This window comes from Dermacentor andersoni, chromosome 1 (assembly GCF_023375885.2).
Source record: "Dermacentor andersoni chromosome 1, qqDerAnde1_hic_scaffold, whole genome shotgun sequence".
Classification (NCBI taxonomy): domain Eukaryota; kingdom Metazoa; phylum Arthropoda; class Arachnida; order Ixodida; family Ixodidae; genus Dermacentor; species Dermacentor andersoni.
The window spans coordinates 48,505,477-48,649,655 of record NC_092814.1 but is presented as its reverse complement, the minus strand read 5'-3'; the positions used below and the strand labels follow the sequence as shown (position 1 = coordinate 48,649,655).

The window sequence follows — 144,179 nt, the reverse complement described above, 5'->3', positions numbered from 1 at the left end:
CTTGGATTTCTTTTCACCGCAACCTTGTGAACGAAAGCGTTGAGCGCTAAGGGGAATCGGGAGTGGGTATGGCAGAGGTCGGCAAACTCACTCAAACTTCTGACTGATCCGCGAGTGTGAGTCTGGTTGAGCAGAATTTTGCTGAGTCTCAGTACGGGTGAGCCTTAATAAAAAAATAAATGTGAGTGAGTTCCGATTACCTTTTACTATATGGCCAATCTTGAAAAAAAAAATCACTAAAATCGTTGCTACGGTGAAAATGTTAAAGGTTTATCCAAGCGGAGCGCGCCGTACTCCGAACGACTGTATCAAGAGAAAAGAAAAACTCATCACGGAACTACGCGACACACACACACACACACACACACACACACACACACACACACACACACACACACACACACACACACACACACACACACACACACACGCACACGCACACGCACACGCACACGCACACACACACACACACACACACACACACGCACGCACGCACGCACGCACACGGCCACTGCTTCCAACCCCCTCCATGCCCCGTGCTTCTCGTTTTGCTCCTAAAAGTGTGTGACCACTCTTCGCATCTTCGCCGCACGACGGAAGGGGTTTGGCTTCTTTGGTGGGCCAGCTATGAAACTAGCTCACAAAATGATAGGCATATCATATAGCTCGCAAATTTCGAAGTACAGTGCGTTTCTAGCACATGGTGATCTTTTGCAGAGACATTCCACTTCTATATACTCACGTCAATATAGCGTGATTATGTCTGCAGAAAGAAAATTAACCGCATCTGAGGATAAATAGGCACTAGCATGCACTGTGCCCTTCGTATACCTTGAGCCGTCATTGTCCAAATCATCGAAGGATCAAATAGCAGCGCAAAGGCATTCTTTAATCGCGTAATCCAAGCCGCAGCAACAGTACCAGAGCGCACGAAAGCGTCCCAGATGCATGAATATGATGATGACTTATGATGATGATGACTTATTGGCTTCCCGCTTGAAACGGGGTGGTGACAAATAGTCACCTAGCCTGCTTGAGTTACTCAGGTATGCTGTACATGCTTTTCATTCGAGTATTTTTGTATACATCATTTTAATCTTTTTTTCTCTTCCTCAAAACTTCCCTATCCATCTACCTTGTACCGCTACCTATGCCTGTATCCGGTCGTACCAATCTTTTTCCTACTTTTTTTCCACCAACACTCCAAACGTCTCCTGCTTATCTCGACTTCTGACCGGTTGATGCTTCGGTCCACTTTAAATCCAAGCGCTTCTGGAAGGTGTACGTTACCTACGGGTCTCACTGGGTGAATCCTTTCGCAGTCCATTAGGATGTGCTGAGTGGTCTCTGAATTTTTTCTGCAGCATACACATGCCTCATCTAGTTTCCAGTGTTTGCTCCGGTATATTTTTGTTCTTAAGCAACCGGCTTGAGCCTCAAATAGCAAGGCACTGCCCTTTGTGTTATCGTACAGATTTTCCCTTTTAATTTCTTTCGTCTCATTCTTGCAAATCCCCATGGTCCTTTTTGTTTCCATTCTTTGCATCCATTTAATTGTCTCTGTTTCTCTCGCTTTCTTTCTGATGGCTCCTGGTTGTTTATATACAGTTTCAATTACCCTGTACTTGGTTGCCAACTTTCTTGATCTCTTCTTCCATTCTGTCTCCCCACTTTTCAAGTACAGATATTTGCGCACTATAGCTGCCCATTTATTTTTATTCATGTTCCTCAGTCTTTCTTCAAAACTAATTTTCCTCTGTGCTTCTCAGACTTCAAAAGAGGCTCCACCCGTGTTACCCTGCACTGCTTCATTTGTGGTTTTACCGTGGGCGCCTAAAGCCAGCCGGTCTACCGATCTTCGGTTACCTTCCAACCCCGACAGCAACCGGACGTGCGTCTGGTTAACCTCGCCGCCTTTCCTGTCTTCTCCCCCCCCCTCTCTCTCTCTCTCTCCAACCACGACAAGATATACGATTTTAAGCAAAGAATGCATTTGCGAACGTTAGCAATGGCACCATTACTCCTTTCCAGATTCCACGCACCAACTCGTACTTATTGTGGCCCTACAGTGCTCTGTGTTTCATTATTGCTGCTTTCTGCTTCCCCATTATTTTCACATTCCCTTGTTGGGTGCCTGAGTAAGTATTTCCTTCGTTTATGTATACGCCAATGTATTTATATTGCTTGACTATGGGCATGACCTGCTGTTGAATTGACACCACGTAATTACTCGTCTCTTCATTAAAGATCATAATTCCCGATTTCTCTGTGTTAAACTTGAGGCCTAGATTTGTCGCTGCGTTGCCACATATATTCGCAAGTGTCTGTAAATCTCTTGCATTGTCCGCTAGTAGCACTATGTCTTCCGCATATATTAGCCCAAGGAGCTTCTGTTGCACATTGGTCCATTACGCATGTAGGAAAAATCAAACCCTAATTCACTGTTTTCCAGTCGTCTTTCTATACCCGTAACACAAAGCGTGAACAACAGTTAGGACCGAGTACATCCTTGCTTCAGTCCTTGGTGAATTTCCACCACTTCATGCCAATTTCGGCCTTCCCATACAACTTGAATCCGGTTGTTTCTATATATCTCCCTCAGCAGCTCCACAAAATCGTCATCTATGCCTTTGTGCTTAAGAATATCCCATAACAATTCCCTGTCTATGTTGGTTGTCGTAAGCTTCTTTAATATCTAGAAATTCTATCAATAAAGGTCTCTTCTGCGCTGCTGAAATCTCTACGCACTGAGTTAGTACAAACATATTATCCTGTAAGCGTCTGCCTGGCCTCAACCCATTGTGCAGTTCATGCAGTACATAATTTTTCTCCATCCACTTCGACAGTTCCAATTTTATTACTTGCGTTGCCATTCTATACACCGACATTACCGTAACTGACCTGTACAAGTTCGTCTTATGTGGTGGTGGTGGTGAGTTGTAGCAACAGGCGGGCTTAGCCTGGTGATCAAAGCCGGCAACTGCTCCGCCCGGGCGTCTCTTACAGAATCACTGCGGTGTTTCACCACATGTCCCTCAGACCAGTCTCTCTTAAGAATACGATAAGGAGACGTGAAGTTTCTTTGCGGGCTCTCACTGGTCCTTCGGGGAACACAAGGTGTTGCAGGGCGCGTATGTGGAAGGTCCTTTTGTTGCAGATCTTCCAGGTGAGCGTCCCTTTCATCTTGGAATTTTGGGCCCGACTACAGTGTTCAGTGTCACCTGCCTCGTCGCATGTTGTACAGTTTGGAGAATTGCTACGACCCGTCTTAACCACGCTGGTGTACTAGCAGATACTGTCCTTATTCGATATAGAAGTGAGGCCTCCTCTCGACGAAATCTCTTGGTTACGCAGGGCATATGTGGTGGAACCCAAAGTGACCCAAATTGATTTCTAATGTCGGATTTCTTAACTTGATTACTCATTGGGCCCTTCACTTTGGGAGGACGACGGAGCGTTGCGTATGCAAAAGCATCAGCTTTTCGTTGCCAGCAATGTGAAGCCTTTGTTGCCGAGCTCTTTCACGAGGGCTAGTGATTTGCGCTGGATCGTGATGGACGGTAGACCACGGTAGAGTTGTTGCAACGCGACCTTCGAGTCCGTAAGGAGAACCTCACTCTGTGGAGGCAATGTCTTTAGTTTCAGAGCAGCAGCTATTGCCATGCCTTCCACAACTGTCGACGAGGCTATACAGTCCAGACAGCAAGATCACGCATATCTCAGAGAGGGAATATACGCAGAATTCAGCTGCGGAGCGGTCTTCGTCTATTTTGACATAGCCGCCTATGTATACTTGGAGGTGATTCGGGTAAGTCGTATCGAAATTTTTCAGGTCTGATGACTTGGCTTCTGCAGCTGGAATGTATCTCTTTGACTGCAGTTGTGGTACACTTAAATTGCATGTGATACCCTCGAATGTCCAGGGTGGGTCTACCTTTTCCCCTCTGTCTCGTGTAGCGTAATCGTAAAACTCGAAGCGTGTTCAGTGCTGCATAAAATTGTGAGCGCGGCCTGTTACCTACACGTCTTAAGAGTGATTTGCCGGGCGAAGCCTCACTCGAAACGTAGTAACAGGGTAATGAGAGCCTGGGAAGCTTGAAGTCGCAGAGAGCATGACTCAGCTTCGTAGAGCACTTTTTTGTTCGATGCCGGCTGAGGGACTCCCAAGCACAGCCGAAGACCTGTTCTGTCTATGGTTACTAAGCGCTTGTATAGGCTATCTGAGGGTGACATCAGAGGTAGCTGGTATAGGATCCGACTTGTAACCAACGCTGTATGTAGCCGTAGCATCGACGTCGGGTGGTTGCCCCAGCGTATGCCAGCGACTCGCTTGAGCACATGAAGCCTCTGTGCCGATGTCGCCACAATGTGGTCTACAGCGTGGCGCCAGTGTAGCTTGTGGTCCAAATAAATGCCAAGAAATCGGAAATTGGAGACTTGTTGAATCTAGTGCCCGCTCAAATTCAGCTTCAAGCGTGTAGATTTTCTTTTAATTCCAGGAAATAGTACGAATGATGATTTGTCTGCTGATAGTGATAAGCCAAGCGTTGTCAAGTGGCCCTGAATGGCATTTAGTGCTCCATGGGCTATTCGTGCGAGGCGATGATGCTGGTCGCCGGAGACCCATATGCAGTCATCCTCATGAATGTTCGATGGTTTAGTATTCTTGGGAGAGTCGCCATGGAGATGTTAAATAATAAGGAAGACAAAACACTCCCCTGTGGTACGCCACAATATATACGAATTTCATCACTCAAAGTGTCGCCTTGACGAACTCTGATGAGGCGATCATTGAGAAACGCATGTATGAAGTACAAGAGATGATCCTTGACGCCTATATGTTGTAGCTGGCTGATGATGGCTCTGTGAGACACGCAGTCGCAAGCCTTGTAGAGATCCATAAAAAGTTCAGAGCCCTCCCTTTATGTGAAGATCAAATACCAGCGAAGCTATATTGCTCAATAGCTATATTAAGTTCTATATGGTGGTTATGCTATATTGGTTGAATAAAGGCACAAACACATAACTCCGTTGTTTTTTTCGTCTTGCTTTAACATTTTTTTATTTTTTCAAGCGAAACTTGTATAGCCTCACTCGTGTCGGCGTCGGTGTTGCCGTACGAAAAAACTTGGTCCGCGCGAAAATAAAAATTGCTTGTCAGGTTGCAAGACCACCGCGCTAAACGATTCAGCTACTGTCAGTTTTTTTTTTAGACTTTCCATTGCAACAGCCAGATACAAAAGGGTGACAAAATGCGTTAAATTTTTTTTCATTTGTGACACTTCATTAAGTAGATCGATCCAGTGAGGAGGTTCAGCTTGTGATCGATGCACATCACGAACGTAACACATACTTTCCACAAAATTCTCCCTTGCTGATCGAGTGTTAACGTCAGCGTTTCTGACGGCAATACGTGTTGCCCACAAACCATGGAGGCCCAGGAACATGATCATATTGCTACGAGGCGCTGCAGGAGCGAACGATGATGAGAGGACTGACGAAGACGGCGATCGCCGATAGTCGTGCGCACGAGCTCCATCTTGTATGTCTGTCTTCTGCCCGCTGTATATATCTTGTAAATATATTGCCAAGCCTCTTTTCTCCCCGTAACATTTTGGTGGAGGTGCGGGTTTTTCAAGTTTCAAGAAGTATCTACGCAGCGGACGCTCCTTGGCGGCATCTACAATGCCAGCGTACGGCGGGGACGAGAATGCTTCGAGCAGGTCACCAACCATGCCTCAACCATCCGCCGTCAACCGCCCCGTCGTCTTCACACAACCGCGTGACCCAGGTACCTTTTCTGGCTCTGACAACACCGACGTCGAAGATTGGCTTCAACTGTATGAACGGGTGACCACTAATAACAACTGGGACCCGACTCTGATGCTAGCGAACACCATATTTTACCTGGCGGGCACTGCAAGTGTGGTTTCTGAACGTCGAAGATTGGCTTCAACTGTATGAACGGGTGACCACTAATAACAACTGGGACCCGACTCTGATGCTAGCGAACACCATATTTTACCTGGCGGGCACTGCAAGTGTGGTTTCTGAACCACTACTTACACCTTCTCTCTCCCTTCTTTCTCTTCCCCTTCTCCCTTCCCCCAGTGTAGGGTAGCCAACCAGACTATTGACTGGTTAACATCCCTGCCTTCCTGTATTCTTCTCTCTTGCCTGAACCACTAGCAGGAACTTACGAGCTGGGAGGTATGTAAACAAAAGCTCATCGATCTGTTCCGCAAGCCCATCGGACGCCGTCGTGTTGAACAGAAAGAACGTGCATGCCGAACTCAGACTTGCACCGAGTCCTATGTCACGTACATCTAGGACGTGCTCGCCCTTTGTCGCAAAGTCGATGACACGATGCCGGAATCGGTAAAGGTTGCGCATATCCTCAAAGGCATCGCGGATGACGCGCTTACACTTCTGGTTTTTAAAAACTCATGCACAGTGCAAGACGTCATCAATGAATGCCGACGCTATGAAGAAGCAAAAAGTCGCCGCGTTACTCAGAACTTCACACGTCTTCCGAACACGGCAGCGTCGTGTACCTGCGAGGACCTACGTCTCCCCCTCCCCCGCCCTTTCCGCCCATTCCTACTGCATCCGACAATACTGTGCGCATCATCCGCTGCGAGATTGAAGCTGCCTCCCCAGGTCCCCTTTAGGTGCGTAACCCCGACGAGACCCATGCAACTATTTCCCTTATCCAAACCGTTGTGCGTCAAGAAGGAACAAACACAGGATTACCGACGCTTTGCCCCCTCAACGGACCTGACTACCGCCCGCCCGCCGCACCTGAGTTATGCGACGCCCAACCGTTCGTCCTCGTTATCAGAATTCCGCAGAATGGCGCACTTCCGATGGCAGGCCCATCTGCTTCTGTTGTGGACGCGTTGGACACATTTCCCGCCATTGTCGCAGTGCTTGGAACTCGCAGCTCTTGTCTAGCTATCGAAACATACGACGTCCAGGTGGTAGTTCCCGAGTGCCGGTACACAATGACGACGACGTACAGCGCTCCACCATCATTGCCAGCACGATCAAACCGCTCCCCTTCACCATCCCGACACCTGCCCCGCTCACCTCTGCGTCGTCGCTCTCCTTCTCCCTCATACTCCCGCCGCTCATCGGAAAACTGATGGGCACAGCTCCGAGAGGTGAGTATGCCACGACGACCCGACCCGAAATTCCTCTGCTCACACTACCTGGACCTCGCAACCTCATCAACGTAGACGGTATACCTGTCAGCACACTCACTGACACAGGCGCCCAAATATCAGTCATGAACTCAAACCTCCGTATTCGTCTAAAGAAAGTCCTTACCCCTGCTCCAATCGCTGTAGTCCGCGTAGCCGATGGTGCGACTCCGGTTGTTGCTGAGTTGTGTACCGCCTGTGTCACTGTTGCCGGACGCCACACTTCAGTTTTGTTTTACGTCTTGGATCAGTGCCCAAATGAAATCATCTTAGGACCTGACTTTCTCTCAGCACATTCAGCTCTTATTAACTGCTCTTCAGGGGTTATCCAGCTTTAATTTCCACGTTTTCATGGTCCATGGATAGATATCTTACCCCAATAGGGGTTATGGGTATTTCCTTTTTCAGGGTTCTTTGCATCACATCCCCCCCCCCCAAAAAAAAAAATCGCGTCCCAACACTCTATGAATGCATTGTTTCTGGCTTTTTGCACAGTAGACAGTTTGTTGTCCATGGCACAAATATGCCCTTTTCAGCGAGCCACGTTCTAACTGAAATAGTGTTAGTGTGAAATTTAAAAAAGAATGACTTTGTTCCTGGTTTCACAGGCATCTACTTACCTCTTTTTAAATCATACTTTCCTGGGCCTCCATAGTTTATAGACCTATACATGGGAACTGGCAACCTGAGATCAGTCAAATATTTATAAAGAATTTTCTTTGTTACAACACTTGGATACTGCGTGAGAATCGAGCAGTTAAGAATTGAAATGAGGCGACCACTTCATTTGTATATCCCTAGATGCTTCCGTTGAAATCACACACACTAGATATAATAAAATCTGGGTGCACACTTCCTAGTCGTACTTGCATCATCGAACGTAAGAAAGGTTTCTCCTGACCCCTCAAGAACATGAAACGGGAAACAAGTTGACGAACAAACAAGTGTGTGAGTCCAAGACCCATGTCTGTACATTATACGCGCGCTTTAAAGCGGGGTTTTATATGCACGAAGACGCAGCGCGAGGCGTGAGCCAATCACAGGTGTCCCCTACCCCAATTTTTCCTCCCCAACAAGAACCTCTCTCTCTCCGGAGGAGGGAAAGGGTGCGATCGCGTGTTCGCTCACCTCGGCGCCCTCCGTTTCCCGCCAGTTCAGGCCCGGTAGTTATATGGGGAGGCCGCGCTTGGTGAAAAAAAAATAATAAGTTCTACGCCTTTATCGTCATTAGCCGTCCGCTATTGTTGAAAATGTATCGGGCTACACCCACTTCACCTGTCTGTCACGCGACGTCACAAAACCGCGAAAACTCACCACGTCAAAGCGATGTGTACGCATTACTGATGCACTAATATGCCGAACAAAACTGAATTTTTTCGGAATAAACGGAGACTGGCCCCTTTCCGAAAATGATAAAACATGGCTGCCCTCCGATCGCTCTGGCATTGGCCACTCGTAGCTACGTGCCAGAATGGAATTATTTGCATATAATAGAAATATTTGAGCGGTAGTATAACGTAATCGATCCCCTTCGGTGCGTACACGACACCGTTTTGCCAAGTCTTCTTCTCTATACCCGCGTTCCACGTCGCTGCGATTTTCGACCAGCCACCGCAAGCTTATAGGCAATGGGAAGCGGACCAATCGCAGACGCCGGCTCCATCTTCCTCTCCCCTTCTGCTCGCTCTTCGCCTCTTGTCAGCCAATTCTATAAGAAAAATGTGTAAAGGTAGGCGATGCTATTCACTTTAAAAGCAGCCAAATGTGACCTCCTATAAAAGAGCAGAGCGTTTGATTGTACTGTTAAAAGATCGCTGCGGATCACCACCCGTTGCTTGCGTCGGCGGTTACATAAATTCGACGTCATGAGACTGGAACAAAAGAATGAAATAGTTTTTAAGTTACAGCATACCTGCCAACTCTCCCGAATTTTGTAGACTTTAAGGAATGTGAGATCGTACGTCTTACGGTTTTACGGATTACGAATGATGCTCATGTTTTACAAAAATACCGTTTGCGAAAAGATTTCACTCGTCGGTCTCCGATCTTCCCGTGCGTGTTTGCGAACCGGAGTGAAGGGCAGGAGGGTAACACGCCTTCCTGAAATGAAACATTCGGAATAACCCTTTGTTTGACGGTTGGACATATGTATCGTGGACATAGGGCCCACGATACAAACCACCTTCAAGTCGGTATCAGCTTGCAAAGGGGGAACTCAGGTGAAAGGTTGTCAAGCGGGTAGGCTTTTAATTATAGTAAGGATATCTGTATCGAAATTCCTTACCATGAGGTGAAAGCCGACTAATAAGCATTTAAATTTTCTGTATTATTAAGACCTCCTGTTAATATAAGGTTGCTGTCTCTTACAGCCTCTTAAATTAAAGAGTTATGAAAACTAAATTGTTGTGTTAAATGTGTAAACGCACACGCAACAGAAGTCCTAGTTCATTTCCCATTCACTCAATGAGGATATAGCACGTCTATACTGCCAAGTTGTAGTGATGTGAAGAACAGGCAGTTCCAAAAGAGTTCGTCACGAATATGACTCATTATAAGGTGAGCTTGCGCTGGAAAACAAAGATGGCTGCGCGCAAAGTAGTGCTTCCTCTGGATCTGATCTACGGATCAAGACATCGGTTCATCAGATTGGAATGCTCGTACATGGCAGCGCAGTCTCGGGTCTTCAAATGTGATGAAGAATGTACGCCAGTATTCGCTTCACGCGCGCAATGTGATAAGATAACGCTCTTTCGCTATTGAACCCCTGACAACACACTGCATGTTAGAAACACATGCAGGCGCGTCTTGAGCTGACCGATAACTTTGGAATACTGGTTAGACGCTAAAAAAAGCTCACCCCCCCCCCCCCCCCAAAAAAAAAAAGAACAGTGTACAGTTGCTTTGAATATTAGCTGAAACATAGTGCTCGTGGTAAAAAGGGCCCCCACGACTGCACAGCGGCGCCGACATACCAAAAATTCAAGAGCTAAACAGTTTCCAATTACTGGCATTTATCAAACCAGCATTTCGTGGTTCAATGCAGCCCTGGAGTCCAGGGGCCAGTTCCACCACGAGTACTGTGTCGGAGCTCATATTTCACGTGACTGTACGTATGTCAGCATTTTTTGTCAAAAAATCACAGTATTTTTTTCTTGAGATATTAACATTAGATAGCCAAAATATATGCAGCAGAACCCTCCATTTTCATATTTCAGTACTTTTCGTGCTAACGTACATGTCCGCGCTGATCCATATACAAAGTACTGGAAATGCATCCAATGCTTTTCCCTAGGTAGCTGTTTTTATTCCTGATGATGCCAGAAAACCGAGCCTCATGCCACAAACACTCAGAAATCTGATTGGGAGAGCGCGCATCGTTCTCGCACACATTGTGTGAAGTACCGTAGCGCTGAGCTGCTTCTCGTATAATGTAGAATAGTCCATTGTAAAGGCAGAAGCGCACGGTCGGGCACATGCGCTTAAGCTCATGAACTTGATTTGCGCCAAGAAAACCTGTCCAAGCTTTCACACTTGCTTTATAAGAAGCCTACAGCGCCATCAGTATGCCGGCTGCTTTTAAGTGAACCAAACTATTAAACCAATACAAATATTCGTGACATCATTTTATCATTCGAGTGTTCAGATTGGTAGCCTCTGGATGCGGAGTAAGTTGAGAAGTTGTGTGCGTAATTAACAACGCTACGTTAATTAAATTTTCAGTAATTGATTTTAGGCGGCTAAAGAAAATGAGCAGTTTGGAGCCCGTCCTCGAGATTATCTAGCCAAGCCAAGAAATTCTGACTAAACATGGTTCTGTAAGAGCTTTAGGAACAACAATTTTCCAATTAAACGCTCTTGGAAAGCGTTACTGACGCACAAAAAGAACATCGGTAAAGTCACAGAAACAACAGCGCTTCAGGACGGGAGACAAAAGAGGAACTACACGCACACTGCGCGAACAACTTGAAATGCTGTTCTTTCTGTGATAATGAACCAATTAGCCCGTCAGTCAATCCTTGCAAACCTATAAAGTCAACCTGACCTCACGCAGCCTTTTGTGAGCTGTCATCCTGTCATCAATAGTATGGCCCCGTGAGCATGTTCCTTGTGGCCAGTCTGCTTTCGATTTTTATTTACGCGGTTTTTTCGAAAGCAAGCAATTTAAAGTTTTAGTGTCAATATAGCAGTAAATGCGTGCCGCCGAAAGCTTGCTTGGACGCAAAAGCGATGCATGACGCAATGATGCTGCAGAATTAGCGCGTCACTGGCATCAAGACAATGCGCTGCCGCCAAGGGAAGCAAGATAACGAAAGTGAATAGCTTGGTAGCTGCTCACGGAGCCGTGTCAATGGTGACGTGCCATCGTGACTACATCTGGGGCGACGATATTGACGGCTGAGGCAGGTTTTCTCCTTTTTTTCCCCTTTTTCTTACAGCGAAGCCGTTAAGGGCTACTTTGCCCACTATCGTGTATGCGTGTAGAACAAAATCCCGAAGATAGTGCAATGCCGGGCCGACCCGCGGCGGAGGTGAAGCAGGCGTTAAGCGCTCCCCGTACGTGGGCTGATACCGAAGATAGCAAAATGCCCGGCCGACCGGCGGCGGAGGTGCAGTTCGCTGTTAAGGGGCCCAATACACAGCTCCGCTGGTCATACTTCTTCACAGAGTGGGAGGGAACTGAGTTTTCTTTTTTTTTTTGCATTTATTTCGCTTTTAGAAAGAGATAATGCTATAGCACACACACACAGAAAGAGAGAGAGAGATACGACACATGCTCGCCCGCATTCACAGTTACACACGCCCACACATGCACATACGCACAAAAATGTACGCACGCACGCTCACGGAACTGCACGCACACACAGACACGTGTATGCTCGCACGCATTTCAAATATGGAGACACAAACACGCGTGCACACGCAAATACAAGTACACACGCTCGCACGCTGAAGGCGTTCACACCAATATACACTCCTCCTTCCCTGTTATCTCACAAAAACATGCGCACGCAAACAGACTGAATGACACTCGCTCTGCAATTACCGTCCAAAACTCCAGCTGTAATAAATCACTTTACGGTTTAAATTTCGCGCTTCTTCAAGTCAGTGTGCCCTCTGCTGAGAGGGTGCAAAAGCATTTGCTCCTGTGGTGTGACATAACCACCCATCCCCGACCAAAACCCTGGTTAAACGCACCATCAATGTTCGAACTAAGTGCCATATGCATATGTTGTTACAGGACTACCCTCTTGGCGCAGACAGTGGAAACTAGTTAATACTTGGCTAATATATAGAAATGAAATCGATTCAATTACGCATGTGCATATTGCCGTGAAGTTTCACAGGATGGTGAAGCTGTAATGTCCAAAATTCCCTAATATGTCCATGCTACAAGGCACGATAGTATATTTCTTTGACTTAACACAAAGACTTGCGCATACGTGTTGTTATGTTGTCCAAGCAATAAAATCTGATAATAAAAGCGATGACTTAACAAATAAGCAACCCATTGCTACCTTTTAGGAAGCAAACATATAAAATATAATATTTAAAGAGCCCACCTGTAAGAACCAAAACTGAAACCAAACCTTGAATGTTGTGGTTCGGCCATCTGGTGGGACACTGTCGAACTCAATCCTACGTGGCGTTAAAAAAAAAATATCACCCAGCACGGCATCGAACGGCTGCCAGCAAGACGCGGAACGATCGGTGCGAGCGATTACACGACTTGGCCACGGCTTCCAACATTTCCGCAGGTGATACGCTCGGGTTTTTATAGATACCACACGAACTTGCACGACTATCTTTCGAAAATCGCGTTTGGAAACAGTGTTACGCCATGTGTAGAGAGACGAGATAGGCAACAATCGAAAGCTGAGTCTCCCGACTACATACGCTGCAGCGGCTATTACGATAGACGCCGTAGTTTTATCACAGCTAGCGTTTTTGTCTCGAAAATCGAGTACAAATTTTCGTCGTTTCCATAGGCTTCCATTGCTGAATTTTTGACCGCAGGAAGTGCAATTCAATGTCGCACGTCACATGACCGAACCGGACACCGCTCTCCTAGCGTAATCTTCTGCAATCACCGCGATTCCGGCAGCACGCTGACAAAATGTGTGCATAATGGCAGGCCCACCAGCATTAGAGGATGCGCATGCGCAATGCCATGTCTCGACATCAGGCACTCGCTTCGTCAGAGGGCGCAATAATGCAGTGTGGCACGCGCGCGCAGATCCCGTATTATTTTGTCCCAACCCGTACGTAAACGCCACCGTGCAAAACAGACCTGAACTTTGTCGGAAGTCCTTTCAGTCATAGCTAGTTCTTATGCAAATATCGTTTAGTTTATTATTCATTGGATAAATTGCCTTTTTGTAAAAGGAAGTCAAACGTGGAGAAGACTCCAGGACGAGTACCCTTCCCTCTTCTTTAAAAATTGAGATGACCTCTAATTACGTCTCTAGAAATCGTTTCCGCTAAAAAGCTTCTCATCAGGTCTGCGCATTGCAAATAAACAAGCCCGGCGCGTAAATCACTCGATGATGATCGTGAGGCGTGTACTGCAGCCGGGCTGCTCTCTTGCGCTTCCCTAGGGACCCGCTGCGCCACCTATGGGCGCCGTCGCTAGGACCGGGAGTGGCCTTCGAGATGCGTGGCACCCCGGTGCGTGCGAACGCTAGAATCGTTCCCTCGCTCCCCACGCACATTCATGGGGCAGCGCTGAAGCGTCGGACTGCTGTGTTTAAGGAACTCGTGCGACGAACTTTCGATTCCGCCCAGCACCGGATAAATCATAAAGGATTTCTTTTTGATAAAAGAGGCGGCGTGAAAGAATACGGCCGTAACTGGGCGAAGTTCCCCAAGAATGCTAATCGCATTAAATGGTCGGACCGTCCAGCTTGCTTCACAGGCTCGACGCTTCGGCGTTTGGCGTCGAAGCGGTCCGTGGCGTTGGCAGAGGAATGTGAAATGGCCTACGCACGGCTGCAAAAGTGAAGCCAGCCTTTTCACTGAGAAAGGAGCATAAATTTGTGAATACTCTCAGCTATGCGACGAACTACGGTTGCATCGCAGCGGGAATGGCATGCTCGTAATTGTAGCAGTGAATCAGTCATTAGGAAATAAAGTTGGCGTTGTGTATTGTCTCTTTTCATATTCATACATGTACATTTTTAAAATGCATAAGTTACAAGCGCTTTATTACTATACCTAGCGGAACAGCATAAAATATACACTACTTCCCTCGAGAAATTTTCTTGAAAAAGAAATTCGTTGGTTGACTTACTGGACTCCTTTTCAACGCTAAACTACTGCAAAAAAGAAAGCAGTGTGTGCTCACCCAACTAACGGCGATCTTAAATTACGTTTTCTGCTTAAATGATTTATCTCTCTCTCTCTCTCTCTCTCTCTCTCTCTCTCTCTCTCTTGTGCGGAACTGTTAATTTGTCCGGGGCACTCAGCGCCATAAAAATATAAACAAACATGCGAGCCATACGGTACGGCAACGATTGGACTCTCATCAACAGCTCACCATTCGAAGAGGCCTTTGTGAACAGAGTCTACCAGTCATATTAGCTTTGCTAAATTTAGGCGTAGGATGCAGTGTTGCCAGGGCCGCCACTTACCCCAAAATATGAGCTAGCGACAGCGACTATAGCACGAGTTCAATGATAACAGCGGCGCGTCGCCCTCGGCTGATGCGGTCTACGGCTACGGTTTACACTTGTGGTCTTTCGCCACGACCCTGTGCAGCAACATAAAACTTATTAGGCCACACATCTAGCATCTATTGAACTGTCTGATGGCGTCAAGCGCACTCTGCCTGGCGCCTGGAGCCTGCTTAAACATCTGGGGAAGTTATTAAGTTTTGGAAAGCCCCCGGTTTGTCGGGGTGATGTTTTTCTGTGCTTCAACCAGAGAAGCTGTACGTATTTGTTGGCGTTCGCAGCTACTCAAACGTGCTTTGACCAGCTCCCCTTCAAGTGAACAGTGAACCGTTATAGCTGGCGTTTTCGCGTCTGAAAACTCGTAATACACATCGCGCAGCGAAGGCAGCGAACGTAGCGTAGGCTAAAGCAGTAGCAACAACGGCATTCAAGTCAGACGATAAAAGGCACTGGCCGCGAAAACGTGAGCATAAGTTTTCAACAGCAGATGTGAGCCGAAGTTTTCAACCGGTCCGACGACAGCTCAGAAAACACAATTGATTGCACGCACTGACGAATTAGGTGTGTGTTGTATGCCATGGCATAATGCGCCGTAGACCCGGATCTTACGTTACTGAACAGTCGTACTGAAGCCAGCTACTACCTCTGTCTCGGACTGTGACATGCTTTTTCTATCTTTCGAGGAATTAAGTGAATATGTGGCCGAAATCTTTCTTACGTTCTTTCTTTTTTTTTCATTTTGCTGACAACGCCTTCGAAGCAGTGTAGGTATTCAGTGCGCGAAAAGATACGCACGTTATTTAGCTTAGCATACTACTACACTTTTGCGCGAGTGACGCGGACAGCTTATGTGCCAACAAAAAGTGTTTTAAGTGGAAAAGAGGATAGAAGGAAGCACGTGTAAATGCAAATGCATGTTTGCGATTACAAATCTTAACGCGTCTCGGATCATATGGGGGAGAAAGGTCTAGTTTGCGTCCTTTCTATGCACAGGCTCTTCTTCAAGCCGTATGAGATATTTTCACGTTCGCGTATTCTAGTCGCATGACAGTGAAAGGATGAGAGAAGAAGGTGAGACAAATGGCAGCCACTTAGTCAGGTAAGTTCTTGCATACGGAATATACTAGCATAGCCCAACCAACCGGTACAGGTGCGGGACCCCGTGAAATTGATTGCCATGTTGGAGTGGCCCGGTGGCAGGCGCCGCCACTTCTCATCCTAATTAAATCCGCGCGTGAATAGCGCTAATACCCCGTGAACAGAGTGCGCTGATTAACACTGCGAGCTCGAGCCGAATTTAAAGTCGACGGTGATTTGCGATTCAAATCGAGCTGCCCTCCGCCTTTCGCGCTCTTTTTCCTCTCTTGGCGGGTCGCCTTGAAATTGAATAGCGTCGCTCAAGCGCACATGACAGGCACTGCATGTAGCTGCTGCCTGTAGGTGCACACGGTGCCTGCTTGGCATGTGCATTTATCATGCCATGCGCATGCTCGCATAGCAAACAAGAGTTTCATTCGAGCTTCGTCAGAGTGACAAGGAAAGTACGTGCTTCTTACAAGCGAGGTATATTTTGGCGCCCCCGCACACAGTAGCCAAGAATTTTGTGCTACAGGTCCACAGCACGACAGCAAGAACCACCTATAGTACCCCAATTCCCAGCTCCAGCATTTCTGATATGCGTTTGACGACGCTTTCGTTGTTGTTTGTTCTTTAGCGTGTAGTTGTTGGGTGAATTACAAGCGTGAAACGACAACGAATTCAAACACCGTTGTCTTCCGTAACACAATGCACTTAATGGAAAGCAGATCCTATACGCTTGCTGCTCAGGCTCGGGCAAAGTGCTGCGCTGCCAAAGTAAACGAACACGTCGGCACGCACAGTGAGATATTTAACGGGGGAGTTTCGAGGCTTACAAGCTCTTGCGCTTATGACGAACACTGCGGTGTCCATGCATCGACCGACACCTCACCGGCGCCTGCTCGCCTTCATAGTGCACACTATATGCAGTAATTGGGGATTTCGTATCGAGTGAATGTGAGTTGCGAGAAAGATCCCACACAACTCGCCAGGCTTATTTAAGCCTGTGACGAAGCCATGTTCGTTCCTTTGTTGTTCAAAATCAAGGGCGCAGAGTTTTGTTGAATGGCTTATATGCTGATCCTTGGTGGGATCTTGAAGCACTAAAGAAACACGTTTTAGAAGCCAAATATAAGCGCTCAAAGGTGTAATTAGGCACAAAATTGACAAAAACAGTGCATTATAAATCATGAAACTAACTTCAAGGGATAAATACACGATCCCGCCACTCTCTTCCTCATTACACTGAGCGATAAAAATAAATATGTGCTCATTTGTCCCACAAGAAGTCGCTAAAAAACCATATAAAGCGACCGTTCGGTTAGCCTTGCTATCGCATTACTAGACGCTAAACTGTCCACCAGTGCGACCGATTAACTTATGCACTCCAACAGAGCCCCCCCCCCCCCCTTCTCACACCCACACACACACACACATTTTTTTATTCATGGACCCGGTGAGTGGCACTGAAGCAAAAAATTCATTTTCAACCGCCGCTTTTGTCTGATATGAACGTCGTATCCTGTTCAAAACTCCGAATTTGGAAACAATTTTCATACAACTAGCGCTCCTTCTCGAATAGACTGTCTACACATATATAGACCAAATAAATAAACTGGAGTCCCACAAAAGCGAACAACGTACACTCCTAGAGACAATGGTTATTAATAAATTCCGAGTATGTACTCGCAACAGCAGGAGGAATAAAGTTAGTTGCACTTTCGCTCGAAAGGCGAAGCATCGATCGCGATAGCAAATCAGTAGATAGCTCATGGTTATATTGCGCTCAGTTTTACATAGACGATATAAGTGAATGACGGGACGTGGACCGACGTAGCGCACTCCCGTCCTTCGCTTATATCGTCTGTGTAAAACTGAGCGCAATATAACCATGAACGTTCACCAACTAGCCCCCTTCATTGCTTTAGTAGATAGCTATACGAAGCAAGGATAGTAGTTTTATCGGCCGTACAAACTTGTAAACATTCGCTTACTACCTAAATTAACAAGCACGATGTCACGCACGCACAGGCAAACATGAACATATCTCGCTCAATGAGCGCGGAAATTCGCTGTGAAAAAGCTGGAGTGAGGAATCGCCGCAGCAGCAAAGAGCGAATTGACCTTCGTGCATATCTCGCTACAACGCGAGCGAAACGTCGAAAGGACAGCGCATACGAAGCTACCGGCACTACGCGCACTCTGCAAACATCGCAGACCGCTTTGAAGATGAGGCCCACGCGGGCGCGCACTTTGGCCATGTCGCAGATCGCTTTCAACACACGAAGCCCGCACGGCCGCGCCGTAAGCAGCAGCCGCCAACCCCTCCCCGCCGCCTACCTCGCTCGCGCACGCGAAATGAGCCGCGTTCGCCGCCTCACCCTCGCACGCTTTCACTGGCACATACAGCACTCGCCCCGCGGCGACGATTTTATCGCCCTTGGACTTTATATGGAACCTCACGGCGACGCCGACGGCAGAAATGCGCCCCGCGTATCCATATAATTGCTATGGCAATAAAAAAGAAAGAAGGCAGGGATGTTAACCAGAAGAGCGTCTCCCCTAAGCAGGGGGAAGGGAGAATAGAAGAGTAAAGACGCGGTGAAGTCGCACACGCGACCGGAGGCCCCATTAAGTCAAAGGCGTTCACAGATTCCAGTAGCCCTCAAGAAACACATTGTGCCTTCACAGCCTTGGGGGTCGACGAGCGATTGGGACGGCGTTCGAGCAGCGCCTGCACGGACAACGGCCAATCGTCCAGTCGTCACAATGCATTGAAGAGTACTTGTCTGTGATTGAAATCGAGGACAGTGGCACAAAAAAAATGCTCGATATTATCTTCACTGCCGCCGCCTCACGTAGCGCTGTCGGTCATTCCAATTAGTGTAGTGTAAGCCTTTGTGAAGGCAACTCAACCACAGCCGGCACAGAAGTGATGCCTCATGTCGATGAAGTCCGAGTGGAGGTAGGAGCTGCAGCAAAGGCTTCAGTTCATGTACTCTGGTGCGCATTATATTTTGGAGAAGGAGGAGGAGGAGGAGGAGGAAATAAAGAGAGAAGGCAGGGCTGTCAGCGAGAAATGCGGCTGGTTGGCTATACCCTACTCTGGGGGATGGGAAAGAGGGATATTTGGGATGTTCCACTCTGCTAACGAGAGTGACCATGCCAGGTGGTGAAGTTGAATTGTAGCGTCTGTCCTGAAAAGTGAAACAACTCTCCAAAAAGAGGCATCCGCTAGCCAAAATGCATCTAAACGCGTGTAAACGCGATTTTGGTTCTCATTCTGAGTGACATAAATGACGACGACATTTTTCCTCCTTCATATCAAGTATTTCGAAAGGACAGCTCTTCTAGGAGAGCAGGCGTGGCTGTGCTTATTAAAAATCAAACAGATGCTTTCATTCTGTACGATGTTGCTGACCTTGAATGCTTGTGCCTAAAACTGACATGCTGGGGTTATAGCTTTATTCTTTATGTAATCTACAGGCATCCTGAATCTCCACCGAAATACTTAAGCAAACTCCAGATACACATGTCACAATTCCAACAGGGCCGAATTCTACTAATTTGGGATTTTAATCTATCTGGCGTCAACTGGGAGCTAATGCAAACATGTTCGCATCATAACCAAAGCATCGATATCATGCTTGATATAATATAAGCGCATGATTTGATACAAGTGGTGGATAAGCCAACACGTGTACATGGTTCGAACAGTTCTGTTTCAGATTTGGTATTCATAAATCGTGATATCACTGCATAGTATGTGCATGTTTAGCAGGGACTTGCTGATCATTATCTAGTGGGTGAGTCCTTTCCCCTTTTATCGCTTAAGAAATGTCACAATTCCTCGATTAAATCTGTTAAAGATTGCTCACGTTCCAATGATGCCTGCATAGTAGAATATAAGGAAAGCTGTCTGACCGAATTCGATGACACAGACTCTCGCGTCCTATTGGACCGTTTTAAGCGCATGTGCCATTACTGCATTGATAACTTTTGTGCCGAACAAGTGAAAGAAAGTTAATAGACACCATGGATGACACGTGATATTATACATCAGAAGTGCAAAATAAAACGAATAAAAAAGCAGTGAGTGCAACCGGGGCTAATCAAGATATTACAGGAGAGCCTTGCACATTCAGTGCGTGATTCCAAAAACCACTATTTCAGCACGTCGCTACCAAACTTTATAAAGAACGCGCCAGAAAAGTTCTGGAATTACATAAGCGGAAAAAAGCCCATTGTGTCTCGGATATCAGTCAACGGTTCCATAATCACTGACCAGAGAGTCCTTGAGCATCATTTTAATACCTATTTTCAGAGCGTCTTCTCAAATTCCAATCCATGCACCCCTACAGCCGCACAGTTTCATGGTGCAGAAGTAAATTTTGTTTCTTATGCCGGGGTATTTTCAATGTTACTGAACTGGAAAAAAAAACATGTGGGCCAGACAACATTACGAACATTTTTCAACGTCGTTAAGAACGCGTATATAGTCGCATTATTCTGGCTATCCTTATCATCACTCCTCGTACCGCTCTTTTCCCCCCTTTTCTCTGCAGAGAAGGGTAGCAGGCTAGAGAACCTGTCTGCGTTTACTCAATAAATTCTCCTCTCTCGCTAAACATTCGCATCACATAGACTGCAGCATTGGTGTTCGATCTGCTTAGGCCATTATTTTTTAACTACCAGCTACGGGCGGCCTGAAGAACAGCACGTGTAATCTTTTCGTGCAGTTTAGCAGCAGCATCGAGCTTCCTCACAAAATAAATTTATGCTGTTTTCGCGTAATCATTCGTCGCTTATGCAAATGAAATTGAACCACTTCGAAACGGTGCAAGTATTCACACACCCATAACAAAATCTGAAAACGCCCAAACTTCACCCGAATCCTCCAGATATGCCTTCGTTGCTAGGGCAGAGAGCAATGCTACAGGGTGCGCGTCCCGTCCCGGTTTACGACGTTTATGTGGCACCTGGTATACACTCTTAAACAAATGTACACCCATTGGGGTGTATATTTGCCACGCAACGATAATCGTCATCTGTCTTGCTTGCGTTTCCTTTCTTGAAAACGCTGCGCTCGTTACTTTCCTGTCAAGAATGCTCTGTCATGCTGATAACGCGCATGCGGTTCGTGACTTGGAAGTACCGGGCTCGGAGCGTTAAAGAAAGGAAATGCGTACAAAACAGATGACGATTATCGTTGTGTGGCAAGATACTACCCAATGGTTGTAATTTTGCTTAATTGTGTAGGTGAATGCACCCCGAACAGATATGTGTGTTGAACTGCCAGCTGACGTTCTCCCACCTACTTCATTCGCCTGGGTCCTTCAATCAATAATGCAGGCCATTGAAGGATTTTTTTTTTAATGCTCAGCACAGGCGGCAACTACGCGATAAACAGAGCGCTGGGCAGCTATACCGACTCCTTTGGGTCTACACTTGCACCATGGTCTACTTTAGGCCTCGAAAAGAGAACGTTCACTGCCGTTAAAACTTTTTGCCAGATCGGAGGTGTGTTAAAAGCTGGCGTGATTACAAACTTATGCTCGCGCTTTGATTTGTTTGCTTCTTTGTTTGTTTAGTCCATATATTGCAGATATGTGCTAGCCTTTGCACGGGATAAATTGACCTTTCTTCGTCTCCGGTATTTTTCTTAAGAGAAGCTGAATAGTAGGAAGCCGGTTACGTAAATATCCGGATGTACAGCTACGCCTACATACCTACGTGCCCGGCAATACGCAACATACAGTTGGGCAGAAATTATCGCGTGGAACGTGACTCTTTACGGGGAGACTGCTGGCTAGAAGAAAAGCCTTTCACGCTGCCAGTGCTCTAAGGTACGCAATGTCCGAGACCCTCGACCATTATGCAACTGGCAGAAAAGAAACGGCCAAGTGCAAAACCCATTAGAAAAGAGAAACATGTCGTACGCACTTCATTCGTTGTTAGGAGCTGAAAACCTGATTCGCTCATTGAGCTTACAAGCCTTCGTTTCCGCAGTTCTTGTCTGCTGATTACGCACTGAGTATTTGCACGCACTTCCTGTAAAAAGCAGCGTGTTCAGGGTTCCTTTTTTTTTCTTCTTCTTCTTCTCTCTCTCGCTCTCGAATTTTTTTCTCTTTTTCTTTTTTTTATTTTTTTTAACGGACGACCTTCCTCGTGCAGGACAGCTAGACGGACGTTCCTCTGTTTAACTTATCTAACTTTCCTCAATTCTCCTGTCTTGTTTTTTTTTCTTCTGAACCCAGAAATTCTGCATTGATTGTGTCCTTCAAAAGCGTTCTAAAAGGCTGCACGTCTATAATGCCAAAGTCTTGCGCGAAAGATACAACAAAACGCTGCGCTTAAAGTGACGTTCAATGTAAAGTGAAATCTTCCGAAGTATGAAACGAATACCGCGTGTTTCTGCGACGACTCTCTCAGATTGCTAAAAACATGTGATTCGAGATAAAATTATAACTTTTACTGACCGAGCTTCATGGCAGCAGTGGACATCAGAAATTGCGCAATAATTGGCAATACGACATTTTTTTTTAAGTTTGCCCAATGGCACGAACGATTAAATCTAAAAATACAGTCTGGTTTAGGAGATGTACATGAGTAGTGATGGATGTTTTCTATCATATTACCAAGAATCATTGTCTGGTGGTCCCGTGGGATGAAGGCCCACTGCTTGCAGGTAGCATCATCGGATCTGGTTTCTATCATATTACCAAGAATCATTGTCTGATGGTCCCGTGGGATGAAGGCCCACTGCTTGCAGGTAGCATCATCGGATCTGGTTTCTATCATATTACCAAGAATCATTGTCTGGTGGTCCCGTGGGATGAAGGCCCACTGCTTGCAGGTAGCATCATCGGATCTGGTTTCTATCATATTACCAAGAATCATTGTCTGGTGGTCCCGTGGGATGAAGGCCCACTGCTTGCAGGTAGCATCATCGGATCTGGTTTCTGTCATATTACCAAGAATCATTGTCTGGTGGTCCCGTGGGATGAAGGCCCACTGCTTGCAGGTAGCATCATCGGATCTGGTTTCTATCATATTACCAAGAATCATTGTCTGATGGTCCCGTGGGATGAAGGCCCACTGCTTGCAGGTAGCATCATCGGATCTGGTTTCTATCATATTACCAAGAATCATTGTCTGGTGGTCCCGTGGGATGAAGGCCCACTGCTTGCAGGTAGCATTATCGGATCTGGTTTCTATTATATTACCAAGAATCATTGTCTGGTGGTCCCGTGGGATGAAGGCCCACTGCTTGCAGGTAGCATCATCGGATCTGGTTTCTATCATATTACCAAGAATCATTGTCTGGTGGTCCCGTGGGATGAAGGCCCACTGCTTGCAGGTAGCATCATCGGATCTGGTTAAGGCTAGGGCATGTCCAAGAGAGGTGTTTGATTGTAGCCGCGAAAGCTCTAGCTGAGCAATATGGGTAGGTATCCTCGAATGGTTCATGGAGATGTTTTGGTCAGGGATACGTGACCGACGGAGTAATTGCCGCCCCCACACGGAGTCTCCGCAAAACCACCTCCTTCTGGTGGGTAAGGCTGCGTGGGAGGTTTGCATCACACGGTGGGATGATTAAATCTCGTGTGGTGCGGCGAAGAATCTCTCTGCGGTGGAGGGAATCATTCTGAGGGTCACTTGGGAAAGGTGTGTAGAATGTAGATGACAACTCACTATGGTTATACAGCGGTGTCGACTTGTATGTGAGCGGAAATAGTGTCACGTAGAATCCCCTGTATCCGAAGCTGACCGGGTGCCTGTGCAGTTATGAGGTGTATTTCGTCACTGTATACTATTAGAATCTCCTTAATGGCTGAGGTGAAGTCTGTGCATATTATCATAAGCGATGTCGGCAACGCGGAAGCTGCTTTCACCAAGTGTGTTGCGAGACTATGGTCAAAAGTTCCGCACTGACCGATGTAACCGGAGTGGTCAGACGGTACACATAATTGGTACTTATGGTTGAATGTGCAGGCACCACGACTGGCGTAACCAGTTGCTTGTCCGTGCAGCTCGTACTGGCGTAGGCCACCAGTCAGCCTGTCAGGAAGGTGGTATCTGCTTCTTCAATGTGGCGCCTGAAGCTATGACCGATGGATGAAGCACCAGATTTCGGACAGACAGAAAGACAAAGAACTTTATTAATGGTTCTGAGGAACCGGCGTTAGGGTACCTCCCTTTTCAGGGAGTTCCCGTAGCCGTCGCGGGCCGCACCCACGTCGGGGTCGGAAGATCGTGGTCCTCCGCCCTGTCGCAGGCCCTCTGGACAGCCCGTAGTTGCTCTGAGAGGTCGCCACTCTTAAGGGCTGCCTCCCAGTCGGTTAGAGTGCTTAGTGATGAGCTGCGTAACGCAGGGCATTGCCAGAGCATATGGAATAAGGAGCAGTACGCCTCCCCATAGTCTGGACAGTGGGGTTCTACATTAGGCGCGAAGTGACTGAATCGGCCCCTGGAGGGAAATGACCCCGTTTGAAGCATGCGAAACGCCGACGATTGTGGTCTATTAAGTTTAGGGTGTGGTAGTGGAAAGGGCCGCCGAGCAAGTTGATAATGTGCCAAGATTTCATGGAAGGTGAGAAGCGAATCCCTGTACAGTCCTAAGTCGCCGCCCGTGAGTCCACCTGAACCGCCGCGGTGTGTGAGACCTCGCGCACAGTCATGGGCCAACTCATTGGCGTTAACAACCTCAGAGTGCACATTGATTCCCATATGGGCCGGGAACCATTTGATGCTATGAAAACCAGCAGCCCCCTCGCTGCCGAGGATGGCCGCCGCCTCCTTTGAGATCGAGCCGGAGGCGAAAGCTCGGGCTGCAGATCTGGAGTCTGTAAAGATATTGGGACGTAGAGGGTCCTTCAGTGCTATAGCTATAGCAACCTGCTCGGCTACTGTTGCAGAAACCTTCCGCACGTATGCTGAGTTAACAAGAGTTCCATTGGAGTCAACCGAAACTACGGCATAGTGATCAGAGCGCTCGTACTGGGCGGCGTCAACGAAACATGCCAGATTCGGAGTGGCCGCAGCCGCTTCTAACAGGGAACGAGCCCTGGCTACCCGGCGCCCTACATTGTACTAAGGGTGGACGTTACGTGGCATGGAATCTACCCTGAACGTGTCTCGCACCATGGGTGATAGGGTCACGTTGCGCTCCGTGATTTCCTGGTGACCGCATCCAACGGATTCGAGGATGCGTCTCCCCGCTCGCGATGATGAAAGTCGTATTATTTGGGCCACTCGTTGGGCCTCGATCACCTCTGATAGGGTGTTGTGCATGCCTAGTTGCATGAGACGCGCGGTGCTGGTAGTGAGTGGTAAACCCAGCACGCGCTTGATGCTTTTGCGCATGAGAGCGTCGATTTTGGCCTCATCCCGTTTAGACCAGCGCAACGCGGAGGCTACATAGTTAACGTGGCTCATCAGAAACGCGTGGTAGAGTCTGAGTAGATTGCTCTCGCTTAAACCCCCTCTGCGGTTCGAGACCCTGAGGATAAGCCGAAGCATATTCTCCGTCTTGGAAGTAATGCGGGCTATAGTCTGTGAGTTGCCCCCGCGAGATTCCAGCAGGAGTCCGAGGACCCTGATGGTATCCACTCTGTGGATTTGTTGTCCGCCCTCGTATAGAGGGCTATGGGAACTTGATCTAAGGGCGTGGAGCACCTAACCCCCCGTCGGGTGGGCCTATACAATAGAAGTTCGGACTTGGTTGGTGACAGACTCAGGCCCGTGTCTAGTAGGAAGTGTTCTGTGATGTCGAGCGCCTCTTGGAGCGCACTCTCAACTGCAGCGTCAGAGCCTCCCATGCACCACACGGTAATATCATCCGCGTAGAGGGCGTGACCCGTTCCTCTTACTGTGGCCAGTCTGTCTGAGAGGCCCTTCATGGCGATGTTAAACAGTAGGGGAGAGATGACCGCCCCTTGCGGGGTGCCTCTCGCTCCCAATGTAAATTCCTTCGATTTGATTTGCCCTATTTTGACAGTGGCCTTGCGATCCCTGAGGAAGGAGCTAACGTACGCATGGAATCGTGGCCCCAGGCCTAGATCCGAGATGGCGTCTAGCACGAACCGGTGCGAGATGTTGTCAAAAGCCTTGGACAGGTCTAGAGCAAGGATGCCCCGAGTGTCTCTAGTGTCAACATCAATGATTTGCCTCTTTATAAGTAACATGACGTCCTGTGTGGAGAGTGCCGGCTGAAAGCCGACCATGTTGTGAGGGAATAACTCATTATTTTCTATATGCCTAGATATATGGTGGTGAATGACATGTTCGGCCACCTTACCCACGCAGGACGTGAGCGAGATGGGCCGCATGTTCTCCGGCGCAAGAGGTTTGCCTGGTTTCGGGATGAGCACCACTGAGGCTGTCTTCCAGGAGTCGGGGACGAGGCCCGTTTCCCAAATTTTATTGACCTCCCCGGTGAGCAGCGCAACTGATTGTTCGTCCAAGTTGCGGAGGAGCTTATTGGAGATTCCATCCGGGCCCGGTGCAGAGCGACCGTTGAGCGTTTGGAGCACCTCCCAGATTTCGGATACCGTGAAGGGGGCGTCGAGCTCCCCCACCGCTCCCCCCCCCCCCCCGATAACGAGGATAATCCCCGTCACCGGAGTGGCCCAGCGGAAGATACGTTTCGGCCAACTCTTGCAGGAGGACGTGTTCAAATACGCCCGCCGCTTTTTTATTATGAACTATGCGATCGATGGCTAGTCTCTGATTGCTTTTGCTTTGCGAATCGTCGAGTAAGTGTTTGAGCAGGTTCCATTTGCCCCCCGTTCTCATCTGCCCATCAACCGGGGAGCACACTTCATTCCATTGTTGTTTGGACATTTCGATGGAATGAGTTTCTATTGTACGATTGAGCTCCGCAATTTTCTTACGAAGTCGGCGGTGGAGTCTGTGCGTTCTCCAGCAGCGCAGGATGGAGTTTTTGGCTTCTAAGAGGTGCGCAAGGCGCGCGTCCATACGATCTACCTTTAGTCTTGTGAACAGACTATCGAGATTATCGTAGTCGGTCTGGTCCGCCTTTCGTATTTTCCGGAAGGCATCCCAATCCGTCACTTTAAATTCCCTGGTAGGCGCTGTGCTAATCGTTAGGGTAATTTCCACACACAATGAAGTGGTCGCTGCCCAGGTTCTCTTGCAAATTTTGCCATCCTGCTCCGGGGGCATTCTTGACGAACGCCAGGTCCGGAGTGGTGTCTCGGACTACCGACGTGCCGGTTCGCGTCGGGTATTGCGTATCCGTAATCAATTCCAGTGAGCAGTCAGTAACTGCCTGGGCAAGGAGATTGCCCTTGGTGGATTGGCGGGGGTATCCCCAGGCATTGTGGGGGGCATTGAAATCACCCGCTATCACTATGGGGGCCCCCTTGCTCAGGACCACCGCCTTTGTCATGATCGTGGCGAATGCCTGCCGTTGATCCGACGGCGAGCTGTATATGTTTAAAAGGAAGACACTGCTCTTAAGCCAATTGTTAGGGATAATTTCGACCATAATGATTTCCGTCCTAGTTTTGCCAATTGGTAATTTGTGTACTTGAAAGGAGCACTTCCGTGCGACTAAGGTTGCTAAACCCCGCTTTCCTTCCTTCCGTATCGATACAACCCGGTATCCCGGGAAGGTGGGCGCGTCATCGAGAGTTTCTTGTAAAAGAATTACGTGCGGTTTGACCGCCTGTGCCGAAACGAATTACTGCAGTGGAGCTTTGCGCCGTTGGAAACTGGCACAGTTCCACTGCCACACAACCAACTTATTGGGATTGACCGCCATGGTGATTGCCTTGGATTGGCCATTCCACCGTCTTGTTGACGGGGACGGCGCTTGCGGGTAAAGGTGCCCGACGGGGCTCCCTCGAAGGCTGTCTAGCTGTAGCTAACGCGGCCTGTGCACTTTCCAGGGACGCCATCCTTTTAAGGAGGGCAGTCACGCTTTCAGCGAGCTGCTGAATTGCCTGCTGCATGCTTTCTAAGTCTTTGTTATTGGACTCGGTCTCCATAGAGTCAGCGTCCCCCTCTGGGGGCGCGGCCCTTCGTTTACCCGAGCGCGCATGTGGCTCCCCTGAGGGGGGCACCTGTTGCTTCTCAACTTGCAAGGGGTACGACTTACGGAAAGACTCGAAGTCGGCCCTCATCTGCTGCATTTCTGCTTTGAGTCGAGCGTTCTCTTGCATGAGTTGAGCGACTCTGGGATCAACTTTATGCTCCGGCAATGCTACCTGCATTACCTTTGAAGCCGGCGTTGTCTGCTTCGACTTGACACGATCGGCCCAGGTTGGCGTTTCCTGGATACGAACCCGGGAGGTAGAGCGCCCTCGGGAACGAGAGCACCCTCTGGAGAGGCTGCGTTGTCGACCAGAGGGCGTGACGGAGCGCTCCCTCCTGGGGACTCCCGCCGCGCTGGAGCCACGTGGCCCGTTCTCCTTGGCCAGCTGTTGCTGCTGGTGCTTGTTCTTGGCGCGCTTACGGCGCCGTTGACGTCTGCGTACGACGTATGGTACTTGAAAGCGCTGCTTACACGTTTTGTGCGCCGTAAGATGCGGGCCTCCGCAAAGGGCGCACTTCGGCGAACACTGGTGGTCATCGGGTAGTGAGGTTAGTCCGCAGCCCCGGCAATCCTCATTGGTGGGGTTGGGGCAGACGTCCGCGCGATGTCCCAAGCCGCCACACGCGTAGCACACCTCGGTTTGGCGTTTGTAGAGCGTGCAGCGCAGATGGCTGACGCCGCACATGACATAGTTAGGCACTTTCATGCCGTCGAAGAGGACGACCACTGTGGTGGTGTTCTTAATTCGTTTGACTTCCAGAGCCTTCGGGTTACGATGGTTGACGATCATGCGCTGGAGTTGGGCCTCGCTGATGTCTGCGTCGACCCCTCGTATGACCTCTTTGCAGGTGTTGTCTGGGGCCGCTATGTATGCGGCCACTTTGTATAGTCCTTCGCTTATGCGGATTTGCTGGATACCTGCATAAGCGGCGGCGTTCTTCTTCTCCGGGGTGGAGACGACGAGAACGTTTTGAGTGAAATTAGGGCAGATTACGTCGCCCTCACTTTCTGTGGGGGCTAGTGCAGCCGCCATGGCCAAGGCTTGAGCCAGCTTGATTTGGCTTGTCTTCTTGACGTCCAGCCCGCCCCTTGGGCGGACAATAATTCGTATGTGCTCCCTAGGTAGTCTGGGGAGCCTCGACGAGGATGCGAGACGTTGCAACACGCCTTGCGGGGCAGCCGTGCGGCAGCCACCCTTCGAGCCTACGTGGGTTTTCTTGCTCGTTGAAACTGGTGTTTCTTGCCGGGCTTTCTTGTGCTTGCCCAACGCTGTCGTCCAGCCTGGGCTCTTGCCTTCTTCGGAGGAGATTTCCTCTCCTACCACCATTTCTACTTCGGGCATAATGCCCCTCTTCGTCGGGTTAGGCCTAAGCCTACCCGCGCCTAGCGTCGCCGCGGCGTGGTCGACACAAAAAGTTCCACAATTTCCGCGCAAAGGCCACTCACCGAAGGAAGTCCTCAGAAGAAACCGTGTCGAATGGCGTGCATTTCCGCGGTAGGTGACACAAAAAGCAGACCGAAAATATTTACGAAAGTGGGAGCCGATCTTGTCTTGTCTTGTCTTGTGTCCCAGACAGTGGCGCGTACCCACTATGGGGGATTGGCCAAGAAGCAGGCGGTTTTCCGTAAGGTTAGAAGTATAGAGAAACTAGATTTGAATAGTGGAGCGTGGGACGATAGAACTGTAATTTAGACTTGCAATGAAAGTATTGGTAAGAATTTTGCTAAAATAATTTAACGTAAAGGAATTAAGTAATAGAAACTATGGATAATTGTAGAAAATCAGCAAGGTACTCTTTTTGTCTCTCTAATAAAATTGTAAACAGCAAGAAAAGCATCCCTGTGGCTGGTTCCCAGTGAAGTTGCCCCAAAAGAAAGAATGTTTGTCGAGGTTAGTGATAGGCCAAGTTTGGTAAATGAGTATTCTAATATTCTTCTTTGTCTTAGAAAGCGGCGGCATGAGAGAAAATAATGTTCGATAGTTTCAGGTGCACTGCAATAAGAACATAGAGGGGACGTCGCGAGACCAGACCTGTGTAAGTAAAAATTTAGAGGAGGTACACGGCATCTCAATTTTGTAAAAGATACTTCCAATTGCCTTGAAGGACACCAATTAATATTCCATGGGAAGCCAAGATGGTGGAATTCAGAACACGGTGTTAGCATGGATATTGCAGAATTTTGAGATATAGCGAAATTTCTGTACCTTGTCGCGGTGACATAAGCTGATGTCGGCAAAACAGGTATGATAGGGCCGTTAAGGGATGCTCGTGCGAGTGAATCTGCCATTTCATTCAAGTGCAACCCACGATGTCCCGGTACCCAAAGCAAACATACTTTTCGTAAGTACGGAGGTATCATGGAACGAAATGTTCTTTGAATTGCTGAATTTAATGATGCAGTTAGTGCGGTGCATACAGATAGCGAGTCGGTCATGATAACAGCTAATGGGTCTTTTTGGGGGAGTTTTCGTAATGCTAATATAATCGCTAATAGTTCTGCCTGAAATATAGGTGTGAAGTCGGGAAGGCGAAGGGAGTAGGACCATTGAAGAGATTCAGAGAAGATCCCCACTCCTGCCTTCTCATTGCAAACAGAAGCGTCAGTAGCTACTACGTTGTCAGTGGTTAGCTGGTGCAGGTGGCCGTGTAAGATATTAATTAAACATTGCCTTGGTAATAGTTTTGCATGATTAGGAAATATGTCCTCGAACTCAATTTTGAGGTCTGTAAAGGCATCATTTGAATGGTAAACTTGGCGTATGGATACATCCAGTTTTTGTAACTGTGCTTGTACGAATACTATCTGAGGGCTGTGCAATCTCGACCACGATACTTGGAAAAACTCAGCAGGTTCAGTGATAAAGGCATATTGCGTACGTCTTTTTGAAAACTCATAAATTTTTAAAAATGTCTGAACCGTAAGCATGCGGAATCTGCAATCTAGGGTGGGTATATGAGCTTCCTGATATAAAACAGCATTGGCAAAAAATCTAGGAAGCCCGAGGCATGACCGTAGTGCTTCTCTTTCCCAAAGTATGAGAGGTTTAATTTTATAGGCGGGGCCACCGGAAAGTATCACGCAGCCGAATTCTAATATGGGCCGAACATACATTTTATAGATCATCAGTAAGGTATCCCTGCGTAGTCCAGAGCGACGGTGGCTGAGCCGGCGGAGCATAGCTACGGCTCGTTCTGCCTTTGTTTTAATATGTTCAATGTGACTGCGCCAGGTGAGTTTGCCATCGTAAATGACACCAAGCTACTTGACTTCGTCAACTTGAGGAATGATTTCCTGTCGGTATTGTAAAGTAATTTGCACCTGTGCAGTTAATGGGAATACCAATACTGCACTTTTGCTAATATTTAACGACATGCATAACCCCTCTAGCCATGTCTCCAGCATTCCTAAGTAATTCTGCAACGACTGTTGTAGTGAATGTATATTATTTGCGGACGTAAAAAATGCGATATCGTCCGCGTAAACATAAACATGTACTTCCGGACACAAAGGAATTGTGCTTAGCAAAATATTAAATAATATAGGGGAAAGAACGGAACCCTGTGGTACACCTCTTGTCTGCTTGTGTTTGGACGTCGAAATACCGCGTTGGTAACAATAAAACTCTCTATCTCTTATAAATTCATAGATCCAAGCGGTTATATATTTTGGGATATTCGTAGACTGAAGTTTATCGAATAGAATACAATGTTCTACAGAGTCGTATGCTTTTGCTACATCTAGCGTCACCAAAGCTGCGTACTCTCGTTTGCGGCGAGCCAGTTTAACGCGGCTCTCTAAGTCTACATGGGCGCACCATATGGAGTGGCCGGGACGAAATCCGATTTGGCAAGGACTGAGAAGGGTGTCATTTTCCATAAAATTTGTTATACGGCCGTGAAGAACTCTTTCTATTAATTTGACGACATTGGAAGTAAGAGAAATTGGTCGTATGTTGTCTAAGTCAAGTCCAGCTGATTTTTTCTTTAATAGTGGAATAACTTTAGCTACTCTCCACTCTCTTGGAACCCATGCATTCTTGAGAGAGAAATTTATTATGTTTAGGAGGTCCTGAGGTGCATTATCAAATAAGACTTTTAGCATTCCTGTTGTAATTCCATCTGGACCGGGGGATGACGCTGGCAGCGAACTAATAATGCGTTCTATCTCTGTCGCTGTTATTATCTCAAAGTCGTCTGCCAAGGGAGGTTTCTTTAGGTTTAAGGGCAATTTATGTTTGAAACGTTGCGCAAGTCCTTGAGCAATTTGTTCAAGTGATTCCGATACTTCTTTTGTAGTTAAAACGACAGAATCGACATTGACGGGCGCCGGTATAACTTTACGAGATCTAAGAAATTTAAACAGGGCCTTTTTATTGCAAGACTTTGAAAGGTATGTGTAGTGCTTGGAATCATAATCCTCCTTAGCTTTTGAGACTGTTCGTTTAAATGTAGTAGCTATATATGTATAATCAGCCCAATTAACAGGACTTTGGTTGAATAAAAGTTTCTTCCACGCTGCTTTTCTACGTCTAAAATCTCGTTCGCAGTCAGAATTCCACCAGGGACAATATGATCCACCCTTAGTGGATTGCACAACAAACTGAGCTTTTTTTGATGACTGTTTTAGAATGGAACATAGGCTCATTGCTTTGATATCCCTCTCCATGCCCTCCTGAGCGTGTAAAGCTGATTTTAGTGCATTTTTAAATTTTTCGTAATTAACAAAAGTGCGCACATTACTATCTAAACTAGTTAACGGGGTAAGCAGTTCAAAAATTATAGGGAGGTGATCACTGTTAGTTCCGGAGTCTACAGTCTTCCAGGAGGTGACAGACATGCTCGAGGTAGCAAACGTAAGATCTAGGGCAGATCGCGACTGACCCCGTACGAAAGTATGTGCTCTCGAATTTAAACAAGAGAATTGATTCGTTAAGACCCAATCCCACAAGCGTTTGCCACAAGTGTCCGTTCGGAAACCCCACGATACATGATGAGAATTGAAATCTCCCACCAGTAGGATGTTTTTCTGACTACGTGCAATACAGGTATCCAGATAGCGGGTATCTTGCACTCCAGCGGGGAAGTACGTGTTAATTATAGAAAAAGGTGTGCAACCAGGGAGTATTATATCCAGTGCTAAGATTTCACAGTCTGGGGACATTATCTGGTATGTTATAGTAGCTCTATGACAGATTTTTGATGAGATAAACAAAACTAAACCACCGCCTCGGGATAGGCGATCCAATCGAAAACATCGGAAATTTTTTAGATGAAAAGCCTGACCTGCAACAAGCCAAGTTTCCTGTAAAATAATAATATCTGGAGAATATTTAGAAATAAGATATAACAAATCTGTTGCAGCGGAAAGTATGGAACGACAGTTCCACTGAATTACTGTTAAAGTTCCTATGGTGAATAAATCCGAGCAGTAGAAACTGCTTGGTCTAAAACGCTCTCTTTTAAAAAGTCCTTATTCGTAGGAATCTCTCTATCGTACTTCTTTGCCTTGGACTTGGTGGGAGAGCTAGGTTTTTTCTGTGTCGGTGACCTTGTTCGTTTAAGAGATCGGGGGTCCATATCTACATCTTGATTTTCCATCCCGTCTGTGTCAGAAAGACAGATCTGATCGATTTTCTTAGAAGTTGATGGCTTAGATGACTCGTTTATTGTGGATGTCTGCGCGGTCGATATTCCAATTGGTGGACTCCGCGGTAGATCTGACACCGGATCCTCACTATTGGCTTTATTAGTTAGTTGAAGCCACTGAGTTAGTTGGGAGGACAGCACCTGAACAAGGGAGTCGGTGAGATTTGTCATGATACGCTCCATTGCTTTCTCCAATGCCTTTTCTACGGAAGCAGCCACAGCCTCAGAGATTGAGTTTTCCATAGACAATGTTTGGCGGGCCGTTATACCAGCATACCCTTGAGATCTGCTCTGAATTTCTCCAATGGCCTCACGACGAGAGCATCGACGTCTGTCAATTATTTCGAGGATTTGCATTTCTTTTGCCCTTGCAGGGCAATTAGGTTCATTTGCGGGGTGGGGACCACTGCAAAGGCAGCAGGACTCATTTCGGGAAGAACAATGATTTGAGTGATGGCCTTCTCCACAAATTCGGCATCGTGTGTTGGATCTGCAGCCTTTTATCGAGTGCCCGAACCGCCAGCACTTTAGACACTGAAGGACGCGAGGTGATAGAGGCTCAACTCGGTATATCAGTGGCCATGCCTTGATTTCCGATGGGCGGTTCATTCCAGCGAAAGTAGCAATGACTGTTTCAGTGGGCATGCGCTTATTGTCAACGACACGGCTGCAACGATACACAGAAATCACGCCTGCTGCTGAAAACATTTCCAAAATTTCTGCCGGACATAGACTTATGTCGACACCGCGGACTAGGCCTTTGGTACATGCAAGGTGATGAGGAATGAAACTGCTCACCGGATGTGTCGCGAAAACATCGCACTTCAGTAAATCTTGGACACAAGCCTGGTCTGACGAGCAGCAAAGAATCCCCCCTCGGCCGAACTGTCGAACCTCGGTGATTTGTTGAAAATTGGCCGAGGCCATCCGGAGTTCGCTTTGAATCGCTTTGGGATTCTTCATGCGAATCGCACCGCCATCACTCGGAACCAAAGCCACAGGTACGCTGCTCGTCCCACTGCGTAAGAAGAGCTCCACCGGCAAATCAGAGTTAGGAACAGAAGCCGACCAGGAGGAAGCCTCCTGGCCTGGCGATGACAGTGACATTGCAAAAAAAAAAAAAAAACAGGAAATTACTCTGTAAGGTTAGCAGATATTGAAAGAAAAGGTAAAAACAAATACGTAAAATACTGTTGGAATCGCACCGCTGGCACGAGTTGTTGGGGGCTCGGTGTTGACGCCCGTTATTGCCAATGGGTCGCAAGCCCCAAGGGTAGCGTTGGCCTGGCGGCCTGGGGCACTGGAAGCATCCGAAGGTCCCGGCAAAGCATGAGAAGACTGGTAACAGAACAACTTGTTTATTCTAACATAGCAAAAGAGCGGCCGGTCAGGTCGACCGAAGTGGAGAGACGGGAGAGCACGTAACTCAACAGTACAAATCGGAGCCTCTCTCCTGGCGTCCGGGGGCAGCTGCTCTTATACCCTCGGCGTCGCGGTCCAAAAGAGAAGGTCACGGGATGAAGGTCACGGGATGAAGGTCACGGGACGGCGGAGCATGACCCCACGACGGCGCGAACTGTCGAGCCGAGAGACCTGCTGAACCGAGTGTAGTGACGCATCGCCAACCTTCACTTGGGGAGCTCCGCTCCCCTGATGCCGCGCTTTGACAAGCGTGGGCACACACACACACACACACACGAAGACACGTGGCACTGAAACACGCCTGGACACGCTTGGCGGGTAGGCGTTGCGGCGGCGTCGGACGGGCCAAAATGTCCGCCGCTTTGAACAAAGCCCCGGCGTCCGTTGCATCCGCGCCGGCATTACCGCGCGTTGTAGGCGAAACGTAACAATACACAGATTAACAGAAAACCGCCAGCTACTTGACCAGAACCAGTGTTCGGGAGCTCAGGAACCAGGCCACGCCTTCTTCTTCTTCCAGATTTCGGAGGCGGCTGGTGAGCTTGTTGATCGTAAGTTGTTGGTGACCGCAGGAAGGAACGGTATCTAGCAAAGGTGCCAGGATGCAAACCGGATTACCCACGGACAACACTATTACAAGTAACAAAAATTCACTAAGAAACTACATATATATTCTTACTACTCCTTAACAAATTGTATTGGCGGAGCCGGCAGACTCCGCACAACCTTATACGGCAATCTGACTGTGTACAACATGAACCATGCAACAAAAATAAATAATTAAATTATGAGGTTTTACGCACCAAAACCACAATTTGATTATGAGGCATGCCGTAGTGGGGAACTCCGGAATAATTTGGACCACCAGGGGTTAACGTGCACCTATATACATCTAAGTACACGGATGTTCTCGCATTTCGCCCCCATCGAAATGCGGTCGCCATGGCCGGAATTCGATTGCGCGACCTCGTGCTCAGCAGCCCAACACCATAGCCACTAAGCAACCACAACGGGTACACCATGCAACTATATGCAATGCTATAGATATACGATAAATTCCTTTTTATGTGGAAGAATAAAAATACTGTTATTTCAAGCCCCTGCTGTTATTCCAGATACACTCTTAACAAAAAGTACACCCTTTAGGGTGTATATCTGCCACACAACACTAATCGTCATCTGCCTTGCTTGCGTTTCCTTTCTTGAAAACGCCGCGCCCGCTACTTTCCTGTCAGGAATGCTATGTCATGCTGATAACGCGCACGCCGTTCCTTACTGGGAAGTACAGGGTAGCAGCGTTAAAGAAAGGAAATGCGGACAAGACAGATGAGGTTTATTTTTGTGAGGCAAGATACAGTCCAAAGGGTGTAATTTTGTTTTAGAGAGTACGACCAGGCGGGCATTAACAGCAAAAAATTTTCAACGATGATTTCGCCAATTAGCTAAAATGTGCTATTAAACTTTTGGTATATGGACACTCCAGACGCATTTTTGCCGTCGGCGTCCAATATTAAGTCCAAAGGCGATAACGCCGTCCTCGCGCGCCGTATGCTGTTTGTGCGAGTGAAAGCGTGCGAGGGTGAGCCGGCGACCGCGGCTCAATCTCGCGCGCGCAGGAAACCAGGGGGAGGGGGGCATTGTACTTCGGCAGTAACTGCGTATGTTGTGGCCGCGTGCGGTCGCGCGGGCTTTATCTTGAGAGCGATTTGCTTTCTGGGCAGAGTCTATAGGTGGGCCGAGGGCTAGTAGCTTTGCGTGCGCTGTGTTCTCGCCGCTCAGTTTGCGTTGAAGCGATAGACAGCACGAAGGTCGCTTCGCTCGCTGCGGCTGCCGCGCTTTCTCACGCAAGCGTTATGACAGCGAGTGCCCGCGGTCATCGAGTGTGATATGTGCATGTTTTCTTGTGCGCGCTGACACCCTGGTTGTTAATTTAATTAGTAAGCGTGTGTATACAAGTGCATACGGCCGATAAAACTACTATCCTTACTTAATATGGCTGTCTACTAATTTGCTATCGCAATCGATGATTCGCTTTTCGGGCGAAACTGTGACTTCCTTAATTACTAAAATTAGGCCGCATGTTGTAATTGTGAAATTGAAGCCGAGGAGTAGTGAAGTCATGTCTACTTAGCGAAAACCCTAAGACCAGCACCACTTTCGAGATATCCGTCCACAAAACCTGCTTAAAAACTGCCTCGGCGCTCGAGTTAAGATCGCACCAAAGTGCTAGAGGCAAGCTTTTGGGAAGCTGTTAACTGGAATGCAATATATTTCTTTACACATTTTAAGGTTGCATATCTCGAAAGTGACGCTAGACAGTCTTAGTGCTTCAGCTTCACGTTTTGCGAGTGTTCCTGACCTGTGCTACCGAATACCGCCTTGTCATTTGAAGGTATTTGTTCAGGCAAATAACTTTTACGTCGAAAGTGTCAAAAGTGAGATGGCTCCAATCCCGTTAATCCATGATGAGAGAATACGACAATGCCTGAACTGCCTATTTTGAATATGCTTACTCTCAACGCCATGTAAGCCTGGTTTGTATCTTTTTGTGTTGTCCTTTACATATTTCTGTTCCAGGCAAGCATCTCCCTCATACACTTTACCTCTTACAGTCCTCTTGTGTTATAGTCTCTTCTCAGCAGGTATAATCAGAATCAACTCTGATTAATATATACCTGTTTCACGCTCGATCGACTTCTTTCTGTGCCATGAAACTACATGGCTTGCGCAGGCTTGTCTTTCAAAGCTATTCGAAGCTTAATATACAAAGCCATTCAGAAGAAGGGGTTTCATCTGCAGTCTCCAGAGTCTTCAACGTCAAGAACGGGACAAGGCATCTGCACTAAGCTCCACTGACAGCGCCGGTAACGCAGGCCGCGGTTTGTGTATACATGTGCGTATAGTCAACTTTTCAAGGGAACAGACAGCCAGTTAAGCCTTCCTTGTCAATTACAGTTGACATATTCCATAAATACCTCCAGATTGGTATATTTTTCTGTATATAATCTTTTTTAAGAGCTTTCCCAGAAACCCAGTAACTTAGGTGCCGATCAAGAGCACAAGAGTCGAGGAAGTCAGAGTCGTTTAAATAAGTCACTTGAACGTAGAAACTGGTCCGACAGTTTGCTCGCTGCCAACATCGACACAGACAGCACGGTCAGCCATTGAGGTAAGCAAACAATTTGGTAAAAGCTACGCCGAAGCCATCTAAACCACTCCCTGAAAGCAACCAGTAGCTGTATTCGACAGGCATAAAGCACCTGGGCACGAACGTTACAGGGAAAAAGACTTTGCCCCTATATTTGTTTTAGCCAAATTACAGCTGTAAATGCGAAGTCAACATATCCATTCCCAGCGGTAGACCTTTCTTGGACCGGCCCGGCCTTATCTACCGTTAGCTCCGCGGCACGGCGCTGCTGTCAGTTGTTGATGATGACGGTTGTGCTTCGCACGTCCACGGCGTACGAGCAACGAAGTGTGGCAATCAGAACCGCCGACAAGCTCCGGTCACTTCAATGGGAGAGTCTGGACCACCCACCATAGAGTCCGGACCTCGCCCCTAGTGATTTCCACGTTTTCGGTCCGCTGAAGAAGTTCTTGGCAGGACGGCGATTCACGTGCAACGATGAAGCCTAGGCAGCAGTCCGACGGTGGTCCCACAGTCAGCCGCACGAATTCTACCACGGGGGCATCTCAAATTTAGTGCTGAGATGGGACAAATGTCTGAAACGGTGTGGGGACATTACAAAGTTTTGTGTGCTTGTGATTCCGTGCAATCTGGAGGAATGAAACACGGACACCTTTGTTGTAAACAAGGGCATTATAATTATTCATAGAAATTACGGCACAAATCGCCTGTTCCACGCACAAAGCATTCACTGCTTGGTTCTCGAAGGGCCTTTGACATGCGAGACAGCAAGGATCGAACGCGCCAGTACTGCGTCGGTGGCCTTCAGGCCACATCTGCTTGCCACCCTATTCAAATGTTGACCAGGCAGCGCCGAAATGCATGACTTAGGCACCCAAGAGTTAAAGTATCAGGACGCGGTACAATATACTCGGCCGCCTCAGGCGTCGACAACTCGTCCTAAGCTCTTATCGAGACATCGTTATGGGCGGCGGCAAAGCGATAAAGAAAATTCGGTGGCGACCCACTCAGACGAATGCGCACAAACCGAAGTATTGCCAACAGTGTCGCTAAGCCGTTTCGCTTCGACAGGAAACGAGTGCGTCCAATACAATCCGCCAAAATGACAGAATAAATAAACAGGCGTCTCGCACTGCAGCCGCGCCTGAAGCAAACTGCATATATCGACAGTTTCATTTCTGTTACTGGCATTTGAAGCCGACCAGGTCATGTGCCCTGTATACGAATGGAAGCCTTCAACCAACCGCGTGTCAAAAGACGATGGCGATCGCGACCACAGAGGCGCCGTCATAAAAATAGTTTCGATGACGTTGTTTCGCTCGTTTTGGGGCCTAAGAGGTCTAATCGGGTCGAGTGAGGGAAAAGGCGGACACAAAGAACAGCTTATCAGCGTCACCCGCCTTTTAGCCAAGGCATTCGGGTGGATGTCATCTATCGACCTTTTATATATGGGAACGCTTGACGCGCGTATTTTACGCAGAAATAACAAAGTGCAAAGACGCAGCCTTACGTCTTTGCAAAGTGCGTTCAGCAGAGTAACGGTTCTCGAAGGGGATATGCTTGCAGTCAAACAGAATGTTGCTAAAGGTGCAAAAAGAACGATTCATTTGCTCCTGACTTAAGAGGAAGCGTTAGCTCGGGTGCTCCTATCTAAATACATGTAAAAGGATAATTCGTTTTTCTCTGCAACCACTGCACCAAATTTGGCGAGGTTTGTTGCATTTAAAAGAAAAACTTAAAACCTAGTGACTGTTTGTTTCGAATTTTTTATTTAGGACATAATTTTTTTATAAAAAAATGGCAACCATCAAAAATTTGCAGAAAACGATACTATCAACTTTACAACTGTAATTCAGCAATGAAAAATGATATCACAATATTATGAATTGCATCTCATAGTGCACCTAAAGCGGACAAAATTGATATGTTATAGATGAATTTCAAAAAATTTAATAATGTGTAAATATAGCTTTCGCAGAACCCTTGTAACAACGTAACGCATTCAAGTAATATATAAATTGACATATCGAATTTGTCCGCTCTAAATGATCTAATGGATGCCGTTTACAGAACCGCGATATCTGTTCTTGTTAGAGAGCTATTAATTTGTAAACTTCGTGCTTCTATTTTTTTCGGATTTTTGAAAATTCTTTCAACAATATTCAGGCCCTAAAAATCGAAATAAATCAGGCCCTAGAGCTTCCTCTTAAGAGGACGCTTTAGCTCGGGCCCAAATCTGACGTGTTTACAACTTTCGTGTGTCCACGGCAACCTGAACTTCCGGCAAGCGCACAACTATCGCGTAGAACGCGTCTTGTCACTGCGCACGCTTGCATCCATTAGCGTTGTTGCTAATTGCGCAGAACTTATCTAGGGTGCATTTGAACAAACTCCAGCTTCTTTCGCTTAAGATGCCTCTCTAATATGATAACGGCCTTCTGTTCGTTTATCGGCGGAGTGAGATCCGCCACCTTTCACACATCCGGTTGCCATGTAACAACAGGCCCACTGTTTTGCCACCATTGGACATTTCCAAAACGTGACAGTGAACGAATGAACATGAAAACTGATGAGACCCGATAAGAAAACTTTAGCACAGCACTGACGTGAATGTGCTAAGTGCGCCACCAGGAAGTGGTGTTCGCACACTCGCGTCACCTCGGCTGAGGCTGCGCCTCCGCTCCCCGCGAGCCATGTGACGAAAGAACACGGCCTTACGGCGATTAGAATTCACGTATCTGTTGAAGGGTGGGAGTTAATTCTCGTGTCGCGGTCAAGGACAACGTAAAGGACCGTGTTTCTCTACGCGAGCTTCTCGCTTCCTCGCAAGCACGTCGTGCGCAGCTATCGCACACAGCATAACGAAATCAGTATGAACAGCTTAGTTGGCTGATCGAGTTCAGAAACTCTGGTATAAGCATGCAGAATCAATACCATGACTGGAGCAATACTGCGCCTAATTAGTGAGCACAGACGCCTTGAAACTGCATGACCTAAGCGTAAGGCTACATTTTTACAGACGGCTTTTACATCGGTACATCTACATGGTCGCGAAAGTCCACAGTGAAAAAACGGTGACAGCGATTGCCTCGCTGCGAGTCTTACATGGAAAGCTCCACGCAATGTTAAGCGCAGTAAACGCATATACGCAGCTGCATGCGATCACTTTTCGCATCGCTGTCCGTCTGAGTTCGACCGGCCCGTCGTCATATCTCCAGGGTACTTACTCCCCTTTGCCATGGACTCGCCGCGAATCGCTGTCTCAGCTGATGGCAGAGCGGATTTCACATGCCCAGCCTGCGGCCTGTGCCAGACGCATAGAGGCGGGACACGATTTAATTTTGGCCACCTGGTGTTCTCTAAGATGCGCTTAAATATAAGCGCACGTGCGTTTTCTTCAGTGGAACCTCCCTGTAGTAAAGTCGTCGGGACTGGAAAAAGTCTACACTATATCAGTATCTTCGCTATAGCCGTAGCTCACCATTTTGCCTTTCTGTAAGTACGATTACGCTTTTTTAAGCACAGTTGACCAATTCTCGTTCAAAACCGCGCAAATTTGTTCTTTATTGAAACGCAGACTGGACATCTTTGGCTATGTCCTTGCGTTTCATCGTCTGAGCGTCGACTTCGTAAAGTAGCTTCTGCTTGTCAAGAAAAGGCAGTTTTCCCACTCGACAGATGGCCAGTTGACTGGCAGAATTCAGCATTTACACTTGACAAGTGCTTGACAATTCAACATGACAACATAGACAAGCGAATTAGAAGCACCTGCGGCGGCTACCTCATCCATATTTTCTCACTTCATTATTTTTAATTTCCAGTGTAAAGACCGTGGTGGTGTTGGTGGTGGCGTTGCAGCAGGTGGGGTTAGTCTGGCTGTAAACACTATGCACAGACAATCTTTTTAATTATATACTTAGGACAAAGTTTATTAAGTTTTTAAATAGAAGGAGGTAGCCAACTAACAATTATTTCTAATGGTATGGATAGCCTATGCTTAGAGAATGAACATGTTGGTGTATGTTCACCTCACTTCTAATAGCTTTGCATGCCTTTTTGACCCTGAAAAAGAAATGCAGACTTCAGTGACCCCTTCGGCAGAGTCTTTTATGAACGGCGTGTGAAATGCACGTGAATGATTTGTGTCTCAGTATTGCTTCCCTTTCCAGTAAGCACTGCTAACTACTCATGGGGGAAAAAAATCTAATAATTTACATCATTAGGGATGGAAACATCGCCACTTACATGCGAAGGTCATAAATACACACACACACACACACACACACACACACACACACACACACACACATACACACACACATATATATATATATATAAAAGATGCTGCAGTTTCGCCGGAAAGGCGAAGCAGTATTAGTGATAGCGAAGTATAAGACAATTACATGCAGGAAGGTTACATCACCAGGAGACGCCAGATTCTTGGTGGTGCGAAAGGACTCGGCTGTGAAATTGAACTGTCTCCTACTCATATAAGGCCGTCACTTCAGTGAACAATTCAAGGTCACACGATGTTTCAAGTGCAACTGCTATTAAAGGTTATATATATATATATATATATATATATATATATATATATATATATATATATATATATATATATATATATATATATATATATGGGGTTCGTCAAGCTGATCGAGATCCAGCCCCCCCCCCCCACCCCGAAATATTGAAAACTTGCCGCCTATGTGGCAAATAGTATGACCACAGAGGGCACATCATAGCCGTGGACGCAGATCTATTATTGCATTGAGTCACTGACTAACCATACTTAAGTGCTGGTGTATAGCGCAGGCAGGCGCGCAATATTCAACATGCAGTTTTTTTTTTCTTCGAGGAAACAGCCATGTAAGTTTCCAACGTGTGTTGTTGAACAAAGCAACAAACGGTATCGTTATTATGGTTACTACCATCCATGCCACCGCTAACCCGATAGTGAAGGGTGATACGTACAGAGACAAATTAAATCTATATTACTTCGCAAGTGTAACGCCCTTTAGATCATTTTGTTCTTGCTTGATGGGCTCAACTTTATAGCTACAACCGTCAAATTATGCCCTTGAAAAGGGCGTAGGAGTGTGCTACAAACGTACAAACACACCTTTATGTGTGTAATCCTACACTCGTAGGCAATGTTACACCCATTGGAGTGCCCCTTCTGCCACACAACAATAATCGCCATCTGCCTTGATGCGTTTCCTTTCTTTAACGCTGCGAGCCCGGTACTTTCCAGTAACGAACGGCATGCGCGTTATCAGCATGATAGCATTCCCGACAGGAAAGTAGCGGACGCGGCGTTTTCAAGAAAGGAAACGCATCAAGGCAGATGACGATTATCGTTGTGTGGCAGAAGGGGCACTCCAAAGGGTGTAACTTTGCCTAAGAGTGTATTTACAGCGTACACTCCTACACTCTAAAAACAGTTTGCATCCTTTGGGGGGTATCTCTGTCCCACAACGATAATCGTCATCTGCCTTGCTTGCGTTTCCTTTCTTGAAAACTCGGCGCTCGCTACTTTCCTGTCGAGAATGCTGCGTCACACTGATAACGCGTATGCCGTTCGTGACTGGGAAGTACCGGGCTCACCGCGTTAAAGAAAGGAAATGCGGACAAGACAGATGACCATTATCGTTGTGTGGCAAAAGAGTCTAATTTTGCTTAACACTCTTAAAACGGTTGCACCCTTTGGGGTGTATATTTGTCCCACAACAATAATCGTCAGCTGCCTTGCTTGCGTTTCCTTTCTTGAAACTCGGCGCTCGCTACTTTCCTGTCGAGAATGCTGCGTCACACTGATAACGCGCATGCCGTTCGTGACTGGGAAGTACCGGGCTCACCGCGTTAAAGAAAGGAAATGCGGACAAGACAGATGACCATTATCGTTGTGTGGCAAAAGAGTCTAATTTTGCTTAACACTCTTAAAACGGTTGCACCCTTTGGGGTGTATATTTGTCCCACAACGATAATCGTCATCTGCCTTGCTTGCGTTTCCTTTCTTGAAAACTCGGCGCTCGCTACTTTCCTGTCGAGAATGCTGCGTCACACTGATAACGCGTATGCCGTTCGTGACTGGGAAGTACCGGGCTCACCGCGTTAAAGAAAGGAAATGCGGACAAGACAGATGACCATTATCGTTGTGTGGCAAAAGAGTCTAATTTTGCTTAACACTCTTAAAACGGTTGCACCCTTTGGGGTGTATATTTGTCCCACAACAATAATCGTCATCTGCCTTGCTTGCGTTTCCTTTCTTGAAACTCGGCGCTCGCTACTTTCCTGTCGAGAATGCTGCGTCAGACTGATAACGCGCATGCCGTTCGTGACTGGGAAGTACCGGGCTCGCAGCGTTAAAGAAAGGAAACGCGGGCAAGACAGATGACGATTATTGTTGTGGGACAAGATACGCCCCAAAGGGTGTAAATTTTTCTAAGAGTGAAGAGTCTGGACCCTAAAGAAGTTTACACCCTTTTGGGCTTATCTTGTCCCCAACGAATAATCGTCATCTGCCTTGTTTGCGTTTCCTCTCTGAACAAAACTCGGCGCTCGCTACTTTCCTGTCGAGAATGCTGTGTCAAGCTGATAACGCGCAAGCCGTTCGTGACTAGGAAGTACCGGGCTCGCAGCGTTAAAGAAAGGAAATGCGGGCAAGATTATTGTTTGGGGACAAAATACAACCCAAAGGGTGTAAACTTTTTTATTGTGTAAGCTTAGGTCACACCAGAAATGGCGCAGCATCTCGGTCCTCTTAAAATCCGTACACTGCGTAGGGCGTAACTTTGTTCCACAACGATACTCGCCAATCTTGAGTGCAATAGACGATATGCAAAACCCTCAAGTACGCTTTCCACACAACTCGTCTGACCTAACCAAGATGACCGACGTAGACCAAATCGTAAATAAGGCGTCAGCGTGCGGACTGACGCCATCGGCCCTGCTGTCCTTCGTTCCTCGCGCCGTTCAAGCTTTCAAAACGCGTGTTTCAAGAGGAAGCTTTAGCTCGGGACCAACTCTGAAGCGGCCTATTCAAATACGTGTAAAACGCAAAAACGCTTTTCTGAGATAACCCCATGACCGATTTTAATGACATCTGTTGCATTTGAGAGAGAAAGTTAAATTCTAGTGACTGTTGGAAGCGGAATTGCGATTTAGGGCCTGAATATTGTTGAAAGAATTTTCAAAAATTCGTAAGTACGAAAAAAAAATAGAAGCACGAAGTTTACAAATTAATAACTCTCCATCAAGAACCGATATCGCGTCGCGGTTCTGTAAACGGCATCCATTAGATCAGTCAAAGCGGACATATTCGATATGTCAGTTTATATATTGCGTGAATTTGTCAATTACGTTGCGTACGAGGGTTCTGCAAAAGCTGTATTTACACATTACTGAATTCTTTTAGATTCATGTGTAACATGTCAGTTTTGTCCGCTTTAGATGTACTGTAAAATGCAATTCACAGAATTGCGCTATCATCTTTCGTTGCTGAGTTACGGAGTTGTAAAGAAATTTAAAACTAACAGTCACTAGATTTTTAGTTTTTCTTTTAAATGCAACAAACCTCGTCGATTTTGGCGCAGTGGTTGCCGAGAAAAACGAATTCTCCTTTTACATGTATTTAGATAGGAGCACCCGAGCTAAGGCTTCCTCTTAAGTTTCAAGAGTTAGCGAGAAGTTGGACATGTCGGCAAGGGCAAGCAAGATACGTGGGAGCCTGCGGAATTTCGCGTATCGCCCTTACCGTTGACGCTGCACGCCCAGTACTTTCCCGTCAGTTACGATTTAAAAGACACAGAATGTGAAGAAACGACACGACAGGAAAGAACGTAACGCCCGTCTCGTCGTTTCTTTGCGTCATTCAAACCATAACCAAGTTTAAACTAGCCCAGTAACAAGTAACACTTTCCTGTCAGCAACCGTGTGTGCGGTATACAGGAATAATTTTGACCAGCTAGCATGCTTTTAAGTGCAGCCACGGTGAGCGCACCTATACGTAAGATAGTCCATAAAGGAGGCAGAGACCTCCACGGCGTTGACTACACAGCAAATTTCTTCAAAAGTAAAAATGAATGTATGAGCGATGACGTTTTCGGTGCCACAGCCTTTACGAGACATTCTTTTGTCTTTAGCTGTAGCACCCAAGACGGTATGCGTGTCTGAAATGTTAAAAAAAGTCACAGTATCGCCCGAAAGATGGAGCATTGATTGCGATTGCAAATTGTTAGAAAACTATACGAAGTAAGGTTAGTCGTTTTGTCAGCTGCATAAACTGCTGTAAACATTCGCAAACTAAATTAGCATGCACGTTGTCACGCGCGCACAGGCGAACACGGACACATCTTACTCGAAGACCGCGGATACTCGCTGTCAGAATGCTGGCGTGACGAAGAGTGGCAGCAGCGATGAGCGAATTCCCCTTCGTGTTGCCTCACGCTTCAACGCGAACTAGGCGCGCGAGAACACAGGTGCACACGAGTCCATCATCTATCTCCGGTCGGCTAGCCTTCGAACCCAGCGCAGATTGCCTCTAAGATGGAACACGAGCGGCCGCGCTCAGCCGCCGCAGCTGGAGTAAAAGAGGAGACACGCTTTAACCTGCCCCTCCACCCTCAGCCATTCCTAGCGCGCGCGCCCTCCCCGCCCTTCTCGGCTCACGTTCGCACATAGGTACAACATACGGCGAGCGGCCGCTTTGTTATCACACTTTCGCTTTATACGGAACATCACGGCGGATGTGGAAATTTACCTGGAATGCCCATATAATTGCTATCAAATAAAAATTGAGGGCTATTTGATTTCTGAACCAAACTAAGTGATCGCTGAAGCTGAGGCCGGTAAGCACTGCAGGAACAATGAAAGTAATAACCGCGTGGCATGCAATCATCACATCATTAGCGATCATGCTAGTCTGCACGATTATCGCGTGCACAGCATTTCTTGCTCGTTTCGAAACCTCCCACCTGACGCTCCCTCAGGCGATATTACCAAAGTAGATCTGTTGAACTCTTTGCCAGTGAATAAGGTGTGACGGACAGCCCCACATATTCAACTTGTTAGTGGCTCACTCACTCTCCTTTCTTTTCGTCCCTTAACCCTCTTTCTACTGTGCAGGGTAGCAAATCAGACATGCGCCTGGCTGAGCTACCTACAGCTTCCCTTCCATCCTCCTCCCTTGTACGTTTACTTCAGCGTTGTCATGGCACATCCATTGTAGGCTGTCGTGACACACTGCATGCTAAACCAGGCGTCTGCCTGCTGCTTAGAAATCAGAAATCGAAACAAAGGTTTCTCTCGCCCCCACATGATAAAGACTGATCGCCAAGGGTTGCTTTAGGAGTCGACCAACACGCCCGTGCATTTGCAAACGTGAACGAGCATTTCAGTCGTCTTGAGACGCGAGCTTCCGCGAGCAAACGAGGGTCGAAAGGGTCGGAATTGTTGATGCGTTGCATGTCCGCGTCATTGAAGGCATAATGAAAAATTTTCTGTTGACTTCATAATTATGTTATAAAGCCACGATAGTGCCACAAATAATTGTGCTGCTGAATGGACCCAGCTTTCGGTCTAGGCATATAGTGTGTGTGTGGCCGTGCGTGTGCATGCATGCGCGTGCTAGCGGTGTCTGGTACGAGACCGCCACATCAGGTTTCAGTGGCTTGGTGTCCATTTTCACATCCGAAGCCACACTGCACTTGGCACAAGTTTTGAACAGGTCACATTAAAGGGAAGCTGAAGAGTCTGTCGAATTCAATAAGACGCTCACATACGGATGCGGGAACCTTATAAACCATGTAGGTAAAATTTGGTTTTTTTTTTTTTTAATTAGGAGCGACGTAATCGTCGGTTGAAATTGCGCTGTAGCTCCGCCCCCCGTCGAATGCCGCGCGCTGCTGCTGACGCTGACGATGCGAGCGGAGACCGGAAACCGCGGTGTTGTGACGTCAACTCTAGTGTTTCGTTCCTTCGCAGCGTCCGCGACCGTGCCTGACCGCGCTTGTTTCTGCGTGCGTGCCATCGTAATCTGCTTCGATCGACCCTGCATTCCTTTGTTGGTGCGTCTGCGTGTATGTAGAGTGGTAGTCAACGTGCGTGGTAGTCAACGTGAGTGGTAATCAACGCGAGTGGTAGTCAACGTGGTAGTCAACAGATGAAGGTCACTACATATACTGCATGAACCGGGAAGCTTTTCACGCGTTTAAACCGTCTTTGTAGATTGCCGACAGCTTTGGACAGAGCACAAATGCCGAGGATCGCATCCCCGCTTACGTTCCACGAGGAGGCATGCAGGAACACAACACTACAGTTGTTTGACCGGAAACGAGCTCACTAGATCGGCGAAAGATCGGTGAGATCACTAGATCGCTTTGCAAAAGCATACTCACCAAAGAGCATTTCCAACACGAGGAGATCCCAAGACTTTGCTTTCGTTCTTGTCGAAAGCACTGCTCACACCAGCATCGTTTGCTTCTTCGAGAGGCCGGCTCTTCGCAATCGGCTCGTACATGTAGGGAGTAACGCCGAACTCCTCAGAAAAACGCAGTCTCTCTAAATTTTCCATTACCGTCTCAGAAAAACAGCACCAAACTACCTGGCACCGCGCTTCATGTGTAGCGGCAGCGGTCAGTTACTAGTGTTTACGTCACGAGGCGCCCGACCAATCACAGGCGGAAACGAGACGCGCGAGCTGGGCGTGTCCGCTGCTGCACTTTTCATCGAAATAAAATATATTTGCGCTTTCTTTCGCTCAATTTCGATACGATATTCGAATTCGGAGGGTTGAAAACCATTATGTACCGATGTTCACTCATTTTTTCTGGAAAACCTTTCAGCTTCCCTTTAAGAGGTAACATAATTAGAGAGTTTTAGATTAGAAGACGCAACCCGCACGCAAGCATTAGGGGACGCAGACTCCATTGTGGGCCTTGCACTATTTCTTGCTCGCTTTGGATTCTTTTGTACACCTGGAGGTTTGCATTCCCAAATCTAAAACTCTACTTGTAGTGTTCTCGAGGAATAGAGGCGCCATAGCGCAATTACTGGGTCAGCAGCTATCCACTAAAGAAATAAAAACTAGACTAACATTTTCTGATGTTACTCTCTGAAGTACTTTGCAATAGTGCCGAGGCTTTTATTTTTGTCATTGCAAATAGTATCTATTAAAACTGAACGTCTTGATGTGTTCGTACATTTGTGTACGTCGATGAGCGTTTCAATCGCGTGAAGATCAGCTACCAGAAAAAAATGGAGGGCCTTTGAAACGAGCAAGAAATGCTGTGACCACGTTAACCATGCAGACTGCGACTATCGCTAACTAGGTGCAAACCCTGCAGATCTCTTTGCGATCACTAAAAAAAAGGCATCACTATTAAAATTCCATCGGTCACAAATACAGAAACCACGACGGGCTCAGAAACAAAGGTGCAAACAAATGTCTGTAAACTGCTAATTAAATACACAGTGTAAGCTTAGCGCCTCTTGTCATTAGGGTTGCCACCTGGGCAGTTTTTCTTGCACGGTGCCGGCTGCCAACTCTAATCACCAAACCAGGGCCTCCTTTGCAAGTTTTCCAGTTCTTTCGAAATTGGCACATTATAAGCTGCATCACAAATGCTCTCTTGGATGCTCATACATACCAGACAATTGTCTCAAGCACATTAATTCTGAATACTAAACTTTTCACTGTTGTGTTGGACTGTACTGTCGATCTTCTTGCTTTTTCTTCTTCTTCTTAGCTTTCTCCTATCAGTCCAGGCATATGCTTTGCTTCTCTCCAATATGTCTTCTCAACTATCACTTGCTGTTAGCGCTTATCACATCAGCTGGCATGAGCCACATGAGCAAAATGGATGCACTCTTCCTTCTCCTCCACTCACCTGGGACAATGTGATTAATGAGTTTACCATATTTTATAAAATGTTTTAAATAAATTTCAATAATGAAACATTTGCATTTATCTATGCATTGCTCCTTTATACTGTTATTTTGTTTGCATTTGTGCTTTTTTTTTTACGGCAGGATGGCGACCCTACTAGCCACTGGGATGAGCTACTGGGCCTTACAGCCGTTCTCACTTTGCCACCAGCTTTGTGCTGCATTACTTAAATGCTAGGTGTGTAGAAAGGTACCTTTATGGAATATTATTGTAAGTCGATGACAGGATTTCTACCACTTGGGCATTTGAAGGCTAAACAGGAAAGAAACGGTGTTACGTGTATTGATGATGAGGCCGAACAGTTTCCCTGCATGCTGGTTACCTGGTAGTGATCTAGAACTATAAGGTGATGGCTATGGTGCACCTGCAGCATGGATAGCCCCCAAGAAGGAGTTCTAGGAAGCAACACACTTGCATAAACATGTTGTGCAAGAGCTACAAAGTGCTGCATCTTTTCTTTTTTGGCAAAAGTGTGGTGGCTATAGAGTGGTCAGATGAGAATTCATTACCATGAGTTTTACAAGCATATAATACAATTCATAAGCTGATGGACGATGCATAAAGTAAAATAACAGTATTACTAGTGTCAAAGATTATGCTGGCCTGGGTGCAGTACTAATGGAGTCAGAGAAGAAGAAACTGCTGCCAAGGAGAAACGCAGCATGGAAAACTGTAGTGCCACGGTTGAGAATATCAAGTAGCATCACTAGAAATAAACTGCAGTGATAAAACTTCATTAATTACAAGCTTCAAACTATGCAGGGTGGGTACACTGATAATCCCTACCTGCCAACTTTTACGACTTTATCCTAAAACACCCAATGTTCAAAGCTTCTTGAGAGATCTCGTAACAAGACCAATTCTTTTACAATTTTTTTTTCCAGTTCAAAAGAATACAAATGCAATTGGTGTCCTATTTGTAAGATCTTAAATTTTCAGACCCGCTCAATTATACTTGCAGCATTACCACCCTTTTTCTAGAAAATCTATAATGGCAGACAAAATTGTGGCTGCTATTACATGAATATTTCATAAACTTCATGAACATATTCCCATTCATTAGTGGCACAGGTCATTCCAGCTGCGACCAGAGCCAAGTGCTTGTTTACAGCATACCTACAGAACGAAGAGCTTTTAGCAACTTTAGTAATAAAAAAATTTTTAGCATTCGTGTTTTCTGGCTTAAACTGCAGCATATTTTTAAATTTAAGTTGGTAGCTCGGCTACTGACTCCTGAAATGCGACACTAAATTGTTTGCCAAAAGCATCTGTATTACACATGATCACAAGGTCAAGTAACAATTGGAGGTTATTCACTCTTGCCTGATCTGACATTTGAGTCTTCAGTTTATTGAGAAAAAAAGAATATCAATTAAATGGAGTTGAAGGAGAACAACAATGATAAAAAAAATTGAACTCTGGGGTTTTACATACCAAAACGATATGATTATGAGGCATGCGGTAGTGGAGGACTCCGGATTAATTCCAACTACCTCAGATTCTTTAACGTGCACCAAGTGCACGTTACCCAAGTGTTTTTGCATTTTGCCCTGTCCGAAATCGAGTCGAAACGGCTAGGACTGAATCCCGTGCTCTTGGGCTTAGCAGCGCAACACCAAAGCCACTACACCACCGTGGCAGGGAACAAGGATGTTCAACTCCTGGCCCACTGCTGCACACACATCATACTTGATTTTCTTCCTTTGTAGCAGTATATCAGGTGTTCGGCAATGACTGTCTCTAATTTTTAAAAGTGCGGGATTCCAAAATTATGCAGCAATTTCTGCTTGCCAAGACATCTTGCATTGGATGGCATCAGAAATTGTGTGATGATCACAGACACCGTAATTAATTTCACTAATAAACATTGTAATTATGTTAGTGGGTGCTCAAGGCCAGTCTAGTTAGTAGTAATCCTAAGGAGGCTGCCACAACTTTAGAGACATACTCCGACAAAATCTGCCATAAAATAATACACTGGTGTTCAACACATTTTTTTTTGTTCTACATAATTCTCAGTGCACAAGGAAGCTGTTTTGAAATGTGTTTAGGATGCCAATGCATTTTTCTGGAACTTGTCAGGCCTGATATTGTGAAACTGGTGCTAGTCTTAGGAGATCTGCTTCAAGGACAAGGCTTGAGCATTGAACCGCTTTAACTTCACACTTTCACTATATACAGTGATCTTAATTCAAAATATTAGTGAAAATTTGTCAATGATTTCCATGGCAATTATTAGACAAATTCTCATGGATGCCACTTTTATGAATCTTTGCCAGCAAAAACTATTATTTTGTTTTAAATCTTCTTTTGAATACCTAGAGATTGTTGCTAATAAACCTTTCCGAATGCCTAGGGAAATGTGTCCAATTTGAGGACAACTGCTGTTCTGAAGAGTCCTAATGAACTTTCCAAGCTTTCAACAAATTGTGCAGCAAGTAGAAATTGCAGTTTTTGATTTAACATGCTAATTAGCCAAAGAACTGTTTTCCTGTTCCTTGCCCACACTTAGCTCCTTGCACAACAGCTTATCCCAGTTATGGAACTCGCTTGTGCATTGTATTCTCCGAGAACCCTATGACAATAACGAAAGGATTATTGTAAACAATAGGTGCCTTCAGCCACCACAGCAGGAATGTCCTAAACTTCAGAACACTTGAGGCTGGGTGTGCACTGGCAATTACGCCTTGTCGAAAAGCATTAGCTTGGAGACCCATATTATTCAAATATACATGCAAAATGCTCCCGTTAGGAAGTCACTTCACCAATTAAAGATTTGAATGTTCAAAATTAATCACTGAATTTTAGTTACAGCTGGCAGCAGAATATTTGTCTTCAAACATGAACAAAAAGTGACACTTTAACAACTCTGCAACAGTACCATATTAAAATTTTCTAAGTACGCCTGTTAGTGTCTAAAGCAGACAAAATTGACATAGTAAGCATCATTCAAAACAAATTACTGCTTTGTGAACAGGAATTTTGCAGAACTCGCATAGTTGAGGTAAGTTTCATGTAAGCTAAAATGTTGAAGCTGCCTATAGTTTAAATACTCTATCAGTTGCATTTTACATAATTGCAATTATGTTTTTGTTGAAAGCTTAGAAATGAAAATCTGATGTGGCACTTTTATGGATCCGATTTTTTTCTCACTAAAAACCAGTTTTAAAGAATCAGCTGAATTTGACTTATGCAAGAAAATTAATTAAAATCAGTTCAGTTGTTTTCTAATGTCAATGTTCCTGCATCTTAGCATACTGCTATTTGAATAAAGAATACCTAAGCTAAAACTTCTAACAATGCCATGCAATAACAGCTTGCAAATATTATTCTGTTCAAGACATGCTCAGGCTTTATAAAAAAATCTGATGTATCACTGAAGTTGACTATATACATACATACAAAAGCTGTGAGGCACATGGACATGTCTTGAAATGGCACACTTATGATGGGCAGTACACAACCAAGAAAAGTAATGCCTTCTCACACAAACAGGAGACAAGAAGAAATGCTAATCCCCCTTTTTTTATTGGCAAGGTTACCTGCATATCTTCAAAGTTAACAAAATACAGACAGTATTCCACAAAATGGTGCATACAAAGAAGAGCTTCATAAACCGTTTTCACAATGCTTATATTTTTTTATCTTGATCCCATCATTCATGCCACAATAAATACTGGACAACCTACTGCAAGTGACACACAACTTTCATGGACTCGCAATGGGAAAGTAAAAAGTGATTCACAAAGAAAAGATTAAGAGTGTGGCAAGGCATCCTTCCTATTTAAGGCTCCGTGTAAGGCATGTTCTCACTGAATAAAACTGACATAGGCAGGTTATACATCAAAACAGAGTAACTAAAAAAGAATATAGCCACTCTAAACTCAAGCAAAAACACAGAAGTGAGCATAAAGCAATTGACTTAACTAAAATGCACAACTGCAACAACAAGAATTCATCAGCAACGTCCATGAGCGTTTCCTTCTGCTTTGAACTCAGGTCCATTACAAAAAAATGTCGCTGCAACTTCACAGTACAAGTTAGTCCAAGCACAGCGTTCAGTTCTCACCTGTCACAGGCACGTGGGCACTACAACCCTACGCCACACCAGCACTTCAAAACAACACTAAGAGTCAGTCAGTTTTTTTTTTTTCACTTGCTTTTGGCAAAAAAGAACCCTCATAATTTCCCAAGTCATCAATAATTTACCTTGCAATGCACTTCTGATTCGCTACACTGAGCATGAAAACAAAAAAGTTAACTTGGATACATAGCCACAGCCTGCAAAAAAGAAACAACAATCTTAAACCACAACTGGTTACATGCACAAGCAAAAGAAACAAATTGCCAAAGATCCAATGCACAAAAGTGGAAGAGCTTGAAACCAAATAGAACTGTTCCACAAGAAAGTGGCGAAAAAAAATTGTAAAAGAAGCCAAGGCAAGAGCCCCGCCGCACTGCAGGTATGTGTAGTGTAGTGGCAGTGTCAAAAGGAAGCCCGCTTCAGGAGGAAGTCACCTCCCAAATCTTCACATTACTGTCCTGGCCAGCCGACACAATTGTCGAATTGTCCAACCATGCTAGCCTGGTGATTTGACTCTGGGGATGAGCCTCTGTAATGAAAAAACATACTGATGAGCACTAAAAAAAAAAAAAAGGCCGGGGGAGGAGGAAAGAGAAGGGCACTCACTAATATAAAAAGGAAACAACACAAACTTACCCAAGAAAACTGAAAAATAGAGAGCCACTAAGGCATAATGATGAGATAGTAAAAAAAAATAAAAGAAAACAACACGAATGCTACATGACTAATACACAAGATTTGTCGAGTATTAATGAAGACGAGCTTCACTGTAGGGTGCATTTCATGCCGATCACAATAATGAGCAAAACAAGAACTAAGTAAAAGCGGGCCTGAAAGCAAACCTGATAAAATCATACCCTTTAAAACACCACACATATCTGCATTACACTGACAACATATTTATAATATGGGAACATGGCACAAGCACGCTAACCGACCCAATTAGCAATTTCAACCATTTTCACTAGAGTATTAAATTTACTGCTCACTGCTCTCATAGTCAAATAAACTTCCTCGACACAAGGGACTACATAGAAAATGGAAAACTGAGAACAACACTATCGGAAGCCTACAGATACAATAGTCATCACCCGCGACACTGCAAGCCAAGAATTTTAGTCGGACAAGTGAAACTAATAAGAAGAATCTGAAGCGAAGACAACGATTATATCCACCACCTAAATTACCTTAAAACAACAATATCAGAAAAAAACTATCCATAAGTTCCTCTCGACAGAGCTTATGATGTTGCTTCAAGATTGGAGAGGCCGTCGGAATTAGCTAACAGCCTCCACCAGAATCTGAGAGACCACAAGCCTTTATAACAAAATATTCTAATGCCCTTATAAACATAAACAACATTTTATGAAAATACCACCCAATATTATCAAGTAATGAGCATCTGATAAAAGCATTCCTGGTGGTACCAAGGGTGACCTATCGCCGCAACAGAAGCTTTAAAGGGCCCCTCACCAGGTGTGGCCATTTTGAGCTGACAAGCGCAGAGCATACAATGCACGATGAATTGAATTGATTGTTTGATATTTAATGGCGCAAGGGCCAAGTGTGGCCAAAGAGTGTCATGCCCGTGGTAATAAGTTCGTAGTGTAGTTATGAGTTTTATGAGATCGGTGTTACGTGGCTGTAAAGGGGCCTTAAAAATAGTCGCTCTAAAGTGCGTAAAATCTGTGTAATAAGATTATGGCAATGACAAATGATGTGTACTATGAACATAAAGATGCATTTCAAAAGAATGATACAATGTATAAAATATATCAGACTCTAAATTGGCTAGAGCACTACTGCCTCCTTAGAGCCCTTGAAACACAAGGGCCTGGAGGCATGTGCTATGCAAAACAATTATCGCAGCAGCATCCTCTGGAAAGAGGATACTCTACAATTTTAATGGACATATAACATGTAAGATAACATCATTTAAGAAACTGAGAACTTCTTTGGTGTTAAATAGCGGTTCCTGTCCAAGAAACATTGCCGGGTGAAGAGGGATGTAATAACGGTATGCCAGAGGAAAATATTTCTTTCTCTCAGCTTCGGCCTCCCAACACTCCACGAGGACGTGAAGGACCGTCAGCCTCTCACCACATCTACCACAGGTTGGAGGTTGATTTCCAGTAAGTAGGATATTATGAGTGCCAAATGTGTGTCCTATTCCGAGACGACAGAATAGGACACCTGTTCGCCGTGATTTTGTTGCGGGGGGCCAAAAACCTAACTGTGGCTTTATACAGTGCAGTTTATTATTTATTTCTACGTCCCACATGCGTTGCCAGTAGTTTCACAGTTTCTTACGTAAGACAGGCTTTAGATCTGTGACAGAGACAGTAGCCGTAGGAGTAATAGCTAGTGATGTGAGTGTTGTGGCCATATTGTCAGCTAGTACATTACCATCGATGCCTCTATGGCCAGGTACCCAGCATATTACTACATGTCTATATGATAAATAAATGCGGCATAAGTGTGAGTAAAGTTAAATGAAAACAGGATTTGTAAACTTTTGTAAAGAAATCAGCGTTTTTACAAGACTTAACGAGTCTGTGAATATTATGGCTCTGTCAAGGTTAATTTCTTTATATTCTTTACTGCAGACAGTACAGCATAGGCTTCTGCAGTGAAGATACTTGTTAAGGGGTTCAATACGTCAGATTTAGAAAAAGAGGGACCAACAGCAGCATAAAATACGCCAGCATGTGATTTTGACACGTCTGTGTAGAATTCGGAGCAGCAGTACTTCGATTGAAGTTCACGGAAATGTATAGCGATTTCGAGGTCAGGAGCGTGCTTTGTGACCTCTACAAAGGATATGTCGCAGTCTATCACCTGCCACTCCCAGGGCGGTAGTAGCTTAGCTGGAGGCATTAGGTGATGTTCGAGTAATGGGACATCCATTTCATCGCTAAGCTCTCTTACACGCAGCGACAAAGGTACTCTCATAGTGGGTCTATTACGAAAAAGTGTTTAACATGTCAAGTCGTTAGCCGTTGTGAAACACGGATGTTCCTTATTAGAGCGAACTTTGAGAAAATAGGTGAAGCTGATGTATGTTCTCTGAAAATGGAGTGACCACTCATCTGACTCTACGTATAGACTTTCGACAGGGCTTGTTCTAAATGCACCAGTGGCCAGGCAGATACCGAGATGGTGAAAGGGGTTTAACATCTTTAGCGCGCTCAGGGCGGCAGAGTGATTGATATACTACGGCACCATAGTCCATTCGTGATCGAACTAGGCTCCTGTAAAGATTCAACAGGCCCTTCCTGTCGCTACCCCATGTTGTGTGGGATAGGATTTTAAGTAAGTTCATTGTTTTTAGACATTTTGCTTTAAGACATTTTATGTGTGAAATGAAAATAAGCCTGGAGTCAAGTATAACACCTAGAAATTTGTGCTCTTTGTAAAGAGGAATTTGTTGTCCGCCAAGTTCTACAGATGGATCTGGGACCACGCCCCTCTTTCTAGTGAAGAGCACACAAGAGCTTTTGTGGGGGTTGATTTTAAATCCATTTTGGTCTGCCCACTTGGACACCTTGTTTAGGCACTGCTGTACCCGTCTCACACACTGTGAGGTTGCAGGATTTGAAACCCATTTGTATATTGTCTACGTAGACAGAATAAAAGACAGCTGGTGGTAATGATGCACAAAGCGTGTTCATTCACGCGAAATGGATGGTTCTCTAGGTAGCTCTCTATAATGTTTAACATGTTGCCGCGGATGCCCAGCGCCAAAAGGTTGCGCAGGATTCCGTACCGCCAAGTTGTGTCGCACGCTTTTTGCATATCAAGAAATACAAATAAGAAGGATTGTTTGTGCACGAAGGTATCGCAAATGCTTGCTTCGATGGGCACGAGATGGTTGGTTGTAGATCCCCCTTCCATAAAGCCACATTGAAATGGGTCAAGCATTTTACTGGACTCTAGGAAATGTACGAGACGGTGATTGATCATTTTTTCAAATGCAGCTCGTAAGCGCTATAGGACGGTAGCTAGTCAGAAATGAAGTATCTTTACCATGCTTCAAAACCGGGGTCACAATAGCTTCTTCCCATTTAGATGGGTGATAACCATCAGCCCAGATAGTATTGAAAATTGTGAGTAGCGTGATTTGTGCGTCGGAGTGCAGGTGCTTAAGCATAGCGTACATGATTCTATCGGGGCCCGGTGCAGAGCTCTGACAAGCTGATAAGGAAGCTTTAAGTTTGGCCATGGTAAAAGGATGGTTATAAGGATCGTTTGGAATACATTTCTGATTCAGTGGCTTAAGTTCTTCTATTGCTTTATGTTTCAAAAAGTTCTCCTAATAGCGAGTGGAGCTAGACACACGCTGGAAGTGTTCACCAAGAGCGTCGGCCTGGTCTTCCAACTTGTTTCCCTCTACATAAACATGGGGCAACAGATGACTTTGTTGTCCCTTAAGTCTGCTTAGCCCATTCCATACTTTTAGCTCCCGTGTGTACAAGTTAATGCCGCAAAAGAACCTCTCCCAGCTTGTCTTCTTAGCTTGGCGTCACGTTCATCTTAACCTGCGATTTAATGTTTTTAAATGCTATCAAATTTTCTTTAGTTGGGGATCGGCGCAGTATGGCCCATGCTTTATTCTGTTTTTTCCGCGCCTCCTTGCACTCATCATTCCACCACGGAACTCGTCTTTTGGATGAGCTACCGCTTGATTGTGGAATGAAGTTATTGGCTGCTTCGATGATAAAATAAGCTACTGCGTCATCAATACTAAAATCGGCGATAAAATCTCGTGATAGGTAGGTCAATTCCTTAAAATGGTTCCAGTTGGCAGAAGCTAGCCTTCCACCGAGGGCAATGTGGAGGGCATTCATGTGGTACAACAAGTTTAAAAGTACAGGAAAATGGTCACTTCCATAAGGATTTTTAATAACGCTCCATTCTAAGTAAATGATAAGAGCTGCCGAGTCAAGAGATAGGTCTATAGAAGAATGTGAATTGTGATACATATTATAATAGGTCGGTTTGTTTTTATTGAACAGACATGCACCCTTGTTTACTAAAAAGTTCTCTACCAATCGGCCTCTCGCGTCCCATCGTGAGTCTCCCCACACTGTGTGGCGAGCATTAAAATCTCCCACAAGTATGTAAGGCTTGGGAAGCTGGCTAATGAGGTTATAAAAGTGTTTTTTCAAGATGATGGTTCAGGGGTATATAAATAGAACATACAGTGATTAATTTATTAAAAAGAATGGCTTGAACTGACACTGCCTCAAGGGGCATCTGAAGAGCGACGTGTCGGCAAGCTACAGACTTGTCCGCTATTATAGCTACTCCGCCAGAGGCGTTAGCCTCGTCGCGGTCCTTTCGGAAGATTAAGTAATTGAGAAGAAAGTTTGTGTTTGTAGGTTTCAGATGTGTCTCTTGAACACACAGAAACTTGGGATTGTGCTTTTGTAGTAGTTCTTTAATGTCGTCGAGGTTATGTAGAAGTCCTCATACATTCCACTGTAGTATTTGTGTTTCCATTATGATAAATGTGTTTGGTGCTGTGTGTTTAAGAGAGTGATATTAGTTCACGGGCCCTTTGGAGGCGCTGTGACGCGAGTTTTGTCTTTTTTGGAGCAGTCGAGAGAGGCTCGCCACTCCTTAGGCGCTGGTGGCGCTATCTGGCTGGTCGTTGTGTCCATCACCTCTTGCGAGGCGCTGGACACGCGCTCTTCCGAGCGCTTTGTTTGACGTGAAGGCCTCGGCACATTGGACGAGACCTTTGAGGCCACAGCCACCTGCATGGAGGTGGATGGCCCCTTCTGCTGGGATGGCGGAGTAGCGCTCGCTGCAACCGCCGAGGGGGCAGATGGCGAAGCTGCTGACTCACTGCTTGCGGGTCGGACAGCTGCTGAAAGCTGTTGTGTCGCTGCCCCTGACGCGTCACATCGGCAAAGGTGTTCTTTGGCAGGAAGGATACCCGCCTGTGTGCCTCCTTGAAACTTATGTTTTCTTTTACTTTAATTGTAACAATTTCGTTTTCTTTCTTCCAAGATGGGTAGGACCGCGAGTATGCAGCGTGCTCCCCATCACAGTTCACACAGTGGAGAGAGTTTTCACAAGATTCAGAGGTGTGCTCATGAGCACTGCATTTCGCGCAGGTTTGGCTGCCTCAGCAGCTCCATGAACTGTGACTGAAACGCTGGCATTCGAAGCATCGCAGGGGATTACGAACGTATGGCCGAACACGAAGCTTGATATACCCGGCCTCGATGGACTCGGGCAGAACACTTGTGCCAAAGGTAAGTATCAGGTGTTTGGTCTGTATTTCCTTATTGTCACGCCTCATTTTAATTCGTTTGACATTGATGACATTCTGCTCACTCAAGCCCTCCAGGAGTTCAGCTTCAGTCAGCTGCAAGAGATCATCATCCGAGACTACGCCACGGGTGGTATTCATAGTACGACGTGGAGTTACTGTTACTTGGGCGTCCCCAAATGATACTAGATTAGGTAGCTTTTCATCTTGTTTGTGGTTGCGGAGCTCCAAGAGGAGAGCACCGCTTGCCATCCTGGATGCTTTATAACCTGCACCAAAAACTTGGGTGAGAGACTTAGACACGAGGAGTGGTGAGATTGTTCGCACGGGTTTGTCTGGTTGTTCGGAGTGGACTACATGGAAACGAGGGAAAGCTTCTTTTTGGCGGGCAAGAAACTCGAAGACATCATCGGTGTGCCCCTTTTCAGGGAGCGATCAGGTAGTGGGGGGGAAGGAACTAGCCATAAAAGAGTAATTTCGGCAGTAACGCCAGCCACCCACCGTGGAGTCCTACAAGGGGCAGGACCTGTGAAACACAGCCTGCAAATGCCAGCTTTGCATTACCACTATAACCAAATATGGAATAACCTAGGTTGGCTATTCACACAAGGTTAACCCTTGCTGCCTGGAAAAATTGGAAGTAAAGGGAAGCCAGGAGAAGACAGGAAAGATGGAAAGTGAGAGAGAGACAGGAAAAGGCAACTACCCATTTCCCCCGGGTGGGTCAGTCCGGGGGTGCAGTCTACGTGAAGCCTAGGCCAAAGGGGTGTGTTGCCTCCGCCGAGAGGCCTTAAAGGTCCTGACACTCGGCATCGGCTGAACCTGCAGGATCCCCTCTTCCCCGGACACAGCTAAGCTATGCACGGTTAAACGAGGGAGGGTCCAACCCTCATGTGCTCGGGTACGTGGTGTCACAACACACCAAACGCCTGCTGACGCAGACGCCCCTGTGGGGAAATGCACAATAACGATCGTGTCTGCAACGTATTAAATTGCTATGCACCGCGGAAAGATCTGAAACTTCAAACAGAATGCCGTTTTCCCTTCTCCTCGCAGCCGCTGCACTCCATGCCGGAAGATGACGCACACGTGCTAGTGCGCCTACGCACATGTTTGTGCTGTGACATCACTTGTGGTGACACGTGACTTCGAGAATTATTCAAGGCAACATCTGTTATTTGTGTAATATGTTGCTTGAATAGACGAATTAAAGCTTAGAGAAATAAGAAAACACTCAAACCGAATGTCTGCATGTTCTTGTTTTACTTCGCACCGGAGCAAGAGAGAGGTACTTCCATTTCGTCTGCTTGTTCCAACATCAAGCAGTCGCACGCGCAGACACCAAAACTGTCTTTTTCTACCGTGTTCCAGCACGGGATTATGTTCCGTGATCCGCTTGTGTCTGCCTCAGTATTCGGGTAGCACAGACTTATACCACTAGTCAGGTGTCCTCATGCACAGCGTGCAAAATCGTGTGCTGTGCTAAACGAGACAATCGCAACAGCTCGCATGCGACGCTGTCAGCGGAAGTGCGCCACACCTCAATAAAGCGACGAGAAAAAAAAAATTCAATATATGAAGGCGGTGCCCATGACGTATGTGTCAAGCGATCCTCGAGGTCCCGTATAGGAGAACGTAGGGAAGGAATTTCACTTGCAGAAGCTAGACGGGGCAAGTCGAGAGAGCGTCTATGTTTGCGATGAAGGTCGCCTCCAGAAATCACGAGTTCACAACACTGAAATATTTCATCTTGGCTATTAATGAGCCAATTTGAAAAATGTTTGCAGCAGAACACTCCCTAGAGGACACGTAACAACTTCTAGCATATAATCAAAATTTGCTATGGGGCCTGGTGAGGGGCCCTTCAAACACACGTTAGTGCACACAAAAGTTAGCCAACATCATTCCCCCATAATAAAAAATGTTGTCGCCCCAGGTGCAAAACCTGCAGGCACCGTCAAACTGACATTAAAATTAAAAGCACCGCAAATAGTTATACACACGAAGTGAAAACTAGCTTTACTTGCACTAGTTCCGACGTGATTTATATGCTTGAAGGCTCATTCTGTAAGAAACTATAAATCGGTGAAACTAAAGCCCCTTCATCCACGCACCACCGCTGCTTTTTTAAGTACCGACAACCTTTGAAGTGCACCGCTTTTTCCCCTCACACCAAATCCTGTGCCGGCATTTCCGGTTTCGAAATTTCCGGTTCCAGCGTTACAGCTTCCTGGAGTTGCGCTATGCGAATTTCCGCTTTGATTGCTGATTGTGAGATGCCCGCACGTACTTAGCAGCCAGCACTAATCTCAGTAGCTCACTCTAGCCCATGGTCTTACACCATGCTCTAGCCACTCCACCAAGCGTCATTCTTGTGCATCTGCGCGCTTGTTGTGTGTATGCTGCGCCCGCTCGCTTTGCCTGTCGTCCCCTTTCGCTGTGCTTGCAGTTTCTAGAGCTGTGGCGGTCACTATAAGAAGAATGCAAAGGGGACAAGCTGTTGTATTCCGCTGAAGTAGTTGTTCGCGGTTTTCCAAATGCACGAAAAACGGCAGTGGTCTCCAAGCACCCAGGCACTACATTCCACTGTACGTTGTCTCTCGTGGCACAACCCGTCGCAGGTTGACGCGAAGCAGCGAGCACGACCAGATCACTGGTTACAATAGGCGGTGGTTCTTGGATGGAATCGCATTAACAGTTTAAACCGCAACTGGTGCAATTAAAGCCTCTCCATCGATGCGAAAGTAAACAACGCTAAAAAACATAACGCCACTTCCACTCGGAACAGGAAGCTGAAGCTACGCAAGTTCCGCTTGACGCCGGAAGCTAAGGGGGTGAGTGGCAGAGGAGAGAGGAGCGTGGAGGAGGAGGGTAGGTTGGCGGTACTTAACCTGGTCGGCGGTGGCGCGTGGATGGCGGGGCTTTAGGTGAAACGGGAAAATCAATGAATGCCAGGTTAAACAGACATCAAGTGGACACAGCTAAACAGCTTTCCAAAGCCATTGCCAAGCATTTCAACCAACCAGGTCATAACTTTCATGAACTTAAACTCTGCATCCTACATTCAAATTTCCGTTCTGCGCGAGACAGAAAATACAGAGAATCATACCTCATTCATAAGTTCAAGACAATACAACCAACAGGCATAAACATTTCAAAGGGAGCTTTAGAATTTATTTGCTATGCTAAATTTCAAGCTATAGGCAAATGTAGTTATTTTCCATTGGGTTGCTTAGTGTTTCGTTTTTTCTTTGCTTTGCTGGCTTTCTTTTGTTCTTTTATTTATAGATTTATTCCATTTTATTTATTTTTTTCTCACGAGCACCATTTTCTGCCGCTTCCTTTATTCTCACTTGCAGAAAGACGACAGTTCCCTGACCTTGCTTGAAAAAGACCAGTCCACTTGTCAAAACATTGGCTTCCACTTTCACTTTGTTATTGTTTTGCTCGTCGTCTTGAATTTCCACCTCCTGCCTTCCCCGTGTTTCCCCTGATTACAATAATATTTGTTTGTGCAATCTTATGTTGAGCATACATCCTAAAATGTTTTTTAAATAATTTTGGCGTTTTCTGCACCAAAAGCAAAATTTGATTATGAGGCACACTGGAGTAAATTATGGGAGACTCTGGATTAATTTTGACCACCCGAGGTATTTCAATGTGCACCTGAATCGAAGTACACAAACGTTTTTGCATTTTGCTTCTATCGACATGCGGCTGCTGCAGCTGAGGTCGAACCTGTGACTTCGAGCTTAGCAGCTAAACGTCGTAGCCAATGGGCAAAAAGAGAGAGAGAGAGAAAGAAATTATGGGGTTTTATGTGCCCAAACCCCGATCTGATTATGAGGCATGCCGTAGTGGGGTATCAAGAATTAACTTTTTATGCTAAATTATGAGGTTTTATGTGCCAAAACCAGGATCTGATTATGAGGCATGCAGTAGTGGGGGGCTCCGGAAATTTGGACAACCTGGAGTTCCTTAATGTGCACCTAAATCTAAGTACACAGGTGTTTTCACATTTTGCTTCCATCAGAATGTCGCCGCCGTGCCGGGATTCGATCCCGTGACCTCATGCTTAGCAGCCCAACACCTAGCCACTAAGTAACCACGGCGGGGAAAACACACCTAATAACTTAGCAGAATGAAGTCCTTGCTTAACATATTAATGAGAAATTAAATGAGATCCGTTAAAACAAAGCTAGGAACTAGCCCCCTGCAACCCTCTTTTCCAATGTGATTAAATGCAAACTTCCAAATTAAGTGAAAATTCAGAAAATTCAAAGGCAATCACATGGAGACTGGCAAAGAATGCACAACAATGCAATTAAAAAAAAAGAAATACATCTTACTCTTGATGTTGATATGCTTTGTGGGATGCTCTGTGCTCCAAACAATCACACCAGTGTCCAAACTACCAGTAGCAAGAAACTTTGAGTCGGGTGACCAGCCAATGCAGTTCACCCGAGCTGTGTGGAAGCACCAGTCCAGCTTGTGGGCCAGCTAGAAGAAAATAATCGGGCATCCGTATAAAAATTCAATTTATGCAGAAATGATTGCACATTTTACATACATGTTTGCAATTCATGAATTAATGCTGGTTCACAGAATATGCAAGGGCAGTTCAATTTCAAGTGTTCCTAGAACAAGAGAAATAACAGCAGGGTGTGTTCAGATAAGGACAGACTTAGGGGGTACTAGACAATTTTTTGTATTTAGTGAAAATTTTTTATGAGGCGGGCAAATGCCTCTGTAGAAAGGAATCAACCTTTGTTTTGCGATACGCCGTGCAGATTTCCTTAGAAGAGCATTTTCACGACTAGCAAATTTTACAACTTTGAAGACCTATCACTCAAAAACTATAGCATTGTACATCACCAAAGCTTTTTGGCAGTTGTAAAATTATTATAACTACTGGCCCAAGGAAACTAAGACATGTTGTCCACAGTATTTGATTTTTTTAATTCCCAAACTTTGCTTTCCAATCAAGCCTTTCTCACTGGCCCTGAAATCAGTGGCTTCGTGGGCCATTTTAGCTAAGGCGATGAAGCTGGAAACATTTGACACATTGTCAGAGTTTCTTCCCATTAAGGAAAATACTATGCAGATACACTACATACTTATTTTGTAATAAAATTCTTCAAACACCAACATTGCAAAAGTAGCGAAAATTTGAGAATTTTAACACCATATTAAAAAGAAATCGCTATTTTTTACGAAAATTTTGCAGACAGCCCACCCAGAACTGATAAATCTAGCACTGCAAGAACAAGTTGCATTTATTTGAAGTGAAAAAATTTTGCCTATATTTAGACCCCTGTAAGGTCATTCCTATGGTTGTGTAGCTTTAATAATAAAATCACAATTATATTGCTTTCCCAGCTCTTTATTCTTTGGTATTAAAGAAAAGTGACTCAGATTGTGCCTTTTGTGTCTCTGCTGAGCCACAAAATTAGTTGAACTTGGGCTTTCAGGGATCCGGTATCCATATTTCACTTCAGTAGGTTGAGGTAGCAAGCACACGAGAAGGCACTCAGTGAGCTGTTTAAGGACGGTCTGGGGAAAAAACTTATGATACTACTTTCAAATTATACCTGCTATCTCAAATGCTCCCGGCATACACGACTGATGCCAGCCTAGTGGAAAAGTGCAATGATGCCACTGCAGTGGAGGTGTCAGCTGGGTGTGTTCAGATAAGAATAGTTGCAAAAAGAGTCCCATATATTTTTCAGTTTCACTAAAATTTTTACATTAGGCACAAAAGCCCTTCATCGCAACAAAACTGAGACCACTATTGCAACACACGTCTGTTTCACACAGAAAAAATTCTTAGCCGAGATAAAGAGCAATAATCTCATACTGAGTCAAAACTTTGCTGAAATAAAGCAAGCTGATTTTACAAATGTTTCCCAGCCAGTGATTTTATGTGAAAGGGAGTTAAAAATTAATTTAAATTATGAGATTTTATGTGCCAAAGCTACAATCTGATTATGAGGCACGCCTTAGTGAGGGACACCGGAAATTTGGACCACCTGAGGTTCTTTAATGTGCACCTAAATTTAAGTACGCGGGTGTTTTTGCATATTGCCCCCATCAAATGTGACCGCCATGGCCAGGATTCAATGCTGCGACCTCATGCTTAGTAGCCGAACACAATAGCCACTAAGCGACCACAGCGGGTGTGAAGGAGGGTAAATGGTTTAACACAAAATGGCACACATGCTTAACAAAAAATTCAAGAATAGCTAAAAAAAGCATGCATTGTACCTCGTAGCTTGAGCTGAGGTACAGACGAACCATCCTGTTTGCATCGGATGCAGCCAGGTACTGGCCATCAGGCGAGTATCTGACGTCTGTGATTGCTCCACTGTGGTCCAACACTTTTTTCTCCGTTATACTGTGACATTTCAACACGTATACGTGCACCTTGTGATCCTAGGGGTGCATACAAGACAAAACGGAAAGAGTAAGCCACCATAAAATGAAAAAGCAGTAACAATGCAACAGAACAGCTCAACTTCCCTTAATTTGACATCGCTTATTCGAGCTGTGTTTAAAAAGTGTCCTTTGAACCTTGATTTGTAAAATAATTTGAACCAGAGGGAGCAACCAAGAGGTAAGTTACAAGTACTACACGTCACTTTACATGTAGTAATAGGAATATTTCAGTGATGGAAGCAGCATTTGGCTCTTTCAAAGAGGTTTCTGGAGCAGGAAAGATCACAGATTAGAGCAAAAATTTGCTTTTGAAGAAGGAAAAATTTCAATATGGAGCAAGGTAAACAGCAGTTTGGAGCAGCAACTTACCACTCTGTTCCAGGCAGAAACGGAACAGAGGGACTGGATGACAATGATTCTACTTGTTTTTTTTTTCTTTCTTGTAAACAAGGATAGAATAGCGTCTGTCGCGTTTTCTTCATTACCTCTCTGTCAATTTGGGCAGCTCAGTCATAATAAAATGTGCTGGACTTGTCGTAACAATTAAGCTATCGTAAAAGACGTGCATCACAGAGGTGCGCTCTCACAATGATGTGTGTCCAAAATTACATCAAAGAAAATTTGTAAACTACTAACACATATCACATAAGAAGCACGAATTACATGTGTACAGAAACCATTGATATATCACAAACTGACCATGAAAACGACTACTGTTGGTGGCAAAAAATTGTGTCACTGAAGTGCATGCTTACAAAGTGTTTCAGTATGCAATATGCATAGAAAGATGCCATGAAAAGATGAATAAGCTAAATAGCACAATATTGTCAAGCATTACACTTAAAAATAGAACTGGCCAAATTTCACACTGTACCAATTATCTTTTGTTGTCAAAAATTCTATCCATGTTAGTGAAAACGAAACTACAGGTTAGCTGCCACACCAAGAGACAGGAGGTATGAAAAAGTGATCATGACTTACAGCCAGTATGCTTTTTTTTTAAGAAAAATTTTTTCACTTGTGCTGCAATTCTGATGCTATCATCAAGCAAATGAGCATGTCGGCACTGGCGCTCCACAGGTATCGATGTGCATGTGTTGTAACTGAAACCACAACCTGCTGTACATTTTTCAATGCCTGCCCAGTAATGCAAAATCAGTGGTCACTTAGAGGACACCGCATTATGGGGTACATTTAGGGTTACATCAACTTTATTTCAGTGCATGTTATGCAGAAAATAGAGTGAACTATGAAAGCTGAAACAGAGAAGCAGCGGCTGTGTGTGGCACAAATCACAACGACGTGATTAACATGTTTGGAAACATGGCACTACCGCAGTTGACCACTGGCTCCCATTGCATTTCGGACTGTAGGCATCAACAAAATTTAGGAAGCGTTACTGAAACACACGGCCAAAACCAGGGAAGGAAGAAAAAAGGTAAAAAGCATAATTGGCTTCAATTTTGTCCCCATTATGCGTTAGCCAGCCATGCAAATAGATGGTAGGGAAAGGGAACTTCTTCAAGTAGGTGCATTTTAGCACAGGTGTGGCATGATACACATGAAAAGTGACAATTTCGCATAGCATGTGGCAGGATCTTTATCATGATGCAGTTTGCTGCAACTGGAGCAGCACTTCGATCAGGCATTTTCTGTTGACATTGTTGGGCATGTGCCACAAACATTTGCTCTGTACACAGTTTACAAAGAAAGAAAAAAGGTCTAATACAAGAGAATGTGGGTGGAAAGACAAAACCCAGACAAAACCAAGTAAGAATACATGGAAGGCAGAAATGGCACAAAAGCATGGACAAGCGCAAGAAAACAAACTATAATAGAAGGCCCCAATTCAGTCTTTGGCTATGGGACCTCCTTCTGTATATGCTGACCTGTAAAATAGTTTGCAAAATAATAAAAACATGGATTGATTGATTGATTGATTGATTGATTGATTGATTGATTGATTGATTGATTGATTTATTGATTGATTGATTGATTGATTGATTGATTGATTGATATAGGAACCTGCATGTGCGCTGATAGACATGACATAAGTGGGCTGCTTTCATTGGCATGTCTTGAACATTGTAAACCACTAGAAACTTGCAGGAGAGACAGTGTAGGTACAGTTATAGCAGGCTGAAATGAACTTAAAAGTAGAAGTGGAACAGACTAAAATAGGTGTGCTCTTTGTCATCATCATCATCATCAGCCTGTTTTATGTCCACTGCGGGACGAAAGCCTCTCTTTGCTATCTCCAATTACCCCTGTCCTGCACCAACCGATTCCAACTAGCGCCCGCGAATTTCTCAATTTCATCGCTCCACCTAGTCTTCTGCCGTCCTTGACTGCGTTTCCGTTCTCTTGGTACCCACTCTGTAACCCTAATGGTCCAACCGTTATCTAACCGATGCATTACATGATCTGCCCAGCTCCATTTTTTTTCTCTTGATGTCAATTAGAATGTCGTCTATACCTGTTTGCTCTCTGATCCTAACTGTTCTCTTTCTGTCTCTTAATGCTTTGCCTAGCAATCTTCGTTCCATCACTCATTGCACGGGCCTTAACTTGCTCTCAAGCTTCTTTGTCAGTCTCCCAAGTCTCTGCCCCATATGTCAGCACTGGTAAAATGCACTGATTGTACACCTTACTTTTGAATGATAATGGTAAGCTTCCAGTCAGGAGCTGACAATTACTGCCGTCGTATGCGATCCAACCCATTTTTATTCTTCTATGAATTTCCTTCTCATGATCAGGGTTCCCTGTGATTAATTGACCTAGGTATACATACTCCTTCACAGACTCTAGAGGCTGACTGGCAATCCTGAAGGCTTGTCCGTTTGCCCAGCTATTCATCACTGTCTTTGTCTTCTGCATACTTATCTTCAACCCCACTCTTACAATCTCTCTGTTCCTCAAGGTCCTCAATCATTTGCTCTTTGTGCACAATAACAATTCCAACCAAGCTTTACAGTCGATATTGGCACTTCAAGTTCACCTGTACAGTGACTGCTTCCATGACCAATCATCGAGGACCATCACAGAGTAATCCAAATAAGTTCATTTCACTACAAATTTCTAACTAATTTCTGCTGAATATTGAATAACTTGTAGAAGGACCTTCAGAATTTTCTTGATTTGTATCGAGGTTGTCGCATATAGCACGTTTTTAGCGCTCGTGCTGTGTTCTTAGTACTTGTTCATTTGTACAGTGCTACAATAGATTATTTGAATTGATTTTGTATGTCCTCATGAGTCCGAGCTTTAGAAGTAGATTTTAATCGACATCTGAAAACTTGAACTCCCTCAGGACATGCAACAAATTAACAGTGACCAACAAGGCATAAGCTTGGTCTCTACAAATCTTGGAAGCATGACGACTATTAGATGTCAGCACCTCTTCTCTGTGGTTTGGTACCATGTTTCTTCTGCCATTTGGTACCAGTGCTGCAGTTTGGTTCTTAACATCAATGGACAAGTTAAGCCTTTTCAAAATGTTTGCTTGTTGTGTACCATGCACTCATTCACAGTGTACTGCACCTTTCAACACCATATCGAAATAAGACGCAACGCTAGACTTTCTGCCCTAGCGTGTAGCGTAGTACCTGCTTTTTATGAACCCCAGTGAAGAAAAGCTTTGCATGACATCTTTGTTTACTGAGCCACCTACTCCGAGAAATGCACATAAAGCACACCATAGAGTAATGAATTACAGTTTCTCAACTGCAAGTTCATAATCATCTGTTTCATTAACTGCATTATATATATTCTGTATGAATACTGAACATTTTTGCACTTATTTACCCCTTCCTCATTCTGATTTCTCCTCTTGATCCTATTTTGAATGGGCTGTAACTGTCCACTCCATTTTTAGACTTCAGAACCTTCTATGCTAAAACAATTTCATATCTAGGTGTGTACAATAAAACAGAAAAGGAACTAGAAGCAGCATCACAAGGTTTACACTGACCCTAGCCCCACCAACAGCAAGGTCTGGCTCTTGAGGGTGCATAGTGACACAACTTGGTTCATATTCCACAGGATGTGAAGCAACCTTCATGTCGTTTTCCACCAACGAGATCTGCATTAGAAACAAAAGTGAAGGACCAATTTAAGTTTTACTAAGCAATGTGTACTTTGGCAAGCTGATGTCAGCAGCATTTAACACTTCATACTGCTGTTTAGCAACAAACATCGGAAGGACTGCTGAGGCCATATTACATAAAGATTCGTATCCTTCTATCCTAAATTTCCTATAACCGATAACAGCGAGGGGCAATACAGGTGACAATGAAAGAGTGGTGTTATGGCAGCCAATGATGGACAAAAAAGATTAGAAAATGAAAAGGATCATTGCATAATACAGCCCCTATTCTGCAGTATGAACTGCATCAGACATTGACCACATGCTTGCAGTTACTTGTTTTTGTTACATGAATTTTGAGTTTTTTGGAAGTTCCTGTCACAATGTCGCTAAGCTTTATTACTAAAAGCAGTTTTACTTAAAACCTTGTCAGCTTGAAATAAAACCAGCTGGAAGCTATCTCATGCTTATTTGTTATTCGGTGCTAAAAGAAGACATGGATAAATGTGAAATTTGCTTAACCTATGAGCAATCACATAATCAGATTTCAAGCTCATCATACGAAAAAAATAACACTCACATCGCAAATGTCTGCCACAACGACCAAATTTCCATCCACTGTAGCCATGCCACGTGGTTGCGAGTCCATTTTGACACACAGGTTTCTTGCAAAAGAAAAGCATATGAACTTTAAAGCAATAAAGGCATGTAAAATATGGACACACTTCAATACAACACACAATGATAATATATAACACACATAAAAAAGAAGAGAGTACTATATCACGTGTGCACAGCAGAAAAAAGCTCTTGAAATTACACAGTGCTAAATTTTTATATATCAATAGGCAGCTTTATAGAAAGCACATGCAAGGCAAATGAAAATAACACTTACGAGTACTGATTCGACAGCAAGCTTATGGACCGCACAGTGTCATCTAGGCCACAAGTGTAGATGGAGTCTGTGCCAGTGCACATGTCCTGTACTTGGTTGCTGTGGCTGTTTCCAGATACTCGATCCTGGTCTCCCGATGCAGCATCCCAGAAGCATGCGCTGCTATCAAGGAATACAACCAGGCCTGTTGGTAACTTAAGCAAGACTCCAAAAAGACAAATCGCACACAAAGCAAGTACTATGCACAAGGATACTGATGCAACCATCGTGACTGCCTGTGTATATTGTCTCTCTGTTTGGACTCACAGCAAGTGCTGTGATGGACTTGTGATGGCCCTGGAAAAAAAGTTATTCAAATTGGTGAACATCCCTGTAAACAATAAACCCACATCAAGTTTGGTTATGCTAAGTGCAGAGAAGACAGCAGATTGGATATTGTGCTCTGTATTGCATCAGCACACAGAACATTTCAGTTCAGTTTCTCCTCTTGCTTTCTTTTTTAATTCTTTGTCTTATACATGCCCACACACTTTAAACAAAAAGATTATGAAGGCCTGAGTGCCTGAGTGCTACAGTAACAAAAAGAAGAAAAGAAACAACTCTGTGTTTGTACAACAAAAATTTGTAGGCATAGTAGTCATCAGAGGAGTAGCGGAAATAAGTCCACACTGATCCTCCAACTCCTGCGACACATTTCGACAAGGTTGCTTTCAGCTTCCTAGACACTGTGAAAGACAGAGGTGGAGTCACACAGAAAACATGACAACTCACACACCTCATAAACTGCCTAAAGCAATATACAGATACCAGAGATTTTATTCTAACAATTTTAAAACTTGATTATTAAGCACTTACCACTGCTTTAACATCAGTGGACTCTCAGAAAAACATAGCATTTCTTGGCCTGCATCATTTCACAGAACACTTGCAATAGTTGCCTGCTGGTTTGCAAAGACTTTTAGACCTAGACAAGCAGCGAAACCAGTTTACGTCTATGCAACAGTTCTACTGGCAAAATGTGCATACAGCAGTGGTTTTATATTTTTTCTGGACGAACGAGGCACACAAAGATGCAAAGTGCTTTACTGAACAATGCAGGCCAAAAAAATGGAATTTTGCATTGGAATTTAGTGAAAAAGAAGCAGCAGTACGTGCAATAACTTTCAAAGTTGTCAGAATAAAAATGCACACTACTGTGCTACAGCATTGGCTAATGAGGTGCTTCAGCCAGCCCTTTGCAAGGGGAACAGATGGCATGGGTCATGTTGAGCAAAAGGTACAGTCCATTTGCTGATGCAAACTCAAGGACGAACTCGGGGAGAGTAAGCCAGCCCTGGTAGCACACTCTAGAAGATGCTGGCCCACCAAATTTGACTGGAGGTTAAATTGAACAATTTAATAGTTTGCTGACCTTGATCACTCTTCGTGGCTTCTCAGGGTTGTTGACATCCAGGTAATTGATGAATCCAGAGAGAGATACTGAGAGCAGGTAGTCTCCTTGCCAAAGACAACTAACTTGCTGGTCCATAACGTCCGTACCCATGACAAACTCGCTGCAATGCAGTAACAGATATGAAGAAACCAGGAGCCACATTTTGTAGCAATCGAATTTTGAATTCTAATCATTCTCTCAAGCCTACAGGCCAAGTGCAGCATAATGGCTACAGGCTCTCCTGTAGCTTCTGCTGCCAAACTTGTGCACCAGACTTGCTGCCTTGGCCACCCACACTGAAGAGGTTTGCCTCTCATGTGATAGACGCACAGATATCGATAGCCTTATTAAATGAAAAGAATGTCAGAATTTGTATAATTTACAGGGCTGCTCCAGAACAACCAAATCATAAGGAAGATTGATTAATGCCTGCTTTCGCATGGCACTCGTCCATCCAACGTGTAAAGTGGGAGCTTCTTGCCCTGCGCAAATGGTCCTAGATGATGTTAATTCTAGATTTGACATTGCTACCACTTTTGTTGAGGTCAGCCAAAGCTGGATGTTCTAATACTCCTAAAGGACAAAGCTAAGAACATCAAACAATCAACCCAGACTATGTCCGATCATTTTGATGAAATTTTGGGTCATCTGGACAATGAAGACAAGGAAAGTGGTCAACTAGGGTAAAGGCTAGAAAAAGTTGAAAATGTGCAATCAGACAAAGAACACCGTCAGATAAATGCAAACTTGAGAGCTCTTGAAATGCAAAGCAGGAGAAAAAATCTAGAAATACAATGTGTGCTGAAAACGGAACACTAGAACCTTATGGCAAAAATTAATGAAGTGGCCAAGCAAATCAAAGTGGCGGAGATCACTGACAGCGGCAATGAGGTGTATCATAGACTTCCTGCAAAGGGGAGCAAGGAGTAGCAATCATTGTGCAATCTCAACAAGACAAACAAAGAGATCAGTCGCTTCACAACAGAAATATTAAAGAGAATGGCCAGGCTGTCTACCTCAGCGACACTTTCACGCAAAAAATGCGGCACCTTCATCTGGTCACTAAAGAATGAGCCCTCAAAGACGACTGCCGTTTTGTTTGGCAAGCGAATGGTAAAGTTTTTATTCGCATGAAGGAAGTTGACAAGGCTCGAGTTGTGGAAGATGAGAGTGGCCTCGCACGTGTGGTGCTTTAGTTCTGTGCCAGTGTTCACAGCTACATAGACACACATTAATGATGACACTTATCGCGTACCTACTCCCCCATGAGATCCGTAATAGTGCCTCTCTTCAACAACACAACTAATGGTCACTGAAACGTTTTCATGTAAAAACATGATGAATTAAGAACAAGCTAGATGAGTTTACAACTCTTCTAGACAGCTCTGGCTTCTTTTTTGATGTGATTATGGTATCGGAAACTTGGCTAACTGACAATGACAGATTTGAACTAACTTGTTTTTCCATATTTGCTTTAAATCGCAACACATGCTGCAGTGCTGGTGTATGCATGCTTATAAATGAGCCTTGATTGTGAAGAGTTGAATCAATGGTGTATTATGTTGAATGACGTTGAAATATTGTCCTGTATAATGAACAACGTTGTTATTTCTGTATTCCATAGGCTGCTGTTGGCTGACTTATCTTCATTCCTTAAAACATTGGATTCCTACCTTGCCTTTGTAACAAAAGATAAGTACGACTTCCTCATAGGTAGCAACTTCAATATAGATATGTCACGTGAAACATCAACAGGTGTCAATTTTGACATTTTATTTAGATGGATTGGAATCAACAACATGAACACTATACCCACATGCGTTACATCTGAATCCTGCACATGCACTGATTATTCTTGACAAATATTGACCCTGACATTATTCACATAGGAGTTGCCTGCTGTGATGAAAGGGACCACATGGGGATTTGTCTGCTTGTGCAAAAAATGATCTCAAAATGCCAGAGTCATGAAACTATCTAGTCCAGTGTGTAATCAAAAGTTCCCTATAAAATTTCATGCCAATATCTTTAGTGGAAACTGGGACGACATCTTTGCTGAAAAAGATGCAGTGAGAGCATTTGATTAATTTCCCCAAAAATGCTGCTAGAAATACTTCTTTCCAAATTTAAAATGCAAATCAAGAAAGTAAGGAAGCTATGGATATCCCGTGAACTCCATGCAGGGATAAAAAGAAAGGACCAGCTGTGTCCGGTATTTGCAGACTCTAGAGATGTTTCGATCCTCGAGCAATTCAGGCAGTACAGAAATTGAACACTGATCTGTGAAATGCTAAAATTCAATATTTTCTCTAGTAGAGACGGTGAAGAACACAGTAGCAAAAACGGTGTACCACAAAACTAACTCTTTATTGGGCGAACTTGTGCCCCAAAAAGTGACATTCAAACCACAATGATAGCAGCGAGCAAAGCCGGCAATCACTGAAAATCTCATCAGCGGGTCAAGCGTGTCGGTGTTTATACATGACTCGTTAAAGGTTCCAGCATAATCTCTGGTGTCTGCTTGCCTTCAAGAAAGTACTACACAATTTGCATTGTGCATAAAATCAGACTACAAAAGGTTCGGTGACGAGTGACAACAGATATAACTATAGATAACATCTGAGAAACTTCTGATACATGCAGGTGCATCCTGCATGTATACGTGTCAATATAGAAGAAGTATGCGTGTCAATATTATGAAGCATAATTTGAGACCGCACTCGGCTGCTATGAAAAAATTTTGAGTAAGCTTCAATCTCTTGACGTCCACTGTCCAGTGAGAAACCAAGACAAATTAATAGTTATGGTTATGCATACGAAGGTAGTCACCTTGTGAATAAGTTTAACAAGTTTTTCACACAAGAACTGTCTCCTACTACTAGTATATGTAACATAAAAATCAGTAAGTGTCCTGTGTTTTTTGAACCAATCATCACATTGGAAGTTGTTTTAGCACTCATAGAACTTAGAACTAAAAAATATCCCCTCATGCGATGCAGACGAAATACAGATACATCCGTTCAAGCATGTCATTCATGCAATAACTACACCTTTCAAATATATTTATTATCTATACATAGAAACTGCTGATTTTACATCAAAAATGCAAATTACAAGAGTAGTGGTTATTCATTAAAAAAGTAACCAGAGCATCTTAGGTAATTATAGGCCAACTAGCATTCTCCTAGTGTTCTCAAAACTTATCGAAAAGTTCATTTTAAAACGATTTGAAAGATTTTTAGATAAATACAATACTATTACAGCCTCTTAGTATGGCTTTCAGAAGAACTGATCAACAAAACTGGCACTGCTACACCAAAAAGAGTATATTCTATTAAGTAATTTTGAGTGCAGGAACATGGTACTAGGAAAATTTCTAGATCCTATGAAGGCATTTGACTGCATAAATCATAACATTTTGTTCAAGAAGCTAGAGTATTATGGAATAAGAGGCAAAGTGTTACTTATAGTGCAGTCCTACTAGTAATGCAGGCAGCAATATGTACAATTAAAAAAATAGAAGTCATTGATGCAAAATGTGTCCTGTGGCCTACCTGAATAGCGCATTATAGGTCCACTTTTGTTCACACTATACTTTAGTGAAATTGCTAACACAAACTCTAATGCTTGTTTTATAATTTACACTGACGATAAAACCTTGTTCCTTTCTGGAGATTCTGGCAGTGATCTAACAATTAATGGAAACAGTTTGCTAGGACAACTAGAAGTTTGGTCGCATCAAAATGCACTCAGAGTTGATGTCGACAAATTTATGGCAGTACTTTTCACCCAAAAAATAAGAAGCACAGTGAACTTGGGTCTTTATAACTCACAAAAATTTGAATTTGTAAAATCGTTTAAATCACTGGGGGTAATATTTTCAGAAAATATGCCATGGATCGACCACATAAAAGATATAGCATTGAAATACAAAGCCATACGCCTGTGTCACATTATAGAGGTATTTATGCCACAAAAAACGAAAGTTGTTCCTGCATCACACTTTAGTCTACTCACATATGAATAATAGTACACTGGTCTGAGGGACTACTACATCAACTAACCTTCAAAAATTAGCCGTCCTTGAGAAATGTGGTCTTAGCATTGTTTTTAATTTACCCTGGAGACATTTGGCAAGACAAATAATTAGAGACCAAAAATTATAATAGTATTTAACTTGTATACATATAAAATATTATGCACATATAGAAAAAAAACAAAAAACAAGCACATAGAAAATATGCCTCGCTTTGTTCCACTGCTTTCATATGAATCGCACCCGCACCCATACCACTACAAACCACATTCGTTGTTATAAGCAGTCAGAACTATGGATGCCAAACATTAGGATAGCAGTTACCACTAGTATTAAACAAATTATCTGAGACATACATTGACATAAACAATGTCAGTAGCTCCGCCTTGCATGAATTCTTTATGTTATAAGGTTAGACACCTCAGCACCTCTTCCTTAAATATAATCAGTCCAAAATGTCCTTAATCTCTTTTACAAAACAATGTTCTTTTCAATACTCTGTTTGTCAACTACATACTAGCCATGTCTTCGTATTTTTTTTCCCCTCAACTGCGCAAGCTGATATGCAATTTTCTTTATTTTATACTGTGCAAGTTCAAGTGCATTTCCTTTGTTATTCATAGCTAAAATGGTCAATCGTCTCCTGCTGGTGCCTGCTGCAAAAAGGAGATGGAACCTAATCAAGCGCTTTCACTTTTTTTCCAACCTCCTCCATCTTAATCCTTTCAGGCATCAATGCATTCTGTTGATTTAAAATTTAATTTCACCACATTCCTTACATCTTCAAAATCATAAAAATTGTACTGCAGAATACAATAAGAATTTTCAATTCTTTAGGAAGTTTTGTCAAGTTTACAGAATGTGCACTCGACACAAGAACTCACTACAGGAACATCAGGTATGAGAACATCAGCTATTTCATGTCTAGCAGGCTTGAAAAGCACCTATCCAGCCACTTGAAAATTATTTCTGACGCAACATATTGTGAAAAACGATTGGAGAAATGAACCCGCTGCATACAGCAACCTACTTACACCGAGCAAAAATACCCAACCACTCATACCACTCATCTTACTAAAATATTTTGCACATTTTCTTCAAGCTTGCAGCACAACACCACAGAGAAGTGTTTCAACATGTATGCCGCATATCTTAAACTTCACTACTTCCATCAATGCTATTGCTGTTGATGCACAATCTTCGGATACACAATTGTGTACACAGCACCTTAAAGGGTTAAGGTACTGATGGCAATAAAATGCATTGTATTGTATTATGAGATTTTACCTCCCAATGATTACCCTCTGATTTACCTCTCAATGATAAATAACCTGGCAAGGGAACAAGAGTTAAAGATCACAAGTCAGCCTCTAGAGTCTGTGGAGGAGTACGTTTACCTAGGTCAACTAATCACAGGGAACCCGGACCATGAGAAGGAAATTCACAGAAGAATAAAAATGGGCTGGATCGTGTAAGGCAGACATCGTGAGCTCCTGAATGGGAGTTTACCGTTATCATTGAAAAGGAAAGTATACAATCAGTGCATTTTACCGGTGCTGACATACGGCACAGAGACTTGGCGGCTGACAAAAGAAGCTTGAGAACAAGTTAAGGACCGCGCAAAGAGCGATGGAACGAACAATGCTAGGCAAAACTTTAAGAGACAGAAAGATAGCAGTTTGGATCAGAGAGCAAACGGGCATAGACGGTATTCTAATAGACATTAAGAGAAAAAAATGGCACTGGGCAGGTCATGTAATGCACAGACTAGACAACCGTTGGACCATTAGGGTAACAGAATGGTTACCAAGAGAAGGGAAGCGCAGTAGAGGACGGCAGAAGACTAGATGGAGTGACAAAATTAGGAAATTTGCGAGTGCTATTTGGAATCGCTTGGCACAGGACAGGGGTAATTGGAGATCGCAGGGAGAGGCCTTCGTCCTGCAGTGGACATGAATAGGCTGATGATGATGATTATTATCAAGATTCGCATAACTCCTCCCACATCATGGTGGTCTGCAAGTTATGACTTTAAGATCTCCTTATGCTGTGTATGAGTCTACAATGTCCCTTATGAGCAACCAAAACACAGCAGCACAATGACTGCTATATAACATACCATGCAGCTATTGCCATAGCACTACTGCAGTTCAACCTTGTCAGGGGTGGTCTGCCCAAAGTCATTTTGGAGCAATTTTTGGAGCAAGTAAAATTGCGTTTTAGAGCAGTTCGGAGCAGACAAAATTGCATTTTGGAGCAGTTTGGAACAGACCAAATTTCATTTGAGTCATTTGGAGCAGATAAAATTTCATTTTGAAGCACTGTGGAGCTGGCCAATCTGAATTTTGGTGGAATAATGGAATATGACAGCACACTTTGAAACAACGATGAAACACAGAATAAACCAACACGAAGCACGTAGTAAAAGAGCACTTTTCAGCTATAATGTACTAGAATAGAGAAGAGTTAGTCGAGCGGTGGCACGGCGCATGCTTTCCTGTAAAGCCGAAAACATCAGTGGCACTAAAATCGAAATATATATTCCTGCGCCGATGCTTATGATAGCAGAAAATGTTCTTGAATTAGGCGGTCCAATCAATGCAGTAACATAATTTCTGAGTCATCATATATGTCACCGCATACCCAGAGAGCCTGGGTTGGAATAACATAAAACTACCATAATTTGTTTTTATTGCAATAGCGATTATATGGACACTCCAGGCAAATTTCTGCTGTCGCAACAATGTTCCGTATAAAGTCAAGGGGCGATAACATTGTTGCCATGCGCCGTATGCTGTATGTGCGAGTGAAAGCATGCGAGGGTGACCTGACGATGGTGGCTCAATCTCGTGTGCGCTAGGGAGGAAAGTGGGGAGGAAGCACGCTGTTTTGCACTGCGCGTAAGGCACTGGTGGGGGAGAGGAGGGCAGGGTTTTACTCCGGCAGCTGCTGCGTATGGCACGGCCTATCTTGAAAACTATCTGCAATGGGGACAGAGTGCGAGTGCTGATAGCTTCGTGTGCGCTGTGTTTTCGCTGCTTGGTTCGCGTTGAAGCAAGGCAGCACAAAGGGCAATTTGCTCGTTGCTGCTGCCACACTTCATCACTTCAGCGTTTTAATAGCAAGTTTCCGCAGTCGTTGAGCGAAATGTTTTCAGGCTTGGTTGTGTGCGCTAACACCATACTTGTTAATTTAGTTAGTAAGTGAATGTTCACAAATTAATATGGCCAATAGAACAACTATCCTTACTTCGTATAGCTGTCTACTAATTTGCTATCGCAAACGATGATTCGTCTTTCAGCCTAAACTGATACTTTTTATTGCAAATTCACCATTAGCCTTCCACGATAGGTCAAAATGGCTCAGGCCTCACCCATATGGGCATAAAAACAGATTGGAATAGTTTTATGTTGTACTGGCCCTGGAGCCAGAGACGCCTGTCCACTGAACTCGCTGTAGCGCATGCCTCCCTACTATCTAGTTCGCATGCTGCATCCTCAGCCTACCTTTCGTTGTTTTGCACCTCAGCTAGGGATCGCTCGGCCCATTCAACTGTATTCTAGCACGCTCTAAATACAGCCACCCTGGCCGTGCCGACAGCAGCGACAACAGCCAAGAGTGGCCACACGTGCGCCGGCCACTTGCTGGAAGCGCGGAAAAGTCCGGTGTTATTAGCGAAAAAATTACGAGAAACATTGCGAGAGCCGCTGTCGCGTGGTGTGCGGAATGTGAATGGCTGCACTCTTTTTTGGAGAAGGAATCCACTTGCTGTTTGCGACCACTGTCGAAGCACGCATGCCGAAGCCATTCTGGCCCAGCGTGGCGCAATTTAGGTCAATTATCTGTGTTTGGCGCAGTTTGGCACAGGAACTGGCGTTTGTATCAAAATGGCACAAGTGCAGTAGTCCCACTCCTGACTTGTTATAACGAATCCACGTTTGACATGAAAAGTACCTTCATTCTATATAGTAATTCTACATAGTAATATTAGCAAAAGAAACTAAGAATAAAAAATTTCTCAAGTATACCAAAAAGAAACTCAAGGGTGATGCCTATGAAAGATCAGCAAAGGGTCTCCTGCTAATTTTGATCACCTGTCAACAGCATTTCATGTCGATTACATGCCACATTAAGAACATTAAATTGCACATAAAAAATACGAAGATACTGTGACATTGTTCAGGCAAAACGCATATGCAAAATTTGTCATTGCAAAAACAATAACTTGCAGAAAACATGATACACAAGCTGAAACAAAGAATGTGTAATTAGAATAACACAAACATGTCCCAAATTTAAAATTTACAGAACTGGCATGTAGGCAAGGTTTGCAAAGCAGCTTGTTGTTCTAACACGAAAAATAGAGATGCAAGGAAGAGATCTCCATAACCAAGAAGAATAGAGAAAACACTTACGTGACAACTGATAATGTGCTTGCATCCCAGATCTTGCAGGTCTTGTCCCCAGATGCAGTGAGAATCTTGGTGTTGTCAGGACTCCAAGCGACCTGTAAGAAGTGCAAACCATAAGAGCAAACAAAATTACTATGGATTGAATACCCATTCTTTCGTAAACAAAAGTACCAATGCTTACAGCGTAGATGCCACCACTATGCGCTGGAGACCCAAATTCACCAACTTTTTCATATGTGCTGGCATTGTAAAGGAACATCTGAAAGAAAAACCAGAAATATGTTAGCACACTGTAATACCAAAAATAGTGACTAAAAAATTTATGCATGCATCATACCATAGTAGAGATAAACTAGGCTGACCTTTCCATCAAAGCCTCCGCTTGCAAACAGTTCACCATTAGGTGAAAATCGAACAGACTGGACAAAACGAGCATGGTCCTGAGGAAGAGAAATGCCTGTTCAGTGTTTTTGAAAAGCAGAACAATACTGTTTGTTGTGCATACAGATTACATCACTACCACATATAATGAATGACACCACACCATCATTATCAGCCATATTAATCCAAAGTGAAAGAAACAACAAAAACTGATTAGCATAACTACATCAAGAGAAATGGTTCATACAAGTTCATGTAAGACTTAAATAGCAAACTGACAAGTCTGTTTCTAATTCAGCAATATTTGATCATTTATTCACTTATCACATTCCCACATCACTTAATGATGGAATAAATTAAATGGAGTTAAACAAAATCTACAAGTTGAGGAATAATCAAAAACAGGTTGTCAACACTTGTTCAACAAAAAAATTTGTTTATCAAATCATAATTTATCAACCATTCCCAACATGCCAAAATAACTGAGGAACTATTCGAGATACATTTAAAAAAAAAATAATCCTGAAACGAACAAATACTTCTTTGGATCGAATAGTCACAACATTACAGCAACTCCTGCACTTGAGAAAGCAATCCAAAGGAAATTGTTTAACTGTTGCATCTTCCCTATGTTTAAGGAGTTCGAGACATATTTTATGAAACACCCTGTATTGTTGCTATAGCAATTATATGGACGCTCGAGGTGCAAAAAAACGCCATCATCGCCGCCGTGTTCGTGCTGTCCAGCTCGATGGCGCATGCGCAGCTTGCACACAGAGGGTTAAAGGGCCTCCAGAGACGCAGAGCGCATTTGGCTGTAACAATGACGAAACGATGCCATCACACTATCGTTACACTCAATCACCTCGACCTTGATGGCGGAGCAAGAGCAGCGTTTTGCCCTCCACTGCTGGCATGAGCGTTGTGCACAGGTCACTATAAGCACACTAGTGTTCCTGCTGAGTTGCTGTGCGTATGCACTGCTCTAAGTTTCTGAGTGGAACGGGCAGTAAACGTCAAGGTGTTATCTAATATTTCACTGGGCACTGACTAATGTGGACGATTTCTCATGCACCATCGAGGTACAACAGCACTGGCGATGTTCACCACGCCGGTGCTGTGAGCCACCTAGTAGCTGTCAGGGCACTGTTCCTTCTACTTAGCAGAAGTTGCCTTGCGTGCTGCGTCACGCCAACATGTCGAACACACATATAACTAGAACATCGCCCAAGTAGTCCAAGCGCAATGCTAAACCTTATTAGCGTGCTGTCGATGCTTCGTCCTTTGGGCAAAACTGCACAATTATTTTTGTAAGAACATTTCCATTTGAATATCTTATTAACGTCTGTACACACAATCTACAGAAGAACCCACGTCAAGGCGACTGTAGTGATGTGTTCATTCTGTAAACTGGCTAACAAAAGAGACCATAAAAAAGGCATGTTGCTCACTATTTAAGAGCTAGATTGCATTTGACTGACTATTATGATTGAAAACTGCAAGTTTAAACTTTTACAGACAATAATGGCTGTATGTCATCATAATGGAATATGCTGAGCATAGACAAAACACGACAAACAATGGAGCCCTAGTTACATTAAGATGTTCATCAACTAGCCCACGTAATGTTATAGGGGTTAGTGAAACTGGACGATAAGTGGAAATGGCACATCGAGGTCGCCTTTTAAGAATAGGCACCACATTAGCGTGTTCCAGTCTTTACGCAAAGTGGTTTCTTCCACAGATTTACATAGCACAGGTGTAAGCATCTGAACGCCATGTGGATACACAATAAAAGCAAAGTAATGGGCATGCTGCTAAGTCCCTTATCTATCAATACACAGAAAAGCACAATTGCCTTCTATTCCTCACGAGTCAAATTATGTTTTCCATTAGTTAACCACATAGATAACCACACTGTTATGCAGCATCAGGAGCTGTTATGCCAGCAGAAAAATATGGAATCAAATTATCTATTAAAATTGTCTGCTTCCACTTCTTCAGTGCAGATAAGATGGCCTGCGTGTTTCCAAGCAGAAACCAATGCTTCATTTTTATTGTTCCTTGTAATAAACTCACATATTCTCTGGGACACCATTGAATTGTTGAATTAAATTCAGCCTTGCCCAAAAGCACCTTGCAGTGCAAACTTGCATTTCTCTAACCTGCACAGACATGCCTTTCTGATAAACTGAATGTAAGTCCACTGATTTATTGTGCAAGTTCACATGCCTACTAACCATGGTTTACCACTGCTACATTGCAGTGGCATCGCCTATGATAACACTTACATGCCATGATTTCAAAAACGTTCATTTGATGATTACCCCGCAGCTAATGCATATTTTTGCTTTCAGACAACATGTCGTATAATTTTTATACTGTAAGCCTTTTTCATGCCCATACAGCAGGAGCAATTTAATCCAGGCAAGAATCTTCTGCGCACCACGAGGGAATACATACGAGGTGCTACCCAAAAGTTCGGAGAATTTAAATAGTATGTGCGAACTGGGTGTAGCACACATTTCTGCTGCTAGATGTGGCGAGCACTACACTTTGTGCATCAGTGTGCCGACAGCTGCACAGCTGAGAGGATGTGTTGGTTTGCTTAATGATTTTGCAACGCTATGTTTTACTGATTCTGCAAGTTTTTTTTCAACAAATATGAACGACTTTAAGGAGCAAATTATCTGCATAAAATTTCATTTCACACTTAACAAAACTGAGGGGGAACCCATCGTATGTTACAGGAAAATTACGGTGTTGATGCCATGACCCAAATTGAGATTTTATGGGGTATAAACGCTTCAAAGCTGGCCGAACATCTGTTGATGACAATGCGCGTTCTGGACACCCACGAACGAGCACGGCATGAGAAACGATAAAAATCTCGCACGGCTATCCACCCAAATCGCAATTTGACAATAAAGGATGTCTGTGATGTTGTAGGACAGTAATACGGCACAGCTGATGTTGATCTTGAATCCACAGTTCAGCGAATTTCTCTGGTACTTTGAATGTAAGACGCATTTCTGCCAAATTTGTGCCAAGACTGTTCAGCGATGAACAGAAGCTCTACCGTGTTTCTCTCCATACAGAACTCATGCAACATGTCAGAGATGACCACAGCTTCATCACCAATGTCGTAATTGGTGATCAAACATGTGTTTGCAGTTATGATCCTGAAGCTGAACACAGGTGCCGCAGTGGAAGTTGCCCAATTCACCACGGCCAAAAAAGGCACGTCAAGTTTGTGGCTATGAGAAGTCCATGCTGGTTGTTTTCATTGACCTTCCCGGAATTGTCCACAAGGAACTTGTACCTCCTAGACAAATCATCAATAGTAAGTTTTACTGTGGGGTTTTTAAGTCCTTAAAAGAGAGCATTCAGCACAAACGTCCAGAGAAGTGAAAGAACAACCGACTTTAAAACACCGCCCAACGCACCTTCTCACACATTACTCGTTGACGAGTTCCTGGCTTCCGAACATATCACAGTGCTTCCGAACCCATCCTAATTAGCTGACCTTGCCCCCTATGACTGCTTCTTGTTCCAGAAAATTAAATTGAGACTGAAAGAGCATCGGTTAGCCCAGTTGAGGTCCAGTCAGAATCGCAGGAGGTCCTCAATGCACTCACACCAGGTTTCCACGGATGAATGCAATCGTAGGAATACATGCTCAAGGTGACTAATTTAAAGGGGACAGTGCAGACGTCGTGTCTCGAAGCGTGCGATGCCACACTGTCTGCATATGCATGGGCATGCAAATACGAGCTTGCACGCGTCCGCAAGCGTTCGTGTGGTCTGGGCCGAGGCTAGTGGCGGTGACGACGTAGAGTGAGCTCGGCATGTTCATATTAAATAAATGCTGTTATCATTTCATGAAAGCTGTCCTCACGTAAGTTTATTTTTTCTGGGTTCGGCCATTCGGGGGTCAGCTTAGAATCGGGTCTGGCCTAGATAAAAGTAAATACGGTATGTACACCTTAGTCGCTCTCATATGGGCTCAGATTTTCATCTAAGCATCATTTCTTCACTTGCATCATGATTTTTGCACCCATCTGCACGACACTGGCTAAGTTACACCGCCCAGCAGGCACTCTAAAACTTACACAGCAACTCCTAACATAGTGCCTGAATTACATAGTGTGACAAAGGCAGATCAGTTCAAAGGAAGTTCGCAAGGAGGAGGACATGTCATGAAAGGGAGTAATTATTGTACACCCAAATGATGCACAAAGCTACAAAAGAAAGTGATACGGGTTTCTCAAAAACAAAAACAAAAAAATCCCTGCAGTTTAGCAAAAACTCGTCACGGTCAGGGATTTGAACCTAGGACTATCCCCTTTTAGGGACATTGCTCGGCTTTCCTTCCAAGAAACCTGCATGGGCTTCCATTGTAGCATCGTGCTACATTTAGGTGGATGACAATTTTTTCCTTTCATGGTGTGACAAGAAAAATACTGCAGCATATCAGAGCATAAGCTTTTGCAGAAGCATGTCAGAAGTTGCACTCATTTTTTTATAGACAGTGCTGGCCCAGTTAATCACGTTTTTTGTCACTCATGCTATGCTCATTTAGAGGTGAAAGTTACAGCCATGCTATCACCATCAATTTCAGTGAGCAGTGTTGCAGACTTCCGCTTACTTATAACCATGCCTGCCAACCTGAAGATTCGGAAATTCGTAAAACTATTGCGGCTGGGGGGGGGGGGGGGTGCGCGGTGTTAGGAATGGCCTGCTGAGGTGGCAACATTTTCTCAGCCAGCTGCAGCTGCGAGCGTTGCGAGCTTCCCCGAAGAGAACGTGGAAGCCTTCAACACCTGCCGCGGTGACTCGTTTCGTAGGGGCCGCGAGGTGCCGCGTCAACAACCCCTCGGCACCGCATGACTAAACGCGATCACCTATTGTTAGTGAAATCGCCAACGCCTTCACAGTTCGACTGAAGCAGGGGGATTTCCTGAAAGGAGATGCCTTGCGGTGTCTTTTCACGGGCCTTTGAAGACGCCAGACAATGGGCTGCGGCGGAGGCCACTGTGCGAGGTCCGCTCTAGAATTTAGAGGCGCCGGCTGGGGTCGGGCATGAGCACCTGGCTACGGGGACGCAGGACAATGGACAACACGACGGCCGCATTGCGAAGGTCAGCTCCGAGTGCTGCAAAGGTCGTCGGCCCTCGGAGGGGGCACTAAAACCTGTGTGTGAGTGTGTGCATGTAAAACGTCCCGCAAAGAGGCGGCTTGTTTTCGATGACGTCGAACGTTCTGCCTCACCTAGGGATCCAGGGAACACGAAGTGTTTAAAAATGGCTGCTGTCGGCTGCTAGTGTGTGCTCGTCGTCGTGCTCTGTGCTCATCAATGTACTCGGGAGCTGTGTGCTCGTTTGCTGTATGCTTCATCTTGCGGGCTCCATTTGGGAGTCACGCTAGACTGTGTAAATGTATCCCATGTTCAAATGTAAATAATGTAAATAAATCCTGCTCGCCTAGTCCTGTCGCCCCAAGTTCCTCCGATTGTCCTACAAGCCAGACTCCAAATCTTACAGCGGCAGCACTTTTTTTTTTAAGGGACTTGCCTTTTGCGACAAGCTTACTCACATTTTCACAACAGCAAGTGAAATCCGTGTCTTGGAGTGTAAAGAGTGAAAACTCCACTCGGGCACAATTTATTTTTGCAATGATTTTGCAGTTACCGAATTTGCCTTCTTCAGAAACTTCTCCGTGTAGGTTTGCTCAAAGCAAGTACCACTCTGGTGCACTTTGACCATCAGCAGACTTTCGAGTGTTCTCTCAAACACAGACGAGCAAAACTTTGTTCGAGTTTTGTTTGCAGTGCTGAATATTCTCTCACATTCAGCATTGCTGCGGGGAATGGAGAGAATACCCAGCATAACCAGTGAAATTCTGTGGAACCCAAGTGATCCGTTGACACTTCGAACGCTTCCTAATTGCGACCACTGCACGTCGCACCTTGGCTCGTTCAATATGTTGACTGGAACCTGATATGCTTGCAAGTTTACAATTACAAGTTACCCTCCCTTATAGTCTTGCATTTTCTCCTCAACTCGTTCACCGAGTGATTGGAGCTAAGCTCCGCCTTCACTGGCTCTGCGTCATGATGGCACGTCATGTCGTCAACTTAGGAGTGCGCATGCAAAGCCTCTCGAAACTCTCCGCCAGCTGCTTGGCAGCCAACCCCAAGCGAGAGTTGAAGCAGCGTGCGTTGCGAGCATTCTGTCGCAGCACCGAACGTGTCTGGTATTCTGGTAACCACAGGTGAGCTGGGCGGTTTGGCGGAACGGTGAAGGCATAAACTCAAGCTGATGAAGGAACTTAGCATAGACGTACGTGAGCTGCCTGATCAGTCTCCACGGTCCAAGCACCGGTTGATGCAGAGCTTAACCAGCCAAACGAAGAGCTAATATTGCTCTAACCAAGTGTAAAACATTCTAAACATTTACAAAACGTGTTAACGATTGCACTCCTGCGAAACATTTACACCAGCAGCAAAAAAGAATACATTTCCTAACTGCTACTGTGTGTGGTTGAGCTCTGTGCCACCAGGTGGCTGCACCATACAGACCATTCACATTTGTGCTTCTGCTCATCCCGTGAAACGGCACGGTCAAGCGGCCGGGCCCTGTCTCCTTGCGCTTGCATTTACCCTGATACCGGACTCACGAAACGCTATTGCGTTAGTAATCTTCTGGTGTAAAGTGATGGCCGCAAATACGCAAATCCTGGCACTGATCGGATAGCGGCAGTCCGATGCGCTGCAGCCAGTCCGCTAGTTTGCTACCTTGCAGAGGGACACGATGTCGTAGCTTGACATATTGCCAGTCACTACGTTTGCAGTCAACAATGCAACAAAATCGTATCATAGTGCTCGCGAAAAGACTGAGACTGACTCTGACTGCGGAGCACTCGTCAAAATGGAGCATGTTGTAACACAAGCAGATGATGCTTGCTGTGTGCCGCAAGTGCTTAAGTGTAGCGAGAAATTGTTCTTGTTCTTTCTCTTTCTGTTACTTTCTTTTTATAGAAACAAATTAACTAACATTTCAACTATTACGAACATCATTTGTTCACCACAAAGGTGGAACAATTGTTGATGACGCGCCCTGGGCAGGGCGCGTCATCGTCAACATATCCATTCCCAGCAGTGGACCTTTCTTGGACCAGCCTAGCCTGATCTGCTAGTAGCTCCGCAACACAGCAGCAGATGGCGGTTGTGCTTCACACATCCAGGGTCTACGAGGAACGAAGTGTGATGATTTGGTTTCATGGAGCAAGGGACAAACGCCCATCAATATCCACATGGAAATGCAGCCCATGTATGGGGAAAGGTGTCTCGCTTTGAGAAGTGTGAGGTGGTGGTGTTGCGAGTTCGCAAAAGGCCGTGAAGACTTGCATGACAATGAGCATTCAGGGAGGCCACGTGCGTCGCTGACTGACGACAGGGGCATCTCAAATTTAGTGCTGTAATGTGACAAATGTCTGAACCGGTGTGTGGACTAAGTGAAAAAAATAGTGTAAGGTATGTAGACTAGTGCGTATATTGATAATTACTTCTATATACATTATTTTGGCTAATAAAATATAGGGGAAAGGACTTTCTGATTCGCCCTCATGGAATATCAGCTATTCCCGTCTACCCTCTGATCCCCACCGCTCTCTTCCTGTCTCAACATTGGGCCTAACATTTTTTGTTCGATCGCTCTTAATGCAGTCCTTTAACTGTTCTTGAGCTTCTTTTTTAACTTGCAAGTTTCTGTGCCATATGATAGCAACAGTAGAATGCAACGTTTGTACACTTTCCTTTTCAATGACAGCGGTAAGCTCCCATTCACGATTTGGTAATTTTTCATATGCACTCCAACCCATTTTTATTCTATAAATTTCCTTCTCATGATCAGGGCCCTCTGTGAGCATTTCACCTAGATAAAACGTAATCTCGAGAGACGTGGATGGTACATTTCTTCTATGTCAAATAAGGCAATGAACTTGACCTACATATTGACTGTATATTACATATTGTTCATTGTTGATGCACAGTGAATCAAATTATAGCTGTACATCATCAGTATCCTGCGGTAACTTTTTGCAAAAATCTAAATGTGGTTCAGGAAAATATCTGCAATGAGCTCAATTCACAAACAGCTACACTGGCACAAGTTGCCACTAGAGTAGCAAAAGCATACAATCCATTCATACTGGCTGCTTCAGATGCAGTGCTCTGCATTTGGTCGCCACAAGTTGAACTTGGAAATACAATAATTTTCTGTGCTTACACTGATTGTCAGCTTGTACTTGAAAGGAGGTCCCTCATAAATGCCAACAGTGTTGTCTTCACTGCCAGTGATAATGCGAAAGGGTCGTGTGGGCCGGAAGTCGCAGGAATTGATCTGTTTGCTGTGGCCACCAATCTCACCAACCGAGGTGCCTGTCTCGGCCATGAACACATGGCCAAACCTGCAAGTGACAAATGCCAACACATCTGTCAATCACTGCCACGCGTGAAACACAAGTGCCAGAAGTCACCTTTCACGACCTTCTCCCACAGCCATGATTCTCTGGCTGTCTGGAGACCATGCCAGGTCCTTGACAATACCAACAAACGGTTGAAACTCATTTTTCAAGATGTGCTCCTTTTGGACTGTGTCCCAAATACGGATTTTCCCCGTCTGATCTGGGAAAGGGGAAACAATGAAAGTAAGCATGGCAAGTAAATGTAAACCATGCACTTGCACGAGCATGTAGTAATTTACAGACGTACCAGCTGAAGCAATATAGAACCCACTTGGCGAGTACTTGGCAACAGTTGTCATTTGGGAATGCTCCGTGTAAATGTCGCAGAGTGATGGGTTCTGAAAAGGCAAGCAAGGCTGAATGCACCTACCATACTATGATTACTATTACTGCTTAGAACTTTGCATTTTTTTTTTCTGATGCACTACCTACACTGTATAAGTTTGAGGTGGTGCTAGTTTCCTAAACCTCATGTCCCATAAAAAGCAATTAGCAAGAGTGAATCGACCACATTCATAACATTTTTCTTAACCTTCCCAGTCCCTTTGAATAGCTTGACCAATGATGGTTTTCCAGCTGAAATTGACATTTTTTGTGTATCTATTTAGCAAAATAAATTGTTCTTCTACAAGTGGCCAGTTTCTTTTATACAGTTTTCTGATTTTGATAAATTATTTCTTCATGGGGAAATGATTTTGTCAATTTCTAATATTTCCTTTGTGCTTTAGATGCTACATTTAAAATATAACTATGCCCTCTTGCCATTCTAGCAATTCTTGCCACTGCCAATGGCCTGTCTTCACCATCCGGACCTCCCATCAGGAGAAGCCTACAACCAGTGAACTTTTCCAAATTTTGTTGAGAACAATCCAGTCTCTATTAGCTCTATGCATTTGTCACCCCGGTGTTGAGTTTATGAGTTTCTGGTTTAAGCCTGTGCAATTCAATGCATGCTCACATTGTACTTGAATTGCCATTGAAATGTCACCTTACAGCAATCATACCGCTAAGCACTGTTTGATGTTTGTTAACATAAAGTGTGGCTCTTGTGAGCGCTAAGTTGCAGCTGGCAGAAATTATCATCCCAATCATCATCGTAAAATATTTTGCTTTACACTTCTTTTTGGAAGAGCTCCAGCAGTTTTGGTAGATACTTTTATACAATATGTACCGTAATTTATTAAGTTAATTAGATAATTTTAGTTAATTATTTGAAAATGTGTTTCAACTTCTCATGCAAGTAACGTCCGCCTATCTGAATAACCCAGTTCAAGGACTAGAATTATGTTATTTGGAACACACAATTTTTAAAATTTCCGTAAAACTTAAAAATGATCACCCCTGTATGGGTCACCCATTTTACGCCAACTGTACCAACCTTGGCACACGCCCATCTGCAATTTCTTATTAAAATTTTAGCCACTTGCTTACAACACAAAAAGTCCCCCCCCCCCCCCCCATTCCAGAAAATAATTTTCCCACAAAAAATTTTTTTCACCAGTTCAAGCACCGCCGCAACTTTCTCATAAGGCACGAAAGTATGCACCATAAAAGGCATTTCCACACACTTCTTCTATTAATGAAAAATCAAGACTATTTTTTCTCATGAGGCTACAGATAGGCCTCACACCTAAAATTGTATTAATCGAATACATGGCCTTACCTTGATCTTTTAGAAGCCGTTAAAAAGGGAGAAAATGGTGCATGTTTTGGATATTATTTAATAGCTAATTACAATAACATTTTATGCATTTTTACATGCTAGGTGCCCAGGAGCTGTACTATACGTAAAAAATGTTTTTAGGCAGATACATTGCGCAGCAGTGCGCACAGGCGATGGTAAATACGATAAGCACTCATTTTTTCGCTATGTTTACATGCCGATTGAACGCTGAAAAAAACAAAATAAATTATATCATGGGGTTATATGTGCCAAAATCACAATCCGATTAAGAGGTATGCCGCCGTGGGGGACTCTGGATGAATTTTGACCACCTGGGGTTCTTTAACGTGCACCTAAAGCTAAGCACACTGATGTTTTTGCATTTAGACCCAGTCGTAATGTGGCCACCATGGCCGGGATTTGATCCCGCGACCTCGTACTTAGCAGGGCAACACCAAAGCCACTAACCAACAACAGCGGGTTAATTGAACACTGCGGTGAGCCTACTAGAAATTTGCTAAATAGCGCTTCTGATAGCACAGTGTGCTGTTTCTAAAGTCAGAAAGCTTTATCAAATAAATTTTGTTTAGGCAAAACAAACTATTTTTGAAATTGTCTTCTGCTGCTCTCGAATTAGCATCTGTTTTGTGTAAGTAGCAAGACCTCTTGGCAGCAAATATATAATGTATGGACATGAGCGTTCATGCACCAATAGAGGAAAGCATATAGGGAGCCTGCACTCCTTCCAAGTTCATTTCTTCACCACTGGGTGAAAAAAGTTTTGCTTCACAGCTATATACGAGTAGCCATGTCAGTCAAGCATAAGTAAAACCCCATGTCGCTGTCTCTTGTCGACCTCCTTGGCATCTTCACACAGCACCAGACAGCACATCAACACCTATTGTTTGCTATATGACTATCTGCACTAAAAAGCTCAAGTTGTGAAAGGTGCAATAATTAACAGAAGTAAAGATCACGTTAAGATAACTAGTTTTATGAAGAAGAGCATGCATTTGGGCTGGTTGGCAGGGGCGCAGCCAGGCGGGGGCTTATGGGGCTGCAGCCCCCCCCTCCCACCAAAATTTTTTCGGGCTATCATGCACCGCCGCCCAAAACAACCCCCCCAACACCAAAAATCATTCTGGATTTTGTCTAGAATGTCTTTTTCACACTCTAAAGGACATTTCAGCGCGAACAATGTGAAATCGGGCTGGATTTCGCGGCAACGGCCATGCACCGGGAGTCGCATAACGCAGGAAGCCCCATACGAGCACAAAGTTTCAAGGGCGTTTTGATGGAGAGCGGGCTTGTCGCGGAATCTTGCGGAGGCCACGTAATCAACAGAGCGCATGGATTTCAATTCCGATACTTTATGGGTACTTTTGATGTGAAAGGTGCATTGACATTCCTGAAGTCGTGTTTTAGATTTTCAATTACGGAATATTGTGGGTTTAATGTTATAAACATTTGACGCCAAAGGTGGATGAACTTTTCTAAAGTCGTACATCGGACCATACAACGAGACAAGCCAAATAAACACACTATCAGACAAGTTGGCAAAGCACGCAGTGAGGTCCGATGAGACTAAGCGTTGTGGTGGTTCATTTGTGCCGTCATGTCACAGAAAAGAATACCAACATTTTTTTTTCCACCTGCGCCAACGCATCCATGTCAATACAGTAAAGCCAGCAAAGGTAACTACGTTCTTATTTATTTTTCTACTTTGACTTTTATTCGCGAGGACACATTGAGCTTCTTCCAATTTTCTTGTTCACGCTACCCACGGGTTGCCAGAGCCAGCCAGCTAGCTAGAGCGCATACGTTTTTCTCGTGTTGCCTCGACCACCGCGCGGCGCACTTCAGCGCGCATTCATTTTTTTCTGGCCGAGTTAATTTTTGCCTGGCAGAATTTTGGACGCCTTCTGGCTATTAGACAAGTAAAAGAAACAATAGTCACTCGCCGCCATCACTGTGGGGACTCGACGGATTGTGATCTGTGAATCTGTGATTGCCCAACGTATTTATCTGCCTCTTTTGACGCGTTATATACAGTGACGTTTTCTTAGATATGTAGATTTATAGGACTTATACATATATTTAAATATCTTGTTGCGAGGTTTTGTGTAACATGGATTGAACTTTGTTTCCCATAACACTTTTTTGCCCTTTATCAAGCAGTATCTTCGCATTTCTAATGTACAAGGGCAAGTCAAATGAAAGGGAGCCAATTCACCCCGCGAAATTCATTATGTGCCAGGCATGCACGTAGCACACACAGGCACCTCTCATTTAGAAAAGTGACATGCAGGTGTAAGGATAAATATTATTTAATGCTCTCATACACTGCGCTAAACATGGTTGGGTGACATAACGGATGTTCCAAAAGCTGAACAGCGGGGTGTCCTGAGGTTTTCGACAGCTGAAGGTGTTTCCCAAAAAGAAATTAGTCGCCGTATGGCTGCCGTATATGTACCCAATGTTTCATTGGGTGCTTTCAAAAAAATGAAGCGCCAACGGTAACGGCACACATAGCAGGAACAAAAAGACAGGACACGGCGCTACTTGCAACTGTTTATTGAAGTCAAAGGTCGCTGATTATATAGCCATGGGAGAGGGGGACTGCTTTAAAAAAAATGAAGCGCCAACGGTAACGGCACACATAGAAGGAACAAAAAGACAGGACACGGCGCTACTTGCAACTGTTTATTGAAGTCAAAGGTCGCTGATTATATAGCCATGGGAGAGGGGTCTTTTTGTTCCTTCTATGTGTGCCGTTACCGTTGGCGCTTCATTTTTTTTTAAAGCTATGCACCAACTAGCCCCACGTGTTTCATTGGGTGCTCCCTGTTTTTTTTGTTTGTTTTTTTCAGTCACTTACCAAAGTGTGCTAGCACCTTAAAAAATTTTCGTTCTCTCATTCTTTATAGTCATAGGGCTTTGTGTTTTTGGTTTAAACTGCAAACAACAAAACAAAATATGGAGAATTTTCCCGGGAGCATGACTTTATTAAAAAGTGGACCATTGCAAGCAAATCGACTAGACAATGACACTCAACATGAAGCTGTGACCCTACAGCTGCTTGGATACTGAGCTTCGCGAGGTGAAGGTGACATGTCAGCCTATTACCCCAAGCTTGTCGCTCGAGCAAAAGGAGCAGCGGGGAGGGGGATTTCTGATCGATGCAGTCTTTTTGCTGCGGCCGCTGCGGCGCATGAACCAGGGAAGAGCACTGGTGGCAATGTGGGGTCCCATCTAGCTATTGCTTTTTTAATTCGTTGGTGCTCTTATTCTATTTGTGTTCGAATATCAAATGCACTCACTGTTCATTACTACAAATTCACATTGCCATGTGGGCACTGGCTCCATACTAGACTGATACCCTAAAGCTTTGTTATTTTGTGTATTGGATACAACCGCAGTGATGCAGAGGGCGATATGCAGTTATACTACCCATTCTAGTCTAAAAGAAAATTGTGAACTAGATATACAGCTATAATGAATGATAACTTGAAAGTAAAAAATTATACGCCCTAAAATTTCAGTTAGTGTTTATCTACAAAATTATGTCTGCTGAACAAAAAAAAAAGAACTGTTGCGTTTAAATGAAAACTGAAAAAAGCATGTCAAATTATGAGAAAATAAAAGCCAATGAGGCTGATGTCTGACACAGCAAAGCCCTACATAACATAAGAACAGTCCACAAATAAAAAAATGCATTTGCTTCTATTTCATTTATTTATTTATTTCTATTTAGAGGACAATGGCTTCGTACTGTAGTGAAAAACTCGTTTCACACGGTACCTTCCGAGAACACAGCTGCACCCCAATCCTATTGTTGCTACAAGCCATACTTGCTGTTGCGTGTCATTCTCAAAATGAATTAATACAACACAAGCACTCAAACTTTATGACATTTCTTCCCAGGCACAATGACAGAATAACAAAATGCCTTTCTTTTCCCGAGTTTATTTATTTTTTTTATCTTCCTAGGCTAAGTGCGCTTAAACATCACGGGACGTGACACTACAAAAGCCTAACGTCACTCAGCAGGAACGTTCAGACAAGATTGTGTTGACTCGTAAAATTAGTTATCTTAACATGTTAATTATTTCACCTTTCACAAGCTGCTCATAAAATTAGTTATCCTAACGTGTCAATTACTCCACCTTTCACAACCCAAGCTTATTAGTGCAGGCTGTCATACAGCAAACACATAGGGGTTGATACATTTTCCAGTGCAGTGTGAAGACGACAAACAGGTCAACAACATACAGCGACATGGGTTTGAAATTGTGCTCGACTGACGTTGCTCGTATATATCGGTGGAGAAATCTTTTTGTTTCTAGCGGCAAATAAATCAAATTAGGAGTAGTACGAGCTCCCCATATGCACTCCTCTATCGGCACATGAATGCTTGTATTCATACACTATATATTTCCAGCAAAGAGGCTTTGCGGCTTCAGATGAAACAGGTGCAAATTTCGAAGACAGAGGGAGACAATTTAAAACATTATTTTCTTGCCTAAGACAAAAATTAATTTCATAAGACGTTTTCAGTTTAGAAACAATACACAGCGTTATCAGAAACACTACTTAGTGCATGTTTACTAGGATTGCCTCAGTGTTCAATTTGTGCTAAAAAATGAGCTATTTTCGTATTTATCGTAGCCTGTGTGCACTGCTATGCAATATATCTGCCTAAAAACAATTTTTGTGTAAAGTACAGCTACTGGGCACTTAGCTTGTAAAAATTTTAAAAATGCTTTTCTATTAAGCCACCTTTTTTTCACATCACAAATATGGACCAATTTTCCCTTATTTAATGGCTTATAAAAAATGGAGGAAAGACCATGCATTCGATTAATGCAATTTTGGGTGTAAGGCCTAACTTTAATCTCTTGATCAAAAATTGACATTTTTTTATTAATGGAACAAAGTTTGTGACATCTTTTATGGTGTGTACTGTAATGCCTTACAAGAACGTTCGAGAAAATATTTTTTCAGGAAAATATTTCATGGAATGACTTTCCGTATTGCACACAAGCACTTCTATTTTTTAAGAAAGAAATCGGAGATGATCGAGCACCAAGGTTGGTACAGTTGGTGTGGAATGACATTATATATATACACACACACACACACACACCTTTTATTACTTCATTTTATGAAGTGGAATAGAGACTTGCAGTGTAATTTTTAACATTCACTCAGTGTATGTATAGCAGAACTCAGAAGCTGAATACATTTCTGGGCAAATCCTGAATTTTGCTCACTTATCAGTAGTTTCAGAAGGCTAAAGCTCCAAGCATTTGAAAGTTTTTGAAAGCTTGAGTTGATGTTTTCTCACTTTTAAGCAAAGTAAACAGCTGGATGAAAATAAAAAGGAAGAATAAGCACAAGAATAAACAAGGTCAAGCAAGCACACTGGGCAAGTGCTAGCATACTAGTTATTATTGCAGAAAGCAGACCAATATATGCATCACACAGCCACTTGGACATGCAAGGATACATTGGTCTCTTGAATATACATGGTTGATTTTTAGTTCGCAGCGATTTTGAAAAGCATTAATTTTATGTAGACAATATGTAAATGGGACACAACAGCCAAAGGTACAGTGGTGCATATGTATATTAAAGGGACACTAAAGCGAAACAATAAATCAGTTTAGACTAATGAAGCATTGTTTGAGAACCCTGCAGGCAGTTATTTAAAAAAATAGTTTGATTATTAGATGAGAAAATGAAGGTCCAAGTATCAGTATTTGAATTTCGTGCCGGAATCCCAGCGCCGGTACGTCAGCGTGACGTCAGGGATTCCAAAGTATGTTTTCGCATTTGGGCCGCGTTGGCTGAATAAAGGTTCCCAAAGCTTGCCATGCTTAATATTTGGTTCCTTTAAAACACAGTGTAGTCAATCTGTACCGATATATATAACTAGTAGGCCCTAGAAGCTGCTATCAAAATCCAAGACGTCACAGCCCCCAGGGACGGGAACTTAAGTAGGCGTCGCCACCCGTATTTCGTTCTTGCACTTTTTCTGGCTTACCAAACGTCTTATCATTGTAAGAGTGGTGTTTTTGATGTTGTACAACGGTCATTTACTGATGCAGAAGAAATCATTTTTCACTTTAATGTCCCTTTAATGTGGACGACAGGATCAGTTCATTTTGTGCATCATTATACTTTCACAGAGTGCTTTCTTGCAAGTATGGCAAGACCATCACCAACAGTACAGTGCTATTTTTCAAATTGCAGGCATTAACACATGTGAATAAACTGAATGAATACTCACAGCAATATCTCTAATGATCACACTGTTCCCATTTGTGTACAAAAAGTTTTTCCCTTTTGGGTCTCCCCCAAGGACCAGAGGCATGCCACGCTGAGTGCGCGGCAGCGTGGCAAATGTGCTTCCTGAAAATGTGCAACCATTGGTAGTGAATATAGGGTGAACATTAAATTGCAAACTATAATGTGGCATGTAAACACCTGAACATTCAATTCCAAGCCTGCATTAACAATACCACAGTCATGAAGGTATTCACATACATATCATAGTTTGGACACCAATTAGTAAGAAGCAAAGAATGACCCAATATCTGAACTTTCAGACTTCAGAGGTACAACAAATACTTGCTCCTGACGTAATTCGACACAAGCAACCTCATATGGTGTCATTCAATGTTAACTCGGGAAATGCTTAAGTATTCCGGTTATTTCCGGAATACTTACTTAAACATTTCCCTAGTGTAGAAAATGAAATGAACCAAATTTTTTTTTACTAGGCAACAAAAAAATCTCATTTAACATAAAACACAAATTCATGCGAAGAAGGCGATATTTTATTAGTGCAACAATAATCACATGAAATTATTTTTCGAACTTCATAAAGTAGGATATTGATACAAAACCCACCAGTCAAAGTAATCGAGCACGCATCTCAGTCTCGTTCCGATATTTACGGTACGCAAACCACGTTCTTAATAACTCGCACCACTATACCAGCTGCATATGAGGAAATGTGCTAGAAATCGCATCGCCATGCGTTAAATGCCGATGTGGTCCCGATCGGTATCTTACGCTCGCCCCCCGAGCATAATAGCAGAGTCGTTAAGCGGCGCGAAACGCTTGCTAATTATTTACATGAACTGAGCGTGATAGCCAGAAGTGCACGCATCCAAGGCGACGGCTTCCTTCCATAGTAGGCAAGCGGAAGCCGGCTCGGTACAACGATGATTCATAGCTTTGGTGTGGCCAAGCAATAAGGTCATATTGAAACTTATCAGTGACCGCAAAAAGCGCAGAAAACACAAAAAGCGCAGAACATGTTGCAACGCAGCCTTCATTGAACTTGTACCGGAACTAACGATGGAAGAGTGACAAGCGTGCTTGCTAGTTGACCGCCTTCTGCCGACAATAACTTTGCTCTGTCGAACGAAAGAAAGTAAATATACACAATGCGCATGCAGCCAGCCGCGAAAGGGCGTTTTGAGACATCAGACAGCGACAAAGAGTGAGCCCTGCGAATGAAACGGCAAACTCGATGCGGCTAGACAGAGAATGTCTGCAAAACAGCTTGAACAGAAGCTCGGCTCTCAAATGTCTTGGTGCCGTTTTTGGCACCTCGGGCCGCGCCGGTTCACCGGGGTGCCGGGTAGACAGGACCTTCCGAAGTGTCGCCGTTGCCATTCACTACGAACAGCTGGAGTTAACCGAAGCATGCGCAGCAAACAAGCGATTGATTCAAAAAGCCTTAATAAACATGCAAGTAAAACTTACTGTTTTTGTACGACATTCTTTCAACTCGGCGCACCGCGTATGCAACACCTCCCTGGCCGCTTTAGCGGAACCGGAAACGCAGCACCCCACCTATTCCCGCGTCGCTTGTGCACGCTTGTGGGGGAGGTCTGGGAGGCGGCCTGCGAGGCGGTTTCGATTTCACTGCCAACCCCGAGTCCGTTTCAGAGTGGCGCCAAAAATAGGGCCTACTCCGTCCCATAAATAAAAAACTTAGGTGCTACATGTCAAGGTGTCTTCTCTTACAGAGTCCTTGACACTTGCGGCCACTTTTGTCTTTCTTTTGGCCTCGGCAGATAAGGAGCAGCGTTCTTTACTTGAGTGTTTCAGTTGGGCCCCTGAATGCTTGGAAAAGCATGCGCTGCATTTACAGGCAAAATGTGTAGACGGTATACTTTTTATTTACTCATTAGTATAGAAGCCCGTACAATAAACTAACGCAGGTTTCAGGTTGTGATTAAAACGAAGGGAAACAAATGTAGGTACAGCAATAATCAACACTTCGAAAAAATAAATTTCAATTACTACCAAGCACGAAGAGAATACAGGCATGGAATACATGATTATCACAGCTCCGTGCTACTTTATTTTCATATACAATTACAAAAATATTTTATATAATGTAACCAAACATCACTCGTAACACAAGATATATTGCACATAGTGCTCCCTTCCATTACATAGTCACGCCCGTCGGTAAGCGCTGTCCGTGGCACTTTTCACAACTTCCCCGTCTTTAATTAACTTGTTCAGGTGATGTTCTACGTTTCGTGCAGCAGCTGCATGAAGATGGGCAGGCGTCTCTTTGTAAATTTCTTTGACGATGTCCGCGGTTGATTTGTACCCGCTGTCTGCCTTTGGCAGACAGTCAAGAATCTGTCGTTCCCTTTGAAGCCGGTGCTCGATGTATTCTTTTATCTTGGTCTCCGGGTCTGGAATCACAGGTCCGTGTCCCGGATAAATGACCGATGGCTTAATCGCTAGAATGGCGTTCAGGGAGCCCATGTAGGAATGGAAGTCTTCAAACACCGCAGACCCTTCGCCTAATATGCAGTCTCCACTGAACACGGCGTTTTCTTCGTCCAGATACAGCACTATATGGTCCTGCGTGTGGCCTGGAGTGGCGATTACCTTGAGCGACGCTCCTTCAGTGCGAATCCAGTCTCCGTCATTTAAGTACTGAAATGCATGTTCGGCCTTGTCGTCACGAAAAGCATACTTCTTCACGATGCATCCTGGCTGAACTTGTCGCCGTATTTCATCTACACCACCCACGTGATCCAAATGCCAGTGGCTTACGATAATCTGCTGCAGCGATATGCCACGCTCTCGCAGAACGCCTTTGAGGGTCTCGATATACTCCGGGACATCGGGCTCTCCGGTATCGAGCAATATTCGCTCCTTACCAGTCCCAATAATATACGTATTAGTTCCCTGCAGAGTCATCGGGCCTGGGTTACATCCTAAAACTCGGATGATGCGAGACGTCAAAGTAGAAACCTTCGGAATGAGCGTCGCCATACTTCCATATACCACCACAGACACTCTCAATTACAGTCAACTGCTGCACCAGCTGCACTACTGGCTAACTCATGCCCAGACTCCCACTATTAGCGCTGGCCGCGGCTGCCGCTAAGGTCGCTGCACCCAACGTCGGCTGCACATGCACCTGTAACAGTGTTGTTTGCACACGGCTGCGGCGCATTCGAGTGTGTGCTAGATTTAGCTAAAGTGGCATGTTGGACAAAGACATCAGGAAAGTTCATGTGGAAAAGCAGAACTACACTGCCATAAAAGAAAAAGAGTTCAGAAAGTTCGCCATTGTTGTAGTTTGTGCCACACAGAAACCTTACGATGAACGACGACGAGGTTGTGGCCTCAATCGCGTTCATCCAGCGCTCGCGCCTCGCTTTCGCGAGCCCTGGGCAGCACAGCTAGAACGTCGCCGGGAGGTGCAACACGGGCGCCTAGGTCAAGGTAAGGAGAACGTACTATTGCACTCGTAGAATTATTCTTGTAAATTAGCAATAGCAATCTTAAAACACAGCAACGCTACCTGGACAACGCTTCTAAATTATGAGTGCCCCCGCCGTTGTCCTGGGGGGCCTCGATCGGCGCCTACGGCCAACAGGGTTCCTCGCAAAGTACCAAGCACGCTGTCTTGGCACTGTGGATAGTGTCAGGAACAATGTCGCCCGTAGACGACGAAGCCGTAGACGCCGGGTCATGCGAAATCTCATGAAAGTGATCGTATCCCAGAGAGTGGTCGTTCGAAAATGCCGTCTCGTTCCCAAATTTCTCTGACAACTGTTGAACAAACTAGACTTTTCTGTGGAGGCATCGGACCGTCATCAAGTAGAAACTGGTCATTTATGTCTCGGTTCTTTAGTCTCACGATTTCTGCCTGAGATTGGGAAGGGGTGGTGGTAAAACTTTAGCAAGGAATTATGATGGTTTTTGGGAAGCTATACAAGGAGTAGCATACTTCCTTATGCATTATCAACTTGGAAAGACAACTTCCAAGGAAGGCGGGGAGGTGGCTGGATCAGTTGACCTCTACGGCAGTTGCGTAGCCAAGGAGTGGCACACCGGACACGTGCTCGACCCCCCCCCCCCCCCTGAAATTGCTGTGTAAGTATGCAGCCTGCTTAAACATGTTTATTGACAGGGAAGGGAAAATCACGAAGGGGCCCCCGGTCCGGGGTTCCAGTGACGTCTTCCGCGATGGCTCGGGCCCAGCAGATATCGGGGGCGCTGTCGCGAAAGGCGCCTCCCCACTGCTCCGTGGTACGGGAGGTGGCAGAAGATAGTATATTTGATAGCTCGTTGCTCAGTTCGTGGTCTCCTATATATATACTCAGATTCGCGCCGTTGGCGCCGTCCGCTGAGAGAGAAATGCGCGCGAAAGAGAGCATGCGACAGCGAGTGGCGGTTTCGTGCCGTTGGCGCAGACTGGGGCGCCTCAATACCAAACCCGGCTTTCAAGATTGGGACACGGTCTCCTCCGGCGCCATATTGGTCCTCGCCTCCACCCCGAAGGCGGCGTAAGCGCCGCCTTCGTGCACTTACGCAGGCCGTCGTGATTTTGTCGCAAACGCACAGATTCGCCCGCGAAAAGTGATTCAGAAGTTGGAATTTAGTAAAACGAATTAAGTGTTCTATCTTGTGATATATTCCCGAGAAAGCTTTAAACACAATATTGGTCTTTAAAAAGGAAGGTGTGTTCAGGAGCTCATATATCTATAGGCAACTCCAGAAGCCGTTGCTTGTGTTGTCAACACTGTCCAAATAAACAAAGATGGCTGTGACATTCCGGTACACGGCGGCTTTTGCGCTTGTACATAGGCTCACGTTTCTCGTTCGTGGCGTCGAAGCCAAAATGGTCCTTGCTGCCGATGACCTTATTTAGATAATTATTATTAGCCCAGCGAGTCGCATATTATTTGTTTACAGCGAAGCTGTTAAGGGCTGGTTCCCCCAGGATCGTCTCCGTGTGTAGACACAAAACTCCCCATACGTGGGCCGATCGCGAAGTAAGTGCAATACCGGGCCGGCCCCTGGTGGACGTGAAGCAGACGTGAAGCAATTTTCATGCGTGGGCCGATCCCGAAGCTAGTGCAATACCGGGCCGGCCCCCGGCGGAGGTGAAGCAGGCGTTAAGCACTCTCCATACGTGGACCGATCCCGAAGGTAGTGCAATGCCGCGCCGGCCCCCGGCGGAGGTGAAGCAGGCGTTAAGCACTCTCCAAATGTGAGCCGATCCCGAAAGTAGTGCAATACCGGGCCTACCCTCGGCGCAAGTGAAGCAGGCGTTAAGCACTTCCCATACGTGGGCCGATCCCGAAGATAGTGCAATGCCGGGTCGACCCGCGGCGGAGGTGAAGCAAGCGTTAAGCATGCACTCTCCATATGTGGGCCGATTCCGAAGATGGTGCAATACCGGGCCGGCCACTGGCAGGCCTGAAGCAAGTGTGAAGCACTCTCCATACATGCGCCGATCCCGAAGTTAGTGCAATGCCGGGTTGACCCGCGGCCGAGGTGAAGCAGGCGTTAACTACTCTCCATACGTGCACCGATCCCGAAGTTGGTGCAATACCGGGCCGACCCGCCGCAAAGGTGAAGCAGGCGTTAAGCACTCCCCATACGTGGGCCGATCCCGAAGTTAGTGCAAAACGGGCCGACCCCTGGCGGAAGTGAAGCAGGGGTTAAGCACTCTCCATACGTGCGCTGATACCGAAGATAGTACAATACCGGGTCAGCTCCCGGCGGAAGTGAAGCAGGCGTCAAGCACTCCCCATACTTGGGCCGATCACGAAGGTAGTGTAATGCCGGACCGACCCGCGGCGGAGGTGAAGCAGACGTTAGGCACTCCCCTTACGTGCGCCGATCCCGATGTTAGTGCAAAACGGGCCGGCCCCCGGTACAGGTGAAGCAGGCGTTAAGCACTCTCCATACGTGCGCCGATCCCGAAGATGGTGCAATGCCGGGCCGGCCCCCGGTGGAGGTAAAGCAGGCGTTAAGCACTCTGGGCCGATCCCGATGATAGTGCAATACCGGGCCGGCCCCCGGCGGGCGTGAAGGAGGAGTTAAGCACTTTCCATACGTAAGCCGATCCCGAAGCTAGTGCAATACCGGACCGGCCCCCGGCGGAGGTGAAGCAGGCGTTAAGCATTCTCCATAATTGCGCCGATCCCGAAGATAGTGCAATACCGGGCCGACCCGCGGCGGAGGTGAAGCAGGGGTTAAGCACACTTCATACGTGCGCCGATCCCGAAGATAGTGCAATACCGGGCCAGCTCCCGGCGGAAGTGAAGCAGGCGTCAAGCACTCCCCATACGTGGGCCGATCACGAAGGTAGTGTAATGCCGGACCGACCCGCGGCGGAGGTGAAGCAGACGTTAGGCACTCCCCTTACGTGCGCCGATCCCGATGTTAGTGCAAAACGGGCCGGCCCCCGGTACAGGTGAAGCAGGCGTTAAGCACTCTCCATACGTGCGCCGATCCCGAAGATGGTGCAATGCCGGGCCGGCCCCCGGTGGAGGTAAAGCAGGCGTTAAGCACTCTGGGCCGATCCCGATGATAGTGCAATACCGGGCCGGCCCCCGGCGGGCGTGAAGGAGGAGTTAAGCACTTTCCATACGTAAGCCGATCCCGAAGCTAGTGCAATACCGGACCGGCCCCCGGCGGAGGTGAAGCAGGCGTTAAGCATTCTCCATAATTGCGCCGATCCCGAAGATAGTGCAATACCGGGCCGACCCGCGGCGGAGGTGAAGCAGGGGTTAAGCACACTTCATACGTGCGCCGATCCCGAAGATAGTGCAATACCGGGCCAGCTCCCGGCGGAAGTGAAGCAGGCGTCAAGCACTCCCCATACGTGGGCCGATCACGAAGGTAGTGCAATGCCGGACCGACCCGCGGCGGAGGTGAAGCAAGCGTTAGGCACTCCCCTTACGTGCGCCGATCCCGAAGATAGTGCAACATCGGGCTGACCCGCGGCGGAGGTGAATGATGCGTTAAGAACTCTCGATACGTGCGCCGATCACGAAGATAATAGAGAGATTTAGTTTAGGGGACGCAAGGCGTTGGGGCCCCTAAACGCTTGGGTGCGTTTGCGTACGCAAGCCGAAACACGCTATAGTTTAGCGGCCTCAAACGCAAGCCGCAGTGAGGTCGCATGCGCTCGCAGCGCCATCAACGTCTGATCTTTGCTGCGTTATCATGTTTTAAAACATGAAACCAAGCCCATGAAGTTAAGCACATAAAACTATTCTTATTAAAAACAATTAATAGACAGGTTTAGCGTGTCCGGTATTCGGGTAAACGCAGGCGGAGCAGGTTGGGGCGTTGGGGCGGAGCCGTAAACGGGAGCGTCCTGCATGGTGCAGCCACCTGGTGGCGCAAAGCTCAAACAGACAAAAACAGCTAATATTGCAGTAACCAAGTGTATTTTACTTTGCTGCGGATGTAAACTTTTGGCAGCAACACGATTACGCCAGTGCCCAAAATTTACACCAGCAGCGAGGTAGAATAGACTTGGTTACAGCAATATTAGCTGTTTTTGTCCGTTTGAGCTTTACGCCACCAGGTGGAGGCACCATGTAGATCGCTCCCGTTTACTCCCCCGCCCCAGCGCCCTGTCCGCCTGCGTTTACCCAAATACCGGACACGCTTAACCTCTCTAATATATATAAAAACGACGTCTGTCGACACTTGGCTAGAGTGTACTAGAACATCTGAGTGAGACGAACGAGGCGCTCAAAGCGAGGCGCTGGCTGTGGAGAGAATAGAGGGCGCTGTGATCGAAGTGGATTGGCTGGGCGCGCCGGCAGACGCGGCGCAAGCTGTGCGCTGCGGCCCCTTCTGCGGCGTCTTGGCTGTACGGGTTGATTCTTTTTATTCAAACAGGGGTCATTGGCGCAGTACGGCACAAGATAGGCCCCGAGGTGTTTCGGAACGCTTGTAGTCGCTTGACCGTCCCCTCCGTGTGCGCGTCAGGCGAGTTGCAACTGCCGCGCACTCCACAAGTTCGCGTGTATGTCTGGCCTGGCAGCTTACACGGAGTCTACCATAACTTTTGTTCTTCGAATACTGATGAAATATCCGTCGTCATGGAAAGGTAATAAAAAAAAGTCCTTAACCAGACGATGTGTATTAGGCAGTGGAATCGCGAAAGCATGCTGTCAGCGCGAGAACGAAATAGATTTACGCGGAATGCATGGACGCGCACAAAAATAAAGCGCAGGAATGCGTTCGGGCGCGATTCCAAATGAAAGTCTGGAATCGCAGAGTCGAGAAATGTTACAAAGTCGGAGCGCTCAAGGGCCCCCGCGTACGCAAATCGCAACAGCTGAGTGCAAGACTGGGATTCGAACACCACTCAGCGCTCAGTTTACTTCTCTCTGAACCTTTTCGTTGTGAGCAGGCAGGCTATCACTGACCAAAGTTCTGTTGTACAAGCAAAATATTTTCTTGGTGTTGCACAAGGATGAATACATTTTTGGTTATGGCAATAAAAGGCCGTGAAACATGCCAATAATTGGACAGGAATGATGTATATTATAAACCACTGATGGCAACAACTCAAATGCAAAATATGTCAACATTTATTTCGCGAAAGCAACCAGCAGTACTGCTTGTCAGTGTCACAGACACCTGCGACGAGAGACACCTGCGACACCTGTCAGTGTCACAGACACCTTCAGCAACGAGTTTTCGCTTGAGGAATGTTCTGTACGTAATCTCGGTCGCACTCAGGCTGAACAGAACAGCCCTTTCAGAGGTCACCGTGCCAGAACTTGCTTCCAAGCTTGACAGTGCATAAACAGTGCCTTCGTAGTCGGAAAAATTATGCACTGACCAGTACGCTGAAGGGGTCGTCAGGTCCCTGAGATTGTTTGAGTCAAGAGCTGGCCATTGCGTGTACTCCACTGCCGACTCGTCGTCGCAGTTTCCACTGTCGTGCACGGCCGTAGGTACACTCGTGCAGGCTTTCTTCCTTTTGCAGCCCGGGCTTTCGAGCACGGTAGACGTGTCACGCTTGCGTGGTGCACGTTTCGGGGGTGCCTTTGAGCTCAAATACTTCGGCGTATTGGGCAAAAGCGTGGGCACTGCTTCCGGTGTGAGCGCGGGCACTCCGGGTGCGATTCTCACTTCTTTGCCGGCCACTACGTGCACGTAGTCACGAAGTATGTACCGTTCTTCAAAGTGCAGCTCACAAACTGCGCAGTTCTCATCCAGAGGCTTGTCAGCGCGATGGAGGTTCCGCTCCCAGGCTTTCCTTCGAACCGCATCTTTCGGGACGCTGAACAACGACAGCTTCTTCTCGGCTGGGACGCCCGCGTAGCCGGTGCGACATCCCGGTGCGTAGCAGTGACGATGCCTTCGATTAGGCATGCCACACACTGTGATGGTAACTGCAGGATAAAACAGTGATCACAAAAGAACGAGCTACGCAAAGAAAACCGCCGCCGCTAGCTGCTCGAGAACATTCCTGACGCTTCGTCTGCTCCGGCGCAACCCAATCCACTTCGACCGCAGCGCCACCGCAGCATTTTCAACGCGGAGCGCCTCACCTCCTAGCAAGCGCGGAGCCGGTTATTCGGCCCACTCGAAACCTTTCTAGTACACTCTAACTTGGCGAAAGATTTATCGGATTATCTGCCCGCTAGCTACTCGTAAGTTCTTGTACACCTCGAGAGTCACGCAGGTAACGTGACCGCTTAGGGGCAGCGATGTTTTCGGCCGCCCCAAGGACGCAAGTAGACGTAGCATGGACGTAGTGGCCTGCGCATGCGCAGTACCGTCGCCCCTAGTTTTGCGTACGCAAGCCGCTTGCGTCCCCTAAACTAAAGCTCTCTAATGCAATGCCGGGTCGATTTGCGGCGGAGGTGAAGCAGGCGTTAAGGGACCTTGAAAGGATGTTGACGATTTTCTACAAACGCACTGAGTCGTTAGAGTAGGTCCTTCTGATCATTAATTGACACATCTAAGTGCTCTGCGTAAAACGTGTAATTAATTATGAGACTTTAAAAATGCACATCGCTGCCGATCGCAGCACACTGCTCGGCGGAATGTTAAGCCGCCCCTACCTATACTGTACTAGAATAATTATTCTAGTACACTATACCTTTACCCATATGACGGAAATCGCCCAATGACGTCAGTGGGGCGAGCTGTCCGATTGGCTGACCAGGGCGCGTGATCGATAATTTTTCCAACTTTATGGTAAACAAATGATGTTCGTAATAGTTAGAATGTTAGTTCATTTGTTTTTGTAAAGAGAAAGTAACATAAAGAGAATCCACAAGAACAATTTTTCAATGCACTTGAGCACTTCCGGCACACAGCAAGTGTCGTCTGCTTGAGTTACAACGTGCTCCGTCTTTGATGAGAGGTCCGCCGTCAGTGTCGGTCTGTCTTTTCGCGAGCGCTATGATTCGACTTTGTTGCGTTGTGGACTGCAAACGTAGCGACTGGAAATATGTCAAGCTGTGACATCGTGTCCCTCTGCAAGGCAGCAGACGAGCGGACTGGCTGCAGCGCATCGGGCTGCCGCTATCCGATCGGCGCCAGGATTTGCGCGATTGCGGCCGTCACTTTACACCGGAAGATTACTAACGCAATAGCGTTTTCCGAGACCGGTATTAGGGTAAACGCAAGCGCAAGAAGACAGGGCCTGGCCGTGTCCCCTTGTGTGTCGTTTCAAGGGGATGAACAGAAGCGCTGTTAGGAATGGCCGTACGGGGTGACAACGTGCCAGCTTTCAGCCCGCTGCACGTGTTCCAATCCGGTCGGACGGGGCGCACTTCGGAGAACTGCGAATGGCCGGCAGCCACGTGGCGCGCGGTCAGCTCAGGAATGTGGTACTCGGCCGCGCCACCCGGGACAAAGCAGAGTTCTACGAAGCCCTCTGACGTCGGCTCCGGCCCTTTTCACCTGTGTGTATGTGCGGCACGTGTATGTGAGTCATCATCCTCCTCCAACAGCCCTCGCCCTCCTCCAAAAGGGCGGGTCATCTACGGTGACGACGAACGGTGACATCGAACGATGACTGGACGAACGTTTCCGTCCACTGGGACTCAAGGGGGGACCAAGGGCTTATAAGCAGCGATTGTCGGCTGCGAGAGTGTGCTCGTCGTCGGGAGCTGAGTGCTCGTTGTCATGCTAGAAATGTACTAGTGAGCTGTGTGCTCGTAAGCAGTTTGCTGTAGGTTAGTCTTGCGGGCTCCATATGGGAGTCACGCTAGACTGTCGATGTATGTCTTGCCTGAAATGTTAATGTGTAAATAAATCCTGTTCACCGAGTTCCTCTCAACGACCTTCAATTCCTTCAAATGGTGGCAGCGGCGAGATCGTCCGACGACTCCTACATCTGCTTGACAGCGGTGGGATCGTCCGACAACACTTACAGCGCAAACGTGAATGGTCTGCACGGCGCAGCCACCTGGTGGCATAGAGCTCAACCACGCACAGTAGCAGTAACAAAATGTATTCTTCTTTGCTGCTGGTCTAAATTTTTCGCAGGAATGTAATAGTTAACACGTTTCTGTAAATGTTTAACATGTTTTACACTCGTTTAGAGCAATATTAGCTCTTTCTTTGGCTGGTTAAGCTCTGCGCCAACGGGTGGCTGGACCGTGGAGAACGATCAGGCAGCTCACGTACGTCTACGCTGAAGTTCCTTCATCAGCTTGACTTTATGCCTTCACCGTTCCGTCGAAAAGTTCAGCTATGTGTGATTACCGGAATACCAGACACGTTCGGCGCTACGACAGAACCCTCGCAACGCAAGCTGCTTCGGTAGCTCTCGCTTGGGGTCGACGGCCAAGCGGCTAGCGGAGAGGTTTCGCGCGGGCGGGGGCGGGCTCAAAAACAACCGGAAGTGGACGATGTGACGTCGCGCCGTGACGCAGAACCAGTGAAGGCGAAGCTTGGCCCCGATCACTCGGCGAACGAGTTGAGGAGGAAAAGCATGGATAGGGAGGAGGGTAACTTGTAATCGCTTGTAGCTCCATTAATACGTAACGCTTCACTTAAATTGTGGTGCGAATGTTCTACTTAAACTGTACCCTACGCGTCTACAAAATTTGTCCGAACCGTTTCAGGGGCCCTATAAGCAGTCCCCATACGTGGGCCGATTCCGAAAGTAGTGCAATACCGGGCCGACCCGCGGTGGAGGTGAAGCAGGTGTTAAGCACTCCTTACGTGGGCCGATCCCGAAGATAGTGCATTGCCGGGTGTTGGATACGGACCCTTCTCCTGGCATCACTCAAGTTCCCCGACGACATCCAATCACCGTCGCATTCCAATTATGGTGCGCCGGGCCGCGTCTACCACGTTCCCGGACCCGAAGACAGATTGGCGAGCCCCACATCATGCGCCGCACGTCGAGCTATTGTCTCCCCCCCCCCCATGCTTGACTCTTCCCGAAAGTGCAACGGGAGGCTGGTACGGTTCCAGGTAGCTGTTTTGCGGCTCTGGAAGGTCGTTTGAGAAAAGTCCGTCTCCTCTAGCTGAGCGCCTCCAGGCGCGGAGGTGACACCGAAGGCAAGTCAACCCTCGGACAATGGAACCCTTGGAGCGTCCCCATTGGCCGAATGTGACGACACTTGCACGGGCACGTTCCATTGGAGGAAAATGACGACACCTGAGCTGGCTCGACGATTGGCCGAAAATGACGTGGCCCCGAGAGACTGAAGGGGTTAAAAGCGAGAGACAGGGAGAAGAGTTTTTTTCTCGTTCTTGCCACGGGCCGCAGCGTCCGATTTGCTGCCGCCCGTCGATGACTTTATAACTGTTCATTACTTTGTGTTATTACTGTAAATAATGTAAATAGACCTTCAGTTCTCAATATCCTCCTCAACGTCGGCCAACTCCCGCACTCAACGTCAAGATCTAATACGGGCCGGCCCCCAGTGGAGGTGAAGCAGGCTTTAAGCACTCCACATACGTGGGCCGATCCCGAAAATAGTGAAATGCCGGGCCGACCTGCGGTGGAGGTGAAGCAGGCGTTAAGCACTCCCCGTGCAGTTCGCCATTAAGGGGCCCACATATACAGCTTCGCTGGTCATCACAGAGTGGAAGGGCACGGAGTTTCTTTAAAGACAAAGAACCTTTCACGCGAGCCGGAGGTTAAAAAAATTCGTCAGAGACACTTAAGACTGCTTACGTGTGGGAATGCGAAAGCAATATACCGGATGTATAGAGCTCCGAACGCCATGAACGTGCTCATGTTATACGCTCATGATGTTGCGCCACTTTTTCCCCATTGGCTGCGCCGTCGCGCCGTCTTCCATTGCACGCAAGGCACGGTGGGTTTGCTCCGGCGGCGGCTGCGTACACTCTTAAAGAAGTGCGCACCCAATGGGGCGTATCTTGTCCACAACGATAATCGTCATCTTCCTTGCTTGCGTTTCCTTTCATGAAAAGTGTGCGCTTGCTACTTTCTTGTCGGGAATGCTATGGCGTGCTGATAACGTGCATGCTGTTCGTGACCTGGAATTACGCGGCGCGCACCGTTAACGAAAGGAAATGCGGGCAAGATATTGATTGTTGTTGTGGGACAAGATAAGCACCAATGGGTGCAAACTTTCTGAAGAGTGTATGTTGCGGCCGAGCTCGGCCGCGCGGAACTTGAAAGCGATCTGCGATGGGGACAGAGTGCGCCGAGTGTTGATAGCTTCGTGTGCGCTGTGTTCTCGCCGCTTAGTTCGCGTTGAAACGAGAGGCAGCACGGTCAGTTCGCTCGCTGCTGCTACTTCCGCGCTTCGTCAGGCCAGCGTCTTGACAGCGTGTGTCCCCGGTCATCGAGTGGGATGTGTTCATATTTGCTTGTGCACGCGGACACCATGCTTGTTAATTTAGTTAGTAAGCGAATGTTTTACAAGTTTATACCACCCGTAGGACTACTGTCCTTACTTCGTATGGTTGTCTAATAATTTGCTATCGCAACCGATGCTTCGACTTTCGGGCGAAACTGCGTCTTTCTTTTTAATTTTTTTTGACAGACAACACAGTACACTTGCTTCTTTCTACTGTCAAATAATTGTTTATGGCTGTCTCCATTGACATGTGGCTCTATTATCTGCACATGCAAATGCATGGTACAAGTGCTGTTCCTACCAGTCTTACCAGCAAGGTGCTCCTTAAATTCTTGTAGAAGGTTTCTTCAGTTATATTACCATTGCAGAGCGAAAATGTGACCGCGGGGATGTGTTTCATTCATTTCTTGCAGATAGGCTGCTAACCGCGTCGGTAAGTCGTGGCTCGTTTATACGCACGTATCTCGCGGCACTCAATAACACAGACAATACTTGCTGTACCATAGTGCTTTTCGAACAGTAAAAGTACAAAAATAATGCAATATCTGCACTGATCACCAATGTGAGTTTTCACCTTCATAGTTAAAATTCTTGCACACTGAAGAAGGGTGCTCATTTGTTCCATTGCTAACACACTAACATTTAACTGCGACGCCGTTTTCGCATCACCGCATCTGGTCGAGATCTGTTCTCAGCATGTCATAGAATTAAATTATGGGGTTTTACGTGCCAAAACCACTTTTCTGATTATGAGACACGCCGTAGTGGGGGACTCCGGACCACCTGGGGTTCCTTACCATGCACCTAAATCAAAGTACACGGGTGTTTTCGCATTTCGCCTCCATCGAAATGCGGCCGCCGTGGCCGGGATTCCATCCCGCGAACTCGTGTTTAGCAGCCCAACACCATAGCCACTAAGCAACCACGGCGGGTAAGTCATAGAATACATAGCAAAAGGAATTGCGAAAATTGATCCATACAAACCCAAGTTATCAGTCAGCAAATTCAAAATACACGCAAAATGAGTTACCCTGCACCGATTTTTCACTTACCAAATGACGTTACATGGTGCTACCCATTAGCAGCTGCGCGTTAGCGGAAGTATAGTGATCTAGAACACCATAGCGGAAGCATGGAGGAAGGAAACTGAGGAGAGGCCCTACCCCCTCCGCGCGCTAGGAGAAAAGTGTGGAGGAAGTGACGTAGCAGGTTCTCCTCTTTTTTTGCTGATTTTTTTATTTCTTTGCCGTAGCGGCCACGCCTTTCGGGCCACAATGGCGGCTCTGTTTTGGTTCTGTGCGCTCACACGTGTTGCTCCGTAGGTTTCGTACCATGGCAAAGGCGCCGTGCGGGCAGGTTTGCGTTGGTCTCCGTGTTTTGTTGCGCTGCGTTATCTGGACCGTGCTCTCCCGGATGTTGCTGTGGCCAGGTGGGACAGGAGGAACTAAAGTTCGTGAAATGAACGCGCAGGCAACGCTGTACGCAATGTACCGCGCCACGGCAATGGCAACGGACGAAGGAATATCCGCGCGAAATTTTGCCCTCTGGCGAAATCATGCTAACGTGCTAACGATTGTTTAGTATTGCTGCGGAGCGCGCGGGTCCGAGCAGCACAGTTGCGCGCAGCGCGGAGTGGTTTCGCGACAAATGTAAACAAGAGAGGAGAGCTGGCCCGATAGGCGGAGCAACGCCATGAGCAACGCCAACTTCCGGCTTCACTTTAGCTTCACAAAGGGGGACGTCAGGGCCTCTCCTGAGTTTCCTTCCTCCGTGAGCGGAAGTCACCGTGCCACGGTTGCCAACCTGGAGGAAGGAAAACGTTAGGAGAGAGCATTACGTCACGCAGCCAGCCTTGACAAGTGGACACTCCGTGAAGCCCATACATTTGCTCAGTGGTGGCGCAACACGTGACCTCTTGCGTCGACATTTGGTTCCAATGGAAGCTGACCCTGGCAAAATTTAACAGCCAAACTCTCTCGAGTGAAGCTAGCTTAGCAGGACTATCAGTCATTGTTTGAGATATCATTCGCCCTAGTGAGATTAGAACTGGGCCGCTATTTTGTAGCGATGCCTTATGCCTTATTCTATGCTATTCTTATCATCCACCACACACGGGCCGCCTGATCGCGTTGATAATGTGGGCAGACCGTCGCTCTGACCAGTGGCCAAGCGCGAAAAGCCTGACAAAGCATAGAATCGGAAAAGGCATAGCTACAAAATACCGGCCCTGGTGAGGCTTATACAGTGCTGACTAATGGCCACATCCTCTGCTACAGAGGACTTCCAAATAAGGAGCAGTACGGAGTAGGATTCCTAATACATAAGGACATAGCGGGCAACATTGACGAATTCTACAGCATTAATGAGAGGGTAGCAGTAGTCGTAATAAAACTTAATAAGAGGTATAGATCAAAGGTAGTATAAGCTACGCTCTAACCTCCAGTCATGATGATGATGAAATATATCAGTTTTATGAAGATGTTGAATTAGCGATAAGAAAAGTGCAAGCTCGGTATACTGTAGTCATGGGCGACTTCAATGCAAAAGTGCGGGAAAGCAGGCTGGTGAAGAAGCAATTGGCAATTATGGCGTCGATTCTAGGAACACTAGAGGAGATGTTGGTAGATTTCGCAGAATTAAATAAGCTGCGTATAATGAACACCTTCTTTAGGAAGCGTAGGAACAAAAAGTGGACCTGGAAAAGCCCTAATGGTGAAACAAAAAATGAAATTGATTTCAAACTTTCTGCCGATCTCAGCATAGTGCAGGATGTAGAAGTGTTAGGTAGGTTAGTGAGGTCTACGATTCACCTCAATTTGAAGAGAGAAAGAGTAAAATTGGTCAAGAAAAAACAGGCCAACCTAGACGCAGTATGGGTAAAAGCAGCCCAATTCAGGCTGGCACTTGCGAACAAATATGCAGCCTTAGAACAGAGAGATGAAGATGACATGGAAGTAATGAATGAAACAGTAACTAGGCTGGGCTTCAGAAGCGAAAATTGAAGTAGGAGGCAAGGCACCAAGGCAACCAGTACGTAAGTTCTCCCAAGTAACAAAGGACTTAATAAAGAAACGACAAAGAACGAAACGGTCCAACTCAAGAGATCAGATAGAATTCGCGGAACTGTCAAAACTGATCAAAAGAGAAAATAAGCGATAGCCGAAATTATAACGTGAGAAAGACTGAGGAAGCACTAAAAGATGGACGCAGCATAAAATCAGGGAGAAGGAAACTTGGTATAGGACAAACCAGGATCTATGCACTGAAAGATAAGTAGGGTAATATCAGCAATCTCGAAGATATAGTAAAAGCAGCGCAAGAATTCTATACTGACCGGTACAGTACTCAAAGCAGCCACAATCCTTCCATTAGAATTAGTAATGAACAATTTACAGAGGTTCCTATAACTAGCGATGAAGTTAGAAGGACCTTAAGACTTGAAACAAGCAAAGGCGGCATGAGAAGATGGACTAGTGGTCGATTTAATCAAATATGGCGGAAACATCATGGTTGAAAAGCTTGCGGCCCTTCATACGAAATGTCTCACAACCTCGAGGGTTCCAGAGAATTGGAAGGATGCCAACATTACACTAATCCACAAAAAGGGAGACATTAAAGAATTGAAAAAATTATGGGCCCATTAGCTTGCTTTTAGTATTATATAAGATATTCACGAAGATAATCTCCAACAGAATAAGGGCAACTAGTCAACCAATGGAACAGGCTGGCTTCAGGAAAGGATACTCTACAATGGATCACATCCATGTCATCAGTCAGGTAATCGAGGAACCCGCAGAGTACAATCAGCCTCTCTATATGGCTTTCATAGATTAGGAAATAGCATTTGATTTAGTAGAGATACCAGCAATCAGAGTGGCACTACGTAATCAAGGAGTACAGGACGCTTACGTAAATATCTTGCAAAATGCCTACAGAAATTCCCCAGCTACCTTAATTCTCCACAAGTAGAAAGATACCTATAAAGAAAGGGGTCAGACAAGGAGAGACAATCTCTCCAATGCTATTCACTGCGTGTTTGGAAGAATTATTCAAGCTATTAAACTGGGAAGGTTTAGGAGTGAGGATTCAACGACGCAACCTTCTCTGTCTCGGCAACCTTCGGTTTGCAGATGACATTCCCCTGTTCCGCAGCACTGGGGACGAGTTACAATAAATGATTGAGGACCTTAACAGAGAGAACCTAAGAGTGGGGTTGAAGATTAATACGAGGAAGACAAAGATAACGATCAATAGCTGGTTAAGGGAACAAGAGTTCAGGATCGCCAGTCAGCCTCTAGAGTATGTGAAGGAGTACGTTTACCTAGGTTAATTACTCACAGGGGACCCTGGTCACGAGAAGGAAATTTAGAGGAAAACATGTGGGTTGGAGCGCCTACGGCAGACATTGCCAGATCCCGACTGGAAGCTTAACATTATCATTAAAAAGAAAGATGTACAATCAGTGCATTCTACCGCTGCTAACATATGGGACAGAAACTTGGAGACGGCCAAAGAAGCTCTAGAACAGGCTAAAGGACCGCGCAGAGAGCGATGGAACGAAGAATGTTAGGCGTAACGTTAAGAGGCAGGAATAGAGTGGTGTGGATCAGAGAGCAAACGGGGATAGCCGATATTCGAATTGGCATTCAGAGAAAAAAATGGAGCTGGGCAGGTCATTAATGCGTAGGTTAGATAACGGGTGGACAGTTAGGGTTACAGAATGAGTGCCAACAGAAGGGAAGCGCAGTCAAGGACGGCAGAAGACTAGGTGCGGTGATGAAATTAAGAAATTCGCAGGCGCTAGTTGGTATCGGTTGGCGCGGGAGAGGCCTTCGTCCTACAGTGGACATAAAATAGGCTGATGATGATGACGGTTCTCAGTAGCTATGCCAGTAGTTTTTTATTCAGTGCGCGCTTGTTCAGCTGCCCTGACGTGGCTCTGCCTGCAGAGCGGGAACACTAACACCAACCGCTTGACGTGTGATCACGCGTTGGGCCACCAGGTTTTGGCCTTAGTCGCGTTGCGCGGCGCTCGGTGCTCCCTCCTAACGTTTTCCTTCCTCCATGGTTGCCAAGCCTGCTCAGCCTGTTGGCGTTCCATGCATGTCCTCTGCGATCGGCTGGCGCGCGATCCAATCTCGAAGGCCATGGCGTCGCTTTGCTGGTTACAACACCCTCCGCGAGGCGGTAGTTGGCGCATCAAAGTGCTGGAAGGAAGCCGAAGAGACAATTTCTAAGCGCACAGCCACAGGCTCAGACGAGGCTCCCGTTAGGCTGATGAATAAACTAGGAACAAAAAGTAAGGATTTTCTGTTGAAAGCAGTAGAAAAAAAAACGGGCGAATACCAGACAGTTAGCAGCAAAGTAGAACTAATTTCTTTATAAAGGATATAAGGGGGAAGAGAATTCACTCAGATAGACCGTAGACCAATACATCGGTGATATGGATTTCTTTAGCTGCACCAAAATTTTAAAAATAGCCTGTGGCAGAAAGCACTTGAAACCCTTGATCTAAGTTACCTGATGAGGCGGCCAATACTTCTACGAGAAATCAAAAGGCTTAATTGAATAATTAGCATAATTACCCTAATTAAATTGCATTAATTACTATATAGCACATATTTCAATGTACGAATTATAACCGGTGAGTTCGCAAGGCGTACCCACTTGGAACGAATTCTCTGGTCTGCGCCAGTTTTTAGATACTAATTTTCAGTGTCCGACGAAATGTATTGGTGTTCCTGTTACTTTTGTGCTTCAATGCATAAAACAGCGTTTTATTTAATAACTGGAACGCCGTTGCATTTCGTCGGACACTTTGAAAATACCTCAAAACTGATGCACCCTAGAGAATTCGTTCCAAATGGATAGATAGCCTTGCAAACGCACGAGCTACAATTCGCAGATTAGATTATGTACCGTAAAATAATTAATTTAGAAGATAATCTGCGTAGTTATTTTATTTAATTAAGTATTTCGATTTCTCGTAGAACTAATGGCAGCCTTATCGAGTAATTTAGATCAAGGCCTAGAATTTTGCTACCTGCCACACAGAATTTTTAAAAAATTTGGTGCAGCTAAAAAAACATCCTGTATATAGCTTAATTAGCTATGCAGGCGACTAAATTAAAGCTGAAAGCACGGGCTGAGAATAATGGCATTTTGGGAGAACTTTAGAATGGCTTCAGAATAGGTAGGCGTTTGGACGACAACTTATTTGTTTCTACTCAGTGTATCGAAATATCAAGAGTAGAAAGCAGACTGTTATGTTGTCTTTTTAGGCATTACAGGAGCGTGTGGCAACATAGACCGCAACATGTGGGATATTCTGGAAGCGGCATGCTTAGGAAACGACTCTATACAGCTTTTGAGGGAGATTTACCTAGAAAATACCGTTTGCGTTGAATGGGAAGGGAGGAGGAGAGAGGAGAATGTTGTCATCACCAAGAGATTGAGACAGGGGTGCCCTTCATCCCCGCGCTGTTGTTTATAACGTACAAGGTAGTGATGGAAAGGGCGCTATAAGGAATCGATATCAGGTGTAATCAATAACAAACAGGCGGGCACGATAGTGGAGTAGCAGTTTCCAGGATTTTTTTATGCGGACGACATTGTGTTGTTTGCGAACCGGCAAGGTGGCATAGGCGCCGACTACGGGGGCGGGGGGGGGGGGGGGGGGTGGTAGTTGGTACTCCCTGTATAATTCACTCAGTAACCGAAACGAGGCCAAGCCGGATTCACTCGAAATCAGAGTCAACAGCAGTCATGTGCAGCAGCGCTTATACTCGGGCTTACAGTATATATATATATATATATATATATATATATATATATATATATATATATATATATATATATATATATATATATATATAATACTGCTTCGCCTTTCCGGAGAAACTGCAGTCTCTCTCTCTGTCTCGTCCGCATTTCTTTTCTTTAACGCGGCGAGCCGGCTACTTCCAAGTCATGGACGGCATGCCCGTTATCATGCAGCATTGCAGAGTATTCTCGACAGGAAAGTAGCGAGCGGAGCGTTTACAAGGAAGGGAACGCAAGCGAGACAGATGACGATTATTGTTGTGTGGCAAATATACACCCCACAGGGTGTACATTTGCTTAAGAGTGTAGAAAAGTGTAAGTTATCTTACACTCATAGACAAAGGTACACCCTGTGGGGTGTATATCTGCCACACAACGATACACTCTAAGAACAGTTTACACCCTTTGGCGTGCCCCTTCTGCCACACAAGAATAATCGTCATCTGCCTTGATGCGTTTCCTTTCTTGAACGCTGCGAGCCCGGAACTTTCCAGTAACGAACGGCACACGCGTTATCAGAAGGGGCACTCCAAAGGGTGTAAACTGTTCTATGCTGATAACGCGCGTGCCGTTCGTTACTCGAAAGTTCCGGGCTCGCAGCGTTAAAGAAAGGAAACGAATCAAGGCAGATGACGCTTATTGTTGTGTGGCAGAAGGGGCACACCAAAGGGTGTAAACTGTTCTTAGAGTGAAATCGTCATCTGCCTTGCTTGCGTTTCCTTTCTTGAAAACGCCGCGCCCGCTACTTTCCGGTCGGGAATGCTGTCATGCTGATAACACGCATGCCGTTCGTTACTGCGAAGTACCGGGCTCGCAGCGTTAAAGAAAGGAAATGCGGACAAGACAGATGACGTTTATTGTGTGGCAAGGTACGACCCAAAGGGTGTAATTTTGTTTTAGAGTGTACACTCTTAAGCAAAATGACACCCTTTTGCCAAACAACGATAATCGTCATCTGTCTTGTCCGCATTTCCTTTCTTTAACGCGGCGAGTCCGGTACTTCCCATTACGAACGGCATGCGCGTTATCAGCATGAAATAGCATTCCCGACAGGAAAGTAGCGGGCGCGGCGTTTTCAAGAAAGGAAACGCAAGCAAGGCAGATGACGGTTATTGTTGGGTGGCAGATATACGCCCCAATATACGAAGTCTTTCGTTCAGGGCTGTGTTGACCAACATGGTCCAGTGCGACAACGCCGTAAAAAATTTTCTCTACATATCCCGTGTGGCGCCCAACAAAGATGGTAGACCTTGTATAGAAATAGTGGCGCACCTGCAGCTAGCGTCCAGAAAGATGTTCTTCACTTGCAGAACATTGTTCTAGGTAGTAGAGCCAGTAGAGCTGAATGCTGTACGGTTTTTGTGCTTGTCTGACCTTCCTGTTTTACCATGTTGCATAGAGCCGCACATTCTTGGTTGCGCTTCTGTCGGGCATCGCGCGCTTGAAGCACAAAACTACGGCCGGGTGTAAAGTAGGGGTTACTTTCGTTCGATTCTATTCCGTTATCATCCACCACTACCCTTTTCTCAGTGCTTACACTCTTAGGCAAAGTTACACCCTTTGGCTTGCCCCTTCTGCCACACAACAATAAACGCTATCTGCCTTGATGCGTTTCCTTTCTTTAAAGCTGCGAGCCCGGAACTTTCCAGTAACGAACGGCACGCGCGTTATCAGAAGGGGCACTCCAAAGGGTGTAAACTGTTCTATGCTGATAACGCGCGTGCCGTTCGTTACTGGAAAGTACCGGGCTCGCAGCGTTAAAGAAAGGAAACGCATCAAGGCAGATAGCGATTATTGTTGTGTGGCAGAAGGGGCAAGCCAAAGGGTGTAACTTTGCCTAAGAGTGTAGGTCGAAGCGCCATCCTCTTTTAATAAGTGTTCGTTCACTGTAATTGCTAACTGACGAATCGCGAAAAGGGCGAAAATAGAAAACAAATTATGCGGATCCCACGCACTGTAGGAATCGACGTAAGCGACGATTTCTGTTCTGTTTGCTTTTATTGACAATAATTAGCGGTGAAGTTGACGGCAAACGTTTAATTCCTTAAGCGTTTAGTTCAAAACGAGAGTGGTGACGATGTTAAACGCTACCTTGCGTGCACCACTGCTGTTTTTCTGCGTAGTACACAGATCACACAACAAGACGTGCTTGTTTGAGGAATTCTTGTGCGCCATTGTTCGTAACTTCTGAGAAGGTTAACACTGTCATTGTCTCACATGGCACATCGCATCGTGGCAGAAGTAATAAACTTTAATTGAATTATGGTGCTGTACGTGCCAAAACCACAAACGGATTATGAGGCACGCCATACGTAGTGGCGGACTGGATTAATTTGGACAACGTGGTGTTCTTTAACGTGCACCTAAGTACACGAGCGTTTTTCTTTTCCCCTCCCGTCGAAATGAGACTGCCGCGGTCGCGATCAAACCCGCGACCTCGAGCAACGCCACAGCCGCAAAGCTTAACGGAACGGGCACAGTGTTGATTTGACGCGCGGCTGCTTCCGTAGTGTCGTCGGGACGCTACAGTGCCTCAATAAAGAGCTTTATATTAGGGGGACGCAAGCGTTGGCAGTGGCGTACCAACTATTTCTAGAATGGGGGGAAAGGGGGGGCCAACCGTAGACGATCTGACCTCTCTCTCTCTCTCTCTCTCTCTCTCTCATATATATATATATATATATATATATATATATATATATATATATATATATATATATATATATATTGTGAATTAGTATTACAATAAGTCAAATAGCCTGGAAATGCTTCTGTAAGTTATATTGTTGTGCCACACTGTGTGCCTGTATCGAGGCAACAGGCGCTCCCCCCTTCCCCTCCCCCTCATTCTTCTGAAGTGGTTGCCCTTGTGACAACCTGCAAAGTTCCTCAAAACTGCCAGCCCCTTTCCGTGGGTCTAACTGAGGAGTTCGGGGGCACAGAGCACTTCGACAAATCCACTGACAGCCTTCAAAATTCCACAGAACTGCTGTCCTCTTGCCGTGGAGACCGGTGGTATGCACCTAGGACTTCTGCGACAAAAGAAGGCGATGCGGTTGACGTCGGTACAGGTCTTGCCTCGTTCCTGCCAAAGGGATTTAAGGCAGAACCGGCCCATTGTTAGAGAGATAGTCGCCACCAGCCGCCCCATCGGTCTGGTGCGATTATGTACATACTGTATAAAGCTTTTCATCTCCTCTTCGTCCGCTTCAAGAATCCGTTGTCGTCTTCGACGCCGAATCGCAATAGTATTTATATTTAACAGACAGGGACCTATTTATCACTCACACATGGTGAACCACAAGGCCCCAAAATTATCTGAATTTGAATTTATCTCTTGCAACTAGGTATATAAAATCTCCAAGATGATACAGGGACAAAAGGCAATGAGTGCCCCACAGTTGACCTGGATCCCGCCCAGTAGCAGCAGTACAGTGCACATGAATGCAAACTTGCTACAGAAAATATGAATAATTAAACAAAGAATTGTGATTATTGTTTAAATCTACAGCGTAAATTAATCGCTAGTTTAAGTAATAGTATTGTCGAGGTTATGTGCAATGAAGTACACTCAACATAAATTACTTGCAATATTCACACACAAAAAAAAAAAATTGACTCGCCATCCCGGCCCTGCAACAGTGGTCCTCCAGCGAAGCTGTTGAAAACCACCACTACAACTGCTGAGAGGGTTATGCAATGGTTTATTGTTTTATAATCCCCCTACCCCCACTCAATTACCTCTAGATTTGATATCTGTTGAGTTCACAGTTCTTCCAGGGCAACGGGATAAATTCCTTGTTTGCAAAGCACATTCATGAAGCACCGGATAGCTTACATGCGTAATAACCTAGAAATGTCATAATTAGTGCCCTATCTCTGAAGTTTACCTACATTTTGCACATAATGCACTCTTTATTTTCGGCAAATATAAGCAAAATATCTTTTTCACTGAGGACATCACTGAAACTAAGATGGAATATGTTATGACGCCTGAAAATAGGGAAAGAAAAACGATGGCTCATTAATAATTCGCAACGCTTTTAACAACACCAGGACCGTAAAAATTTTGTCGCACACTGCAGTTACCATGTGCACTGTAGTAATGGGCAACTTTAATGCAAAAGTGGAGAAAAAGCAGGCTGGTGAAGAAGCAATTGGCAACTACGGTGTCGATTCTAGGAATGCTAGAGGAGGTATGCTGGTAGAGTTCGCGGAAAGGAATAAGCTGCGAGTGATGAACACCTTCTTCAGGGAGAGTAGCAACAGAAAGAGGACCTGGAAAAGCCCTAATGGTGAAACAAGAAATGAAATAGACTTGATACTTTCTGCCAATCCCAGCATAGTTCAGAATGTAGAAGTGTTAGGTAGGGTAAAGTCTAAGTAGGGTAAAGTCTAGAGAAACAATAAAATTGGTCGGGAAAAAAACAGGCCAACCTGGATGCAGTATGGGTAAAAGCAGACCAATTCAGGCTGGTACTTGCAGACAAATATGCAGCCTTAGAACAGAGAGATGAAGATGACATAGAGGTAATGAATGAAACCATAACTAGGCTGGCTTCAGAAGCAGCAATTGAAGTGGGAGGTAAGGCACCAAGGAAACCAGTAGGTAAGCTCTCCCAAGTAACAGGACCTAATAAAGAAGCGACAAAGAATGAAAGTGTCTAACTCAAGAGATCAGATAGAATTTGCAGAACTATCAAAACTGATCAGTAAGGAGAAAATAAGGGATATTCCAAAATTATAACGTGAGACTGAGGAAGCAGTAAAAAAATGGACGCAGCATAGGACAAACCAAGATGTATGCACTGAAAGATAAGCAGGGTAATATCGGCAACCTCGAAGATATAGTAAAAGCAGCCCGGAGAATTCTATACTGACCTGTACAGTGCCCAGAATAGCCAAGATACCTCCATTGAAAAAAGTAATGAACAGGTTACAGAGGCTCCTTCTATAACTTGCGATGAAGTTAAAAGGGCCTTAGCAGACATGAAATGAGGAAAGGCGGCAGGAGACGATGCAATAACAGTCGATTTAATCAAAGATGGAGGAGACATCGTGCTTGAAAAACTGGCGGCCCTTTACATGAACTGTCTATTGATTTCATTGGTCCCAGAGAACTGGAATAACGCCAACATTATACTAATCCACAAAAAGGGAGACGTTAAAGAATTGAAAAATTATAGGCCCACTAGCTTACTTCCAGTATTATATAAAATAATCACCAAGATAATTTCCAGTAGAAGAAGGGCTACACTGGACTTCATTCAAGCGAGGGAACAAGCTGGCTTCACGAAGGGATACTCTACAATGGATCATATCCATGTCATCAATCAAGTAATCGAGAAATCCGCAGAGTACAATCAGCCTCGAAAAGTAATTTGATTCAGTAGAGGTACCAGCAATCAGAGGCATTACGTAATCAAGGAGTACGAGATGCTTATGTAAATATCTTGCGATATATCTACAAAGATTCCACAGTTACCTTAATCCTCCACAAGAAAAGTAGGAAGATGCCTATAAAGAAAGGGGTCAGACAAGGAGACACAATCTCTCCAGAGCTATTCACTGTGTGCCATCGAAGAAGTATTCAAGCTATTAAACTGGGAAGGCTTAGGAGTGAGGATCAATGGCAAATATCTCGGCAACCTTCGGTTTGCAGATGACATTGTCCTGTTCGGCAACACTGGGGACGAGTTACAATAAATGATTGAGGAGCTTAACAGAGATGGTTCTCGAGGTGAACAGTGGTGGCAGCGGATGCTGCACAGTGAAGTGCTGGTGGACCAACTCAGGGCTGTCCAGAGGGCCCGTGTGACGGCAGAGGGGCTCGGCCTCTCTGTACCGACGTGGGAGCAGCTCGCATCAATCCCAGACTGATCCCTCAGGACCTAAATAAAGTTCTTCATACCATACCATAACAGAGAGCATATAAGAGTGGGGTTGAAGATTAATACGAGGAAGACAAAGATAATGATCAATAGCCGGACAAGGGAGCAAGAGTACAGGATCGCCAGTGAGCCTCTAGAGTCTGTGAAGGAATACATTTACCTAGGTTAATTACTCACAAGAGACCCTGATCACGAGAAGGAAATTTCCAGAAGAATAAAATTGGGTTGGAGCGCATACAGCAGACATACTCGGACCCTTACTGGAAGCTTACCATTATCACTAAAAATAAAGGTGTACAATCAGTGCATTTTACCGGTGCTAACATATGGCGCAGAAACTTAGAGACTAACAAGGAAGCTCGAGAACAAGTTAAGGACCGCGCAAAGAGCGATGGAACGAATAATGCTAGGCGTAACGTTAACAAACATAAAGAGAGCGGTGTGCATCAGAGAGCAAACGGAGATAGCCGATATTCTAATTGACATTAAGAGAACAAAATGGAGCTGGGCAGGTCATGCGTAGGTTAGATAACCGCTGGACCATTACAGTTACAGAATTGGTGCCAATTAAGAGAAGGGAAGCGCAGTAGAGCACGGTAGAAGACTAGGTGGGGCGATGAAATTAGGAAATTTGCAGGTGCAAGTTGCAATCGGTTGGCGCAGGACAGGGGTAATGGGAGATCGCAGGAAGAGGCCTTCGTCCTGCAGTGGACATAAAAATAGGCTGCTGCTGATGATGATGATATTCACTATGCAGCAGACACAGTGACGGTTGGCTGACACACGTGTTGCCTTATTTCTTTATTAAGAAGGCTTCCATAATCCCCCATGTTAAATTGTTATCGTGCCTGAAAACACCCGAGACGTCCGAAAGACCCGGTTCATGCCCGCGTTCACGGAAATGTAGTGCATGAGAATACTGCCCTTCAGCGAGCTATGGTGCTCACTGAGCCGAAAGTTTAAACACCGACCTATTTGTCCAATGTAGCATCTTCCGCAGAAAAAAGGACTTGTACACAACCATCCGTTTACAGGGAACTAATTGTATCCTGTGTTTTGATGCGCATCCAGTGCATATTTAATTGGACGTTCCTTATTCTCCAGGCGCTTTTGTAAAGCTGGGTAAATAAATTGCACTCAGCCTATTCTTGGTCGAATAAAAAAAAAGCAACAAAAAAACACATCGACTATGTGTCGGGCCACCACTGTTTTTCAGGCAGTGTGAAACCCCATGATTATAAAGAATAACCACAAAAGGCTTTTTTCTGTTCTTCAACCAGGTCATTGCTTGGCTTATTTCTGCTTTCCGCCTTAACCATCTTTATGGAAACAATCACAGAATCCGGATATCCTGCCTCACGCAACTTGCCAACCTAAGTGAGGGACATGCAATTGCTATCGCAATAAAAGAACAAGATAGATGATCGACAATGACTGTTGAGGGCAGTGGCGTAGCCAGGGGTGGCACTGGCACACCGGGCACATGACCTCCCCTCCCCCCTAAATTTGTGTTAGCATGCGGCCTTCTCAGCACCCCCCCCCCCCCCCCCCTGAAATGGGTGCCCCTTCAGAAAAAAAAAAAAAAATAGTTCTGGCTGCGCCACTGGTTCACTCTTAAAAAAGTTCGCACTCTTCCCACAACAATAATCGACATCTGCTTTGATTGCGTTTCCTTTCTCGAAAACTCTGCGCTCTCTACTTTCCTCTCGAGAATGCTATGTCACGCTGATAACACGCATGCTGTTCGTGACCTGGAAGTACCGGCCAGCAGTGTTAAAGAGAGGAAATGCGGGCAAGATAGATGATTATTGTTATGGGACAAGATACGACCCAAAGGGTATAAACTTTTTTTAAGAATGTTAATGAGGGACAAATATTCATCGCAAAGGCTGTTTTATAGTGTATACAAAACGTTACTACACTCTTAAGCAAAATTACACCCTTTGGGTCGTATCTTGCCACACAACAATAATCGTCATCTGTCTCGTCCGCATTTCCTTCCTTTACCGCTGCGAGCCCGGTACTTCCAAGTGACGAATGGCATGCGCGTTATCAGCATGACAGAGCGTTCTCGGTAGGAAAGTAGCGAGCGCAGTGTTTTCAAGAAAGGAAACGAAAGCAAGACTGATGACGATTATTGTTATGTGGCAAGATACGACCCAAAGGGTGTACATTTCTTTAACACTCTTAAAACGGTTGCACCCTTTGGGGTGTATATTTGTCCCACAACGATAACCGTCATCTGCCTTGCATGCTTGCGTTTCCTTTCTTAAAAACTCGGCGCTCGTTACTTTCCTGTCGAAAATGCTGCGTCACCCTGATAACGGGCAAGCCGTTCGTGACTGGAAAGTGCCGGCCTTGCAGCGTCAAAGAAAGGAAACGCAAGCAAGACAGATGACGATTATCGTTGAATGATTATCTGCCTTGCTTGCGTTTCCTTTCTTTAACGCGGCGAGCCCGGTACTTTCCAGTAACGAACGGCATGCGCGTTATCAACATGACATAGCATTCCCGACAGGAAAGTAGCGGGCGCGGCGTTTTCAAGAAAGGAAACGCAAGCAAGGCAAATGACGATTATTGTTATGTGGCAGATATACACCCCAAAGGGCGTGAACTTTTTTTATAGTGTTGTGTGGCGAATATACAACCCAAAGGATGTAAACTTTTTTAGAGTGTTGTGGGACAAGATAGGACCCAAAGGGTGTAAACTTAAGAGTACATAGTAGCTATGCGTAGCGTTAAGTTATGGTGGCTATGCCACCATAGCTTAACGCTACCGTCTCAGTTTAGCGTACGTGGGCAAAGTTGGCAGGTTGCCACGCCGGTTTAATGGTATACGGTTTTGCTATACTCCAAAAACAGTTACCCGCCGTGGTTGCTCAGTGCCTATGGTGTTGAACTGCTGAGCACGAGGTCGCGGGATCGAATCCCGGCCATGGCGGCCGCATTTCGATGGAGGCGAAATGCGAGAACACCCGTGTGTTTAGATTTAGGTGCACGTTAAAGAACCCCAGGTGGTCAAAATTTCCGTAGTCTTCCACTACGGCGTGCCTCATAATCAGAAACTGGTTTTAGCACGTAAAACCCCATAATTAAAAAAAATACAGTTGCACCCTTTGGGGTGTATATTTGCCATGCAACGATAATCGTCATCTCTCTTGCCTGCATTTCGTTTCTCTAATGCATGCGGGTTATCGGCATGACAGAGCATTCTCGACAGGAAAGTAGCGAGCGCAGTGTTTTCAACAAAGGAAACACAAGCAAAGACATATGAAGATTGTTGTGTGGCAAATATACACCCCAAAGGGTGCAACTGTTTTTAGAGTAGTGTACGCTAAAGACAGCGTACAGACATTTTTCTCCTGAAGTCGTGAAGCACACAGATAATTTTATTTAATTTCTTTCGCGTGCATCTGCACACTCAAGAAAACGAACTATAGTAGAGCCATGTTTCTTTCCAATGGTGTTTTAAATATGCATGATGCTCAAGAAATGTGCTACTTGGCAGTAAGAGTATATTGTACAGATGGCTTGTTTCGAATCAACATTATTCGAAATGCTAACTGGTTGAAGTAATCTGCTCAAGGCGTGGCTACCTGAACTAATGGAAAAGCCGATAGTTGAATCCAGAAAGACTGCAATATACGATATAATGGGCACACATTTTTTTTTTTTTTGTCAGTCTCGACTTATTCTGCAGTTTATATACATCGGCAGTCAATTGCCATTTCCAGGCGGCCTCCCTCCCAAGGGCTCAGCGGGCTAACCATAGCCCAATGCCGTTTAGCTTCGGTGATCCGATAAGAACTGGCTCACAGACAGCTCGCTCGGCCCGAACACAGTGGAGCGCATACAGGATGTTTCACGTAACTTGAACTAAGGACATTAAAAAAGTGGCTAACCGCAGCTGGATGAAACTAGCGATTCATGGTTTGCTGTGATGTGACACTCCTCAAAGTATTTCTTTATATTCCGCTTAATTAGTTAAAACTGGTCAATTATTCAAAAATTTTAATACTCACTTTAGGGACAAGGGTGCATTTCGTTACGTTGTAGAGGTGGTTCAGAAATGACCAATTCAATTTTTTGTGACAACGTATACGTGATGCGTGGCGATTTTTTCCGGCGTTTAAACAAAGCCCACGAAATATGAAATAAAACCACGTGACTGAATCCTCATGCGCTATCATATTGCAGCGCTCTCAACTGTGCTTCGAGCCTATCACTTATCAGGGATGACGGTGCTCCCTTTCCGTGTGCCACCGTCAAAGACGCTGACGCACTGTGAAGCCGATGCCTAGAGCCATGGCCGCTCACTTCGCCACGGTCCGCGCGCACGATTCATTCGCACGAAGCACGGTTGAGAGCGCTGAGAACGCGTGAGCGCAGTCACGTGCTTTCATTTCATATTTCGCGGCTTTCTTTAAAGGGACACTAAAGTGAAAAATGATTTCTTACAAAAAAAAAAAAAAAAAATATGGGGTTTTACGTGCCAAAACCACTTTCTGATTATGAGGCACGCCGTAGTGGAGGACTCCGGAAATTTCGACCACCTGGGGTTCTTTAGCCTGCACCTAAATCTAACTACACGGGTGTTTTCGCATTTCGCCCCCATCGAAATGCGGCCACCGTGGCCGGGATTCGATCCCGCGACCTCGTGCTTAGCAGCCCAACACTATAGCCACTCTGAGCAACCACGGCGGGTAAAAAATGATTTCTTCTGCATCAGTAAATTACCGTTATACAACACCAAACACACCACTCTTAGAATAAGACGTTTGGTAAGCCAGAAAAAGCGCAAGAACGAGATACGGGTGGCGACGCCTACTTAAGTTCCCGCACCTGGGGGCTGTGACGTCTTGGAGTTTGATGGAATCTTCTAGGGCTTACTAATTATATATAGCGGTACAGATTGACTACATCGTGTTCTAAAGGAACCAAATATTAAACATGGCATGTTTCGGGAACCTTTATTCAGCCAACGCGGCCCAAATGCGAAAACATACTTTGGAATCCCTGACGTCACGCTGACGTACCGGCGCTGGGGTTTTGGCGCGAAATTCAAATACTGATACTTGAACCTTCATTTTCTCATCTAATAATCAAACTATTTTTTTGAAATAACTGCCTGCAGGTTCTTAAACAATGCTTCATTAGTCTGAACTGATTTATTGTTTCGCTTTAGTGTCCCTTTAAAGGCCGAAAAAAAAATCACCACATAGCATATATGTTGCTGTAAAAAACTGCATCCGTTGTTTCTGAATCCCCTCGATCTACAACGTAACATACGAAACGCACTTGGCCATAAAGTGAATATTAAAAACTTTGCATGCATAACTGATCTTAGTTAAGTAATTAAGCAGAATATAAAAATAACTCGATGGAGCGCAACATGACGGTAAACCATATGTCATTGGTTTCATTCAGCTGTGGTTAACCACTTTAAAAATCCTTTCTTCAAGTTACGTGAAACACCCTGCATATGCGTTGGCAATCTCAGAGGTCATAATCTCTGAGGGCCGCATAGAGAATGTGCCATAATGCCGCAGAAAGTATAGATGCAGCCGCGTAAGAGATCCAGCAGCAGTGTGTTATTGTAAAAGCAAATGCGCCACATTTCTCCAAACGGACTCTTCCTTCAAGTATTAATGGGGAGTGCACTTTCTTTATCAATATAACAAATCATAAGACATCAATAGGAGTGATTTCACATCTTTACAGTGGTAGTGCCAAGTACCAATCCTTTCAAATGTTTACATTCTTTTCTTGTACCAAAAGCCATGTACTCAATAAAAAATACACTCGGGACATAATCTTGGAACCACTGATAGGTCAAGCGAGGGGATTATACTGCATCCCCCCCCCCCTATCCTTTTTTTTTTTCTCACACATGAGTGGATCTTGGTATATATGGTGAGCAGAAAATTTGTGCACTGACAAAATTGAACACACAGTCAGCTCTCAATCCCCTCCCAACTCCCAACCCCCTCGATGCTACCACTGGATCCACTCCTGCAGCACCACTAATCTGTCACTTCAGTTTGACTTGAATGTGTACGTGCCTCACTGTTTTCCAGTATTTAGGACATGCTGAGTCACCTAATGGAGAGAATACTCCTGTCCAGTCAGCACAGAGGCAACACACTTTAATGGTGGGCTTGACCTAGTGATGGTAATTTCGCAGTCAGCTTCAAATAAATAGAATTATCTCTATATCATGACCTGTAATGAAGCTTTAATTACCATGAATGTACAACATTATAGTGCAATCACCAACTCCCAAGTTATTACAAAATTAAATGAGACAAAAACAAAGCAGCTTCTTTTCCAGCAGGTCCAGCATATTTTATAGTTTACAGCATCGTACCGTTTGAAAGAATAAAGCACAATTAATAAAACTCTCAATGTAGTTACAGTGTGAAAAGATCATAGTGCACCAAGATCAATAAAATTTTGTTGGTAAATTTTTTGGGGGCTTTAATGGGTTAAAAGCCTTATTAGGCAGTAGATGTTGAATACAGTGTACTAAGCTTATTGTTTGAGCCAATTTTGCCACAATACAGCTGCTATGCAAATCTCAAAATGAACTTCCTTAGAATACAACCCACAACATATATTAGTTCAGTAAAAGGGATAGGCTTGTATTTGTCTGCTTTGTTCTGGTTTTGTCATAAACCACAGTGCATGATTGTTTTGGACAAACTGGGCAAATGCTGTTCCACGTAAGCTATTATACAACGCCTACCATTGAAGTCACCTTTGCATGAAATCTGGGCATGAACAAGCAAATTGTAAAGATGGTAGAAGCATGTGTGACTTTCTCCACTAGCTATGCCTTTTTTGGCATAGTTAATCACTGAATGCCTTGCAAGTGGGAAAGCCTGTGGGGAATGCAGATTCCACAATACAAAAAAAATCTAATAATCTAACCAATGCGAAAGACTTTGCTCTGTTCATTTTCACTATAACAGTAACATCATGCACATACCATCTTTAGATGTGGTAGGCGAAACTTTCAGTAAAGCCACATTTCCAGCTAACACAGTCTAGTCTTTCATGGTGCAAATGAAACCATTTCTTAATGCTGTCTCTAACAGTTACTATGCATGCAGTCTATACCTGCTTCCTTCTACAGCCTTCTCCCCGACAGATTTCAGCCAGCTGTTGCCCCTAAGAGCCAGCAATGACGTTTGTTGAAAGGTGGTGGCTCACAGACTACACAGCAGAAATATATGTGTACTTGCGCCAGCGGGAGCGGCGACGGATGACCTACAAATGTCAGTCACCTCAGCTCCGCTACCGGAGATCACTTGTGACCTTCATCAGTGACATCTGCGGCCGCATGGACTTCTGTGTCCTGGTCAAGCATCTCTCTGTGCACCTTTTGGATTTCTACATGGATAGCCACAATGTTGGCGCAGAGCAGCTACAGCTTCTTGCTTTGGGCTGTATTGTAGTTGCAGGTTAGCACCTGTTGTGACAGACGTCAACTAGTATAACCTAGCAATGTTACGTAGCTAGACTTGCTCGCCCTATCGTCATGAAGTGACACATCGTAACATAGGTGGGCTTGCAAAGTTGCATAGATTAAATGAGTTAATTGGCTCACATTATTGACTTTTAATGTTGTAAATGCCAGAAATATGCCTATATTCTAGACTAATAGGTTACTGAACACAATTTTCTGTTCAGTGTGTGCACCAGAGTTTAGGGACTACAAGGGTCACTTCTAATGTTATAAAACTATGTGCTTCAAGGGCTTCAGCATACTATGTGCAGTAAACTTTATTTATTATATTACAGGCATAAAAAGGTATGTTTCATTGTAGATTAGCAGGATGTTAATTGCTGATTAATGTAATTAAGTAGCTTTTCTTATATATGGCAGCTATAATGAAATGTGCTGGAGATTATTTTCTGTGGCCTCGGTATTCTGCGGAAGTCGCCATGCAGTGTGAAATGAAAGCCAGGAATGCCAAGATATGTATGGAACTTGGGATGCTGTATTATCATCATTAGCATAAGCTGACAAGTTAGTGACAGATAAATAACGTAGGTACTTATCTTTTGTCAGCGTTTTTCCTTCCCAAAAAACTGTTGTGCTGTACCTATGTTAATATGAACCAACTCGCCCAAATCAAGTTCTTGTTAGTTGCAGATAATTCAACAAAAATGAAAAAAAAAAGTGACGGATGGATTTCAAGTAGCTTTTGTTCACTGAGAATCTTTTGCCTCTGCCCAAGAATAATTCGTTAATGAAAACATAATTCGTTGCACAGATGAAAATTTCAGTGTCAGAGTGATAGCGCCGATGCTACTGATAGTAACAAGAATTACCAGGCATATTGAAGTAATAAACTTTGTGGTCCCACGAGTATTTTTTGTTTATGATCAAATAATCTGCAAAAAAAAAAAATTAAACCCCTCGCCTTCCTTGGTACAGCCTCAAAAGCTTCCACAATGTCAGTATTTTGAAAGGAACTCTTTATTCCACTCCTTCTCTCACATGTGCACGGAAGTGCACATGTATAGACAAGTGCTGCAGCAGATCTGCTTTCTGAGGTGGAAGTGTGCCATCTAGTTTGAACATTTGTTGCAGTTGTGTATTTATTTTTGCAGGCTACACAAAGTACTAAGTATACATAGGCTACTAAAAATAAGCTTACTGTCAAGTACATACTTCAAGCACTCCCACTGACGTCATGTAAAAAGCCCAATCAGATTACTCACCTAAGTGATCTGCTGCCTCTGCCAATTCTACATAGAATGAGAAGAGGCTGCTGAAAATACAGTGAGTGATGTTGCTGAGATCTGTAGTCATGCATATGTTTAGAGTCCAATAATAGATTACACACTTAATAAGCAGAGCACCTAAATTTAGCCCTTGGTGATCACAAGGACCTCTCTTACTGACTCGGTACATTTGCACAAAATCTTTTTGGGATCCCTTTAAGAAAACAATGCAAGATCTTCTTGCAGTTTTAAATTCTCTTGTCACGTGAGGTTTTATTGTAAAATTCTTGCAAATACAGTAGTGATTGTTGATTTTTCTGAATTCCACTTAGAATCTACAGAGTTTTAACATTTTTTATATGTATATGCCTTTTTGTGGCAATGTCAAAATATCTGCAGCTTTTGATACTGTTTTCTTCTTTTATTTTTTAGACAGCAGCACATTTATACTTAAAGGGCAGAATTTGAGATTGTCCTAGTAAGCTGCTTAGTAGTTTGGAACAATTGAGGAAAGCATATTGCATAAAAGAAGTCTGCTTATTTTAAGAAAGAAAATACTAAAGTTTTGGGAGCAAATAAAATGCTTTGTCTGCAGTTCCCAAGATAAATTTGTCAGGGCACAATATTCTGATTTCTGTCTTAAAAAGCCATAGAATTTTCACAATTTGTTAACCTTGCATGAGATTTAAAAAATTGTGACATGAGTTGAGACACATGTCCCCACCTCCAGTGATATATCATGTTTCTCTGTAAAGTCAGGGGTTTGCCCAAGAACTGTCTGGCCAGGTAAAGTCACAGTACAGCAATTATAAATCTTCTCACTGATCAACAAATGATGGAATTCACATTTTGATGCACATACAAGAACCTTGTTCACAAAACAGAGAAGAAAAATGGCCATTGCTGAAACAGTTCATGTACTCTTCAATATGTGATGAAGTGACTTCGCATAGATGAGGTGAAGAAACGTCTATTTTATTGTTTGTTGGTCAGTGACAAGATTTATAATTGCTGTACTACCACGATCTTCACAAGAAAAATACATCATGTGAAAAAGTAAGGTTCATTCCTGCCAGAAGATGTGATTCCTACATTAAAGATTTCAACATGAGCAAAAATAGTTGTGGGACCACCTGGTTTGTTCTTACATTTGTGACATAACTGTCAGGTGCCTAAAACAAATACTCTTGCTTCTGTAATTGTGGTCTCTTCTGTTATTACTTGGCTTAAACAAATTAACGTTTCGGAATATGTTGGTATGGAGCACAGGCTAGCTTGTGCTATGTGTGTATGTGTAAGTGCTTAGTGACAGGAAAACAGCAGGTACAGATTTCAGGAAAATGGTGCATAAAAGAATGATAAGCTAATCTTGTTATATTCAGCTTTCATGTCCAGCTTTCCTGCCAGTGCAATGATGCATGCAGTCTTTGCTGCTTTCCTGCAGTACATGGCTTCAAGGCAGCCTTGAATAGAATGCCAATGCAAGTTTCAGTGTGTATTTTGCCAGTGTGACCTCTCCACTCTGATCCTACAATGAAATAGTTATCCTCACCTTCCTGCCCATTCATATCAAGGATTAAAGGAGTACCGACACATTTTTGACTTGTCATGCTCTTGCATTAAATAAATATAAACCCAGAACCCCCCTCCCCCCCCCCCCAAAAAAAAAAAAATAATATCAGGAGCCATTCCACTCTGTGAAGGTAGATGACCAGCTAAGCTGTAGGATATCACACAGGGTTAGACAAGGGTAAATGTATTTGTTTTCATCATTTGGTAATGGCAGTGACGATAGCTTTGTGATTACTGTGATATACACTGACTAGTTCGGTTACAACCTTAGACAGAAGCTTGGTTGAAGTTAAATCTATACACGACCATTTTTGAGTAGTTGAGTGACCTGAATTGTGGCACTTAAAACCAAACTTTTCAAGCAAAAACTGAGTGAACCATTTCTTGTCTTTGTCTGGTTTTGAAATGTCCACATTGAAGTCTCCAACGATGATCACATTGGAGCTGGAGGAAACTAGCCACGAACGTGATTAGAGTGCGGACTAAAAGAGGGCAGTGCGTGCGTAGACATGGCCGAGGCTGCTCGCACACTAGCAAGTTGTAACAGAGTGGAATGGGTCAAGATTTATGTCTAACTATATGTCGCCTTCCCATAGCAACTGCAGAATACAAAGGAAATGAGCTGCTTAGGGCTAGCCATTGCTTACGGGGGTATGAGCCATTGATGATAAAGGTTTTCGACATGCTGTTCTGTATGTTGTACGTGTGATTTGAAAGAATGTAAGCACTGTTCGCTTCACTTTGCTGGGCGCTTGTAGCCTCTGCATTACGAGCTTATGAGCCATTGCATTTTTTGATTGCTTACGGGGGTATGAGCCATTGATGATGATAGTTTTTGTTGACGCACACGAAAAATGCACAGAACCCTAGCCATACACAGCTTTGGTGTAAAAAAAAAAAAATGTCGGGCATCAGAGCACCATAAACAATTTACTATAACAATTGTTTCTACAAAGCAGTTTCTGTTTCAGTACTCGGGAGTTGTACGTATTACGTTACATTGCCTCACTCCATCCATTCCTGCCATTACTGTGACTGCCACATGCCAGTACATTGAGAAGTAACATGCACAGTACTCTTGTTTACTTCTTTTATGGGCATCACCATACCTAGCCTTATTGCTACACAACGTCTGCATATTTTGCTTCATGTCAGACATCACAATAATGTTGATGGCATCTGGTCTCGAACCTCGAGATCAACTTTAGTATTTCCCACTCTTTGTACTTGATAAGTGTTGTCCCTTAGCGTGTAAAGAGTATGTGGTAGTTTCTATGCTGTCTAAAATGTGTTGGTACTCCTTTAAGCCAGTTGGTCATGTTAAAGAAAAAAAATGGGGGGAGGGAATTCAAGGATAAAAAAAAATAACTAGGGCATTGAACAGCAGTTGCTTTTCACTCTGCTAAAGACTACTACTGCTAGCATCCTTTGAGGCAGTGGTGGTGTAAAGCTCACCACGAGATCGATCTATTACTGTTCTGTGACACGAAAACACATGAAATGCAGTGCATTTAAAAAAAAATTGTGTGTGGGGAAGAGGGGCCTCGAAAAGCAGTAACGCCATTAGCACATCTGCTAGTTGCACGAGAGTAGAATGGCAGTTAGGAGAGCCTCTCTGATATGCCAACCTTTAAAGCAGATAGGTAGACCCAATTTTTAAATACAGTCAATGCACATCAATTCAAACTCCTTAGAGCTGCATATTTTTGTTTAGTAATAAGAAACCTAAATATGCATACACATGAAGCACCTTGTCAGGCTTGGAAGCTTTTTTTTCCAGCTGCCAAACTATAAGTGGAGATGGCTTCTCATGATTATGCCAGAAGAGCTGCAATTTTGATATGCATTCTTGTAGTGTTAATTATGCTTAAATGTCAAGTATAACATTAATTTTGTTAATAAATGCTCCTCAGATGTCTGTTAGCTGCATATTATGGTGGAAGCTTTTTCATAAGCACAAAGATGGATAAAGCAAAAATATTTCCGAGTGAATAGATCCGGAATGCTCTGAAAATTTAGCCAGCCAACCAAAATCTGTCTAGTGTAAATCATCTAGGCTTGAACTATCAAGAGTTGACCATAATTTAAAAAGCCTTTGTAACATTGTAACTGTATTCAACATGTCAAAAGCTTTTACTACCGTTTCACATTTCACTTCTTAAAACTCAAATTAGCTTGCTTGATTGTAGTAAAATTAGAAAGTTTGGTACATAGGTGCCTTATTGTATTAGTGTTTACTAGCTTATGCGGCACCTCTTAGTAGCTTCTATAACATAAGATTATATAAGCATGCCACACTTCGTTGTACTGATAGCATGAAAACAATAAGCTAAAATGTGGTAAAATTGAAGGATATCATTAAGTCTGTAGGTATAGAGATAAAAAATAGAACACAATGCAATACTTAAAATAACAACATAATGCTGCCAATGATGTCATGTCTTTCCAGCCAAAGCCGAAGAAAAGGACTGTCGCAATCCTCACATCAGTGAGATCAGCAAGCTAATGGGAAATACCTACAGCCCAAGGGACATTGGACAAGTCGAGCGGGCCGTGCTGGATTTCTTTCAGTGGGAGGTGCATCATCCGACAGTGGCCCACTTCTTGGACTACTTTGCAGTCTTTGCAATATTTCCCACAGATGTACCATTTCATGCTAGAATGTCAGAAGAGGTGGAAGATCTTCGTATTTCTATGAGGCATTACCTGAACTACTTTCTTGAAGCATCTCTCAAGGGTAAGTAAATTTTATGCTGCTAACAAGCATGCACTACACAGTGATCAACAGTGGGCAAACGAACAAAGCCTTGTGTCGACTTTTTGACAAGGGGGACTTCATCAGAAAAAAAGAAGTGTGAATTAGCTCAAGACTGAGGCAACTGCGGTTTGGCCACTGTTGATCACTTAGTCTTCATCTTAATGTGAACCTTTTATGTTGTTTGAAGTGTACATAATGTGAAAGCCTCTTTAAGCTGTTTGCTTGCTAAATAAGTACGTAAAACTGCGTTGTAATTTATCTGCTAACACACTTAAAAGCACCATAGTCATGTGCATCATGCAGAGGCACACATATACATGCACATAAAAATTGCCTGCAAATGCCTGCATAACTAAAAACACATGGCTTGGGCGACTTTAGGCGACAGATGATATTTAATGCACCAGACAGTGATACAACAGTGGATGCTGAGAAAATGCACCCAGCTTGAATGCCTTAGGCAGCTGCTGTGTCAGACTTCGACAAAAATCTGTTAGAGGCTAGCTAATCATCACTTAGTACACTGCATTTAAAAATAATCTAAAAGTCAATTTAGCTATCTTTGTGGACTTTTTTCTTTTTTTAGAAAGGATTCAAATCTGCAAATATGCCACAATATCTGATGCTGCACTGTGACATCGTCAATTTGAGTGAAACATTCAGAACAGAAGCCCAGCTATAATTTACTCTACTGCTAAGACTTTTATCACTGAGCCCATGCACATAGTTTCAAAAGGTACCCGTAAGTTCTTTACTTAGAGTTTGCCTTCAGTGTTTTTCAGTCACTGATATTAAAAGTGGAGTGAACCTAGTCTGCTAGTGCCTAAAATGTGAACACATTTATTCTGGCATTGCATTGTATAAATGATTTCACTGACGATGTCTTACTGACGATCACTTAGATTGACCAGTGACCGATGCCGTCAGTGGTTTTAGAAAAGGCTCAATACACGGAATGCATTCACTATGTGCTCGACAGTTTAATTATGGGATACCAGCTAACCTGAACATGCATGAGAAACTATTATCACAAGTGGAGAAGTGACATGTGGTGATGTAATTCACAAAAATATGAATGGCATGAACATTATCACACTTCAGTCTTTAATTTACCTTCAACTACCTTCAATCATACGATAGTTTTGAGGACAGTTGCTATCAGGAAAGAATTACCCATCCTTTGTAGAGTGGCCTTATCCTGAGGGCAACTGGCAAGGCTTGAGACAGTGCTTTGTTATCGCAAATGTTAGCTGTTTGTACAGCTACCCTGAGGCCAAACTGTAGAAACAGCCCTGTACTCTTACTACTGCATGCCTGTCAAGACTCCTTAATTTTCTGTAAAGTTTACAAATTTGCCCTTGTTTTACGATTTTACGAATGTTTGGTCTATATTTGTGAAAAAAATTTCTGCTTGCAAAAACATATTGTTCCTCAGTCTCTGACCACACTCTTTGAAGTCTTGTTTGTGAAAAGACCTCAGAGCAGTACCTGCTTGAAACAAGTTCATTCAGACAAGCTTCTGAAGCAGGTGAAATCGGCCGCTGTAACATCACTGAAAAAGTCGCTGTGACCTAAGAACAATGTGTTGCTTGACACTTTCTGATTGCTGCTGCTTGTGTACTGTTTGTAAAGATTAATGCTTAATAAAGCTATGCATATATCCCATAAAAGGTGTGTGCTGAAGGCAGACTTTAAGAAATGTGTGATATTGCACCCCTTTCCCTTCTTCTGATGTAATGTACGCGTGATTTTGATGAATTTTGAAGTGCGCAAGTTGGCAGGTACGCTACTGGCATGTTTGTGAACTGCTGTGCCACATGTGATTTTACTGCTCCGAGGCTGTTGGTCACTGGTGCTAATCTTTTTAATGGATTAGCCTTGTATAGCTCACTCAAACGAGTGCGAAATTCAAGACAGCGTCTTTTGAGACAGGCCTATCCCAGAAGCTGTGTAAAGGATCATGTGGATGGGTGATCCTGATACTGGCACAAAACATGTCCCCACCAGGGTTTTAAATGTGGCTTGTAACATGGACTGTTTGTTATACTGTACACAAATGTCCACATATGCTGCAAGCTTCTTAAATGGCCTGCACAACAATGTCAGTTGAATTTTTGCACTGCTATGCCATTAGCTAAAATTTGTTTCTACACAATCACCATGCCTTCCAGGAGCACAGCTGAACAGCAGCAAGTCTGCAGGTGCTGATGAGGAGGACTTGCTGAGAATCTTATTGGTTGGCACATGCTAAAAGATAGCATAAAAAATGAGAGGCAGACAGGGACAGGTACTATTTTCATCTATGTTTATTTAATGGGGATGTCCCACAATGTACATAATACAAATGTGCATATGCAGATGCTTCATACTGGCAGTACTAACAAAGTATCAGTAGCACCTCCAACCCTCGCACAGTATTCGACAGAGGTGAACTTGCTCAGACAGGCTAAGCTACACTCTAAACTTGTCAAGTCCCCCTCAATGTTTTACATATTATTACTGCCACAGTGATAAATCTGTACATGCACACTATTTGAACAAATTATCTAAAGATAAATCTTGTCGGTGGTGTATTCTGCCTTAGAAGGCAGCCTGCAGGCACCATTTTTATAAAGGGCACTTTCTGTTCTTGTTCAAAGAACCGACAAATAACAGCATGATTTTATTCTCCTAGACTACAGCTTCATCCAGATGCCTGCTTCCATGGTGGCCGCTGCATGTATTGTGTGCTCTCGCGCCTGCCTCTGCCTCACTCCAATTTGGTCGCTGACACTGGAGAAAGTCAGCGACTACACCCTGGAGCAACTTGCTATTTGCACCAACCACTTGCTGACGTGAGCTTTCTTGTTGCTTGGTAACACAGCACACATGAATAACAGTAGTCAGATCTGAGAGTGGTGGGGAAACTTCAGCTGCACAAGCACTTGCTCCGCATGTAATGAACTATTGAGACAAGCTTCTTGTAATTTTAGATGAACAAGCTGTTAAAGACTTAAACTAGCAAATGTAGGCAGATTACATTAAGCTCTGAAGCACGGCTTGGCATTTACTTGCAATGCATGTTGTGTTTCCTGCATAAATGTATACAATGTTATCATTTGCACCCAGCGTGAGTGTGTTTAAATGATTGACTTTTCTGCTTTCATGCCAAGGGCAAAGGACAGAGACGATGCTGAAAGTGGTGCTCCAACAGAAAGGCCAGAAGAGGCCAGTGACGACTTGGATGCCGTAGGCTTTCCATACCACAATGGCATTCTGGCTGCAGAGGATGCAGAATCTAGACGTGAAGACCACAGGGCAGCCCAGTGGCCTCTTCATAGCAGCCAGTACGAGCTCTGAAGCCCACAGAGCAGCTCAACAGCTACCTCATCGCAGCCAGCACGAATTCTGCCCGTACACAGTCATTTCTGTCTGTATGCATTAAAGTGCTTACAACCAAGCTCCTGGCTACAGCCCACTACCTCTGAACAAAAACATTGCCTGTAGCTTAGGCATATACATACATTTTCCTGGATTGTATGTCAAGCTTAGTGGCAAAGAAACACGACTGAGACAGCCCATGGCAATGATATTAAAGAGACAGAAAACCAACTACCATATTTATTCGAATATAACACGAGGTTTTCTCCCAAATTCCTTAGCCATGAAGACCCCCCCCCCGTGTTAAATGCGAGACTGATAGATTCAGTTTATATTTCAATGTGGTGGCAGCAGTGGCACTTGATCGCGATTCTAGATGGTTGTGCTAATTACAGGAGCTAAGCCTTGGCAGATGAAGCAGTAACATATTTTTGTGCATATATCTGACACGGGGAATTCAAGATTTTTTAAAGTAAAGGTGGGGCGCAGTTCACGGGCAAATTTCGCTCTGAGGTGTGACTTAAGGGCAGCACAAATTTCACCCTAAAGTGCGGCTTCATAGCAGAAAAATGCACCACGCTGCCATGAAGCTGCACCTTAAGGCGAAATTCGCATATAACCCACACCGATTTTTCTGGGGACTTCCTATTATATTTAGTATTTAGAACAATCTTCACCGAGTCTGAGGCATCCGTCATCTACTGGGTGTGTTCAGATAAGGACAGACTTAGAGGTTCCGATTATTTTTTTGTTTTGAGCAAAACTTTTATATGAGGTGGGCAAATAGTCTGTAGAAATAAATTAACTTTTGTTTTGCGAGACACAGTGCCAATTTCGAGAAGAAAAAACCTTAATTTTTCAGCTTAAAATAATGCAACATGTTCATGGAGTACTAGATTTATTAATCCTGTGAGAGTATTCTGTAAAATTTTATTAAAACAGGTGTACTTGAGTATTTCTAAACACCCTTAAAGGGACCCTGAAACGCTTTTGATGATTTTCTACAAATGCACTGAGTCGTTAGAGTAGGTCCTTCTGATCATTAATTGACACATCTAAGTGCTCTCCACAAAGTCTGTAATTTATCATAACGTTTTAAAAATGCACATCGCTGCCGACTGCAGCACACTGCTCGGTGAAATTTTAAGCCGCCCCTACCCATATGACGTCAGTGGGGCGAGCTATCTGATTGGCTGACCAGGGTGCGTGATCGATAAATTTTCCAACTTTACGGTAAACAAATGATCTTCGTAATAGTTGGAATGTTATTTCATTTGTTTTTATAAAAGAAAGTAACATAAAGAGAATGCACAAGAACAATTTTTCAGTACACTTAAGCACTTCCGGCACACAGCAAGTGTCGTCTGCTTGTGTTACAACGTACTCCATTTTGACGAGAGCTCCGCAGTCAGAGTCGGTCTCAGTCTTTTCGCGAGCACCATGATTCGACTTTGTTGCCTTGTGGACTGCAAACGTAGCGACTGGCAATATGTCGAGCTGCGGCATCGTGTCCCTCTGCAAGGCAGCATACGAGTGAACTGGCTGCTGCACATCACCTGCCGCTATCCGATCGGTGCCAGGATTTGCGCGTTTGTGGCCGTCACTTTACACCGGAAGATTACTAATGCAATAGCATTTCGAGAGTCCGGTATTAGGGCAAACGCAAGGGGACAGGGTCTGGCCGCTTGACTGTGCCGTAACGGGATGAGCCATGAGATGAGCAAAAGGGCAAATGTGAATGCTCTGCACGGTGCAGCCACCTGGTGGCACAGAGCTCAACCATACACAGTAGCAGCAATGAAGTATATTCTTCTTTGCTGCTGGCGTGTATTTTTCGCAGGAGTGTAATCATCAACACGTTGTTTTTATAAATCTTTAAAATGTTTTACACTTGGTTAGAGCAATATTCGCGCTTTGTTTGGCTGGTTAAGCGCTGTGCCAACAAGTGCCTGGACCGTGCAGACCGATCAGGCCGCTCACATACGTCTACGCTAAAGTCCCTTCATCAGCTTGAGTTTATGCCTCCAGTCACTTGCTGAAATGACCAGCCTGCTTGTGGTTACTGGAATACCAGGCACATTCGGCGCTACGACAGAATGCTCGCAACGCACGCTGCTTCGATAGCTCTCGCTTGGGGACGACGGCCAAGCGGCTAGCGGAGAGGTCTCGCGCGGGCGGTGGCGGGCTCTAAAACAACCGGAAGTGGACTATGTGACGTCGCATCGTGATGCAGAACCAGTGAAGGCGGAGCTTAGCTCCGCTCGCTCGGCGAATGAGTTGAGGAGGAAAAGCATGGCTAGGGAGGCAGGTAACTTCTAATCGCTTGTAGCTCCATTAATACGTAACACTTCACTTAAATTGTGGTGCGAATGTTTTACTTAAGCTGTACCCTACGCGTCTACAAAATTTGTCCGAACCGTTTCAGGGGCCCTTTAAAATTGGCCAATTTTTGCATTTGCAATTTTGTTGTTCTTGGGATTTTATAATGAAATAAATAGGTAATGTAGCTGCACATTTTTTGCA

At 44.9% G+C, this 144,179-nt stretch overlaps 3 protein-coding genes across 5 annotated transcripts; 1 reads left to right on the top strand and 2 right to left on the bottom strand.

Annotated features, from left to right (window-relative positions):
* Positions 1-53,680: 53,680 nt before the first annotated feature.
* flr (actin-interacting protein 1 flr) lies at positions 53,681-100,290 on the bottom strand. Its single transcript, XM_050194525.3, has 16 exons — positions 100,183-100,290; positions 98,696-98,817; positions 90,988-91,078; positions 90,753-90,900; positions 90,503-90,683; positions 82,196-82,273; positions 82,015-82,092; positions 81,837-81,928; positions 73,365-73,506; positions 72,208-72,289; positions 71,954-72,107; positions 71,639-71,723; positions 70,945-71,055; positions 66,804-66,971; positions 64,889-65,039; positions 53,681-54,788 (listed from the first exon to the last, which is right to left on the bottom strand). The coding sequence occupies exons 1-16, from the start codon at positions 100,196-100,198 to the stop codon at positions 54,679-54,681; spliced, it is 1,809 nt and encodes a 602-aa protein (XP_050050482.1). The 5' UTR covers positions 100,199-100,290; the 3' UTR covers positions 53,681-54,678.
* A 466-nt stretch (positions 100,291-100,756) lies between these two features.
* On the bottom strand, positions 100,757-101,866 carry LOC126546347 (endoribonuclease LACTB2). Its single transcript, XM_050194540.3, has one exon. The coding sequence runs from the start codon at positions 101,719-101,721 to the stop codon at positions 100,885-100,887; it is 837 nt and encodes a 278-aa protein (XP_050050497.1). The 5' UTR covers positions 101,722-101,866; the 3' UTR covers positions 100,757-100,884.
* Positions 101,867-102,077: 211 nt separating this feature from the next.
* On the top strand, positions 102,078-141,735 carry CycJ (Cyclin J). 3 transcript variants are annotated; one of them, XM_050194536.3, is made up of 6 exons: positions 102,093-102,177; positions 112,934-112,953; positions 132,369-132,696; positions 137,988-138,275; positions 140,971-141,130; positions 141,449-141,735. In XM_050194536.3, exons 3-6 carry the CDS (start codon positions 132,417-132,419, stop codon positions 141,633-141,635), a joined length of 915 nt encoding a protein of 304 aa, XP_050050493.1. In that variant the 5' UTR covers positions 102,093-102,177; positions 112,934-112,953; positions 132,369-132,416; the 3' UTR covers positions 141,636-141,735. The 3 variants fall into 3 exon arrangements, with proteins under 3 accessions (XP_050050494.1, XP_050050493.1, XP_054917421.1); XM_055061446.2 differs by having other exon boundaries at positions 102,103-102,177; positions 132,384-132,696; XM_050194537.3 differs by lacking the exon at positions 112,934-112,953 and having other exon boundaries at positions 102,078-102,177.
* The last annotated feature ends 2,444 nt before the right edge of the window (positions 141,736-144,179 follow it).

Excerpts from the sequence above, each read along its gene's own strand:
- LOC126546347 (XM_050194540.3), bottom strand. The coding sequence starts at position 101,721 with ATGGCGACGCTCATTCCGAAGGTTTCTACTTTGACGTCTCGCATCATC.
- flr (XM_050194525.3), bottom strand. Across the intron at positions 90,684-90,752 it reads GTGGGAGAAGGTCGTGAAAG|GTTTGGCCATGTGTTCATGG; the intron begins GTGACTTCTGGC and ends TGTCACTTGCAG. Across the intron at positions 71,724-71,953 it reads TTGCTGTCGAATCAGTACTC|AAACCTGTGTGTCAAAATGG; the intron begins GTAAGTGTTATT and ends TTCTTTTGCAAG.
- CycJ (XM_050194537.3), top strand. The coding sequence starts at position 132,417 with ATGACGTTTGTTGAAAGGTGGTGGCTCACAGACTACACAGCAGAAATA. Across the intron at positions 132,697-137,987 it reads GGGCTGTATTGTAGTTGCAG|CCAAAGCCGAAGAAAAGGAC; the intron begins GTTAGCACCTGT and ends ATGTCTTTCCAG. Across the intron at positions 141,131-141,448 it reads TGCACCAACCACTTGCTGAC|GGCAAAGGACAGAGACGATG; the intron begins GTGAGCTTTCTT and ends TTTCATGCCAAG.